A 144,179-nucleotide genomic window follows, 5' to 3' on the forward strand; every position below is an offset into this window, starting at 1 on the left:
CGTGTTTATTTCTGCTGAAAAACACGTTTTGACAACTTCTGCACTTTGGGGTTAAGGGCTGACAAACTGGGCTCTTCTGAGCCAGGCAGTTACACTGTGATTCCAAGGGCTGAGAAAACGCGTTTATTTCGGGCTGAAAAACACGTTTTGAAAAGTGTGCTGTTGCTGCCCTATAAGTTACATGGTGGTGACCAAAGTTGCCAAAACGTGTTTATTTCTGCTGAAAAACACGTTTTGACAACTTCTGCACTTTGGGGTTAAGGGCTGACAAATTGGGCTCTTCTGAGCCAGGCAGTTACACTGTGATACCAAGGGCTGTGAAAACGCGTTTATTTCAGGCTGAAAAACACGTTTTGAAAAGTGTGCTGTTTCTGCCCTATAAGTTACATGGTGGTGACCAAAGTTGCCAAAACGTGTTTATTTCTGCTGAAAAACACGTTTTGACAACTTCTGCACACTGGGGTTAAGGGCTGACAAACTGGGCTCTTCTGAGCCAGGCAGTTACACTGTGATTCCACGGGCTGAGAAAACGCGTTTATTTCGGGCTGAAAAACACGTTTTGAAAAGTGTGCTGTTCCTGCCCTATAAGTTACATGGGGGTGACCAAAGTTGCCAAAACGTGTTTATTTCTGCTGAAAAACACGTTTTGACAACTTCTGCACACTGGGGTTAAGGGCTGACAAACTGGGCTCTTCTGAGCCAGGCAGTTACACTGTGATTCCAAGGGCTGAGAAAACGCGTTTATTTCGGGCTGAAAAACACGTTTTGAAAAGTGTGCTGTTGCTGCCCTATAAGTTACATGGTGGTGACCAAAGTTGCCAAAACGTGTTTATTTCTGCTGAAAAACACGTTTTGACAACTTCTGCACTTTGAGGTTAAGGGCTGACAAATTGGGCTCTTCTGAGCCAGGCAGTTACACTGTGATACCAAGGGCTGAGAAAACGCGTTTATTTCGGGCTGAAAAACACGTTTTGAAAAGTGTGCTGTTCCTGCCCTATAAGTTACATGGGGGTGACCAAAGTTGCCAAAACGTGTTTATTTCTGCTGAAAAACACGTTTTGACAACTTCTGCACACTGGGGTTAAGGGCTGACAAACTGGGCTCCTCTGAGCCAGGCAGTTACACTGTGATTCCAAGGACTGAGAAAACGCGTTTATTTCGGGCTGAAAAACACGTTTTGAAAAGTGGCCTGTTCCTGCCCTATAAGTTACATGGGGGTGACCAAAGCTGCCAAAACGTGTTTATTTCAGCTGAAAAACACATTTTGACAACTTCTGCACACTGGGGTTAAGGGCTGACAAACTGGGCTCTTCTGAGCCAGGCAGTTACACTGTGATTCCAAGGGCTGAGAAAACGCGTTTATTTCGGGCTGAAAAACACGTTTTGAAAAGTGGCCTGTTTCTGCCCTATAAGTTACATGGGGGTGACTAAAGTTGCCGAAACGTTTTTATTTCTGCTGAAAAACACGTTTTGACAACTTCTGCACACTGGGATTAAGGGCTGACAAACTGGGCTCTTCTGAGCCAGGCAGTTACACTGTGATTCCAAGGGCTGAGAAAACGCCTTTATTTCGGGCTGAAAAACACGTTTTGAAAAGTGGCCTGTTTCTGCCCTATAAGTTACATGGGGGTGACCAAAGCTGCCAAAACGTGTGTATTTCTGCTGAAAAACACGTTTTGACAACTTCTGCACACTGGGGTTAAGGGCTGACAAACTGGGCTCTTCTGAGCCAGGCAGTTACACTGTGATTCTAAGGGCTGAGAAAACGCGTTTAAATCGGCCTGAAAAACACGTTTTGAATAGTGTGCTGTTCTTGCCCTATAAGTTACATGGTGGTGACCAAAGTTGCCAAAACGTGTTTATTTCTGCTGAAAAACACGTTTTGACAACTTCTGCACATTGGGGTTAAGGGCTGACAAATTGGGCTCTTCTGAGCCTGGCAGTTACACTGTGATACCAAGGGCTGTGAAAACGCGTTTATTTCGGGCTGAACAACACGTTTTGAAAAGTGGCCTGTTTCTGCCCTATAAGTTACATGGTGGTGACCAAAGTTGCCAAAACGTTTTTATTTTAGCTGAAAAACACGTTTTGACAACTTCTGCACACTGGGGTTAAGGGCTGACAAACTGGGCTCTTCTGAGCCAGGCAGTTACACTGTGATTCCAAGGGCTGAGAAAACGCGTTTATTTCGGGCTGAAAAACACGTTTTGAAAAGTGTGCTGTTCTTGCCCTATAAGTTACATGGTGGTGACCAAAGTTGCCAAAACGTTTTTATTTCAGCTGAAAAACACGTTTTGACAACTTCTGCACATTGGGGTTAAGGGCTGACAAATTGGGCTCTTCTGAGCCAGGCAGTTACACTGTGATACCAAGGGCTGTGAAAACGCGTTTATTTCGGGCTGAAAAACACGTTTTGAAAAGTGTGCTGTTCTTGCCCTATAAGTTACATGGTGGTGACCAAAGTTGCCAAAACGTGTTTATTTCTGCTGAAAAACACGTTTTGACAACTTCTGCACATTGGGGTTAAGGGCTGAAAAATTGGGCTCTTCTGAGCCAGGCAGTTACACTGTGATACCAAGGGCTGTGAAAACGCGTTTATTTCGGGCTGAAAAACACGTTTTGAAAAGTGTGCTGTTCCTGCCCTATAAGTTACATGGTGGTGACCAAAGTTGCCAAACGTGTTTATTTCTGCTGAAAAACACGTTTTGACAACTTCTGCACACTGGGGTTAAGGGCTGACAAAATGGGCTCTTCTGAGCCAGACAGTTACACTGTGATTCCAAGGGCTGAGAAAACGCGTTTATTTCGGGCTGAAAAACACGTTTTGAAAAGTGGCCTGTTTCTGCCCTATAAGTTACATGGGGGTGACCAAAGTTGCCAAAACGTGTTTATTTCTGCTGAAAAAAACGTTTTGACAACTTCTGCACACTGGGGTTAAGGGCTGACAAACTGGGCTCTTCTTGCCAGGCAGATACAATGTGATTCCAAGGGCTAGAAAACACGTTTATTTCGGGCTGAAAAACACGTTTTGAAAAGTGTGCTGTTCCTGCCCTATAAGTTACATGGGGGTGACCAAAGTTGCCAAAACGTGTTTATTTCTGCTGAAAAACACGTTTTGACAACTTCTGCACACTGGGGTTAAGGGCTGACAAACAGGGCTCTTCTGAGCCAGGCAGTTACACTGTGATTCCAAGGGCTGTGAAAACGCGTTTATTTCAGGCTGAAAAACACGTTTTGAAAAGTGTGCTGTTCCTGCCCTATAAGTTACATGGTGGTGACCAAAGTTGCCAAAACGTGTTTATTTCTGCTGAAAAACACGTTTTGACAACTTCTGCACTTTGGGGTTAAGGGCTGACAAATTGGGCTCTTCTGAGCCAGGCAGTTACACTGTGATACCAAGAGTTGAGAAAACGCGTTTATTTCGGGCTGAAAAACATGTTTTGAAAAGTGTGCTGTTCCTGCCCTATAAGTTACATGGTGGTGACCAAAGTTGCCCAGACGTGTTTATTTCTGCTGAAAAACACGTTTTGACAACTTCTGCACAGTGGGGTTAAGGGCTGACAAACTGGACTCTTCTGAGCCAGGCAGTTACACTGTGATTCCAAGGGCTTAGAAAACGCATTTATTTCGGGCTGAAAAACACGTTTTGAAAAGTGTGCTGTTCCTGCCCTATAAGTTACATGGTGGTGACCAAAGTTGCCAAAACGTGTTTATTTCTGCTGAAAAACACGTTTTGACAACTTCTGCACACTGGGGTTAAGGGCTGACAAACTGGGCTCTTCTGAGCCAGGCAGTTACACTGTGATTCCACGGGCTGAGAAAACGCGTTTATTTCGGGCTGAAAAACACGTTTTGAAAAGTGTGCTGTTCCTGCCCTATAAGTTACATGGGGGTGACCAAAGTTGCCAAAACGTGTTTATTTCTGCTGAAAAACACGTTTTGACAACTTCTGCACACTGGGGTTAAGGGCTGACAAACTGGGCTCTTCTGAGCCAGGCAGTTACACTGTGATTCCAAGGGCTGAGAAAACGCGTTTATTTCGGGCTGAAAAACACGTTTTGAAAAGTGTGCTGTTGCTGCCCTATAAGTTACATGGGGGTGACCAAAGCTGCCAAAACGTGTGTATTTCTGCTGAAAAACACGTTTTGACAACTTCTGCACACTGGGGTTAAGGGCTGACAAACTGGGCTCTTCTGAGCCAGGCAGTTACACTGTGATTCCAAGGGCTGAGAAAACGCGTTTATTTCGGGTTTAAAAAAGACGTTTTGAAAAGTGTGCTGTTGCTGCCCTATAAGTTACATGGTGGTGACCAAAGTTGCCAAAACGTGTTTATTTCTGCTGAAAAACATGTTTTGACAACTTCTGCACATTGGGGTTAAGGGCTGACAAACTGGGCTCTTCTGAGCCAGGCAGTTACACTGTGATTCCAAGGGCTGAGAAAACGCGTTTATTTCGGGCTGAAAAACACGTTTTGAAAAGTGTGCTGTTCTTGCCCTATAAGTTACATGGTGGTGACCAAAGTTGCCAAAACGTGTTTATTTCAACTGAAAAACACGTTTTGACAACTTCTGCACACTGGGGTTAAGGGCTGACAAATTGGGCTCTTCTAAGCCAGGCAGTTACACTGTGATACCAAGGGCTGTGAAAACGCGTTTATTTCGGGCTGAAAAACACGTTTTGAAAAGTGTGCTATTCCTGCCCTATAAGTTACATGGTGGTGACCAAAGTTGCCAAAACGTGTTTATTTCTGCTGAAAAACACGTTTTGACAACTTCTGCACACTGCGGTTAAGGGCTGACAAACTGGGCTCTTCTGAGCCAGGCAGTTACACTGTGATTCCAAGAGCTGAGAAAACGCGTTTATTTCGGGCTGAAAAACAAGTTTTGAAAAGTGGCCTGTTTCTGCCCTATAAGTTACATGGGGGTGACCAAAGTTGCCAAAACGTGTTTATTTCTGCTGAAAAACACGTTTTGTCAACTTCTGCACACTGGGGTTAAGGGCTGACAATCTGGGCTCTTCTGAGCCAGGCAGTTACACTGTGATTCCAAGGGCTGAGAAAACGCGTTTATTTCGGGCTGACAAACACGTTTTGAAAAGTGGCCTGTTCCTGCCCTATAAGTTACATGGGGGTGACCAAAGCTGCCAAAACGTGTTTATTTCAGCTGAAAAACACATTTTGACAACTTCTGCACACTGGGGTTAAGGGCTGACAAACTGGGCTCTTCTGAGCCAGGCAGTTACACTGTGATTCCAAGGGCTGAGAAAACGCGTTTATTTCGGGCTGAAAAACACGTTTTGAAAAGTGGCCTGTTTCTGCCCTATAAGTTACATGGTGCTGACCAAAGTTGCCAAAACGTGTTTATTTCTGCTGAAAAACACGTTTTGACAACTTCTGCACACTGGGGTTAAGGGCTGACAAACTGGGCTCTTCTGAGCCATGTAGTTACACTGTGATTCCAAGGGCTGAGAAAACATGTTTATTTCGGGCTGAAAAACACGTTTTGAAAAGTGGCCTGTTTCTGCCCTATAAGTTACATGGGGGTGACCAAAGCTGCCAAAACGTGTTTATTTCTGCTGAAAAACACGTTTTGACAACTTCTGCACACTGGGGTTAAGGGCTGACAAACTGGGCTCTTCTGAGCCTGGCAGTTACACTGTGATTCCAAGGGCTGAGAAAACGCGTTTATTTCGGGCTGAAAAACACGTTTTGAAAAATGTGCTGTTGCTGCCCTATAAGTTACATGGGGGTGACCAAAGCTGCCAAAACGTGTGTATTTCTGCTGAAAAACACGTTTTGACAACTTCTGCACACTGGGGTTAAGGGCTGACAAACTGGGCTCTTCTGAGCCAGGCAGTTACACTGTGATTCTAAGGGCTGAGAAAACACGTTTATTTCGGGCTGAAAAACACGTTTTGAAAAGTGGCCTGTTTCTGCCCTATAAGTTACATGGGGGTGACCAAAGCTGCCAAAACGTGTTTATTTCAGCTGAAAAACACATTTTGACAACTTCTGCACACTGGGGTTAAGGGCTGACAAACTGGGCTCTTCTGAGCCAGGCAGTTACACTGTGATACCAAGGGCTGTGAAAACGCGTTTATTTCAGGCTGAAAAACACGTTTTGAAAAGTGTGCTGTTCCTGCCCTATAAGTTACATGGTGGTGACCAAAGTTGCCAAAACGTGTTTATTTCTGCTGAAAAACACGTTTTGACAACTTCTGCACTTTGGGGTTAAGGGCTGACAAATTGGGCTCTTCTGAGCCAGGCAGTTACACCGTGATACCAAGGGTTGAGAAAACGCGTTTATTTCGGGCTGAAAAACATGTTTTGAAAAGTGTGCTGTTCCTGCCCTATAAGTTACATGGTGGTGACCAAAGTTGCCCAAACGTGTTTATTTCTGCTGAAAAACACGTTTTGACAACTTCTGCACACTGGGGTTAAGGGCTGACAAACTGGGCTCTTCTGAGCCAGGCAGTTACACTGTGATTCCAAGGGCTGAGAAAACGCATTTATTTCGGGCTGAAAAACACGTTTTGAAAAGTGTGCTGTTCCTGCCCTATAAGTTACATGGGGGTGACCAAAGCTGCCAAAACGTGTTTATTTCAGCTGAAAAACACATTTTGACAACTTCTGCACACTGGGGTTAAGGGCTGACAAACTGGGCTCTTCTGAGCCAGGCAGTTACACTGTGATTCCAAGGGCTGAGAAAACGCGTTTATTTCGGGTTTAAAAAAGACGTTTTGAAAAGTGTGCTGTTGCTGCCCTATAAGTTACATGGTGGTGACCAAAGTTGCCAAAACGTGTTTATTTCTGCTGAAAAACATGTTTTGACAACTTCTGCACATTGGGGTTAAGGGCTGACAAACTGGGCTCTTCTGAGCCAGGCAGTTACACTGTGATTCCAAGGGCTGAGAAAACGCGTTTATTTCGGGCTGAAAAACACGTTTTGAAAAGTGTGCTGTTCTTGCCCTATAAGTTACATGGTGGTGACCAAAGTTGCCAAAACGTGTTTATTTCTGCTGAAAAACACGTTTTGACAACTTCTGCACACTGCGGTTAAGGGCTGACAAACTGGGCTCTTCTGAGCCAGGCAGTTACACTGTGATTCCAAGAGCTGAGAAAACGCGTTTATTTCGGGCTGAAAAACACGTTTTGAAAAGTGGCCTGTTTCTGCCCTATAAGTTACATGGGGGTGACCAAAGTTGCCAAAACGTGTTTATTTCTGCTGAAAAACACGTTTTGTCAACTTCTGCACACTGGGGTTAAGGGCTGACAATCTGGGCTCTTCTGAGCCAGGCAGTTACACTGTGATTCCAAGGGCTGAGAAAACGCGTTTATTTCGGGCTGACAAACACGTTTTGAAAAGTGGCCTGTTCCTGCCCTATAAGTTACATGGGGGTGACCAAAGTTGCCAAAACGTGTTTATTTCAGCTGAAAAACACATTTTGACAACTTCTGCACACTGGGGTTAAGGGCTGACAAACTGGGCTCTTCTGAGCCAGGCAGTTACACTGTGATTCCAAGGGCTGAGAAAACGCGTTTATTTCGGGCTGAAAAACACGTTTTGAAAAGTGGCCTGTTTCTGCCCTATAAGTTACATGGTGGTGACCAAAGTTGCCAAAACGTGTTTATTTCTGCTGAAAAACACGTTTTGACAACTTCTGCACACTGGGGTTAAGGGCTGACAAACTGGGCTCTTCTGAGCCATGTAGTTACACTGTGATTCCAAGGGCTGAGAAAACGTGTTTATTTCGGGCTGAAAAACACGTTTTGAAAAGTGGCCTGTTTCTGCCCTATAAGTTACATGGGGGTGACCAAAGCTGCCAAAACGTGTTTATTTCTGCTGAAAAACACGTTTTGACAACTTCTGCACACTGGGGTTAAGGGCTGACAAACTGGGCTCTTCTGAGCCAGGCAGTTACACTGTGATTCCAAGGGCTGAGAAAACGCGTTTATTTCGGGCTGAAAAACACGTTTTGAAAAGTGGCCTGTTTCTGCCCTATAAGTTACAAGGTGGTGACCAAAGTTGCCAAAACGTTTTTATTTCAGCTGAAAAACACGTTTTGACAACTTCTGCACTTTGGGGTTAAGGGCTGACAAATTGGGCTCTTCTGAGCCAGGCAGTTACACTGTGATACCAAGGGCTGTGAAAACGCGTTTATTTCGGGCTGAAAAACACGTTTTGAAAAGTGTGCTGTTCCTGCCCTATAAGTTACATGGTGGTGACCAAAGTTGCCAAAACGTGTTTATTTCTGCTGAAAAACACGTTTTGACAACTTCTGCATACTGGGGTTAAGGGCTGACAAACTGGGCTCTTCTGAGCCAGGCAGTTACACTGTGATTCCAAGGGCTGAGAAAACGCGTTTATTTCGGGCTGAAAAACACGTTTTGAAAAGTGGCCTGTTTCTGCCCTATAAGTTACATGGGGGTGACCAAAGCTGCCATAACGTGTTTATTTCAGCTGAAAAACACATTTTGACAACTTCTGCACACTGGGGTTAAGGGCTGACAAATTGGGCTCTTCTGAGCCAGGCAGTTACACTGTGATACCAAGGGCTGTGAAAACGCGTTTATTTCGGGCTGAAAAACACGTTTTGAAAAGTGGCCTGTTTCTGCCCTATAAGTTACATGGGGGTGACCAAAGTTGCCAAAACGTGTTTATTTCTGCTGAAAAACACGTTTTGACAACTTCTGCACACTGGGGTTAAGGGCTGACAAACTGGGCTCTTCTTGCCAGGCAGATACAATGTGATTCCAAGGGCTAGAAAACACGTTTATTTCGGGCTGAAAAACACGTTTTGAAAAGTGTGCTGTTCCTGCCCTATAAGTTACATGGGGGTGACCAAAGTTGCCAAAACGTGTTTATTTCTGCTGAAAAACACGTTTTGACAACTTCTGCACACTGGGGTTAAGGGCTGACAAACTGGGCTCTTCTGAGCCAGGCAGTTACACTGTGATACCAAGGGCTGAGAAAACGCGTTTAAATCGGCCTGAAAAACACGTTTTGAAAAGTGTGCTGTTCTTGCCCTATAAGTTACATGGTGGTGACCAAAGTTGCCAAAACGTGTTTATTTCTGCTGAAAAACACGTTTTGACAACTTCTGCACATTGGGGTTAAGGGCTGACAAATTGGGCTCTTCTGAGCCTGGCAGTTACACTGTGATACCAAGGGCTGTGAAAACGCGTTTATTTCGGGCTGAACAACACGTTTTGAAAAGTGGCCTGTTTCTGCCCTATAAGTTACATGGTGGTGACCAAAGTTGCCAAAACGTTTTTATTTTAGCTGAAAAACACGTTTTGACAACTTCTGCACACTGGGGTTAAGGGCTGACAAACTGGGCTCTTCTGAGCCAGGCAGTTACACTGTGATTCCAAGGGCTGAGAAAACGCGTTTATTTCGGGCTGAAAAACACGTTTTGAAAAGTGTGCTGTTCTTGCCCTATAAGTTACATGGTGGTGACCAAAGTTGCCAAAACGTTTTTATTTCAGCTGAAAAACACGTTTTGACAACTTCTGCACATTGGGGTTAAGGGCTGACAAATTGGGCTCTTCTGAGCCTGGCAGTTACACTGTGATACCAAGGGCTGTGAAAACGCGTTTATTTCGGGCTGAACAACACGTTTTGAAAAGTGGCCTGTTTCTGCCCTATAAGTTACATGGTGGTGACCAAAGTTGCCAAAACGTTTTTATTTTAGCTGAAAAACACGTTTTGACAACTTCTGCACACTGGGGTTAAGGGCTGAAAAACTGGGCTCTTCTGAGCCAGGCAGTTACACTGTGATTCCAAGGGCTGAGAAAACGCGTTTATTTCGGGCTGAAAAACACGTTTTGAAAAGTGTGCTGTTCTTGCCCTATAAGTTACATGGTGGTGACCAAAGTTGCCAAAACGTTTTTATTTCAGCTGAAAAACACGTTTTGACAACTTCTGCACATTGGGGTTAAGGGCTGACAAATTGGGCTCTTCTGAGCCAGGCAGTTACACTGTGATACCAAGGGCTGTGAAAACGCGTTTATTTCGGGCTGAAAAACACGTTTTGAAAAGTGTGCTGTTCTTGCCCTATAAGTTACATGGTGGTGACCAAAGTTGCCAAAACGTGTTTATTTCTGCTGAAAAACACGTTTTGACAACTTCTGCACATTGGGGTTAAGGGCTGAAAAATTGGGCTCTTCTGAGCCAGGCAGTTACACTGTGATACCAAGGGCTGTGAAAACGCGTTTATTTCGGGCTGAAAAACACGTTTTGAAAAGTGTGCTGTTCCTGCCCTATAAGTTACATGGTGGTGACCAAAGTTGCCAAACGTGTTTATTTCTGCTGAAAAACACGTTTTGACAACTTCTGCACACTGGGGTTAAGGGCTGACAAAATGGGCTCTTCTGAGCCAGACAGTTACACTGTGATTCCAAGGGCTGAGAAAACGCGTTTATTTCGGGCTGAAAAACACGTTTTGAAAAGTGGCCTGTTTCTGCCCTATAAGTTACATGGGGGTGACCAAAGTTGCCAAAACGTGTTTATTTCTGCTGAAAAACACGTTTTGACAACTTCTGCACTTTGGGGTTAAGGGCTGACAAATTGGGCTCTTCTGAGCCAGGCAGTTACACTGTGATACCAAGGGTTGAGAAAACGCGTTTATTTCGGGCTGAAAAACATGTTTTAAAAAGTGTGCTGTTCCTGCCCTATAAGTTACATGGTGGTGACCAAAGTTGCCCAAACGTGTTTATTTCTGCTGAAAAATACGTTTTGACAACTTCTGCACAGTGGGGTTAAGGGCTGACAAACTGGGCTCTTCTGAGCCAGGCAGTTACACTGTGATTCCAAGGGCTGAGAAAACGCATTTATTTCGGGCTGAAAAACACGTTTTGAAAAGTGTGCTGTTCCTGCCCTATAAGTTACATGGTGGTGACCAAAGTTGCCAAACGTGTTTATTTCTGCTGAAAAACACGTTTTGACAACTTCTGCACACTGGGGTTAAGGGCTGAAAAACTGGGCTCTTCTGAGCCAGGCAGTTACACTGTGATTCCAAGGGCTGAGAAAACGCGTTTATTTCGGGCTGAAAAACACGTTTTGAAAAGTGTGCTGTTCTTGCCCTATAAGTTACATGGTGGTGACCAAAGTTGCCAAAACGTGTTTATTTCTGCTGAAAAACACGTTTTGACAACTTCTGCACATTGGGGTTAAGGGCTGACAAATTGGGCTCTTCTGAGCCAGGCAGTTACACTTTGATACCAAGGGCTGTGAAAACGCGTTTATTTCGGGCTGAAAAACACGTTTTGAAAAGTGTGCTGTTCCTGCCCTATAAGTTACATGGTGGTGACCAAAGTTGCCAAACGTGTTTATTTCTTCTGAAAAACACGTTTTGACAACCTCTGCACACTGGGTTTTAGGGCTGACAAACTGGGCTCTTCTGAGCCAGACAGTTACACTGTGATCAAGGGCTGAGAAAACGCGTTTATTTCGGGCTGAAAAACACGTTTTGAAAAGTGTGCTGTTCCTGCCCTATAAGTTACATGGTGGTGACCAAAGTTGCCAAAAGGTGTTTATTTGAGCTGAAAAACACATTTTGACAACTTCTGCACATTGGGGTTAAGGGCTGACAAACTGGGCTCTTCTGAGCCAGGCAGTTACACTGTGATTCCAATGGCTGAGAAAACGCGTTTATTTCGGGCTGAAAAACACGTTTTGAAAAGTGTGCTGTTCTTGCCCTATAAGTTACATGGTGGTGACCAAAGTTGCCAAAACGTGTTTATTTCTGCTGAAAAACACGTTTTGACAACTTCTGCACACTGGGGTTAAGGGCTGACAAATTGGGCTCTTCTAAGCCAGGCAGTTACACTGTGATACCAAGGGCTGTGAAAACGCGTTTATTTCGGGCTGAAAAATACGTTTTGAAAAGTGTGCTATTCCTGCCCTATAAGTTACATGGTGGTGACCAAAGTTGCCAAAACGTGTTTATTTCTGCTGAAAAACACGTTTTGACAACTTCTGCACACTGCGGTTAAGGGCTGACAAACTGGGCTCTTCTGAGTCAGGCAGTTACACTGTGATTCCAAGAGCTGAGAAAACGCGTTTATTTCGGGCTGAAAAACACGTTTTGAAAAGTGGCCTGTTTCTGCCCTATAAGTTACATGGGGGTGACCAAAGTTGCCAAAACGTGTTTATTTCTGCTGAAAAACACGTTTTGTCAACTTCTGCACACTGGGGTTAAGGGCTGACAATCTGGGCTCTTCTGAGCCAGGCAGTTACACTGTGATTCCAAGGGCTGAGAAAACGCGTTTATTTCGGGCTGAAAAACACGTTTTGAAAAGTGGCCTGTTCCTGCCCTATAAGTTACATGGGGGTGACCAAAGCTGCCAAAACGTGTTTATTTCAGCTGAAAAACACATTTTGACAACTTCTGCACACTGGGGTTAAGGGCTGACAAACTGGGCTCTTCTGAGCCAGGCAGTTACACTGTGATTCCAAGGGCTGAGAAAACGCGTTTATTTCGGGCTGAAAAACACGTTTTGAAAAGTGGCCTGTTTCTGCCCTATAAGTTACATGGTGGTGACCAAAGTTGCCAAAACGTGTTTATTTCTGCTGAAAAACACGTTTTGACAACTTCTGCACACTGGGGTTAAGGGCTGACAAACTGGGCTCTTCTGAGCCAGGTAGTTACACTGTGATTCCAAGGGCTGAGAAAACGTGTTTATTTCGGGCTGAAAAACACGTTTTGAAAAGTGGCCTGTTTCTGCCCTATAAGTTACATGGGGGTGACCAAAGCTGCCAAAACGTGTTTATTTCTGCTGAAAAACACGTTTTGACAACTTCTGCACACTGGGGTTAAGGGCTGACAAATTGGGCTCTTCTAAGCCAGGCAGTTACACTGTGATACCAAGGGCTGTGAAAACGCGTTTATTTCGGGCTGAAAAACACGTTTTGAAAAGTGTGCTGTTCCTGCCCTATAAGTTACATGGTGGTGACCAAAGTTGCCAAACGTGTTTATTTCTGCTGAAAAACACGTTTTGACAACTTCTGCACACTGGGGTTAAGGGCTGACAAACTGGGCTCTTCTGAGCCAGGCAGTTACACTGTGATTCCAAGGGCTGAGAAAACGCGTTTATTTCGGGCTGAAAAACACGTTTTGAAAAGTGTGCTGTTGCTGCCCTATAAGTTACATGGTGGTGACCAAAGCTGCCAAAACGTGTTTATTTCTGCTGAAAAACACGTTTTGACAACTTCTACACTTTGGGGTTAAGGGCTGACAAATTGGGCTCTTCTGAGCCAGGCAGTTACACTGTGATACCAAGGGCTGTGAAAACGCGTTTATTTCGGGCTGAAAAACACGTTTTGAAAAGTGTGCTGTTCCTGCCCTATAAGTTACATGGTGGTGACCAAAGTTGCCAAAACGTGTTTATTTCTGCTGAAAAACACGTTTTGACAACTTCTGCATACTGGGGTTAAGGGCTGACAAACTGGGCTCTTCTGAGCCAGGCAGTTACACTGTGATTCCATGGGCTGAGAAAACGCGTTTATTTCGGGCTGAAAAACACGTTTTGAAAAGTGGCCTGTTTCTGCCCTATAAGTTACATGGGGGTGACCAAAGCTGCCATAACGTGTTTATTTCAGCTGAAAAACACATTTTGACAACTTCTGCACACTGGGGTTAAGGGCTGACAAATTGGGCTCTTCTGAGCCAGGCAGTTACACTGTGATACCAAGGGCTGTGAAAACGCGTTTATTTCGGGCTGAAAAACACGTTTTGAAAAGTGTGCTGTTCCTGCCCTATAAGTTACATGGTGGTGACCAAAGTTGCCAAAACGTGTTTATTTCTGCTGAAAAACACGTTTTGACAACTTCTGCACTTTGGGGTTAAGGGCTGACAAACTGGGCTCTTCTGAGCCAGGCAGTTACACTGTGATTCCAAGGGCTGAGAAAACGCGTTTATTTCGGGCTGAAAAACACGTTTTGAAAAGTGTGCTGTTGCTGCCCTATAAGTTACATGGTGGTGACCAAAGTTGCCAAAACGTGTTTATTTCTGCTGAAAAACACGTTTTGACAACTTCTGCACTTTGGGGTTAAGGGCTGACAAATTGGGCTCTTCTGAGCCAGGCAGTTACACTGTGATACCAAGGGCTGTGAAAACGCGTTTATTTCAGGCTGAAAAACACGTTTTGAAAAGTGTGCTGTTTCTGCCCTATAAGTTACATGGTGGTGACCAAAGTTGCCAAAACGTGTTTATTTCTGCTGAAAAACACGTTTTGACAACTTCTGCACACTGGGGTTAAGGGCTGACAAACTGGGCTCTTCTGAGCCAGGCAGTTACACTGTGATTCCACGGGCTGAGAAAACGCGTTTATTTCGGGCTGAAAAACACGTTTTGAAAAGTGTGCTGTTCCTGCCCTATAAGTTACATGGGGGTGACCAAAGTTGCCAAAACGTGTTTATTTCTGCTGAAAAACACGTTTTGACAACTTCTGCACACTGGGGTTAAGGGCTGACAAACTGGGCTCTTCTGAGCCAGGCAGTTACACTGTGATTCCAAGGGCTGAGAAAACGCGTTTATTTCGGGCTGAAAAACACGTTTTGAAAAGTGTGCTGTTGCTGCCCTATAAGTTACATGGTGGTGACCAAAGTTGCCAAAACGTGTTTATTTCTGCTGAAAAACACGTTTTGACAACTTCTGCACTTTGAGGTTAAGGGCTGACAAATTGGGCTCTTCTGAGCCAGGCAGTTACACTGTGATACCAAGGGCTGAGAAAACGCGTTTATTTCGGGCTGAAAAACACGTTTTGAAAAGTGTGCTGTTCCTGCCCTATAAGTTACATGGGGGTGACCAAAGTTGCCAAAACGTGTTTATTTCTGCTGAAAAACACGTTTTGACAACTTCTGCACACTGGGGTTAAGGGCTGACAAACTGGGCTCCTCTGAGCCAGGCAGTTACACTGTGATTCCAAGGACTGAGAAAACGCGTTTATTTCGGGCTGAAAAACACGTTTTGAAAAGTGGCCTGTTCCTGCCCTATAAGTTACATGGGGGTGACCAAAGCTGCCAAAACGTGTTTATTTCAGCTGAAAAACACATTTTGACAACTTCTGCACACTGGGGTTAAGGGCTGACAAACTGGGCTCTTCTGAGCCAGGCAGTTACACTGTGATTCCAAGGGCTGAGAAAACGCGTTTATTTCGGGCTGAAAAACACGTTTTGAAAAGTGGCCTGTTTCTGCCCTATAAGTTACATGGGGGTGACTAAAGTTGCCGAAACGTTTTTATTTCTGCTGAAAAACACGTTTTGACAACTTCTGCACACTGGGATTAAGGGCTGACAAACTGGGCTCTTCTGAGCCAGGCAGTTACACTGTGATTCCAAGGGCTGAGAAAACGCCTTTATTTCGGGCTGAAAAACACGTTTTGAAAAGTGGCCTGTTTCTGCCCTATAAGTTACATGGGGGTGACCAAAGCTGCCAAAACGTGTGTATTTCTGCTGAAAAACACGTTTTGACAACTTCTGCACACTGGGGTTAAGGGCTGACAAACTGGGCTCTTCTGAGCCAGGCAGTTACACTGTGATTCTAAGGGCTGAGAAAACGCGTTTAAATCGGCCTGAAAAACACGTTTTGAATAGTGTGCTGTTCTTGCCCTATAAGTTACATGGTGGTGACCAAAGTTGCCAAAACGTGTTTATTTCTGCTGAAAAACACGTTTTGACAACTTCTGCACATTGGGGTTAAGGGCTGACAAATTGGGCTCTTCTGAGCCTGGCAGTTACACTGTGATACCAAGGGCTGTGAAAACGCGTTTATTTCGGGCTGAACAACACGTTTTGAAAAGTGGCCTGTTTCTGCCCTATAAGTTACATGGTGGTGACCAAAGTTGCCAAAACGTTTTTATTTTAGCTGAAAAACACGTTTTGACAACTTCTGCACACTGGGGTTAAGGGCTGACAAACTGGGCTCTTCTGAGCCAGGCAGTTACACTGTGATTCCAAGGGCTGAGAAAACGCGTTTATTTCGGGCTGAAAAACACGTTTTGAAAAGTGTGCTGTTCTTGCCCTATAAGTTACATGGTGGTGACCAAAGTTGCCAAAACGTTTTTATTTCAGCTGAAAAACACGTTTTGACAACTTCTGCACATTGGGGTTAAGGGCTGACAAATTGGGCTCTTCTGAGCCAGGCAGTTACACTGTGATACCAAGGGCTGTGAAAACGCGTTTATTTCGGGCTGAAAAACACGTTTTGAAAAGTGTGCTGTTCTTGCCCTATAAGTTACATGGTGGTGACCAAAGTTGCCAAAACGTGTTTATTTCTGCTGAAAAACACGTTTTGACAACTTCTGCACATTGGGGTTAAGGGCTGAAAAATTGGGCTCTTCTGAGCCAGGCAGTTACACTGTGATACCAAGGGCTGTGAAAACGCGTTTATTTCGGGCTGAAAAACACGTTTTGAAAAGTGTGCTGTTCCTGCCCTATAAGTTACATGGTGGTGACCAAAGTTGCCAAACGTGTTTATTTCTGCTGAAAAACACGTTTTGACAACTTCTGCACACTGGGGTTAAGGGCTGACAAAATGGGCTCTTCTGAGCCAGACAGTTACACTGTGATTCCAAGGGCTGAGAAAACGCGTTTATTTCGGGCTGAAAAACACGTTTTGAAAAGTGGCCTGTTTCTGCCCTATAAGTTACATGGGGGTGACCAAAGTTGCCAAAACGTGTTTATTTCTGCTGAAAAAAACGTTTTGACAACTTCTGCACACTGGGGTTAAGGGCTGACAAACTGGGCTCTTCTTGCCAGGCAGATACAATGTGATTCCAAGGGCTAGAAAACACGTTTATTTCGGGCTGAAAAACACGTTTTGAAAAGTGTGCTGTTCCTGCCCTATAAGTTACATGGGGGTGACCAAAGTTGCCAAAACGTGTTTATTTCTGCTGAAAAACACGTTTTGACAACTTCTGCACACTGGGGTTAAGGGCTGACAAACAGGGCTCTTCTGAGCCAGGCAGTTACACTGTGATTCCAAGGGCTGTGAAAACGCGTTTATTTCAGGCTGAAAAACACGTTTTGAAAAGTGTGCTGTTCCTGCCCTATAAGTTACATGGTGGTGACCAAAGTTGCCAAAACGTGTTTATTTCTGCTGAAAAACACGTTTTGACAACTTCTGCACTTTGGGGTTAAGGGCTGACAAATTGGGCTCTTCTGAGCCAGGCAGTTACACTGTGATACCAAGAGTTGAGAAAACGCGTTTATTTCGGGCTGAAAAACATGTTTTGAAAAGTGTGCTGTTCCTGCCCTATAAGTTACATGGTGGTGACCAAAGTTGCCCAGACGTGTTTATTTCTGCTGAAAAACACGTTTTGACAACTTCTGCACAGTGGGGTTAAGGGCTGACAAACTGGACTCTTCTGAGCCAGGCAGTTACACTGTGATTCCAAGGGCTTAGAAAACGCATTTATTTCGGGCTGAAAAACACGTTTTGAAAAGTGTGCTGTTCCTGCCCTATAAGTTACATGGTGGTGACCAAAGTTGCCAAAACGTGTTTATTTCTGCTGAAAAACACGTTTTGACAACTTCTGCACACTGGGGTTAAGGGCTGACAAACTGGGCTCTTCTGAGCCAGGCAGTTACACTGTGATTCCACGGGCTGAGAAAACGCGTTTATTTCGGGCTGAAAAACACGTTTTGAAAAGTGTGCTGTTCCTGCCCTATAAGTTACATGGGGGTGACCAAAGTTGCCAAAACGTGTTTATTTCTGCTGAAAAACACGTTTTGACAACTTCTGCACACTGGGGTTAAGGGCTGACAAACTGGGCTCTTCTGAGCCAGGCAGTTACACTGTGATTCCAAGGGCTGAGAAAACGCGTTTATTTCGGGCTGAAAAACACGTTTTGAAAAGTGTGCTGTTGCTGCCCTATAAGTTACATGGGGGTGACCAAAGCTGCCAAAACGTGTGTATTTCTGCTGAAAAACACGTTTTGACAACTTCTGCACACTGGGGTTAAGGGCTGACAAACTGGGCTCTTCTGAGCCAGGCAGTTACACTGTGATTCCAAGGGCTGAGAAAACGCGTTTATTTCGGGTTTAAAAAAGACGTTTTGAAAAGTGTGCTGTTGCTGCCCTATAAGTTACATGGTGGTGACCAAAGTTGCCAAAACGTGTTTATTTCTGCTGAAAAACATGTTTTGACAACTTCTGCACATTGGGGTTAAGGGCTGACAAACTGGGCTCTTCTGAGCCAGGCAGTTACACTGTGATTCCAAGGGCTGAGAAAACGCGTTTATTTCGGGCTGAAAAACACGTTTTGAAAAGTGTGCTGTTCTTGCCCTATAAGTTACATGGTGGTGACCAAAGTTGCCAAAACGTGTTTATTTCAACTGAAAAACACGTTTTGACAACTTCTGCACACTGGGGTTAAGGGCTGACAAATTGGGCTCTTCTAAGCCAGGCAGTTACACTGTGATACCAAGGGCTGTGAAAACGCGTTTATTTCGGGCTGAAAAACACGTTTTGAAAAGTGTGCTATTCCTGCCCTATAAGTTACATGGTGGTGACCAAAGTTGCCAAAACGTGTTTATTTCTGCTGAAAAACACGTTTTGACAACTTCTGCACACTGCGGTTAAGGGCTGACAAACTGGGCTCTTCTGAGCCAGGCAGTTACACTGTGATTCCAAGAGCTGAGAAAACGCGTTTATTTCGGGCTGAAAAACAAGTTTTGAAAAGTGGCCTGTTTCTGCCCTATAAGTTACATGGGGGTGACCAAAGTTGCCAAAACGTGTTTATTTCTGCTGAAAAACACGTTTTGTCAACTTCTGCACACTGGGGTTAAGGGCTGACAATCTGGGCTCTTCTGAGCCAGGCAGTTACACTGTGATTCCAAGGGCTGAGAAAACGCGTTTATTTCGGGCTGACAAACACGTTTTGAAAAGTGGCCTGTTCCTGCCCTATAAGTTACATGGGGGTGACCAAAGCTGCCAAAACGTGTTTATTTCAGCTGAAAAACACATTTTGACAACTTCTGCACACTGGGGTTAAGGGCTGACAAACTGGGCTCTTCTGAGCCAGGCAGTTACACTGTGATTCCAAGGGCTGAGAAAACGCGTTTATTTCGGGCTGAAAAACACGTTTTGAAAAGTGGCCTGTTTCTGCCCTATAAGTTACATGGTGCTGACCAAAGTTGCCAAAACGTGTTTATTTCTGCTGAAAAACACGTTTTGACAACTTCTGCACACTGGGGTTAAGGGCTGACAAACTGGGCTCTTCTGAGCCATGTAGTTACACTGTGATTCCAAGGGCTGAGAAAACATGTTTATTTCGGGCTGAAAAACACGTTTTGAAAAGTGGCCTGTTTCTGCCCTATAAGTTACATGGGGGTGACCAAAGCTGCCAAAACGTGTTTATTTCTGCTGAAAAACACGTTTTGACAACTTCTGCACACTGGGGTTAAGGGCTGACAAACTGGGCTCTTCTGAGCCTGGCAGTTACACTGTGATTCCAAGGGCTGAGAAAACGCGTTTATTTCGGGCTGAAAAACACGTTTTGAAAAATGTGCTGTTGCTGCCCTATAAGTTACATGGGGGTGACCAAAGCTGCCAAAACGTGTGTATTTCTGCTGAAAAACACGTTTTGACAACTTCTGCACACTGGGGTTAAGGGCTGACAAACTGGGCTCTTCTGAGCCAGGCAGTTACACTGTGATTCTAAGGGCTGAGAAAACACGTTTATTTCGGGCTGAAAAACACGTTTTGAAAAGTGGCCTGTTTCTGCCCTATAAGTTACATGGGGGTGACCAAAGCTGCCAAAACGTGTTTATTTCAGCTGAAAAACACATTTTGACAACTTCTGCACACTGGGGTTAAGGGCTGACAAACTGGGCTCTTCTGAGCCAGGCAGTTACACTGTGATACCAAGGGCTGTGAAAACGCGTTTATTTCAGGCTGAAAAACACGTTTTGAAAAGTGTGCTGTTCCTGCCCTATAAGTTACATGGTGGTGACCAAAGTTGCCAAAACGTGTTTATTTCTGCTGAAAAACACGTTTTGACAACTTCTGCACTTTGGGGTTAAGGGCTGACAAATTGGGCTCTTCTGAGCCAGGCAGTTACACCGTGATACCAAGGGTTGAGAAAACGCGTTTATTTCGGGCTGAAAAACATGTTTTGAAAAGTGTGCTGTTCCTGCCCTATAAGTTACATGGTGGTGACCAAAGTTGCCCAAACGTGTTTATTTCTGCTGAAAAACACGTTTTGACAACTTCTGCACACTGGGGTTAAGGGCTGACAAACTGGGCTCTTCTGAGCCAGGCAGTTACACTGTGATTCCAAGGGCTGAGAAAACGCATTTATTTCGGGCTGAAAAACACGTTTTGAAAAGTGTGCTGTTCCTGCCCTATAAGTTACATGGGGGTGACCAAAGCTGCCAAAACGTGTTTATTTCAGCTGAAAAACACATTTTGACAACTTCTGCACACTGGGGTTAAGGGCTGACAAACTGGGCTCTTCTGAGCCAGGCAGTTACACTGTGATTCCAAGGGCTGAGAAAACGCGTTTATTTCGGGTTTAAAAAAGACGTTTTGAAAAGTGTGCTGTTGCTGCCCTATAAGTTACATGGTGGTGACCAAAGTTGCCAAAACGTGTTTATTTCTGCTGAAAAACATGTTTTGACAACTTCTGCACATTGGGGTTAAGGGCTGACAAACTGGGCTCTTCTGAGCCAGGCAGTTACACTGTGATTCCAAGGGCTGAGAAAACGCGTTTATTTCGGGCTGAAAAACACGTTTTGAAAAGTGTGCTGTTCTTGCCCTATAAGTTACATGGTGGTGACCAAAGTTGCCAAAACGTGTTTATTTCTGCTGAAAAACACGTTTTGACAACTTCTGCACACTGCGGTTAAGGGCTGACAAACTGGGCTCTTCTGAGCCAGGCAGTTACACTGTGATTCCAAGAGCTGAGAAAACGCGTTTATTTCGGGCTGAAAAACACGTTTTGAAAAGTGGCCTGTTTCTGCCCTATAAGTTACATGGGGGTGACCAAAGTTGCCAAAACGTGTTTATTTCTGCTGAAAAACACGTTTTGTCAACTTCTGCACACTGGGGTTAAGGGCTGACAATCTGGGCTCTTCTGAGCCAGGCAGTTACACTGTGATTCCAAGGGCTGAGAAAACGCGTTTATTTCGGGCTGACAAACACGTTTTGAAAAGTGGCCTGTTCCTGCCCTATAAGTTACATGGGGGTGACCAAAGTTGCCAAAACGTGTTTATTTCAGCTGAAAAACACATTTTGACAACTTCTGCACACTGGGGTTAAGGGCTGACAAACTGGGCTCTTCTGAGCCAGGCAGTTACACTGTGATTCCAAGGGCTGAGAAAACGCGTTTATTTCGGGCTGAAAAACACGTTTTGAAAAGTGGCCTGTTTCTGCCCTATAAGTTACATGGTGGTGACCAAAGTTGCCAAAACGTGTTTATTTCTGCTGAAAAACACGTTTTGACAACTTCTGCACACTGGGGTTAAGGGCTGACAAACTGGGCTCTTCTGAGCCATGTAGTTACACTGTGATTCCAAGGGCTGAGAAAACGTGTTTATTTCGGGCTGAAAAACACGTTTTGAAAAGTGGCCTGTTTCTGCCCTATAAGTTACATGGGGGTGACCAAAGCTGCCAAAACGTGTTTATTTCTGCTGAAAAACACGTTTTGACAACTTCTGCACACTGGGGTTAAGGGCTGACAAACTGGGCTCTTCTGAGCCAGGCAGTTACACTGTGATTCCAAGGGCTGAGAAAACGCGTTTATTTCGGGCTGAAAAACACGTTTTGAAAAGTGGCCTGTTTCTGCCCTATAAGTTACAAGGTGGTGACCAAAGTTGCCAAAACGTTTTTATTTCAGCTGAAAAACACGTTTTGACAACTTCTGCACTTTGGGGTTAAGGGCTGACAAATTGGGCTCTTCTGAGCCAGGCAGTTACACTGTGATACCAAGGGCTGTGAAAACGCGTTTATTTCGGGCTGAAAAACACGTTTTGAAAAGTGTGCTGTTCCTGCCCTATAAGTTACATGGTGGTGACCAAAGTTGCCAAAACGTGTTTATTTCTGCTGAAAAACACGTTTTGACAACTTCTGCATACTGGGGTTAAGGGCTGACAAACTGGGCTCTTCTGAGCCAGGCAGTTACACTGTGATTCCAAGGGCTGAGAAAACGCGTTTATTTCGGGCTGAAAAACACGTTTTGAAAAGTGGCCTGTTTCTGCCCTATAAGTTACATGGGGGTGACCAAAGCTGCCATAACGTGTTTATTTCAGCTGAAAAACACATTTTGACAACTTCTGCACACTGGGGTTAAGGGCTGACAAATTGGGCTCTTCTGAGCCAGGCAGTTACACTGTGATACCAAGGGCTGTGAAAACGCGTTTATTTCGGGCTGAAAAACACGTTTTGAAAAGTGGCCTGTTTCTGCCCTATAAGTTACATGGGGGTGACCAAAGTTGCCAAAACGTGTTTATTTCTGCTGAAAAACACGTTTTGACAACTTCTGCACACTGGGGTTAAGGGCTGACAAACTGGGCTCTTCTTGCCAGGCAGATACAATGTGATTCCAAGGGCTAGAAAACACGTTTATTTCGGGCTGAAAAACACGTTTTGAAAAGTGTGCTGTTCCTGCCCTATAAGTTACATGGGGGTGACCAAAGTTGCCAAAACGTGTTTATTTCTGCTGAAAAACACGTTTTGACAACTTCTGCACACTGGGGTTAAGGGCTGACAAACTGGGCTCTTCTGAGCCAGGCAGTTACACTGTGATTCCAAGGGCTGAGAAAACGCGTTTATTTCGGGCTGAAAAACACGTTTTGAAAAGTGGCCTGTTCCTGCCCTATAAGTTACATGGGGTTGACCAAACCTGCCAAAACGTGTTTATTTCAGCTGAAAAACACATTTTGACAACTTCTGCACACTGGGGTTAAGGGCTGACAAACTGGGCTCTTCTGAGCCAGGCAGTTACACTGTGATTCCAAGGGCTGAGAAAACGCGTTTATTTCGGGCTGAAAAACACGTTTTGAAAAGTGGCCTGTTTCTGCCCTATAAGTTACATGGGGGTGACCAAAGCTGCCAAAACGTGTTTATTTCAGCTGAAAAACACATTTTGACAACTTCTGCACACTGGGGTTAAGGGCTGACAAACTGGGCTCTTCTGAGCCAGGCAGTTACACTGTGATACCAAGGGCTGTGAAAACGCGTTTATTTCAGGCTGAAAAACACGTTTTGAAAAGTGTGCTGTTCCTGCCCTATAAGTTACATGGTGGTGACCAAAGTTGCCAAAACGTGTTTATTTCTGCTGAAAAACACGTTTTGACAACTTCTGCACTTTGGGGTTAAGGGCTGACAAATTGGGCTCTTCTGAGCCAGGCAGTTACACCGTGATACCAAGGGTTGAGAAAACGCGTTTATTTCGGGCTGAAAAACATGTTTTGAAAAGTGTGCTGTTCCTGCCCTATAAGTTACATGGTGGTGACCAAAGTTGCCCAAACGTGTTTATTTCTGCTGAAAAACACGTTTTGACAACTTCTGCACAGTGGGGTTAAGGGCTGACAAACTGGGCTCTTCTGAGCCAGGCAGTTACACAGTGATTCCAAGGGCTGAGAAAACGCATTTATTTCGGGCTGAAAAACACGTTTTGAAAAGTGTGCTGTTCCTGCCCTATAAGTTACATGGGGGTGACCAAAGCTGCCAAAACGTGTTTATTTCAGCTGAAAAACACATTTTGACAACTTCTGCACACTGGGGTTAAGGGCTGACAAACTGGGCTCTTCTGAGCCAGGCAGTTACACTGTGATTCCAGGGGCTGAGAAAACGCGTTTATTTCGGGTTTAAAAAAGACGTTTTGAAAAGTGTGCTGTTGCTGCCCTATAAGTTACATGGTGGTGACCAAAGTTGCCAAAACGTGTTTATTTCTGCTGAAAAACATGTTTTGACAACTTCTGCACATTGGGGTTAAGGGCTGACAAACTGGGCTCTTCTGAGCCAGGCAGTTACACTGTGATTCCAAGGGCTGAGAAAACGCGTTTATTTCGGGCTGAAAAACACGTTTTGAAAAGTGTGCTGTTCTTGCCCTATAAGTTACATGGTGGTGACCAAAGTTGCCAAAACGTGTTTATTTCTGCTGAAAAACACGTTTTGACAACTTCTGCACACTGGGGTTAAGGGCTGTCAAATTGGGCTCCTCTAAGCCAGGCAGTTACACTGTGATACCAAGGGCTGTGAAAACGCGTTTATTTCGGGCTGAAAAACACGTTTTGAAAAGTGTGCTATTCCTGCCCTATAAGTTACATGGTGGTGACCAAAGTTGCCAAAACGTGTTTATTTCTGCTGAAAAACACGTTTTGACAACTTCTGCACACTGCGGTTAAGGGCTGACAAACTGGGCTCTTCTGAGCCAGGCAGTTACACTGTGATTCCAAGAGCTGAGAAAACGCGTTTATTTCGGGCTGAAAAACACGTTTTGAAAAGTGGCCTGTTTCTGCCCTATAAGTTACATGGGGGTGACCAAAGTTGCCAAAACGTGTTTATTTCTGCTGAAAAACACGTTTTGTCAACTTCTGCACACTGGGGTTAAGGGCTGACAATCTGGGCTCTTCTGAGCCAGGCAGTTACACTGTGATTCCAAGGGCTGAGAAAACGCGTTTATTTCGGGCTGACAAACACGTTTTGAAAAGTGGCCTGTTCCTGCCCTATAAGTTACATGGGGGTGACCAAAGCTGCCAAAACGTGTTTATTTCAGCTGAAAAACACATTTTGACAACTTCTGCACACTGGGGTTAAGGGCTGACAAACTGGGCTCGTCTGAGCCAGGCAGTTACACTGTGATTCCAAGGGCTGAGAAAACGCGTTTATTTCGGGCTGAAAAACACGTTTTGAAAAGTGGCCTGTTTCTGCCCTATAAGTTACATGGTGGTGACCAAAGTTGCCAAAACGTGTTTATTTCTGCTGAAAAACACGTTTTGACAACTTCTGCACACTGGGGTTAAGGGCTGACAAACTGGGCTCTTCTGAGCCATGTAGTTACACTGTGATTCCAAGGGCTGAGAAAACGTGTTTATTTCGGGCTGAAAAACACGTTTTGAAAAGTGGCCTGTTTCTGCCCTATAAGTTACATGGGGGTGACCAAAGCTGCCAAAACGTGTTTATTTCTGCTGAAAAACACGTTTTGACAACTTCTGCACACTGGGGTTAAGGGCTGACAAACTGGGCTCTTCTGAGCCAGGCAGTTACACTGTGATTCCAAGGGCTGAGAAAACGCGTTTATTTCGGGCTGAAAAACACGTTTTGAAAAGTGGCCTGTTTCTGCCCTATAATTTACAAGGTGGTGACCAAAGTTGCCAAAACGTTTTTATTTCAGCTGAAAAACACGTTTTGACAACTTCTGCACACTGGGGTTAAGGGCTGACAAATTGGGCTCTTCTAAGCCAGGCAGTTACACTGTGATACCAAGGGCTGAGAAAACGCGTTTATTTCGGGCTGAAAAACACGTTTTGAAAAGTGTGCTGTTGCTGCCCTATAAGTTACATGGTGGTGACCAAAGCTGCCAAAACGTGTTTATTTCTGCTGAAAAACACGTTTTGACAACTTCTGCACTTTGGGGTTAAGGGCTGACAAATTGGGCTCTTCTGAGCCAGGCAGTTACACTGTGATACCAAGGGCTGTGAAAACGCGTTTATTTCGGGCTGAAAAACACGTTTTGAAAAGTGTGCTGTTCCTGCCCTATAAGTTACATGGTGGTGACCAAAGTTGCCAAAACGTGTTTATTTCTGCTGAAAAACACGTTTTGACAACTTCTGCATACTGGGGTTAAGGGCTGACAAACTGGGCTCTTCTGAGCCAGGCAGTTACACTGTGATTCCAAGGGCTGAGAAAACGCGTTTATTTCGGGCTGAAAAACACGTTTTGAAAAGTGGCCTGTTTCTGCCCTATAAGTTACATGGGGGTGACCAAAGCTGCCATAACGTGTTTATTTCAGCTGAAAAACACATTTTGACAACTTCTGCACACTGGGGTTAAGGGCTGACAAATTGGGCTCTTCTGAGCCAGGCAGTTACACTGTGATACCAAGGGCTGTGAAAACGCGTTTATTTCGGGCTGAAAAACACGTTTTGAAAAGTGGCCTGTTTCTGCCCTATAAGTTACATGGGGGTGACCAAAGTTGCCAAAACGTGTTTATTTCTGCTGAAAAACACGTTTTGACAACTTCTGCACACTGGGGTTAAGGGCTGACAAACTGGGCTCTTCTTGCCAGGCAGATACAATGTGATTCCAAGGGCTAGAAAACACGTTTATTTCGGGCTGAAAAACACGTTTTGAAAAGTGTGCTGTTCCTGCCCTATAAGTTACATGGGGGTGACCAAAGTTGCCAAAACGTGTTTATTTCTGCTGAAAAACACGTTTTGACAACTTCTGCACACTGGGGTTAAGGGCTGACAAACTGGGCTCTTCTGAGCCAGGCAGTTACACCGTGATACCAAGGGTTGAGAAAACGCGTTTATTTCGGGCTGAAAAACATGTTTTGAAAAGTGTGCTGTTCCTGCCCTATAAGTTACATGGTGGTGACCAAAGTTGCCCAAACGTGTTTATTTCTGCTGAAAAACACGTTTTGACAACTTCTGCACAGTGGGGTTAAGGGCTGACAAACTGGGCTCTTCTGAGCCAGGCAGTTACACTGTGATTCCAAGGGCTGAGAAAACGCATTTATTTCGGGCTGAAAAACACGTTTTGAAAAGTGTGCTGTTCCTGCCCTATAAGTTACATGGGGGTGACCAAAGCTGCCAAAACGTGTTTATTTCAGCTGAAAAACACATTTTGACAACTTCTGCACACTGGGGTTAAGGGCTGACAAACTGGGCTCTTCTGAGCCAGGCAGTTACACTGTGATTCCAAGGGCTGAGAAAACGCGTTTATTTCGGGCTGACAAACACGTTTTGAAAAGTGGCCTGTTCCTGCCCTATAAGTTACATGGGGGTGACCAAAGCTGCCAAAACGTGTTTATTTCAGCTGAAAAACACATTTTGACAACTTCTGCACACTGGGGTTAAGGGCTGACAAACTGGGCTCGTCTGAGCCAGGCAGTTACACTGTGATTCCAAGGGCTGAGAAAACGCGTTTATTTCGGGCTGAAAAACACGTTTTGAAAAGTGGCCTGTTTCTGCCCTATAAGTTACATGGTGGTGACCAAAGTTGCCAAAACGTGTTTATTTCTGCTGAAAAACACGTTTTGACAACTTCTGCACACTGGGGTTAAGGGCTGACAAACTGGGCTCTTCTGAGCCAGGTAGTTACACTGTGATTCCAAGGGCTGAGAAAACGTGTTTATTTCGGGCTGAAAAACACGTTTTGAAAAGTGGCCTGTTTCTGCCCTATAAGTTACATGGGGGTGACCAAAGCTGCCAAAACGTGTTTATTTCTGCTGAAAAACACGTTTTGACAACTTCTGCACACTGGGGTTAAGGGCTGACAAACTGGGCTCTTCTGAGCCAGGCAGTTACACTGTGATTCCAAGGGCTGAGAAAACGCGTTTATTTCGAGCTGAAAAACACGTTTTGAAAAGTGGCCTGTTTCTGCCCTATAAGTTACATGGGGGTGACCAAAGCTGCCAAAACGTGTGTATTTCTGCTGAAAAACACGTTTTGACAACTTCTGCACACTGGGGTTAAGGGCTGACAAACTGGGCTCTTCTGAGCCAGGCAGTTACACTGTGATTCTAAGGGCTGAGAAAACGCGTTTATTTCGGGCTGAAAAACACGTTTTGAAAAGTGGCCTGTTTCTGCCCTATAAGTTACATGGGGGTGACCAAAGTTGCCAAAACGTTTTTATTTCTGCTGAAAAACACGTTTTGACAACTTCTGCACACTGGGGTTAAGGGCTGACAAATTGGGCTCTTCTGAGCCAGGCAGTTACACTGTAATACCAAGGGCTGAGAAAACGCGTTTAAATCGGCCTGAAAAACACGTTTTGAAAAGTGTGCTGTTCTTGCCCTATAAGTTACATGGTGGTGACCAAAGTTGCCAAAACGTTTTTATTTCAGCTGAAAAACACGTTTTGACAACTTCTGCACATTGGGGTTAAGGGCTGACAAATTGGGCTCTTCTGAGCCAGGCAGTTACACTGTGATACCAAGGGCTGTGAAAACGCGTTTATTTCGGGCTGAAAAACACGTTTTGAAAAGTGTGCTGTTCTTGCCCTATAAGTTACATGGTGGTGACCAAAGTTGCCAAAACGTGTTTATTTCTGCTGAAAAACACGTTTTGACAACTTCTGCACATTGGGGTTAAGGGCTGAAAAATTGGGCTCTTCTGAGCCAGGCAGTTACAGTGTGATACCAAGGGCTGTGAAAACGCGTTTATTTCGGGCTGAAAAACACGTTTTGAAAAGTGTGCTGTTCCTGCCCTATAAGTTACATGGTGGTGACCAAAGTTGCCAAACGTGTTTATTTCTGCTGAAAAACACGTTTTGACAACTTCTGCACACTGGGGTTAAGGGCTGACAAAATGGGCTCTTCTGAGCCAGACAGTTACACTGTGATTCCAAGGGCTGAGAAAACGCGTTTATTTCGGGCTGAAAAACACGTTTTGAAAAGTGGCCTGTTTCTGCCCTATAAGTTACATGGGGGTGACCAAAGTTGCCAAAACGTGTTTATTTCTGCTGAAAAAAACGTTTTGACAACTTCTGCACACTGGGGTTAAGGGCTGACAAACTGGGCTCTTCTTGCCAGGCAGATACAATGTGATTCCAAGGGCTAGAAAACACGTTTATTTCGGGCTGAAAAACACGTTTTGAAAAGTGTGTTGTTCCTGCCCTATAAGTTACATGGGGGTGACCAAAGTTGCCAAAACGTGTTTATTTCTGCTGAAAAACACGTTTTGACAACTTCTGCACACTGGGGTTAAGGGCTGACAAACAGGGCTCTTCTGAGCCAGGCAGTTACACTGTGATTCCAAGGGCTGAGAAAACGCGTTTATTTCGGGCTGAAAAACACGTTTTGAAAAGTGGCCTGTTTCTGCCCTATAAGTTACATGGGGGTGACCAAAGCTGCCAAAACGTGTTTATTTCAGCTGAAAAACACATTTTGACAACTTCTGCACACTGGGGTTAAGGGCTGACAAACTGGGCTCTTCTGAGCCAGGCAGTTACACTGTGATACCAAGGGCTGTGAAAACGCGTTTATTTCAGGCTGAAAAACACGTTTTGAAAAGTGTGCTGTTCCTGCCCTATAAGTTACATGGTGGTGACCAAAGTTGCCAAAACGTGTTTATTTCTGCTGAAAAACACGTTTTGACAACTTCTGCACTTTGGGGTTAAGGGCTGACAAATTGGGCTCTTCTGAGCCAGGCAGTTACACTGTGATACCAAGAGTTGAGAAAACGCGTTTATTTCGGGCTGAAAAACATGTTTTGAAAAGTGTGCTGTTCCTGCCCTATAAGTTACATGGTGGTGACCAAAGTTGCCCAGACGTGTTTATTTCTGCTGAAAAACACGTTTTGACAACTTCTGCACAGTGGGGTTAAGGGCTGACAAACTGGGCTCTTCTGAGCCAGGCAGTTACACTGTGATTCCAAGGGCTGAGAAAACGCATTTATTTCGGGCTGAAAAACACGTTTTGAAAAGTGTGCTGTTCCTGCCCTATAAGTTACATGGTGGTGACCAAAGTTGCCAAACGTGTTTATTTCTGCTGAAAAACACGTTTTGACAACTTCTGCACACTGGGGTTAAGGGCTGAAAAACTGGGCTCTTCTGAGCCAGGCAGTTACACTGTGATTCCAAGGGCTGAGAAAACGCGTTTATTTCGGGCTGAAAAACACGTTTTGAAAAGTGTGCTGTTCCTGCCCTATAAGTTACATGGTGGTGACCAAAGTTGCCAAAACGTGTTTATTTCTGCTGAAAAACACGTTTTGACAACTTCTGCACACTGGGGTTAAGGGCTGACAAACTGGGCTCTTCTGAGCCAGGCAGTTACACTGTGATTCCACGGGCTGAGAAAACGCGTTTATTTCGGGCTGAAAAACACGTTTTGAAAAGTGTGCTGTTGCTGCCCTATAAGTTACATGGTGGTGACCAAAGTTGCCAAAACGTGTTTATTTCTGCTGAAAAACACGTTTTGACAACTTCTGCACTTTGGGGTTAAGGGCTGACAAATTGGGCTCTTCTGAGCCAGGCAGTTACACTGTGATACCAAGGGCTGAGAAAACGCGTTTATTTCGGGCTGAAAAACACGTTTTGAAAAGTGGCCTGTTCCTGCCCTATAAGTTACATGGGGGTGACCAAAGCTGCCAAAACGTGTTTATTTCAGCTGAAAAACACATTTTGACAACTTCTGCACACTGGGGTTAAGGGCTGACAAACTGGGCTCTTCTGAGCCAGGCAGTTACACTGTGATTCCAAGGGCTGAGAAAACGCGTTTATTTCGGGCTGAAAAACACGTTTTGAAAAGTGGCCTGTTTCTGCCCTATAAGTTACATGGGGGTGACTAAAGTTGCCAAAACGTTTTTATTTCTGCTGAAAAACACGTTTTGACAACTTCTGCACACTGGGGTTAAGGGCTGACAAACTGGGCTCTTCTGAGCCAGGCAGTTACACTGTGATTCCAAGGGCTGAGAAAACGCCTTTATTTCGGGCTGAAAAACACGTTTTGAAAAGTGGCCTGTTTCTGCCCTATAAGTTACATGGGGGTGACCAAAGCTGCCAAAACGTGTGTATTTCTGCTGAAAAACACGTTTTGACAACTTCTGCACACTGGGGTTAAGGGCTGACAAACTGGGCTCTTCTGAGCCAGGCAGTTACACTGTGATTCTAAGGGCTGAGAAAACGCGTTTATTTCGGGCTGAAAAACACGTTTTGAAAAGTGGCCTGTTTCTGCCCTATAAGTTACATGGGGGTGACCAAAGTTGCCAAAACGTTTTTATTTCTGCTGAAAAACACGTTTTGACAACTTCTGCACACTGGGGTTAAGGGCTGACAAATTGGGCTCTTCTGAGCCAGGCAGTTACACTGTAATACCAAGGGCTGAGAAAACGCGTTTAAATCGGCCTGAAAAACACGTTTTGAAAAGTGTGCTGTTCTTGCCCTATAAGTTACATGGTGGTGACCAAAGTTGCCAAAACGTTTTTATTTCAGCTGAAAAACACGTTTTGACAACTTCTGCACATTGGGGTTAAGGGCTGACAAATTGGGCTCTTCTGAGCCAGGCAGTTACACTGTGATACCAAGGGCTGTGAAAACGCGTTTATTTCGGGCTGAAAAACACGTTTTGAAAAGTGTGCTGTTCTTGCCCTATAAGTTACATGGTGGTGACCAAAGTTGCCAAAACGTGTTTATTTCTGCTGAAAAACACGTTTTGACAACTTCTGCACATTGGGGTTAAGGGCTGAAAAATTGGGCTCTTCTGAGCCAGGCAGTTACAGTGTGATACCAAGGGCTGTGAAAACGCGTTTATTTCGGGCTGAAAAACACGTTTTGAAAAGCGTGCTGTTCCTGCCCTATAAGTTACATGGTGGTGACCAAAGTTGCCAAACGTGTTTATTTCTGCTGAAAAACACGTTTTGACAACTTCTGCACACTGGGGTTAAGGGCTGACAAAATGGGCTCTTCTGAGCCAGACAGTTACACTGTGATTCCAAGGGCTGAGAAAACGCGTTTATTTCGGGCTGAAAAACACGTTTTGAAAAGTGGCCTGTTTCTGCCCTATAAGTTACATGGGGGTGACCAAAGTTGCCAAAACGTGTTTATTTCTGCTGAAAAAAACGTTTTGACAACTTCTGCACACTGGGGTTAAGGGCTGACAAACTGGGCTCTTCTTGCCAGGCAGATACAATGTGATTCCAAGGGCTAGAAAACACGTTTATTTCGGGCTGAAAAACACGTTTTGAAAAGTGTGTTGTTCCTGCCCTATAAGTTACATGGGGGTGACCAAAGTTGCCAAAACGTGTTTATTTCTGCTGAAAAACACGTTTTGACAACTTCTGCACACTGGGGTTAAGGGCTGACAAACAGGGCTCTTCTGAGCCAGGCAGTTACACTGTGATTCCAAGGGCTGAGAAAACGCGTTTATTTCGGGCTGAAAAACACGTTTTGAAAAGTGGCCTGTTTCTGCCCTATAAGTTACATGGGGGTGACCAAAGCTGCCAAAACGTGTTTATTTCAGCTGAAAAACACATTTTGACAACTTCTGCACACTGGGGTTAAGGGCTGACAAACTGGGCTCTTCTGAGCCAGGCAGTTACACTGTGATACCAAGGGCTGTGAAAACGCGTTTATTTCAGGCTGAAAAACACGTTTTGAAAAGTGTGCTGTTCCTGCCCTATAAGTTACATGGTGGTGACCAAAGTTGCCAAAACGTGTTTATTTCTGCTGAAAAACACGTTTTGACAACTTCTGCACTTTGGGGTTAAGGGCTGACAAATTGGGCTCTTCTGAGCCAGGCAGTTACACTGTGATACCAAGAGTTGAGAAAACGCGTTTATTTCGGGCTGAAAAACATGTTTTGAAAAGTGTGCTGTTCCTGCCCTATAAGTTACATGGTGGTGACCAAAGTTGCCCAGACGTGTTTATTTCTGCTGAAAAACACGTTTTGACAACTTCTGCACAGTGGGGTTAAGGGCTGACAAACTGGGCTCTTCTGAGCCAGGCAGTTACACTGTGATTCCAAGGGCTGAGAAAACGCATTTATTTCGGGCTGAAAAACACGTTTTGAAAAGTGTGCTGTTCCTGCCCTATAAGTTACATGGTGGTGACCAAAGTTGCCAAACGTGTTTATTTCTGCTGAAAAACACGTTTTGACAACTTCTGCACACTGGGGTTAAGGGCTGAAAAACTGGGCTCTTCTGAGCCAGAATGTTACACTGTGATTCCAAGGGCTGAGAAAACGCGTTTATTTCGGGCTGAAAAACACGTTTTGAAAAGTGTGCTGTTCCTGCCCTATAAGTTACATGGTGGTGACCAAAGTTGCCAAAACGTGTTTATTTCTGCTGAAAAACACGTTTTGACAACTTCTGCACACTGGGGTTAAGGGCTGACAAACTGGGCTCTTCTGAGCCAGGCAGTTACACTGTGATTCCACGGGCTGAGAAAACGCGTTTATTTCGGGCTGAAAAACACGTTTTGAAAAGTGTGCTGTTCCTGCCCTATAAGTTACATGGGGGTGACCAAAGTTGCCAAAACGTGTTTATTTCTGCTGAAAAACACGTTTTGACAACTTCTGCACACTGGGGTTAAGGGCTGACAAACTGGGTCTTCTGAGCCAGGCAGTTACACTGTGATTCCAAGGGCTGAGAAAACGCGTTTATTTCGGGCTGAAAAACACGTTTTGAAAAGTGTGCTGTTGCTGCCCTATAAGTTACATGGGGGTGACCAAAGCTGCCAAAACGTGTGTATTTCTGCTGAAAAACACGTTTTGACAACTTCTGCACACTGGGGTTAAGGGCTGACAAACTGGGCTCTTCTGAGCCAGGCAGTTACACTGTGATTCCAAGGGCTGAGAAAACGCGTTTATTTCGGGTTTAAAAAAGACGTTTTGAAAAGTGTGCTGTTGCTGCCCTATAAGTTACATGGTGGTGACCAAAGTTGCCAAAACGTGTTTATTTCTGCTGAAAAACATGTTTTGACAACTTCTGCACATTGGGGTTAAGGGCTGACAAACTGGGCTCTTCTGAGCCAGGCAGTTACACTGTGATTCCAAGGGCTGAGAAAACGCGTTTATTTCGGGCTGAAAAACACGTTTTGAAAAGTGTGCTGTTGCTGCCCTATAAGTTACATGGTGGTGACCAAAGTTGCCAAAACGTGTTTATTTCAACTGAAAAACACGTTTTGACAACTTCTGCACACTGGGGTTAAGGGCTGACAAATTGGGCTCTTCTAAGCCAGGCAGTTACACTGTGATACCAAGGGCTGTGAAAACGCGTTTATTTCGGGCTGAAAAACACGTTTTGAAAAGTGTGCTATTCCTGCCCTATAAGTTACATGGTGGTGACCAAAGTTGCCAAAACGTGTTTATTTCTGCTGAAAAACACGTTTTGACAACTTCTGCACACTGCGGTTAAGGGCTGACAAACTGGGCTCTTCTGAGCCAGGCAGTTACACTGTGATTCCAAGAGCTGAGAAAACGCGTTTATTTCGGGCTGAAAAACACGTTTTGAAAAGTGGCCGTTTCTGCCCTATAAGTTACATGGGGGTGACCAAAGCTGCCAAAACGTGTTTATTTGAGCTGAAAAACACATTTTGACAACTTCTGCACACTGGGGTTAAGGGCTGACAAACTGGGCTCTTCTGAGCCAGGCAGTTACACTGTGATTCCAAGGGCTGAGAAAACGCGATTATTTCGGGTTTAAAAAAGACGTTTTGAAAAGTGTGCTGTTGCTGCCCTATAAGTTACATGGTGGTGACCAAAGTTGCCAAAACGTGTTTATTTCTGCTGAAAAACATGTTTTGACAACTTCTGCACATTGGGGTTAAGGGCTGACAAACTGGGTTCTTCTGAGCCAGGCAGTTACACTGTGATTCCAATGGCTGAGAAAACGCGTTTATTTCGGGCTGAAAAACACGTTTTGAAAAGTGTGCTGTTCTTGCCCTATAAGTTACATGGTGGTGACCAAAGTTGCCAAAACGTGTTTATTTCTGCTGAAAAACACGTTTTGACAACTTCTGCACACTGGGGTTAAGGGCTGACAAATTGGGCTCTTCTAAGCCAGGCAGTTACACTGTGATACCAAGGGCTGTGAAAACGCGTTTATTTCGGGCTGAAAAATACGTTTTGAAAAGTGTGCTATTCCTGCCCTATAAGTTACATGGTGGTGACCAAAGTTGCCAAAACGTGTTTATTTCTGCTGAAAAACACGTTTTGACAACTTCTGCACACTGCGGTTAAGGGCTGACAAACTGGGCTCTTCTGAGTCAGGCAGTTACACTGTGATTCCAAGAGCTGAGAAAACGCGTTTATTTCGGGCTGAAAAACACGTTTTGAAAAGTGGCCTGTTTCTGCCCTATAAGTTACATGGGGGTGACCAAAGTTGCCAAAACGTGTTTATTTCTGCTGAAAAACACGTTTTGTCAACTTCTGCACACTGGGGTTAAGGGCTGACAAACTGGGCTCTTCTGAGCCAGGCAGTTACACTGTGATTCCAAGGGCTGAGAAAACGCGTTTATTTCGGGCTGAAAAACACGTTTTGAAAAGTGGCCTGTTTCTGCCCTATAAGTTACATGGTGGTGACCAAAGTTGCCAAAACGTGTTTATTTCTGCTGAAAAACACGTTTTGACAACTTCTGCACACTGGGGTTAAGGGCTGACAAACTGGGCTCTTCTGAGCCAGGTAGTTACACTGTGATTCCAAGGGCTGAGAAAACGTGTTTATTTCGGGCTGAAAAACACGTTTTGAAAAGTGGCCTGTTTCTGCCCTATAAGTTACATGGGGGTGACCAAAGCTGCCAAAACGTGTTTATTTCTGCTGAAAAACACGTTTTGACAACTTCTGCACACTGGGGTTAAGGGCTGACAAACTGGGCTCTTCTGAGCCAGGCAGTTACACTGTGATTCCAAGGGCTGAGAAAACGCGTTTATTTCGGGCTGAAAAACACGTTTTGAAAAGTGGCCTGTTTCTGCCCTATAAGTTACATGGGGGTGACCAAAGCTGCCATAACGTGTTTATTTCAGCTGAAAAACACATTTTGACAACTTCTGCACACTGGGGTTAAGGGCTGACAAATTGGGCTCTTCTGAGCCAGGCAGTTACACTGTGATACCAAGGGCTGTGAAAACGCGTTTATTTCAGGCTGAAAAACACGTTTTGAAAAGTGTGCTGTTCCTGCCCTATAAGTTACATGGTGGTGACCAAAGTTGCCAAAACGTGTTTATTTCTGCTGAAAAACACGTTTTGACAACTTCTGCACACTGGGGTTAAGGGCTGACAAACTGGGCTCTTCTGAGCCAGGCAGTTACACTGTGATTCCACGGGCTGAGAAAACGCGTTTATTTCGGGCTGAAAAACACGTTTTGAAAAGTGTGCTGTTCCTGCCCTATAAGTTACATGGGGGTGACCAAAGTTGCCAAAACGTGTTTATTTCTGCTGAAAAACACGTTTTGACAACTTCTGCACACTGGGGTTAAGGGCTGACAAACTGGGCTCTTCTGAGCCAGGCAGTTACACTGTGATTCCAAGGGCTGAGAAAACGCGTTTATTTCGGGCTGAAAAACACGTTTTGAAAAGTGTGCTGTTGCTGCCCTATAAGTTACATGGTGGTGACCAAAGTTGCCAAAACGTGTTTATTTCTGCTGAAAAACACGTTTTGACAACTTCTGCACTTTGAGGTTAAGGGCTGACAAATTGGGCTCTTCTGAGCCAGGCAGTTACACTGTGATACCAAGGGCTGAGAAAACGCGTTTATTTCGGGCTGAAAAACACGTTTTGAAAAGTGTGCTGTTCCTGCCCTATAAGTTACATGGGGGTGACCAAAGTTGCCAAAACGTGTTTATTTCTGCTGAAAAACACGTTTTGACAACTTCTGCACACTGGGGTTAAGGGCTGACAAACTGGGCTCCTCTGAGCCAGGCAGTTACACTGTGATTCCAAGGACTGAGAAAACGCGTTTATTTCGGGCTGAAAAACACGTTTTGAAAAGTGGCCTGTTCCTGCCCTATAAGTTACATGGGGGTGACCAAAGCTGCCAAAACGTGTTTATTTCAGCTGAAAAACACGTTTTGACAACTTCTGCACACTGGGGTTAAGGGCTGACACACTGGGCTCTTCTGAGCCAGGCAGTTACACTGTGATTCCAAGGGCTGAGAAAACGCGTTTATTTCGGGCTGAAAAACACGTTTTGAAAAGTGGCCTGTTTCTGCCCTATAAGTTACATGGGGGTGACTAAAGTTGCCAAAACGTTTTTATTTCTGTTGAAAAACACGTTTTGACAACTTCTGCACACTGGGGTTAAGGGCTGACAAACTGGGCTCTTCTGAGCCAGGCAGTTACACTGTGATTCCAAGGGCTGAGAAAACGCCTTTATTTCGGGCTGAAAAACACGTTTTGAAAAGTGGCCTGTTTCTGCCCTATAAGTTACATGGGGGTGACCAAAGCTGCCAAAACGTGTGTATTTCTGCAGAAAAACAAGTTTTGACAACTTCTGCACACTGGGGTTAAGGGCTGACAAACTGGGCTCTTCTGAGCCAGGCAGTTACACTGTGATTCTAAGGGCTGAGAAAACGCGTTTAATTCGGGCTGAAAAACACGTTTTGAAAAGTGGCCTGTTTCTGCCCTATAAGTTACATGGGGGTGACCAAAGTTGCCAAAACGTTTTTATTTCTGCTGAAAAACACGTTTTGACAACTTCTGCACACTGGGGTTAAGGGCTGACAAATTGGGCTCTTCTGAGCCAGGCAGTTACACTGTGATACCAAGGGCTGAGAAAACGCGTTTAAATCGGCCTGAAATACACGTTTTGAAAAGTGTGCTGTTCTTGCCCTATAAGTTACATGGTGGTGACCAAAGTTGCCAAAACGTGTTTATTTCTGCTGAAAAACACGTTTTGACAACTTCTGCACATTGGGGTTAAGGGCTGACAAATTGGGCTCTTCTGAGCCTGTCAGTTACACTGTGATACCAAGGGCTGTGAAAACGCGTTTATTTCGGGCTGAACAACACGTTTTGAAAAGTGGCCTGTTTCTGCCCTATAAGTTACATGGTGGTGACCAAAGTTGCCAAAACGTTTTTATTTTAGCTGAAAAACACGTTTTGACAACTTCTGCACACTGGGGTTAAGGGCTGACAAACTGGGCTCTTCTGAGCCAGGCAGTTACACTGTGATTCCAAGGGCTGAGAAAACGCGTTTATTTCGGGCTGAAAAACACGTTTTGAAAAGTGTGCTGTTCTTGCCCTATAAGTTACATGGTGGTGACCAAAGTTGCCAAAACGTTTTTATTTCAGCTGAAAAACACGTTTTGACAACTTCTGCACATTGGGGTTAAGGGCTGACAAATTGGGCTCTTCTGAGCCAGGCAGTTACACTGTGATACCAAGGGCTGTGAAAACGCGTTTATTTCGGGCTGAAAAACACGTTTTGAAAAGTGTGCTGTTCTTGCCCTATAAGTTACATGGTGGTGACCAAAGTTGCCAAAACGTGTTTATTTCTGCTGAAAAACACGTTTTGACAACTTCTGCACATTGGGGTTAAGGGCTGAAAAATTGGGCTCTTCTGAGCCAGGCAGTTACACTGTGATACCAAGGGCTGTGAAAACGCGTTTATTTCGGGCTGAAAAACACGTTTTGAAAAGTGTGCTGTTCCTGCCCTATAAGTTACATGGTGGTGACCAAAGTTGCCAAACGTGTTTATTTCTGCCTAAAAACACGTTTTGACAACTTCTGCACACTGGGGTTAAGGGCTGACAAAATGGGCTCATCTGAGCCAGACAGTTACACTGTGATTCCAAGGGCTGAGAAAACGCGTTTATTTCGGGCTGAAAAACACGTTTTGAAAAGTGGCCTGTTTCTGCCCTATAAGTTACATGGGGGTGACCAAAGTTGCCAAAACGTGTTTATTTCTGCTGAAAAACACGTCTTGACAACTTCTGCACACTGGGGTTAAGGGCTGACAAACTGGGCTCTTCTTGCCAGGCAGATACAATGTGATTCCAAGGGCTAGAAAACACGTTTATTTCGGGCTGAAAAACACGTTTTGAAAAGTGTGCTGTTCCTGCCCTATAAGTTACATGGGGGTGACCAAAGCTGCCAAAACGTGTTTATTTCAGCTGAAAAACACATTTTGACAACTTCTGCACACTGGGGTTAAGGGCTGACAAACTGGGCTCTTCTGAGCCAGGCAGTTACACTGTGATACCAAGGGCTGTGAAAACGCGTTTATTTCAGGCTGAAAAACACGTTTTGAAAAGTGTGCTGTTCCTGCCCTATAAGTTACATGGTGGTGACCAAAGTTGCCAAAACGTGTTTATTTCTGCTGAAAAACACGTTTTGACAACTTCTGCACTTTGGGGTTAAGGGCTGACAAATTGGGCTCTTCTGAGCCAGGCAGTTACACTGTGATACCAAGGGTTGAGAAAACGCGTTTATTTCGGGCTGAAAAACATGTTTTGAAAAGTGTGCTGTTCCTGCCCTATAAGTTACATGGTGGTGACCAAAGTTGCCCAGACGTGTTTATTTCTGCTGAAAAACACGTTTTGACAACTTCTGCACAGTGGGGTTAAGGGCTGACAAACTGGGCTCTTCTGAGCCAGGCAGTTACACTGTGATTCCATGGGCTGAGAAAACGCATTTATTTCGGGCTGAAAAACACGTTTTGAAAAGTGTGCTGTTCCTGCCCTATAAGTTACATGGTGGTGACCAAAGTTGCCAAACGTGTTTATTTCTGCTGAAAAACACGTTTTGACAACTTCTGCACACTGGGGTTAAGGGCTGAAAAACTGGGCTCTTCTGAGCCAGGCAGTTACACTGTGATTCCAAGGGCTGAGAAAACGCGTTTATTTCGGGCTGAAAAACACGTTTTGAAAAGTGTGCTGTTCCTGCCCTATAAGTTACATGGTGGTGACCAAAGTTGCCAAAACGTGTTTATTTCTGCTGAAAAACACGTTTTGACAACTTCTGCACACTGGGGTTAAGGGCTGACAAACTGGGCTCTTCTGAGCCAGGCAGTTACACTGTGATTCCACGGGCTGAGAAAACGCGTTTATTTCGGGCTGAAAAACACGTTTTGAAAAGTGTGCTGTTCCTGCCCTATAAGTTACATGGGGGTGACCAAAGTTGCCAAAACGTGTTTATTTCTGCTGAAAAACACGTTTTGACAACTTCTGCACACTGGGGTTAAGGGCTGACAAACTGGGCTCTTCTGAGCCAGGCAGTTACACTGTGATTCCAAGGGCTGAGAAAACGCGTTTATTTCGGGCTGAAAAACACGTTTTGAAAAGTGTGCTGTTGCTGCCCTATAAGTTACATGGTGGTGACCAAAGTTGCCAAAACGTGTTTATTTCTGCTGAAAAACACGTTTTGACAACTTCTGCACTTTGGGGTTAAGGGCTGACAAATTGGGCTCTTCTGAGCCAGGCAGTTACACTGTGATACCAAGGGCTGAGAAAACGCGTTTATTTCGGGCTGAAAAACACGTTTTGAAAAGTGGCCTGTTCCTGCCCTATAAGTTACATGGGGGTGACCAAAGCTGCCAAAACGTGTTTATTTCAGCTGAAAAACACATTTTGACAACTTCTGCACACTGGGGTTAAGGGCTGACAAACTGGGCTCTTCTGAGCCAGGCAGTTACACTGTGATTCCAAGGGCTGAGAAAACGCGTTTATTTCGGGCTGAAAAACACGTTTTGAAAAGTGGCCTGTTTCTGCCCTATAAGTTACATGGGGGTGACTAAAGTTGCCAAAACGTTTTTATTTCTGCTGAAAAACACGTTTTGACAACTTCTGCACTTTGGGGTTAAGGGCTGACAAATTGGGCTCTTCTGAGCCAGGCAGTTACACTGTGATACCAAGGGCTGAGAAAACGCGTTTATTTCGGGCTGAAAAACACGTTTTGAAAAGTGGCCTGTTCCTGCCCTATAAGTTACATGGGGGTGACCAAAGTTGCCAAAACGTGTTTATTTCTGCTGAAAAACACGTTTTGACAACTTCTGCACACTGGGGTTAAGGGCTGACAAACTGGGCTCTTCTGAGCCAGGCAGTTACACTGTGATTCCAAGGGCTGAGAAAACGCGTTTATTTCGGGCTGAAAAACACGTTTTGAAAAGTGTGCTGTTGCTGCCCTATAAGTTACATGGTGGTGACCAAAGTTGCCAAAACGTGTTTATTTCTGCTGAAAAACACGTTTTGACAACTTCTGCACTTTGGGGTTAAGGGCTGACAAATTGGGCTCTTCTGAGCCAGGCAGTTACACTGTGATACCAAGGGCTGAGAAAACGCGTTTATTTCGGGCTGAAAAACACGTTTTGAAAAGTGGCCTGTTCCTGCCCTATAAGTTACATGGGGGTGACCAAAGCTGCCAAAACGTGTTTATTTCAGCTGAAAAACACATTTTGACAACTTCTGCACACTGGGGTTAAGGGCTGACAAACTGGGCTCTTCTGAGCCAGGCAGTTACACTGTGATTCCAAGGGCTGAGAAAACGCGTTTATTTCGGGCTGAAAAACACGTTTTGAAAAGTGGCCTGTTTCTGCCCTATAAGTTACATGGGGGTGACTAAAGTTGCCAAAACGTTTTTATTTCTGCTGAAAAACACGTTTTGACAACTTCTGCACACTGGGGTTAAGGGCTGACAAACTGGGCTCTTCTGAGCCAGGCAGTTACACTGTGATTCCAAGGGCTGAGAAAACGCCTTTATTTCGGGCTGAAAAACACGTTTTGAAAAGTGGCCTGTTTCTGCCCTATAAGTTACATGGGGGTGACCAAAGCTGCCAAAACGTGTGTATTTCTGCTGAAAAACACGTTTTGACAACTTCTGCACACTGGGGTTAAGGGCTGACAAACTGGGCTCTTCTGAGCCAGGCAGTTACACTGTGATTCTAAGGGCTGAGAAAACGCGTTTATTTCGGGCTGAAAAACACGTTTTGAAAAGTGTGCTGTTCTTGCCCTATAAGTTACATGGTGGTGACCAAAGTTGCCAAAACGTTTTTATTTCTGCTGAAAAACACGTTTTGACAACTTCTGCACATTGGGGTTAAGGGCTGACAAATTGGGCTCTTCTGAGCCAGGCAGTTACACTGTGATACCAAGGGCTGTGAAAACGCGTTTATTTCGGGCTGAACAACACGTTTTGAAAAGTGGCCTGTTTCTGCCCTATAAGTTACATGGTGGTGACCAAAGTTGCCAAAACGTTTTTATTTTAGCTGAAAAACACGTTTTGACAACTTCTGCACACTGGGGTTAAGGGCTGACAAACTGGGCTCTTCTGAGCCAGGCAGTTACACTGTGATTCCAAGGGCTGAGAAAACGCGTTTATTTCGGGCTGAAAAACACGTTTTGAAAAGTGTGCTGTTCTTGCCCTATAAGTTACATGGTGGTGACCAAAGTTGCCAAAACGTTTTTATTTCAGCTGAAAAACACGTTTTGACAACTTCTGCACATTGGGGTTAAGGGCTGACAAATTGGGCTCTTCTGAGCCAGGCAGTTACACTGTGATACCAAGGGCTGTGAAAACGCGTTTATTTCGGGCTGAAAAACACGTTTTGAAAAGTGTGCTGTTCCTGCCCTATAAGTTACATGGTGGTGACCAAAGTTGCCAAACGTGTTTATTTCTGCTGAAAAACACGTTTTGACAACTTCTGCACACTGGGGTTAAGGGCTGACAAAATGGGCTCTTCTGAGCCAGACAGTTACACTGTGATTCCAAGGGCTGAGAAAACGCGTTTATTTCGGGCTGAAAAACACGTTTTGAAAAGTGGCCTGTTTCTGCCCTATAAGTTACATGGGGGTGACCAAAGTTGCCAAAACGTGTTTATTTCTGCTGAAAAACACGTTTTGACAACTTCTGCACACTGGGGTTAAGGGCTGACAAACTGGGCTCTTCTTGCCAGGCAGATACAATGTGATTCCAAGGGCTGTGAAAACGCGTTTATTTCAGGCTGAAAAACACGTTTTGAAAAGTGTGCTGTTCCTGCCCTATAAGTTACATGGTGGTGACCAAAGTTGCCAAAACGTGTTTATTTCTGCTGAAAAACACGTTTTGACAACTTCTGCACTTTGGGGTTAAGGGCTGACAAATTGGGCTCTTCTGAGCCAGGCAGTTACACCGTGATACCAAGGGTTGAGAAAACGCGTTTATTTCGGGCTGAAAAACATGTTTTGAAAAGTGTGCTGTTCCTGCCCTATAAGTTACATGGTGGTGACCAAAGTTGCCCAAACGTGTTTATTTCTGCTGAAAAACACGTTTTGACAACTTCTGCACAGTGGGGTTAAGGGCTGACAAACTGGGCTCTTCTGAGCCAGGCAGTTACACTGTGATTCCAAGGGCTGAGAAAACGCATTTATTTCGGGCTGAAAAACACGTTTTGAAAAGTGTGCTGTTCCTGCCCTATAAGTTACATGGGGGTGACCAAAGCTGCCAAAACGTGTTTATTTCAGCTGAAAAACACATTTTGACAACTTCTGCACACTGGGGTTAAGGGCTGACAAACTGGGCTCTTCTGAGCCAGGCAGTTACACTGTGATTCCAAGGGCTGAGAAAACGCGTTTATTTCGGGTTTAAAAAAGACGTTTTGAAAAGTGTGCTGTTGCTGCCCTATAAGTTACATGGTGGTGACCAAAGTTGCCAAAACGTGTTTATGTCTGCTGAAAAACATGTTTTGACAACTTCTGCACATTGGGGTTAAGGGCTGACAAACTGGGCTCTTCTGAGCCAGGCAGTTACACTGTGATTCCAAGGGCTGAGAAAACGCGTTTATTTCGGGCTGAAAAACACGTTTTGAAAAGTGTGCTGTTCTTGCCCTATAAGTTACATGGGGGTGACCAAAGCTGCCAAAACGTGTTTATTTCAGCTGAAAAACACATTTTGACAACTTCTGCACACTGGGGTTAAGGGCTGACAAACTGGGCTCTTCTGAGCCAGGCAGTTACACTGTGATTCCAAGGGCTGAGAAAACGCGTTTATTTCGGGCTGAAAAACACGTTTTGAAAAGTGGCCTGTTTCTGCCCTATAAGTTACATGGTGGTGACCAAAGTTGCCAAAACGTGTTTATTTCTGCTGAAAAACACGTTTTGACAACTTCTGCACACTGGGGTTAAGGGCTGACAAACTGGGCTCTTCTGAGCCAGGCAGTTACACTGTGATTCCAAGGGCTGAGAAAACGCGTTTATTTCGGGCTGAAAAACACGTTTTGAAAAGTGGCCTGTTTCTGCCCTATAAGTTACATGGGGGTGACTAAAGTTGCCAAAACGTTTTTATTTCTGCTGAAAAACACGTTTTGACAACTTCTGCACACTGGGGTTAAGGGCTGACAAACTGGGCTCTTCTGAGCCAGGCAGTTACACTGTGATTCCAAGGGCTGAGAAAACGCCTTTATTTCGGGCTGAAAAACACGTTTTGAAAAGTGGCCTGTTTCTGCCCTATAAGTTACATGGGGGTGACCAAAGCTGCCAAAACGTGTGTATTTCTGCTGAAAAACACGTTTTGACAACTTCTGCACACTGGGGTTAAGGGCTGACAAACTGGGCTCTTCTGAGCCAGGCAGTTACACTGTGATTCTAAGGGCTGAGAAAACGCGTTTATTTCGGGCTGAAAAACACGTTTTGAAAAGTGGCCTGTTTCTGCCCTATAAGTTACATGGGGGTGACCAAAGTTGCCAAAACGTTTTTATTTCTGCTGAAAAACACGTTTTGACAACTTCTGCACACTGGGGTTAAGGGCTGACAAATTGGGCTCTTCTGAGCCAGGCAGTTACACTGTGATACCAAGGGCTGAGAAAACGCGTTTAAATCGGCCTGAAAAACACGTTTTGAAAAGTGTGCTGTTCTTGCCCTATAAGTTACATGGTGGTGACCAAAGTTGCCAAAACGTGTTTATTTCTGCTGAAAAACACGTTTTGACAACTTCTGCACATTGGGGTTAAGGGCTGACAAATTGGGCTCTTCTGAGCCTGGCAGTTACACTGTGATACCAAGGGCTGTGAAAACGCGTTTATTTCGGGCTGAACAACACGTTTTGAAAAGTGGCCTGTTTCTGCCCTATAAGTTACATGGTGGTGACCAAAGTTGCCAAAACGTTTTTATTTTAGCTGAAAAACACGTTTTGACAACTTCTGCACACTGGGGTTAAGGGCTGACAAACTGGGCTCTTCTGAGCCAGGCAGTTACACTGTGATTCCAAGGGCTGAGAAAACGCGTTTATTTCGGGCTGAAAAACACGTTTTGAAAAGTGTGCTGTTCTTGCCCTATAAGTTACATGGTGGTGACCAAAGTTGCCAAAACGTTTTTATTTCAGCTGAAAAACACGTTTTGACAACTTCTGCACATTGGGGTTAAGGGCTGACAAATTGGGCTCTTCTGAGCCTGGCAGTTACACTGTGATACCAAGGGCTGTGAAAACGCGTTTATTTCGGGCTGAACAACACGTTTTGAAAAGTGGCCTGTTTCTGCCCTATAAGTTACATGGTGGTGACCAAAGTTGCCAAAACGTTTTTATTTTAGCTGAAAAACACGTTTTGACAACTTCTGCACACTGGGGTTAAGGGCTGAAAAACTGGGCTCTTCTGAGCCAGGCAGTTACACTGTGATTCCAAGGGCTGAGAAAACGCGTTTATTTCGGGCTGAAAAACACGTTTTGAAAAGTGTGCTGTTCTTGCCCTATAAGTTACATGGTGGTGACCAAAGTTGCCAAAACGTTTTTATTTCAGCTGAAAAACACGTTTTGACAACTTCTGCACATTGGGGTTAAGGGCTGACAAATTGGGCTCTTCTGAGCCAGGCAGTTACACTGTGATACCAAGGGCTGTGAAAACGCGTTTATTTCGGGCTGAAAAACACGTTTTGAAAAGTGTGCTGTTCTTGCCCTATAAGTTACATGGTGGTGACCAAAGTTGCCAAAACGTGTTTATTTCTGCTGAAAAACACGTTTTGACAACTTCTGCACATTGGGGTTAAGGGCTGAAAAATTGGGCTCTTCTGAGCCAGGCAGTTACACTGTGATACCAAGGGCTGTGAAAACGCGTTTATTTCGGGCTGAAAAACACGTTTTGAAAAGTGTGCTGTTCCTGCCCTATAAGTTACATGGTGGTGACCAAAGTTGCCAAACGTGTTTATTTCTGCTGAAAAACACGTTTTGACAACTTCTGCACACTGGGGTTAAGGGCTGACAAAATGGGCTCTTCTGAGCCAGACAGTTACACTGTGATTCCAAGGGCTGAGAAAACGCGTTTATTTCGGGCTGAAAAACACGTTTTGAAAAGTGGCCTGTTTCTGCCCTATAAGTTACATGGGGGTGACCAAAGTTGCCAAAACGTGTTTATTTCTGCTGAAAAACACGTTTTGACAACTTCTGCACTTTGGGGTTAAGGGCTGACAAATTGGGCTCTTCTGAGCCAGGCAGTTACACTGTGATACCAAGGGTTGAGAAAACGCGTTTATTTCGGGCTGAAAAACATGTTTTAAAAAGTGTGCTGTTCCTGCCCTATAAGTTACATGGTGGTGACCAAAGTTGCCCAAACGTGTTTATTTCTGCTGAAAAATACGTTTTGACAACTTCTGCACAGTGGGGTTAAGGGCTGACAAACTGGGCTCTTCTGAGCCAGGCAGTTACACTGTGATTCCAAGGGCTGAGAAAACGCATTTATTTCGGGCTGAAAAACACGTTTTGAAAAGTGTGCTGTTCCTGCCCTATAAGTTACATGGTGGTGACCAAAGTTGCCAAACGTGTTTATTTCTGCTGAAAAACACGTTTTGACAACTTCTGCACACTGGGGTTAAGGGCTGAAAAACTGGGCTCTTCTGAGCCAGGCAGTTACACTGTGATTCCAAGGGCTGAGAAAACGCGTTTATTTCGGGCTGAAAAACACGTTTTGAAAAGTGTGCTGTTCTTGCCCTATAAGTTACATGGTGGTGACCAAAGTTGCCAAAACGTGTTTATTTCTGCTGAAAAACACGTTTTGACAACTTCTGCACATTGGGGTTAAGGGCTGACAAATTGGGCTCTTCTGAGCCAGGCAGTTACACTTTGATACCAAGGGCTGTGAAAACGCGTTTATTTCGGGCTGAAAAACACGTTTTGAAAAGTGTGCTGTTCCTGCCCTATAAGTTACATGGTGGTGACCAAAGTTGCCAAACGTGTTTATTTCTTCTGAAAAACACGTTTTGACAACCTCTGCACACTGGGTTTTAGGGCTGACAAACTGGGCTCTTCTGAGCCAGACAGTTACACTGTGATCAAGGGCTGAGAAAACGCGTTTATTTCGGGCTGAAAAACACGTTTTGAAAAGTGTGCTGTTCCTGCCCTATAAGTTACATGGTGGTGACCAAAGTTGCCAAAAGGTGTTTATTTGAGCTGAAAAACACATTTTGACAACTTCTGCACATTGGGGTTAAGGGCTGACAAACTGGGCTCTTCTGAGCCAGGCAGTTACACTGTGATTCCAATGGCTGAGAAAACGCGTTTATTTCGGGCTGAAAAACACGTTTTGAAAAGTGTGCTGTTCTTGCCCTATAAGTTACATGGTGGTGACCAAAGTTGCCAAAACGTGTTTATTTCTGCTGAAAAACACGTTTTGACAACTTCTGCACACTGGGGTTAAGGGCTGACAAATTGGGCTCTTCTAAGCCAGGCAGTTACACTGTGATACCAAGGGCTGTGAAAACGCGTTTATTTCGGGCTGAAAAATACGTTTTGAAAAGTGTGCTATTCCTGCCCTATAAGTTACATGGTGGTGACCAAAGTTGCCAAAACGTGTTTATTTCTGCTGAAAAACACGTTTTGACAACTTCTGCACACTGCGGTTAAGGGCTGACAAACTGGGCTCTTCTGAGTCAGGCAGTTACACTGTGATTCCAAGAGCTGAGAAAACGCGTTTATTTCGGGCTGAAAAACACGTTTTGAAAAGTGGCCTGTTTCTGCCCTATAAGTTACATGGGGGTGACCAAAGTTGCCAAAACGTGTTTATTTCTGCTGAAAAACACGTTTTGTCAACTTCTGCACACTGGGGTTAAGGGCTGACAATCTGGGCTCTTCTGAGCCAGGCAGTTACACTGTGATTCCAAGGGCTGAGAAAACGCGTTTATTTCGGGCTGAAAAACACGTTTTGAAAAGTGGCCTGTTCCTGCCCTATAAGTTACATGGGGGTGACCAAAGCTGCCAAAACGTGTTTATTTCAGCTGAAAAACACATTTTGACAACTTCTGCACACTGGGGTTAAGGGCTGACAAACTGGGCTCTTCTGAGCCAGGCAGTTACACTGTGATTCCAAGGGCTGAGAAAACGCGTTTATTTCGGGCTGAAAAACACGTTTTGAAAAGTGGCCTGTTTCTGCCCTATAAGTTACATGGTGGTGACCAAAGTTGCCAAAACGTGTTTATTTCTGCTGAAAAACACGTTTTGACAACTTCTGCACACTGGGGTTAAGGGCTGACAAACTGGGCTCTTCTGAGCCAGGTAGTTACACTGTGATTCCAAGGGCTGAGAAAACGTGTTTATTTCGGGCTGAAAAACACGTTTTGAAAAGTGGCCTGTTTCTGCCCTATAAGTTACATGGGGGTGACCAAAGCTGCCAAAACGTGTTTATTTCTGCTGAAAAACACGTTTTGACAACTTCTGCACACTGGGGTTAAGGGCTGACAAATTGGGCTCTTCTAAGCCAGGCAGTTACACTGTGATACCAAGGGCTGTGAAAACGCGTTTATTTCGGGCTGAAAAACACGTTTTGAAAAGTGTGCTGTTCCTGCCCTATAAGTTACATGGTGGTGACCAAAGTTGCCAAACGTGTTTATTTCTGCTGAAAAACACGTTTTGACAACTTCTGCACACTGGGGTTAAGGGCTGACAAACTGGGCTCTTCTGAGCCAGGCAGTTACACTGTGATTCCAAGGGCTGAGAAAACGCGTTTATTTCGGGCTGAAAAACACGTTTTGAAAAGTGTGCTGTTGCTGCCCTATAAGTTACATGGTGGTGACCAAAGCTGCCAAAACGTGTTTATTTCTGCTGAAAAACACGTTTTGACAACTTCTACACTTTGGGGTTAAGGGCTGACAAATTGGGCTCTTCTGAGCCAGGCAGTTACACTGTGATACCAAGGGCTGTGAAAACGCGTTTATTTCGGGCTGAAAAACACGTTTTGAAAAGTGTGCTGTTCCTGCCCTATAAGTTACATGGTGGTGACCAAAGTTGCCAAAACGTGTTTATTTCTGCTGAAAAACACGTTTTGACAACTTCTGCATACTGGGGTTAAGGGCTGACAAACTGGGCTCTTCTGAGCCAGGCAGTTACACTGTGATTCCATGGGCTGAGAAAACGCGTTTATTTCGGGCTGAAAAACACGTTTTGAAAAGTGGCCTGTTTCTGCCCTATAAGTTACATGGGGGTGACCAAAGCTGCCATAACGTGTTTATTTCAGCTGAAAAACACATTTTGACAACTTCTGCACACTGGGGTTAAGGGCTGACAAATTGGGCTCTTCTGAGCCAGGCAGTTACACTGTGATACCAAGGGCTGTGAAAACGCGTTTATTTCGGGCTGAAAAACACGTTTTGAAAAGTGTGCTGTTCCTGCCCTATAAGTTACATGGTGGTGACCAAAGTTGCCAAAACGTGTTTATTTCTGCTGAAAAACACGTTTTGACAACTTCTGCACTTTGGGGTTAAGGGCTGACAAACTGGGCTCTTCTGAGCCAGGCAGTTACACTGTGATTCCAAGGGCTGAGAAAACGCGTTTATTTCGGGCTGAAAAACACGTTTTGAAAAGTGTGCTGTTGCTGCCCTATAAGTTACATGGTGGTGACCAAAGTTGCCAAAACGTGTTTATTTCTGCTGAAAAACACGTTTTGACAACTTCTGCACTTTGGGGTTAAGGGCTGACAAATTGGGCTCTTCTGAGCCAGGCAGTTACACTGTGATACCAAGGGCTGTGAAAACGCGTTTATTTCAGGCTGAAAAACACGTTTTGAAAAGTGTGCTGTTTCTGCCCTATAAGTTACATGGTGGTGACCAAAGTTGCCAAAACGTGTTTATTTCTGCTGAAAAACACGTTTTGACAACTTCTGCACACTGGGGTTAAGGGCTGACAAACTGGGCTCTTCTGAGCCAGGCAGTTACACTGTGATTCCACGGGCTGAGAAAACGCGTTTATTTCGGGCTGAAAAACACGTTTTGAAAAGTGTGCTGTTCCTGCCCTATAAGTTACATGGGGGTGACCAAAGTTGCCAAAACGTGTTTATTTCTGCTGAAAAACACGTTTTGACAACTTCTGCACACTGGGGTTAAGGGCTGACAAACTGGGCTCTTCTGAGCCAGGCAGTTACACTGTGATTCCAAGGGCTGAGAAAACGCGTTTATTTCGGGCTGAAAAACACGTTTTGAAAAGTGTGCTGTTGCTGCCCTATAAGTTACATGGTGGTGACCAAAGTTGCCAAAACGTGTTTATTTCTGCTGAAAAACACGTTTTGACAACTTCTGCACTTTGAGGTTAAGGGCTGACAAATTGGGCTCTTCTGAGCCAGGCAGTTACACTGTGATACCAAGGGCTGAGAAAACGCGTTTATTTCGGGCTGAAAAACACGTTTTGAAAAGTGTGCTGTTCCTGCCCTATAAGTTACATGGGGGTGACCAAAGTTGCCAAAACGTGTTTATTTCTGCTGAAAAACACGTTTTGACAACTTCTGCACACTGGGGTTAAGGGCTGACAAACTGGGCTCCTCTGAGCCAGGCAGTTACACTGTGATTCCAAGGACTGAGAAAACGCGTTTATTTCGGGCTGAAAAACACGTTTTGAAAAGTGGCCTGTTCCTGCCCTATAAGTTACATGGGGGTGACCAAAGCTGCCAAAACGTGTTTATTTCAGCTGAAAAACACATTTTGACAACTTCTGCACACTGGGGTTAAGGGCTGACAAACTGGGCTCTTCTGAGCCAGGCAGTTACACTGTGATTCCAAGGGCTGAGAAAACGCGTTTATTTCGGGCTGAAAAACACGTTTTGAAAAGTGGCCTGTTTCTGCCCTATAAGTTACATGGGGGTGACTAAAGTTGCCGAAACGTTTTTATTTCTGCTGAAAAACACGTTTTGACAACTTCTGCACACTGGGATTAAGGGCTGACAAACTGGGCTCTTCTGAGCCAGGCAGTTACACTGTGATTCCAAGGGCTGAGAAAACGCCTTTATTTCGGGCTGAAAAACACGTTTTGAAAAGTGGCCTGTTTCTGCCCTATAAGTTACATGGGGGTGACCAAAGCTGCCAAAACGTGTGTATTTCTGCTGAAAAACACGTTTTGACAACTTCTGCACACTGGGGTTAAGGGCTGACAAACTGGGCTCTTCTGAGCCAGGCAGTTACACTGTGATTCTAAGGGCTGAGAAAACGCGTTTAAATCGGCCTGAAAAACACGTTTTGAATAGTGTGCTGTTCTTGCCCTATAAGTTACATGGTGGTGACCAAAGTTGCCAAAACGTGTTTATTTCTGCTGAAAAACACGTTTTGACAACTTCTGCACATTGGGGTTAAGGGCTGACAAATTGGGCTCTTCTGAGCCTGGCAGTTACACTGTGATACCAAGGGCTGTGAAAACGCGTTTATTTCGGGCTGAACAACACGTTTTGAAAAGTGGCCTGTTTCTGCCCTATAAGTTACATGGTGGTGACCAAAGTTGCCAAAACGTTTTTATTTTAGCTGAAAAACACGTTTTGACAACTTCTGCACACTGGGGTTAAGGGCTGACAAACTGGGCTCTTCTGAGCCAGGCAGTTACACTGTGATTCCAAGGGCTGAGAAAACGCGTTTATTTCGGGCTGAAAAACACGTTTTGAAAAGTGTGCTGTTCTTGCCCTATAAGTTACATGGTGGTGACCAAAGTTGCCAAAACGTTTTTATTTCAGCTGAAAAACACGTTTTGACAACTTCTGCACATTGGGGTTAAGGGCTGACAAATTGGGCTCTTCTGAGCCAGGCAGTTACACTGTGATACCAAGGGCTGTGAAAACGCGTTTATTTCGGGCTGAAAAACACGTTTTGAAAAGTGTGCTGTTCTTGCCCTATAAGTTACATGGTGGTGACCAAAGTTGCCAAAACGTGTTTATTTCTGCTGAAAAACACGTTTTGACAACTTCTGCACATTGGGGTTAAGGGCTGAAAAATTGGGCTCTTCTGAGCCAGGCAGTTACACTGTGATACCAAGGGCTGTGAAAACGCGTTTATTTCGGGCTGAAAAACACGTTTTGAAAAGTGTGCTGTTCCTGCCCTATAAGTTACATGGTGGTGACCAAAGTTGCCAAACGTGTTTATTTCTGCTGAAAAACACGTTTTGACAACTTCTGCACACTGGGGTTAAGGGCTGACAAAATGGGCTCTTCTGAGCCAGACAGTTACACTGTGATTCCAAGGGCTGAGAAAACGCGTTTATTTCGGGCTGAAAAACACGTTTTGAAAAGTGGCCTGTTTCTGCCCTATAAGTTACATGGGGGTGACCAAAGTTGCCAAAACGTGTTTATTTCTGCTGAAAAAAACGTTTTGACAACTTCTGCACACTGGGGTTAAGGGCTGACAAACTGGGCTCTTCTTGCCAGGCAGATACAATGTGATTCCAAGGGCTAGAAAACACGTTTATTTCGGGCTGAAAAACACGTTTTGAAAAGTGTGCTGTTCCTGCCCTATAAGTTACATGGGGGTGACCAAAGTTGCCAAAACGTGTTTATTTCTGCTGAAAAACACGTTTTGACAACTTCTGCACACTGGGGTTAAGGGCTGACAAACAGGGCTCTTCTGAGCCAGGCAGTTACACTGTGATTCCAAGGGCTGAGAAAACGCGTTTATTTCGGTCTGAAAAACACGTTTTGAAAAGTGGCCTGTTTCTGCCCTATAAGTTACATGGGGGTGACCAAAGCTGCCAAAACGTGTTTATTTCAGCTGAAAAACACATTTTGACAACTTCTGCACACTGGGGTTAAGGGCTGACAAACTGGGCTCTTCTGAGCCAGGCAGTTACACTGTGATACCAAGGGCTGTGAAAACGCGTTTATTTCAGGCTGAAAAACACGTTTTGAAAAGTGTGCTGTTCCTGCCCTATAAGTTACATGGTGGTGACCAAAGTTGCCAAAACGTGTTTATTTCTGCTGAAAAACACGTTTTGACAACTTCTGCACTTTGGGGTTAAGGGCTGACAAATTGGGCTCTTCTGAGCCAGGCAGTTACACTGTGATACCAAGAGTTGAGAAAACGCGTTTATTTCGGGCTGAAAAACATGTTTTGAAAAGTGTGCTGTTCCTGCCCTATAAGTTACATGGTGGTGACCAAAGTTGCCCAGACGTGTTTATTTCTGCTGAAAAACACGTTTTGACAACTTCTGCACAGTGGGGTTAAGGGCTGACAAACTGGACTCTTCTGAGCCAGGCAGTTACACTGTGATTCCAAGGGCTTAGAAAACGCATTTATTTCGGGCTGAAAAACACGTTTTGAAAAGTGTGCTGTTCCTGCCCTATAAGTTACATGGTGGTGACCAAAGTTGCCAAAACGTGTTTATTTCTGCTGAAAAACACGTTTTGACAACTTCTGCACACTGGGGTTAAGGGCTGACAAACTGGGCTCTTCTGAGCCAGGCAGTTACACTGTGATTCCACGGGCTGAGAAAACGCGTTTATTTCGGGCTGAAAAACACGTTTTGAAAAGTGTGCTGTTCCTGCCCTATAAGTTACATGGGGGTGACCAAAGTTGCCAAAACGTGTTTATTTCTGCTGAAAAACACGTTTTGACAACTTCTGCACACTGGGGTTAAGGGCTGACAAACTGGGCTCTTCTGAGCCAGGCAGTTACACTGTGATTCCAAGGGCTGAGAAAACGCGTTTATTTCGGGCTGAAAAACACGTTTTGAAAAGTGTGCTGTTGCTGCCCTATAAGTTACATGGGGGTGACCAAAGCTGCCAAAACGTGTGTATTTCTGCTGAAAAACACGTTTTGACAACTTCTGCACACTGGGGTTAAGGGCTGACAAACTGGGCTCTTCTGAGCCAGGCAGTTACACTGTGATTCCAAGGGCTGAGAAAACGCGTTTATTTCGGGTTTAAAAAAGACGTTTTGAAAAGTGTGCTGTTGCTGCCCTATAAGTTACATGGTGGTGACCAAAGTTGCCAAAACGTGTTTATTTCTGCTGAAAAACATGTTTTGACAACTTCTGCACATTGGGGTTAAGGGCTGACAAACTGGGCTCTTCTGAGCCAGGCAGTTACACTGTGATTCCAAGGGCTGAGAAAACGCGTTTATTTCGGGCTGAAAAACACGTTTTGAAAAGTGTGCTGTTCTTGCCCTATAAGTTACATGGTGGTGACCAAAGTTGCCAAAACGTGTTTATTTCAACTGAAAAACACGTTTTGACAACTTCTGCACACTGGGGTTAAGGGCTGACAAATTGGGCTCTTCTAAGCCAGGCAGTTACACTGTGATACCAAGGGCTGTGAAAACGCGTTTATTTCGGGCTGAAAAACACGTTTTGAAAAGTGTGCTATTCCTGCCCTATAAGTTACATGGTGGTGACCAAAGTTGCCAAAACGTGTTTATTTCTGCTGAAAAACACGTTTTGACAACTTCTGCACACTGCGGTTAAGGGCTGACAAACTGGGCTCTTCTGAGCCAGGCAGTTACACTGTGATTCCAAGAGCTGAGAAAACGCGTTTATTTCGGGCTGAAAAACAAGTTTTGAAAAGTGGCCTGTTTCTGCCCTATAAGTTACATGGGGGTGACCAAAGTTGCCAAAACGTGTTTATTTCTGCTGAAAAACACGTTTTGTCAACTTCTGCACACTGGGGTTAAGGGCTGACAATCTGGGCTCTTCTGAGCCAGGCAGTTACACTGTGATTCCAAGGGCTGAGAAAACGCGTTTATTTCGGGCTGACAAACACGTTTTGAAAAGTGGCCTGTTCCTGCCCTATAAGTTACATGGGGGTGACCAAAGCTGCCAAAACGTGTTTATTTCAGCTGAAAAACACATTTTGACAACTTCTGCACACTGGGGTTAAGGGCTGACAAACTGGGCTCTTCTGAGCCAGGCAGTTACACTGTGATTCCAAGGGCTGAGAAAACGCGTTTATTTCGGGCTGAAAAACACGTTTTGAAAAGTGGCCTGTTTCTGCCCTATAAGTTACATGGTGCTGACCAAAGTTGCCAAAACGTGTTTATTTCTGCTGAAAAACACGTTTTGACAACTTCTGCACACTGGGGTTAAGGGCTGACAAACTGGGCTCTTCTGAGCCATGTAGTTACACTGTGATTCCAAGGGCTGAGAAAACATGTTTATTTCGGGCTGAAAAACACGTTTTGAAAAGTGGCCTGTTTCTGCCCTATAAGTTACATGGGGGTGACCAAAGCTGCCAAAACGTGTTTATTTCTGCTGAAAAACACGTTTTGACAACTTCTGCACACTGGGGTTAAGGGCTGACAAACTGGGCTCTTCTGAGCCTGGCAGTTACACTGTGATTCCAAGGGCTGAGAAAACGCGTTTATTTCGGGCTGAAAAACACGTTTTGAAAAATGTGCTGTTGCTGCCCTATAAGTTACATGGGGGTGACCAAAGCTGCCAAAACGTGTGTATTTCTGCTGAAAAACACGTTTTGACAACTTCTGCACACTGGGGTTAAGGGCTGACAAACTGGGCTCTTCTGAGCCAGGCAGTTACACTGTGATTCTAAGGGCTGAGAAAACACGTTTATTTCGGGCTGAAAAACACGTTTTGAAAAGTGGCCTGTTTCTGCCCTATAAGTTACATGGGGGTGACCAAAGCTGCCAAAACGTGTTTATTTCAGCTGAAAAACACATTTTGACAACTTCTGCACACTGGGGTTAAGGGCTGACAAACTGGGCTCTTCTGAGCCAGGCAGTTACACTGTGATACCAAGGGCTGTGAAAACGCGTTTATTTCAGGCTGAAAAACACGTTTTGAAAAGTGTGCTGTTCCTGCCCTATAAGTTACATGGTGGTGACCAAAGTTGCCAAAACGTGTTTATTTCTGCTGAAAAACACGTTTTGACAACTTCTGCACTTTGGGGTTAAGGGCTGACAAATTGGGCTCTTCTGAGCCAGGCAGTTACACCGTGATACCAAGGGTTGAGAAAACGCGTTTATTTCGGGCTGAAAAACATGTTTTGAAAAGTGTGCTGTTCCTGCCCTATAAGTTACATGGTGGTGACCAAAGTTGCCCAAACGTGTTTATTTCTGCTGAAAAACACGTTTTGACAACTTCTGCACACTGGGGTTAAGGGCTGACAAACTGGGCTCTTCTGAGCCAGGCAGTTACACTGTGATTCCAAGGGCTGAGAAAACGCATTTATTTCGGGCTGAAAAACACGTTTTGAAAAGTGTGCTGTTCCTGCCCTATAAGTTACATGGGGGTGACCAAAGCTGCCAAAACGTGTTTATTTCAGCTGAAAAACACATTTTGACAACTTCTGCACACTGGGGTTAAGGGCTGACAAACTGGGCTCTTCTGAGCCAGGCAGTTACACTGTGATTCCATGGGCTGAGAAAACGCGTTTATTTCGGGTTTAAAAAAGACGTTTTGAAAAGTGTGCTGTTGCTGCCCTATAAGTTACATGGTGGTGACCAAAGTTGCCAAAACGTGTTTATTTCTGCTGAAAAACATGTTTTGACAACTTCTGCACATTGGGGTTAAGGGCTGACAAACTGGGCTCTTCTGAGCCAGGCAGTTACACTGTGATTCCAAGGGCTGAGAAAACGCGTTTATTTCGGGCTGAAAAACACGTTTTGAAAAGTGTGCTGTTCTTGCCCTATAAGTTACATGGTGGTGACCAAAGTTGCCAAAACGTGTTTATTTCTGCTGAAAAACACGTTTTGACAACTTCTGCACACTGCGGTTAAGGGCTGACAAACTGGGCTCTTCTGAGCCAGGCAGTTACACTGTGATTCCAAGAGCTGAGAAAACGCGTTTATTTCGGGCTGAAAAACACGTTTTGAAAAGTGGCCTGTTTCTGCCCTATAAGTTACATGGGGGTGACCAAAGTTGCCAAAACGTGTTTATTTCTGCTGAAAAACACGTTTTGTCAACTTCTGCACACTGGGGTTAAGGGCTGACAATCTGGGCTCTTCTGAGCCAGGCAGTTACACTGTGATTCCAAGGGCTGAGAAAACGCGTTTATTTCGGGCTGACAAACACGTTTTGAAAAGTGGCCTGTTCCTGCCCTATAAGTTACATGGGGGTGACCAAAGTTGCCAAAACGTGTTTATTTCAGCTGAAAAACACATTTTGACAACTTCTGCACACTGGGGTTAAGGGCTGACAAACTGGGCTCTTCTGAGCCAGGCAGTTACACTGTGATTCCAAGGGCTGAGAAAACGCGTTTATTTCGGGCTGAAAAACACGTTTTGAAAAGTGGCCTGTTTCTGCCCTATAAGTTACATGGTGGTGACCAAAGTTGCCAAAACGTGTTTATTTCTGCTGAAAAACACGTTTTGACAACTTCTGCACACTGGGGTTAAGGGCTGACAAACTGGGCTCTTCTGAGCCATGTAGTTACACTGTGATTCCAAGGGCTGAGAAAACGTGTTTATTTCGGGCTGAAAAACACGTTTTGAAAAGTGGCCTGTTTCTGCCCTATAAGTTACATGGGGGTGACCAAAGCTGCCAAAACGTGTTTATTTCTGCTGAAAAACACGTTTTGACAACTTCTGCACACTGGGGTTAAGGGCTGACAAACTGGGCTCTTCTGAGCCAGGCAGTTACACTGTGATTCCAAGGGCTGAGAAAACGCGTTTATTTCGGGCTGAAAAACACGTTTTGAAAAGTGGCCTGTTTCTGCCCTATAAGTTACAAGGTGGTGACCAAAGTTGCCAAAACGTTTTTATTTCAGCTGAAAAACACGTTTTGACAACTTCTGCACTTTGGGGTTAAGGGCTGACAAATTGGGCTCTTCTGAGCCAGGCAGTTACACTGTGATACCAAGGGCTGTGAAAACGCGTTTATTTCGGGCTGAAAAACACGTTTTGAAAAGTGTGCTGTTCCTGCCCTATAAGTTACATGGTGGTGACCAAAGTTGCCAAAACGTGTTTATTTCTGCTGAAAAACACGTTTTGACAACTTCTGCATACTGGGGTTAAGGGCTGACAAACTGGGCTCTTCTGAGCCAGGCAGTTACACTGTGATTCCAAGGGCTGAGAAAACGCGTTTATTTCGGGCTGAAAAACACGTTTTGAAAAGTGGCCTGTTTCTGCCCTATAAGTTACATGGGGGTGACCAAAGCTGCCATAACGTGTTTATTTCAGCTGAAAAACACATTTTGACAACTTCTGCACACTGGGGTTAAGGGCTGACAAATTGGGCTCTTCTGAGCCAGGCAGTTACACTGTGATACCAAGGGCTGTGAAAACGCGTTTATTTCGGGCTGAAAAACACGTTTTGAAAAGTGGCCTGTTTCTGCCCTATAAGTTACATGGGGGTGACCAAAGTTGCCAAAACGTGTTTATTTCTGCTGAAAAACACGTTTTGACAACTTCTGCACACTGGGGTTAAGGGCTGACAAACTGGGCTCTTCTTGCCAGGCAGATACAATGTGATTCCAAGGGCTAGAAAACACGTTTATTTCGGGCTGAAAAACACGTTTTGAAAAGTGTGCTGTTCCTGCCCTATAAGTTACATGGGGGTGACCAAAGTTGCCAAAACGTGTTTATTTCTGCTGAAAAACACGTTTTGACAACTTCTGCACACTGGGGTTAAGGGCTGACAAACTGGGCTCTTCTGAGCCAGGCAGTTACACTGTGATTCCAAGGGCTGAGAAAACGCGTTTATTTCGGGCTGAAAAACACGTTTTGAAAAGTGGCCTGTTCCTGCCCTATAAGTTACATGGGGTTGACCAAACCTGCCAAAACGTGTTTATTTCAGCTGAAAAACACATTTTGACAACTTCTGCACACTGGGGTTAAGGGCTGACAAACTGGGCTCTTCTGAGCCAGGCAGTTACACTGTGATTCCAAGGGCTGAGAAAACGCGTTTATTTCGGGCTGAAAAACACGTTTTGAAAAGTGGCCTGTTTCTGCCCTATAAGTTACATGGGGGTGACCAAAGCTGCCAAAACGTGTTTATTTCAGCTGAAAAACACATTTTGACAACTTCTGCACACTGGGGTTAAGGGCTGACAAACTGGGCTCTTCTGAGCCAGGCAGTTACACTGTGATACCAAGGGCTGTGAAAACGCGTTTATTTCAGGCTGAAAAACACGTTTTGAAAAGTGTGCTGTTCCTGCCCTATAAGTTACATGGTGGTGACCAAAGTTGCCAAAACGTGTTTATTTCTGCTGAAAAACACGTTTTGACAACTTCTGCACTTTGGGGTTAAGGGCTGACAAATTGGGCTCTTCTGAGCCAGGCAGTTACACCGTGATACCAAGGGTTGAGAAAACGCGTTTATTTCGGGCTGAAAAACATGTTTTGAAAAGTGTGCTGTTCCTGCCCTATAAGTTACATGGTGGTGACCAAAGTTGCCCAAACGTGTTTATTTCTGCTGAAAAACACGTTTTGACAACTTCTGCACAGTGGGGTTAAGGGCTGACAAACTGGGCTCTTCTGAGCCAGGCAGTTACACAGTGATTCCAAGGGCTGAGAAAACGCATTTATTTCGGGCTGAAAAACACGTTTTGAAAAGTGTGCTGTTCCTGCCCTATAAGTTACATGGTGGTGACCAAAGCTGCCAAAACGTGTTTATTTCAGCTGAAAAACACATTTTGACAACTTCTGCACACTGGGGTTAAGGGCTGACAAACTGGGCTCTTCTGAGCCAGGCAGTTACACTGTGATTCCAAGGGCTGAGAAAACGCGTTTATTTCGGGTTTAAAAAAGACGTTTTGAAAAGTGTGCTGTTGCTGCCCTATAAGTTACATGGTGGTGACCAAAGTTGCCAAAACGTGTTTATTTCTGCTGAAAAACATGTTTTGACAACTTCTGCACATTGGGGTTAAGGGCTGACAAACTGGGCTCTTCTGAGCCAGGCAGTTACACTGTGATTCCAAGGGCTGAGAAAACGCGTTTATTTCGGGCTGAAAAACACGTTTTGAAAAGTGTGCTGTTCTTGCCCTATAAGTTACATGGTGGTGACCAAAGTTGCCAAAACGTGTTTATTTCTGCTGAAAAACACGTTTTGACAACTTCTGCACACTGGGGTTAAGGGCTGTCAAATTGGGCTCCTCTAAGCCAGGCAGTTACACTGTGATACCAAGGGCTGTGAAAACGCGTTTATTTCGGGCTGAAAAACACGTTTTGAAAAGTGTGCTATTCCTGCCCTATAAGTTACATGGTGGTGACCAAAGTTGCCAAAACGTGTTTATTTCTGCTGAAAAACACGTTTTGACAACTTCTGCACACTGCGGTTAAGGGCTGACAAACTGGGCTCTTCTGAGCCAGGCAGTTACACTGTGATTCCAAGAGCTGAGAAAACGCGTTTATTTCGGGCTGAAAAACACGTTTTGAAAAGTGGCCTGTTTCTGCCCTATAAGTTACATGGGGGTGACCAAAGTTGCCAAAACGTGTTTATTTCTGCTGAAAAACACGTTTTGTCAACTTCTGCACACTGGGGTTAAGGGCTGACAATCTGGGCTCTTCTGAGCCAGGCAGTTACACTGTGATTCCAAGGGCTGAGAAAACGCGTTTATTTCGGGCTGACAAACACGTTTTGAAAAGTGGCCTGTTCCTGCCCTATAAGTTACATGGGGGTGACCAAAGCTGCCAAAACGTGTTTATTTCAGCTGAAAAACACATTTTGACAACTTCTGCACACTGGGGTTAAGGGCTGACAAACTGGGCTCGTCTGAGCCAGGCAGTTACACTGTGATTCCAAGGGCTGAGAAAACGCGTTTATTTCGGGCTGAAAAACACGTTTTGAAAAGTGGCCTGTTTCTGCCCTATAAGTTACATGGTGGTGACCAAAGTTGCCAAAACGTGTTTATTTCTGCTGAAAAACACGTTTTGACAACTTCTGCACACTGGGGTTAAGGGCTGACAAACTGGGCTCTTCTGAGCCATGTAGTTACACTGTGATTCCAAGGGCTGAGAAAACGTGTTTATTTCGGGCTGAAAAACACGTTTTGAAAAGTGGCCTGTTTCTGCCCTATAAGTTACATGGGGGTGACCAAAGCTGCCAAAACGTGTTTATTTCTGCTGAAAAACACGTTTTGACAACTTCTGCACACTGGGGTTAAGGGCTGACAAACTGGGCTCTTCTGAGCCAGGCAGTTACACTGTGATTCCAAGGGCTGAGAAAACGCGTTTATTTCGGGCTGAAAAACACGTTTTGAAAAGTGGCCTGTTTCTGCCCTATAATTTACAAGGTGGTGACCAAAGTTGCCAAAACGTTTTTATTTCAGCTGAAAAACACGTTTTGACAACTTCTGCACACTGGGGTTAAGGGCTGACAAATTGGGCTCTTCTAAGCCAGGCAGTTACACTGTGATACCAAGGGCTGAGAAAACGCGTTTATTTCGGGCTGAAAAACACGTTTTGAAAAGTGTGCTGTTGCTGCCCTATAAGTTACATGGTGGTGACCAAAGCTGCCAAAACGTGTTTATTTCTGCTGAAAAACACGTTTTGACAACTTCTGCACTTTGGGGTTAAGGGCTGACAAATTGGGCTCTTCTGAGCCAGGCAGTTACACTGTGATACCAAGGGCTGTGAAAACGCGTTTATTTCGGGCTGAAAAACACGTTTTGAAAAGTGTGCTGTTCCTGCCCTATAAGTTACATGGTGGTGACCAAAGTTGCCAAAACGTGTTTATTTCTGCTGAAAAACACGTTTTGACAACTTCTGCATACTGGGGTTAAGGGCTGACAAACTGGGCTCTTCTGAGCCAGGCAGTTACACTGTGATTCCAAGGGCTGAGAAAACGCGTTTATTTCGGGCTGAAAAACACGTTTTGAAAAGTGGCCTGTTTCTGCCCTATAAGTTACATGGGGGTGACCAAAGCTGCCATAACGTGTTTATTTCAGCTGAAAAACACATTTTGACAACTTCTGCACACTGGGGTTAAGGGCTGACAAATTGGGCTCTTCTGAGCCAGGCAGTTACACTGTGATACCAAGGGCTGTGAAAACGCGTTTATTTCGGGCTGAAAAACACGTTTTGAAAAGTGGCCTGTTTCTGCCCTATAAGTTACATGGGGGTGACCAAAGTTGCCAAAACGTGTTTATTTCTGCTGAAAAACACGTTTTGACAACTTCTGCACACTGGGGTTAAGGGCTGACAAACTGGGCTCTTCTTGCCAGGCAGATACAATGTGATTCCAAGGGCTAGAAAACACGTTTATTTCGGGCTGAAAAACACGTTTTGAAAAGTGTGCTGTTCCTGCCCTATAAGTTACATGGGGGTGACCAAAGTTGCCAAAACGTGTTTATTTCTGCTGAAAAACACGTTTTGACAACTTCTGCACACTGGGGTTAAGGGCTGACAAACTGGGCTCTTCTGAGCCAGGCAGTTACACTGTGATTCCAAGGGATGAGAAAACGCGTTTATTTCGGGCTGAAAAACACGTTTTGAAAAGTGGCCTGTTCCTGCCCTATAAGTTACATGGGGTTGACCAAACCTGCCAAAACGTGTTTATTTCAGCTGAAAAACACATTTTGACAACTTCTGCACACTGGGGTTAAGGGCTGACAAACTGGGCTCTTCTGAGCCAGGCAGTTACACTGTGATTCCAAGGGCTGAGAAAACGCGTTTATTTCGGGCTGAAAAACACGTTTTGAAAAGTGGCCTGTTTCTGCCCTATAAGTTACATGGGGGTGACCAAAGCTGCCAAAACGTGTTTATTTCAGCTGAAAAACACATTTTGACAACTTCTGCACACTGGGGTTAAGGGCTGACAAACTGGGCTCTTCTGAGCCAGGCAGTTACACTGTGATACCAAGGGCTGTGAAAACGCGTTTATTTCAGGCTGAAAAACACGTTTTGAAAAGTGTGCTGTTCCTGCCCTATAAGTTACATGGTGGTGACCAAAGTTGCCAAAACGTGTTTATTTCTGCTGAAAAACACGTTTTGACAACTTCTGCACTTTGGGGTTAAGGGCTGACAAATTGGGCTCTTCTGAGCCAGGCAGTTACACCGTGATACCAAGGGTTGAGAAAACGCGTTTATTTCGGGCTGAAAAACATGTTTTGAAAAGTGTGCTGTTCCTGCCCTATAAGTTACATGGTGGTGACCAAAGTTGCCCAAACGTGTTTATTTCTGCTGAAAAACACGTTTTGACAACTTCTGCACAGTGGGGTTAAGGGCTGACAAACTGGGCTCTTCTGAGCCAGGCAGTTACACTGTGATTCCAAGGGCTGAGAAAACGCATTTATTTCGGGCTGAAAAACACGTTTTGAAAAGTGTGCTGTTCCTGCCCTATAAGTTACATGGGGGTGACCAAAGCTGCCAAAACGTGTTTATTTCAGCTGAAAAACACATTTTGACAACTTCTGCACACTGGGGTTAAGGGCTGACAAACTGGGCTCTTCTGAGCCAGGCAGTTACACTGTGATTCCAAGGGCTGAGAAAACGCGTTTATTTCGGGCTGACAAACACGTTTTGAAAAGTGGCCTGTTCCTGCCCTATAAGTTACATGGGGGTGACCAAAGCTGCCAAAACGTGTTTATTTCAGCTGAAAAACACATTTTGACAACTTCTGCACACTGGGGTTAAGGGCTGACAAACTGGGCTCGTCTGAGCCAGGCAGTTACACTGTGATTCCAAGGGCTGAGAAAACGCGTTTATTTCGGGCTGAAAAACACGTTTTGAAAAGTGGCCTGTTTCTGCCCTATAAGTTACATGGTGGTGACCAAAGTTGCCAAAACGTGTTTATTTCTGCTGAAAAACACGTTTTGACAACTTCTGCACACTGGGGTTAAGGGCTGACAAACTGGGCTCTTCTGAGCCAGGTAGTTACACTGTGATTCCAAGGGCTGAGAAAACGTGTTTATTTCGGGCTGAAAAACACGTTTTGAAAAGTGGCCTGTTTCTGCCCTATAAGTTACATGGGGGTGACCAAAGCTGCCAAAACGTGTTTATTTCTGCTGAAAAACACGTTTTGACAACTTCTGCACACTGGGGTTAAGGGCTGACAAACTGGGCTCTTCTGAGCCAGGCAGTTACACTGTGATTCCAAGGGCTGAGAAAACGCGTTTATTTCGAGCTGAAAAACACGTTTTGAAAAGTGGCCTGTTTCTGCCCTATAAGTTACATGGGGGTGACTAAAGTTGCCAAAACGTTTTTATTTCTGCTGAAAAACACGTTTTGACAACTTCTGCACACTGGGGTTAAGGGCTGACAAACTGGGCTCTTCTGAGCCAGGCAGTTACACTGTGATTCCAAGGGCTGAGAAAACGCCTTTATTTCGGGCTGAAAAACACGTTTTGAAAAGTGGCCTGTTTCTGCCCTATAAGTTACATGGGGGTGACCAAAGCTGCCAAAACGTGTGTATTTCTGCTGAAAAACACGTTTTGACAACTTCTGCACACTGGGGTTAAGGGCTGACAAACTGGGCTCTTCTGAGCCAGGCAGTTACACTGTGATTCTAAGGGCTGAGAAAACGCGTTTATTTCGGGCTGAAAAACACGTTTTGAAAAGTGGCCTGTTTCTGCCCTATAAGTTACATGGGGGTGACCAAAGTTGCCAAAACGTTTTTATTTCTGCTGAAAAACACGTTTTGACAACTTCTGCACACTGGGGTTAAGGGCTGACAAATTGGGCTCTTCTGAGCCAGGCAGTTACACTGTGATACCAAGGGCTGAGAAAACGCGTTTAAATCGGCCTGAAATACACGTTTTGAAAAGTGTGCTGTTCTTGCCCTATAAGTTACATGGTGGTGACCAAAGTTGCCAAAACGTGTTTATTTCTGCTGAAAAACACGTTTTGACAACTTCTGCACATTGGGGTTAAGGGCTGACAAATTGGGCTCTTCTGAGCCTGGCAGTTACACTGTGATACCAAGGGCTGTGAAAACGCGTTTATTTCGGGCTGAACAACACGTTTTGAAAAGTGGCCTGTTTCTGCCCTATAAGTTACATGGTGGTGACCAAAGTTGCCAAAACGTTTTTATTTTAGCTGAAAAACACGTTTTGACAACTTCTGCACACTGGGGTTAAGGGCTGACAAACTGGGCTCTTCTGAGCCAGGCAGTTACACTGTGATTCCAAGGGCTGAGAAAACGCGTTTATTTCGGGCTGAAAAACACGTTTTGAAAAGTGTGCTGTTCTTGCCCTATAAGTTACATGGTGGTGACCAAAGTTGCCAAAACGTTTTTATTTCAGCTGAAAAACACGTTTTGACAACTTCTGCACATTGGGATTAAGGGCTGACAAATTGGGCTCTTCTGAGCCAGGCAGTTACACTGTGATACCAAGGGCTGTGAAAACGCGTTTATTTCGGGCTGAAAAACACGTTTTGAAAAGTGTGCTGTTCTTGCCCTATAAGTTACATGGTGGTGACCAAAGTTGCCAAAACGTGTTTATTTCTGCTGAAAAACACGTTTTGACAACTTCTGCACATTGGGGTTAAGGGCTGAAAAATTGGGCTCTTCTGAGCCAGGCAGTTACACTGTGATACCAAGGGCTGTGAAAACGCGTTTATTTCGGGCTGAAAAACACGTTTTGAAAAGTGTGCTGTTCCTGCCTTATAAGTTACATGGGGGTGACCAAAGTTGCCAAAACGTGTTTATTTCTGCTGAAAAACACGTTTTGACAACTTCTGCACACTGGGGTTAAGGGCTGACAAACTGGGCTCTTCTGAGCCAGGCAGTTACACTGTGATTCCAAGGGCTGAGAAAACGCGTTTATTTCGGGCTGAAAAACACGTTTTGAAAAGTGTGCTGTTGCTGCCCTATAAGTTACATGGTGGTGACCAAAGTTGCCAAAACGTGTTTATTTCTGCTGAAAAACACGTTTTGACAACTTCTGCACTTTGAGGTTAAGGGCTGACAAATTGGGCTCTTCTGAGCCAGGCAGTTACACTGTGATACCAAGGGCTGAGAAAACGCGTTTATTTCGGGCTGAAAAACACGTTTTGAAAAGTGTGCTGTTCCTGCCCTATAAGTTACATGGGGGTGACCAAAGTTGCCAAAACGTGTTTATTTCTGCTGAAAAACACGTTTTGACAACTTCTGCACACTGGGGTTAAGGGCTGACAAACTGGGCTCCTCTGAGCCAGGCAGTTACACTGTGATTCCAAGGACTGAGAAAACGCGTTTATTTCGGGCTGAAAAACACGTTTTGAAAAGTGGCCTGTTCCTGCCCTATAAGTTACATGGGGGTGACCAAAGCTGCCAAAACGTGTTTATTTCAGCTGAAAAACACATTTTGACAACTTCTGCACACTGGGGTTAAGGGCTGACAAACTGGGCTCTTCTGAGCCAGGCAGTTACACTGTGATTCCAAGGGCTGAGAAAACGCGTTTATTTCGGGCTGAAAAACACGTTTTGAAAAGTGGCCTGTTTCTGCCCTATAAGTTACATGGTGGTGACCAAAGTTGCCAAAACGTGTTTATTTCTGCTGAAAAACACGTTTTGACAACTTCTGCACACTGGGGTTAAGGGCTGACACACTGGGCTCTTCTGAGCCAGGCAGTTACACTGTGATTCCAAGGGCTGAGAAAACGCGTTTATTTCGGGCTGAAAAACACGTTTTGAAAAGTGGCCTGTTTCTGCCCTATAAGTTACATGGGGGTGACTAAAGTTGCCGAAACGTTTTTATTTCTGCTGAAAAACACGTTTTGACAACTTCTGCACACTGGGATTAAGGGCTGACAAACTGGGCTCTTCTGAGCCAGGCAGTTACACTGTGATTCCAAGGGCTGAGAAAACGCCTTTATTTCGGGCTGAAAAACACGTTTTGAAAAGTGGCCTGTTTCTGCCCTATAAGTTACATGGGGGTGACCAAAGCTGCCAAAACGTGTGTATTTCTGCTGAAAAACACGTTTTGACAACTTCTGCACACTGGGGTTAAGGGCTGACAAACTGGGCTCTTCTGAGCCAGGCAGTTACACTGTGATTCTAAGGGCTGAGAAAACGCGTTTAAATCGGCCTGAAAAACACGTTTTGAATAGTGTGCTGTTCTTGCCCTATAAGTTACATGGTGGTGACCAAAGTTGCCAAAACGTGTTTATTTCTGCTGAAAAACACGTTTTGACAACTTCTGCACATTGGGGTTAAGGGCTGACAAATTGGGCTCTTCTGAGCCTGGCAGTTACACTGTGATACCAAGGGCTGTGAAAACGCGTTTATTTCGGGCTGAACAACACGTTTTGAAAAGTGGCCTGTTTCTGCCCTATAAGTTACATGGTGGTGACCAAAGTTGCCAAAACGTTTTTATTTTAGCTGAAAAACACGTTTTGACAACTTCTGCACACTGGGGTTAAGGGCTGACAAACTGGGCTCTTCTGAGCCAGGCAGTTACACTGTGATTCCAAGGGCTGAGAAAACGCGTTTATTTCGGGCTGAAAAACACGTTTTGAAAAGTGTGCTGTTCTTGCCCTATAAGTTACATGGTGGTGACCAAAGTTGCCAAAACGTTTTTATTTCAGCTGAAAAACACGTTTTGTCAACTTCTGCACATTGGGGTTAAGGGCTGACAAATTGGGCTCTTCTGAGCCAGGCAGTTACACTGTGATACCAAGGGCTGTGAAAACGCGTTTATTTCGGGCTGAAAAACACGTTTTGAAAAGTGTGCTGTTCTTGCCCTATAAGTTACATGGTGGTGACCAAAGTTGCCAAAACGTGTTTATTTCTGCTGAAAAACACGTTTTGACAACTTCTGCACATTGGGGTTAAGGGCTGAAAAATTGGGCTCTTCTGAGCCAGGCAGTTACACTGTGATACCAAGGGCTGTGAAAACGCGTTTATTTCGGGCTGAAAAACACGTTTTGAAAAGTGTGCTGTTCCTGCCCTATAAGTTACATGGGGGTGACCAAAGTTGCCAAAACGTGTTTATTTCTGCTGAAAAACACGTTTTGACAACTTCTGCACACTGGGGTTAAGGGCTGACAAACTGGGCTCTTCTGAGCCAGGCAGTTACACTGTGATTCCAAGGGCTGAGAAAACGCGTTTATTTCGGGCTGAAAAACACGTTTTGAAAAGTGTGCTGTTGCTGCCCTATAAGTTACATGGTGGTGACCAAAGTTGCCAAAACGTGTTTATTTCTGCTGAAAAACACGTTTTGACAACTTCTGCACACTGGGGTTAAGGGCTGACAAACTGGGCTCCTCTGAGCCAGGCAGTTACACTGTGATTCCAAGGACTGAGAAAACGCGTTTATTTCGGGCTGAAAAACACGTTTTGAAAAGTGGCCTGTTCCTGCCCTATAAGTTACATGGGGGTGACCAAAGCTGCCAAAACGTGTTTATTTCAGCTGAAAAACACATTTTGACAACTTCTGCACACTGGGGTTAAGGGCTGACAAACTGGGCTCTTCTGAGCCAGGCAGTTACACTGTGATTCCAAGGGCTGAGAAAACGCGTTTATTTCGGGCTGAAAAACACGTTTTGAAAAGTGGCCTGTTTCTGCCCTATAAGTTACATGGTGGTGACCAAAGTTGCCAAAACGTGTTTATTTCTGCTGAAAAACACGTTTTGACAACTTCTGCACACTGGGGTTAAGGGCTGACACACTGGGCTCTTCTGAGCCAGGCAGTTACACTGTGATTCCAAGGGCTGAGAAAACGCGTTTATTTCGGGCTGAAAAACACGTTTTGAAAAGTGGCCTGTTTCTGCCCTATAAGTTACATGGGGGTGACTAAAGTTGCCGAAACGTTTTTATTTCTGCTGAAAAACACGTTTTGACAACTTCTGCACACTGGGATTAAGGACTGACAAACTGGGCTCTTCTGAGCCAGGCAGTTACACTGTGATTCCAAGGGCTGAGAAAACGCCTTTATTTCGGGCTGAAAAACACGTTTTGAAAAGTGGCCTGTTTCTGCCCTATAAGTTACATGGGGGTGACCAAAGCTGCCAAAACGTGTGTATTTCTGCTGAAAAACACGTTTTGACAACTTCTGCACACTGGGGTTAAGGGCTGACAAACTGGGCTCTTCTGAGCCAGGCAGTTACACTGTGATTCTAAGGGCTGAGAAAACGCGTTTAAATCGGCCTGAAAAACACGTTTTGAATAGTGTGCTGTTCTTGCCCTATAAGTTACATGGTGGTGACCAAAGTTGCCAAAACGTGTTTATTTCTGCTGAAAAACACGTTTTGACAACTTCTGCACATTGGGGTTAAGGGCTGACAAATTGGGCTCTTCTGAGCCTGGCAGTTACACTGTGATACCAAGGGCTGTGAAAACGCGTTTATTTCGGGCTGAACAACACGTTTTGAAAAGTGGCCTGTTTCTGCCCTATAAGTTACATGGTGGTGACCAAAGTTGCCAAAACGTTTTTATTTTAGCTGAAAAACACGTTTTGACAACTTCTGCACACTGGGGTTAAGGGCTGACAAACTGGGCTCTTCTGAGCCAGGCAGTTACACTGTGATTCCAAGGGCTGAGAAAACGCGTTTATTTCGGGCTGAAAAACACGTTTTGAAAAGTGGCCTGTTTCTGCCCTATAAGTTACATGGTGGTGACCAAAGTTGCCAAAACGTGTTTATTTCTGCTGAAAAACACGTTTTGACAACTTCTGCACACTGGGGTTAAGGGCTGACAAACTGGGCTCTTCTGAGCCAGTTAGTTACACTGTGATTCCAAGGGCTGAGAAAACGTGTTTATTTCGGGCTGAAAAACACGTTTTGAAAAGTGGCCTGTTTCTGCCCTATAAGTTACATGGGGGTGACCAAAGCTGCCAAAACGTGTTTATTTCTGCTGAAAAACACGTTTTGACAACTTCTGCACACTGGGGTTAAGGGCTGACAAACTGGGCTCTTCTGAGCCAGGCAGTTACACTGTGATTCCAAGGGCTGAGAAAACGCGTTTATTTCGGGCTGAAAAACACGTTTTGAAAAGTGGCCTGTTTCTGCCCTATAAGTTACATGGGGGTGACTAAAGTTGCCAAAACGTTTTTATTTCTGCTGAAAAACACGTTTTGACAACTTCTGCACACTGGGGTTAAGGGCTGACAAACTGGGCTCTTCTGAGCCAGGCAGTTACACTGTGATTCCAAGGGCTGAGAAAACGCCTTTATTTCGGGCTGAAAAACACGTTTTGAAAAGTGGCCTGTTTCTGCCCTATAAGTTACATGGGGGTGACCAAAGCTGCCAAAACGTGTGTATTTCTGCTGAAAAACACGTTTTGACAACTTCTGCACACTGGGGTTAAGGGCTGACAAACTGGGCTCTTCTGAGCCAGGCAGTTACACTGTGATTCTAAGGGCTGAGAAAACGCGTTTATTTCGGGCTGAAAAACACGTTTTGAAAAGTGGCCTGTTTCTGCCCTATAAGTTACATGGGGGTGACCAAAGTTGCCAAAACGTTTTTATTTCTGCTGAAAAACACGTTTTGACAACTTCTGCACACTGGGGTTAAGGGCTGACAAATTGGGCTCTTCTGAGCCAGGCAGTTACACTGTGATACCAAGGGCTGAGAAAACGCGTTTAAATCGGCCTGAAATACACGTTTTGAAAAGTGTGCTGTTCTTGCCCTATAAGTTACATGGTGGTGACCAAAGTTGCCAAAACGTGTTTATTTCTGCTGAAAAACACGTTTTGACAACTTCTGCACATTGGGGTTAAGGGCTGACAAATTGGGCTCTTCTGAGCCTGGCAGTTACACTGTGATACCAAGGGCTGTGAAAACGCGTTTATTTCGGGCTGAACAACACGTTTTGAAAAGTGGCCTGTTTCTGCCCTATAAGTTACATGGTGGTGACCAAAGTTGCCAAAACGTTTTTATTTTAGCTGAAAAACACGTTTTGACAACTTCTGCACACTGGGGTTAAGGGCTGACAAACTGGGCTCTTCTGAGCCAGGCAGTTACACTGTGATTCCAAGGGCTGAGAAAACGCGTTTATTTCGGGCTGAAAAACACGTTTTGAAAAGTGTGCTGTTCTTGCCCTATAAGTTACATGGTGGTGACCAAAGTTGCCAAAACGTTTTTATTTCAGCTGAAAAACACGTTTTGACAACTTCTGCACATTGGGGTTAAGGGCTGACAAATTGGGCTCTTCTGAGCCAGGCAGTTACACTGTGATACCAAGGGCTGTGAAAACGCGTTTATTTCGGGCTGAAAAACACGTTTTGAAAAGTGTGCTGTTCTTGCCCTATAAGTTACATGGTGGTGACCAAAGTTGCCAAAACGTGTTTATTTCTGCTGAAAAACACGTTTTGACAACTTCTGCACATTGGGGTTAAGGGCTGAAAAATTGGGCTCTTCTGAGCCAGGCAGTTACACTGTGATACCAAGGGCTGTGAAAACGCGTTTATTTCGGGCTGAAAAACACGTTTTGAAAAGTGTGCTGTTCCTGCCCTATAAGTTACATGGGGGTGACCAAAGTTGCCAAAACGTGTTTATTTCTGCTGAAAAACACGTTTTGACAACTTCTGCACACTGGGGTTAAGGGCTGACAAACTGGGCTCTTCTGAGCCAGGCAGTTACACTGTGATTCCAAGGGCTGAGAAAACGCGTTTATTTCGGGCTGAAAAACACGTTTTGAAAAGTGTGCTGTTGCTGCCCTATAAGTTACATGGTGGTGACCAAAGTTGCCAAAACGTGTTTATTTCTGCTGAAAAACACGTTTTGACAACTTCTGCACTTTGAGGTTAAGGGCTGACAAATTGGGCTCTTCTGAGCCAGGCAGTTACACTGTGATACCAAGGGCTGAGAAAACGCGTTTATTTCGGGCTGAAAAACACGTTTTGAAAAGTGTGCTGTTCCTGCCCTATAAGTTACATGGGGGTGACCAAAGTTGCCAAAACGTGTTTATTTCTGCTGAAAAACACGTTTTGACAACTTCTGCACACTGGGGTTAAGGGCTGACAAACTGGGCTCCTCTGAGCCAGGCAGTTACACTGTGATTCCAAGGACTGAGAAAACGCGTTTATTTCGGGCTGAAAAACACGTTTTGAAAAGTGGCCTGTTCCTGCCCTATAAGTTACATGGGGGTGACCAAAGCTGCCAAAACGTGTTTATTTCAGCTGAAAAACACATTTTGACAACTTCTGCACACTGGGGTTAAGGGCTGACAAACTGGGCTCTTCTGAGCCAGGCAGTTACACTGTGATTCCAAGGGCTGAGAAAACGCGTTTATTTCGGGCTGAAAAACACGTTTTGAAAAGTGGCCTGTTTCTGCCCTATAAGTTACATGGTGGTGACCAAAGTTGCCAAAACGTGTTTATTTCTGCTGAAAAACACGTTTTGACAACTTCTGCACACTGGGGTTAAGGGCTGACACACTGGGCTCTTCTGAGCCAGGCAGTTACACTGTGATTCCAAGGGCTGAGAAAACGCGTTTATTTCGGGCTGAAAAACACGTTTTGAAAAGTGGCCTGTTTCTGCCCTATAAGTTACATGGGGGTGACTAAAGTTGCCGAAACGTTTTTATTTCTGCTGAAAAACACGTTTTGACAACTTCTGCACACTGGGATTAAGGGCTGACAAACTGGGCTCTTCTGAGCCAGGCAGTTACACTGTGATTCCAAGGGCTGAGAAAACGCCTTTATTTCGGGCTGAAAAACACGTTTTGAAAAGTGGCCTGTTTCTGCCCTATAAGTTACATGGGGGTGACCAAAGCTGCCAAAACGTGTGTATTTCTGCTGAAAAACACGTTTTGACAACTTCTGCACACTGGGGTTAAGGGCTGACAAACTGGGCTCTTCTGAGCCAGGCAGTTACACTGTGATTCTAAGGGCTGAGAAAACGCGTTTAAATCGGCCTGAAAAACACGTTTTGAATAGTGTGCTGTTCTTGCCCTATAAGTTACATGGTGGTGACCAAAGTTGCCAAAACGTGTTTATTTCTGCTGAAAAACACGTTTTGACAACTTCTGCACATTGGGGTTAAGGGCTGACAAATTGGGCTCTTCTGAGCCTGGCAGTTACACTGTGATACCAAGGGCTGTGAAAACGCGTTTATTTCGGGCTGAACAACACGTTTTGAAAAGTGGCCTGTTTCTGCCCTATAAGTTACATGGTGGTGACCAAAGTTGCCAAAACGTTTTTATTTTAGCTGAAAAACACGTTTTGACAACTTCTGCACACTGGGGTTAAGGGCTGACAAACTGGGCTCTTCTGAGCCAGGCAGTTACACTGTGATTCCAAGGGCTGAGAAAACGCGTTTATTTCGGGCTGAAAAACACGTTTTGAAAAGTGTGCTGTTCTTACCCTATAAGTTACATGGTGGTGACCAAAGTTGCCAAAACGTTTTTATTTCAGCTGAAAAACACGTTTTGACAACTTCTGCACATTGGGGTTAAGGGCTGACAAATTGGGCTCTTCTGAGCCAGGCAGTTACACTGTGATACCAAGGGCTGTGAAAACGCGTTTATTTCGGGCTGAAAAACACGTTTTGAAAAGTGTGCTGTTCTTGCCCTATAAGTTACATGGTGGTGACCAAAGTTGCCAAAACGTGTTTATTTCTGCTGAAAAACACGTTTTGACAACTTCTGCACATTGGGGTTAAGGGCTGAAAAATTGGGCTCTTCTGAGCCAGGCAGTTACACTGTGATACCAAGGGCTGTGAAAACGCGTTTATTTCGGGCTGAAAAACACGTTTTGAAAAGTGTGCTGTTCCTGCCCTATAAGTTACATGGGGGTGACCAAAGTTGCCAAAACGTGTTTATTTCTGCTGAAAAACACGTTTTGACAACTTCTGCACACTGGGGTTAAGGGCTGACAAACTGGGCTCTTCTGAGCCAGGCAGTTACACTGTGATTCCAAGGGCTGAGAAAACGCGTTTATTTCGGGCTGAAAAACACGTTTTGAAAAGTGTGCTGTTGCTGCCCTATAAGTTACATGGTGGTGACCAAAGTTGCCAAAACGTGTTTATTTCTGCTGAAAAACACGTTTTGACAACTTCTGCACACTGGGGTTAAGGGCTGACAAACTGGGCTCCTCTGAGCCAGGCAGTTACACTGTGATTCCAAGGACTGAGAAAACGCGTTTATTTCGGGCTGAAAAACACGTTTTGAAAAGTGGCCTGTTCCTGCCCTATAAGTTACATGGGGGTGACCAAAGCTGCCAAAACGTGTTTATTTCAGCTGAAAAACACATTTTGACAACTTCTGCACACTGGGGTTAAGGGCTGACAAACTGGGCTCTTCTGAGCCAGGCAGTTACACTGTGATTCCAAGGGCTGAGAAAACGCGTTTATTTCGGGCTGAAAAACACGTTTTGAAAAGTGTGCTGTTCTTGCCCTATAAGTTACATGGTGGTGACCAAAGTTGCCAAAACGTGTTTATTTCTGCTGAAAAACACGTTTTGACAACTTCTGCACACTGGGGTTAAGGGCTGACACACTGGGCTCTTCTGAGCCAGGCAGTTACACTGTGATTCCAAGGGCTGAGAAAACGTGTTTATTTCGGGCTGAAAAACACGTTTTGAAAAGTGGCCTGTTTCTGCCCTATAAGTTACATGGGGGTGACTAAAGTTGCCGAAACGTTTTTATTTCTGCTGAAAAACACGTTTTGACAACTTCTGCACACTGGGATTAAGGGCTGACAAACTGGGCTCTTCTGAGCCAGGCAGTTACACTGTGATTCCACGGGCTGAGAAAACGCGTTTATTTCGGGCTGAAAAACACGTTTTGAAAAGTGTGCTGTTCCTGCCCTATAAGTTACATGGGGGTGACCAAAGTTGCCAAAACGTGTTTATTTCTGCTGAAAAACACGTTTTGACAACTTCTGCACACTGGGGTTAAGGGCTGACAAACTGGGCTCTTCTGAGCCAGGCAGTTACACTGTGATTCCAAGGGCTGAGAAAACGCGTTTATTTCGGGCTGAAAAACACGTTTTGAAAAGTGTGCTGTTGCTGCCCTATAAGTTACATGGGGGTGACCAAAGCTGCCAAAACGTGTGTATTTCTGCTGAAAAACACGTTTTGACAACTTCTGCACACTGGGGTTAAGGGCTGACAAACTGGGCTCTTCTGAGCCAGGCAGTTACACTGTGATTCCAAGGGCTGAGAAAACGCGTTTATTTCGGGTTTAAAAAAGACGTTTTGAAAAGTGTGCTGTTGCTGCCCTATAAGTTACATGGTGGTGACCAAAGTTGCCAAAACGTGTTTATTTCTGCTGAAAAACATGTTTTGACAACTTCTGCACATTGGGGTTAAGGGCTGACAAACTGGGCTCTTCTGAGCCAGGCAGTTACACTGTGATTCCAAGGGCTGAGAAAACGCGTTTATTTCGGGCTGAAAAACACGTTTTGAAAAGTGTGCTGTTCTTGCCCTATAAGTTACATGGTGGTGACCAAAGTTGCCAAAACGTGTTTATTTCAACTGAAAAACACGTTTTGACAACTTCTGCACACTGGGGTTAAGGGCTGACAAATTGGGCTCTTCTAAGCCAGGCAGTTACACTGTGATACCAAGGGCTGTGAAAACGCGTTTATTTCGGGCTGAAAAACACGTTTTGAAAAGTGTGCTATTCCTGCCCTATAAGTTACATGGTGGTGACCAAAGTTGCCAAAACGTGTTTATTTCTGCTGAAAAACACGTTTTGACAACTTCTGCACACTGCGGTTAAGGGCTGACAAACTGGGCTCTTCTGAGCCAGGCAGTTACACTGTGATTCCAAGAGCTGAGAAAACGCGTTTATTTCGGGCTGAAAAACACGTTTTGAAAAGTGGCCTGTTTCTGCCCTATAAGTTACATGGGGGTGACCAAAGTTGCCAAAACGTGTTTATTTCTGCTGAAAAACACGTTTTGTCAACTTCTGCACACTGGGGTTAAGGGCTGACAATCTGGGCTCTTCTGAGCCAGGCAGTTACACTGTGATTCCAAGGGCTGAGAAAACGCGTTTATTTCGGGCTGACAAACACGTTTTGAAAAGTGGCCTGTTCCTGCCCTATAAGTTACATGGGGGTGACCAAAGCTGCCAAAACGTGTTTATTTCAGCTGAAAAACACATTTTGACAACTTCTGCACACTGGGGTTAAGGGCTGACAAACTGGGCTCTTCTGAGCCAGGCAGTTACACTGTGATTCCAAGGGCTGAGAAAACGCGTTTATTTCGGGCTGAAAAACACGTTTTGAAAAGTGGCCTGTTTCTGCCCTATAAGTTACATGGTGCTGACCAAAGTTGCCAAAACGTGTGTATTTCTGCTGAAAAACACGTTTTGACAACTTCTGCACACTGGGGTTAAGGGCTGACAAACTGGGCTCTTCTGAGCCAGGCAGTTACACTGTGATTCTAAGGGCTGAGAAAACACGTTTATTTCGGGCTGAAAAACACGTTTTGAAAAGTGGCCTGTTTCTGCCCTATAAGTTACATGGGGGTGACCAAAGCTGCCAAAACGTGTTTATTTCAGCTGAAAAACACATTTTGACAACTTCTGCACACTGGGGTTAAGGGCTGACAAACTGGGCTCTTCTGAGCCAGGCAGTTACACTGTGATACCAAGGGCTGTGAAAACGCGTTTATTTCAGGCTGAAAAACACGTTTTGAAAAGTGTGCTGTTCCTGCCCTATAAGTTACATGGTGGTGACCAAAGTTGCCAAAACGTGTTTATTTCTGCTGAAAAACACGTTTTGACAACTTCTGCACTTTGGGGTTAAGGGCTGACAAATTGGGCTCTTCTGAGCCAGGCAGTTACACCGTGATACCAAGGGTTGAGAAAACGCGTTTATTTCGGGCTGAAAAACATGTTTTGAAAAGTGTGCTGTTCCTGCCCTATAAGTTACATGGTGGTGACCAAAGTTGCCCAAACGTGTTTATTTCTGCTGAAAAACACGTTTTGACAACTTCTGCACACTGGGGTTAAGGGCTGACAAACTGGGCTCCTCTGAGCCAGGCAGTTACACTGTGATTCCAAGGACTGAGAAAACGCGTTTATTTCGGGCTGAAAAACACGTTTTGAAAAGTGGCCTGTTCCTGCCCTATAAGTTACATGGGGGTGACCAAAGCTGCCAAAACGTGTTTATTTCAGCTGAAAAACACATTTTGACAACTTCTGCACACTGGGGTTAAGGGCTGACAAACTGGGCTCTTCTGAGCCAGGCAGTTACACTGTGATTCCAAGGGCTGAGAAAACGCGTTTATTTCGGGCTGAAAAACACGTTTTGAAAAGTGGCCTGTTTCTGCCCTATAAGTTACATGGTGGTGACCAAAGTTGCCAAAACGTGTTTATTTCTGCTGAAAAACACGTTTTGACAACTTCTGCACACTGGGGTTAAGGGCTGACACACTGGGCTCTTCTGAGCCAGGCAGTTACACTGTGATTCCAAGGGCTGAGAAAACGCGTTTATTTCGGGCTGAAAAACACGTTTTGAAAAGTGGCCTGTTTCTGCCCTATAAGTTACATGGGGGTGACTAAAGTTGCCGAAACGTTTTTATTTCTGCTGAAAAACACGTTTTGACAACTTCTGCACACTGGGATTAAGGGCTGACAAACTGGGCTCTTCTGAGCCAGGCAGTTACACTGTGATTCCAAGGGCTGAGAAAACGCCTTTATTTCGGGCTGAAAAACACGTTTTGAAAAGTGGCCTGTTTCTGCCCTATAAGTTACATGGGGGTGACCAAAGCTGCCAAAACGTGTGTATTTCTGCTGAAAAACACGTTTTGACAACTTCTGCACACTGGGGTTAAGGGCTGACAAACTGGGCTCTTCTGAGCCAGGCAGTTACACTGTGATTCTAAGGGCTGAGAAAACGCGTTTAAATCGGCCTGAAAAACACGTTTTGAATAGTGTGCTGTTCTTGCCCTATAAGTTACATGGTGGTGACCAAAGTTGCCAAAACGTGTTTATTTCTGCTGAAAAACACGTTTTGACAACTTCTGCACATTGGGGTTAAGGGCTGACAAATTGGGCTCTTCTGAGCCTGGCAGTTACACTGTGATACCAAGGGCTGTGAAAACGCGTTTATTTCGGGCTGAACAACACGTTTTGAAAAGTGGCCTGTTTCTGCCCTATAAGTTACATGGTGGTGACCAAAGTTGCCAAAACGTTTTTATTTTAGCTGAAAAACACGTTTTGACAACTTCTGCACACTGGGGTTAAGGGCTGACAAACTGGGCTCTTCTGAGCCAGGCAGTTACACTGTGATTCCAAGGGCTGAGAAAACGCGTTTATTTCGGGCTGAAAAACACGTTTTGAAAAGTGTGCTGTTCTTGCCCTATAAGTTACATGGTGGTGACCAAAGTTGCCAAAACGTTTTTATTTCAGCTGAAAAACACGTTTTGACAACTTCTGCACATTGGGGTTAAGGGCTGACAAATTGGGCTCTTCTGAGCCAGGCAGTTACACTGTGATACCAAGGGCTGTGAAAACGCGTTTATTTCGGGCTGAAAAACACGTTTTGAAAAGTGTGCTGTTCTTGCCCTATAAGTTACATGGTGGTGACCAAAGTTGCCAAAACGTGTTTATTTCTGCTGAAAAACACGTTTTGACAACTTCTGCACATTGGGGTTAAGGGCTGAAAAATTGGGCTCTTCTGAGCCAGGCAGTTACACTGTGATACCAAGGGCTGTGAAAACGCGTTTATTTCGGGCTGAAAAACACGTTTTGAAAAGTGTGCTGTTCCTGCCCTATAAGTTACATGGGGGTGACCAAAGTTGCCAAAACGTGTTTATTTCTGCTGAAAAACACGTTTTGACAACTTCTGCACACTGGGGTTAAGGGCTGACAAACTGGGCTCTTCTGAGCCAGGCAGTTACACTGTGATTCCAAGGGCTGAGAAAACGCGTTTATTTCGGGCTGAAAAACACGTTTTGAAAAGTGTGCTGTTGCTGCCCTATAAGTTACATGGTGGTGACCAAAGTTGCCAAAACGTGTTTATTTCTGCTGAAAAACACGTTTTGACAACTTCTGCACACTGGGGTTAAGGGCTGACAAACTGGGCTCCTCTGAGCCAGGCAGTTACACTGTGATTCCAAGGACTGAGAAAACGCGTTTATTTCGGGCTGAAAAACACGTTTTGAAAAGTGGCCTGTTCCTGCCCTATAAGTTACATGGGGGTGACCAAAGTTGCCAAAACGTTTTTATTTCTGCTGAAAAACACATTTTGACAACTTCTGCACACTGGGGTTAAGGGCTGACAAACTGGGCTCTTCTGAGCCAGGCAGTTACACTGTGATTCCAAGGGCTGAGAAAACGCGTTTATTTCGGGCTGAAAAACACGTTTTGAAAAGTGGCCTGTTTCTGCCCTATAAGTTACATGGGGGTGACTAAAGTTGCCAAAACGTTTTTATTTCTGCTGAAAAACACGTTTTGACAACTTCTGCACACTGGGGTTAAGGGCTGACAAACTGGGCTCTTCTGAGCCAGGCAGTTACACTGTGATTCCAAGGGCTGAGAAAACGCCTTTATTTCGGGCTGAAAAACACGTTTTGAAAAGTGGCCTGTTTCTGCCCTATAAGTTACATGGGGGTGACCAAAGCTGCCAAAACGTGTGTATTTCTGCTGAAAAACACGTTTTGACAACTTCTGCACACTGGGGTTAAGGGCTGACAAACTGGGCTCTTCTGAGCCAGGCAGTTACACTGTGATTCTAAGGGCTGAGAAAACGCGTTTATTTCGGGCTGAAAAACACGTTTTGAAAAGTGGCCTGTTTCTGCCCTATAAGTTACATGGGGGTGACCAAAGTTGCCAAAACGTTTTTATTTCTGCTGAAAAACACGTTTTGACAACTTCTGCACACTGGGGTTAAGGGCTGACAAATTGGGCTCTTCTGAGCCAGGCAGTTACACTGTAATACCAAGGGCTGAGAAAACGCGTTTAAATCGGCCTGAAAAACACGTTTTGAAAAGTGTGCTGTTCTTGCCCTATAAGTTACATGGTGGTGACCAAAGTTGCCAAAACGTTTTTATTTCAGCTGAAAAACACGTTTTGACAACTTCTGCACATTGGGGTTAAGGGCTGACAAATTGGGCTCTTCTGAGCCAGGCAGTTACACTGTGATACCAAGGGCTGTGAAAACGCGTTTATTTCGGGCTGAAAAACACGTTTTGAAAAGTGTGCTGTTCTTGCCCTATAAGTTACATGGTGGTGACCAAAGTTGCCAAAACGTGTTTATTTCTGCTGAAAAACACGTTTTGACAACTTCTGCACATTGGGGTTAAGGGCTGAAAAATTGGGCTCTTCTGAGCCAGGCAGTTACAGTGTGATACCAAGGGCTGTGAAAACGCGTTTATTTCGGGCTGAAAAACACGTTTTGAAAAGTGTGCTGTTCCTGCCCTATAAGTTACATGGTGGTGACCAAAGTTGCCAAACGTGTTTATTTCTGCTGAAAAACACGTTTTGACAACTTCTGCACACTGGGGTTAAGGGCTGACAAAATGGGCTCTTCTGAGCCAGACAGTTACACTGTGATTCCAAGGGCTGAGAAAACGCGTTTATTTCGGGCTGAAAAACACGTTTTGAAAAGTGGCCTGTTTCTGCCCTATAAGTTACATGGGGGTGACCAAAGTTGCCAAAACGTGTTTATTTCTGCTGAAAAAAACGTTTTGACAACTTCTGCACACTGGGGTTAAGGGCTGACAAACTGGGCTCTTCTTGCCAGGCAGATACAATGTGATTCCAAGGGCTAGAAAACACGTTTATTTCGGGCTGAAAAACACGTTTTGAAAAGTGTGTTGTTCCTGCCCTATAAGTTACATGGGGGTGACCAAAGTTGCCAAAACGTGTTTATTTCTGCTGAAAAACACGTTTTGACAACTTCTGCACACTGGGGTTAAGGGCTGACAAACAGGGCTCTTCTGAGCCAGGCAGTTACACTGTGATTCCAAGGGCTGAGAAAACGCGTTTATTTCGGGCTGAAAAACACGTTTTGAAAAGTGGCCTGTTTCTGCCCTATAAGTTACATGGGGGTGACCAAAGCTGCCAAAACGTGTTTATTTCAGCTGAAAAACACATTTTGACAACTTCTGCACACTGGGGTTAAGGGCTGACAAACTGGGCTCTTCTGAGCCAGGCAGTTACACTGTGATACCAAGGGCTGTGAAAACGCGTTTATTTCAGGCTGAAAAACACGTTTTGAAAAGTGTGCTGTTCCTGCCCTATAAGTTACATGGTGGTGACCAAAGTTGCCAAAACGTGTTTATTTCTGCTGAAAAACACGTTTTGACAACTTCTGCACTTTGGGGTTAAGGGCTGACAAATTGGGCTCTTCTGAGCCAGGCAGTTACACTGTGATACCAAGAGTTGAGAAAACGCGTTTATTTCGGGCTGAAAAACATGTTTTGAAAAGTGTGCTGTTCCTGCCCTATAAGTTACATGGTGGTGACCAAAGTTGCCCAGACGTGTTTATTTCTGCTGAAAAACACGTTTTGACAACTTCTGCACAGTGGGGTTAAGGGCTGACAAACTGGGCTCTTCTGAGCCAGGCAGTTACACTGTGATTCCAAGGGCTGAGAAAACGCATTTATTTCGGGCTGAAAAACACGTTTTGAAAAGTGTGCTGTTCCTGCCCTATAAGTTACATGGTGGTGACCAAAGTTGCCAAACGTGTTTATTTCTGCTGAAAAACACGTTTTGACAACTTCTGCACACTGGGGTTAAGGGCTGAAAAACTGGGCTCTTCTGAGCCAGGCAGTTACACTGTGATTCCAAGGGCTGAGAAAACGCGTTTATTTCGGGCTGAAAAACACGTTTTGAAAAGTGTGCTGTTCCTGCCCTATAAGTTACATGGTGGTGACCAAAGTTGCCAAAACGTGTTTATTTCTGCTGAAAAACACGTTTTGACAACTTCTGCACACTGGGGTTAAGGGCTGACAAACTGGGCTCTTCTGAGCCAGGCAGTTACACTGTGATTCCACGGGCTGAGAAAACGCGTTTATTTCGGGCTGAAAAACACGTTTTGAAAAGTGTGCTGTTGCTGCCCTATAAGTTACATGGTGGTGACCAAAGTTGCCAAAACGTGTTTATTTCTGCTGAAAAACACGTTTTGACAACTTCTGCACTTTGGGGTTAAGGGCTGACAAATTGGGCTCTTCTGAGCCAGGCAGTTACACTGTGATACCAAGGGCTGAGAAAACGCGTTTATTTCGGGCTGAAAAACACGTTTTGAAAAGTGGCCTGTTCCTGCCCTATAAGTTACATGGGGGTGACCAAAGCTGCCAAAACGTGTTTATTTCAGCTGAAAAACACATTTTGACAACTTCTGCACACTGGGGTTAAGGGCTGACAAACTGGGCTCTTCTGAGCCAGGCAGTTACACTGTGATTCCAAGGGCTGAGAAAACGCGTTTATTTCGGGCTGAAAAACACGTTTTGAAAAGTGGCCTGTTTCTGCCCTATAAGTTACATGGGGGTGACTAAAGTTGCCAAAACGTTTTTATTTCTGCTGAAAAACACGTTTTGACAACTTCTGCACACTGGGGTTAAGGGCTGACAAACTGGGCTCTTCTGAGCCAGGCAGTTACACTGTGATTCCAAGGGCTGAGAAAACGCCTTTATTTCGGGCTGAAAAACACGTTTTGAAAAGTGGCCTGTTTCTGCCCTATAAGTTACATGGGGGTGACCAAAGCTGCCAAAACGTGTGTATTTCTGCTGAAAAACACGTTTTGACAACTTCTGCACACTGGGGTTAAGGGCTGACAAACTGGGCTCTTCTGAGCCAGGCAGTTACACTGTGATTCTAAGGGCTGAGAAAACGCGTTTATTTCGGGCTGAAAAACACGTTTTGAAAAGTGGCCTGTTTCTGCCCTATAAGTTACATGGGGGTGACCAAAGTTGCCAAAACGTTTTTATTTCTGCTGAAAAACACGTTTTGACAACTTCTGCACACTGGGGTTAAGGGCTGACAAATTGGGCTCTTCTGAGCCAGGCAGTTACACTGTAATACCAAGGGCTGAGAAAACGCGTTTAAATCGGCCTGAAAAACACGTTTTGAAAAGTGTGCTGTTCTTGCCCTATAAGTTACATGGTGGTGACCAAAGTTGCCAAAACGTTTTTATTTCAGCTGAAAAACACGTTTTGACAACTTCTGCACATTGGGGTTAAGGGCTGACAAATTGGGCTCTTCTGAGCCAGGCAGTTACACTGTGATACCAAGGGCTGTGAAAACGCGTTTATATCGGGCTGAAAAACACGTTTTGAAAAGTGTGCTGTTCTTGCCCTATAAGTTACATGGTGGTGACCAAAGTTGCCAAAACGTGTTTATTTCTGCTGAAAAACACGTTTTGACAACTTCTGCACATTGGGGTTAAGGGCTGAAAAATTGGGCTCTTCTGAGCCAGGCAGTTACAGTGTGATACCAAGGGCTGTGAAAACGCGTTTATTTCGGGCTGAAAAACACGTTTTGAAAAGTGTGCTGTTCCTGCCCTATAAGTTACATGGTGGTGACCAAAGTTGCCAAACGTGTTTATTTCTGCTGAAAAACACGTTTTGACAACTTCTGCACACTGGGGTTAAGGGCTGACAAAATGGGCTCTTCTGAGCCAGACAGTTACACTGTGATTCCAAGGGCTGAGAAAACGCGTTTATTTCGGGCTGAAAAACACGTTTTGAAAAGTGGCCTGTTTCTGCCCTATAAGTTACATGGGGGTGACCAAAGTTGCCAAAACGTGTTTATTTCTGCTGAAAAAAACGTTTTGACAACTTCTGCACACTGGGGTTAAGGGCTGACAAACTGGGCTCTTCTTGCCAGGCAGATACAATGTGATTCCAAGGGCTAGAAAACACGTTTATTTCGGGCTGAAAAACACGTTTTGAAAAGTGTGTTGTTCCTGCCCTATAAGTTACATGGGGGTGACCAAAGTTGCCAAAACGTGTTTATTTCTGCTGAAAAACACGTTTTGACAACTTCTGCACACTGGGGTTAAGGGCTGACAAACAGGGCTCTTCTGAGCCAGGCAGTTACACTGTGATTCCAAGGGCTGAGAAAACGCGTTTATTTCGGGCTGAAAAACACGTTTTGAAAAGTGGCCTGTTTCTGCCCTATAAGTTACATGGGGGTGACCAAAGCTGCCAAAACGTGTTTATTTCAGCTGAAAAACACATTTTGACAACTTCTGCACACTGGGGTTAAGGGCTGACAAACTGGGCTCTTCTGAGCCAGGCAGTTACACTGTGATACCAAGGGCTGTGAAAACGCGTTTATTTCAGGCTGAAAAACACGTTTTGAAAAGTGTGCTGTTCCTGCCCTATAAGTTACATGGTGGTGACCAAAGTTGCCAAAACGTGTTTATTTCTGCTGAAAAACACGTTTTGACAACTTCTGCACTTTGGGGTTAAGGGCTGACAAATTGGGCTCTTCTGAGCCAGGCAGTTACACTGTGATACCAAGAGTTGAGAAAACGCGTTTATTTCGGGCTGAAAAACATGTTTTGAAAAGTGTGCTGTTCCTGCCCTATAAGTTACATGGTGGTGACCAAAGTTGCCCAGACGTGTTTATTTCTGCTGAAAAACACGTTTTGACAACTTCTGCACAGTGGGGTTAAGGGCTGACAAACTGGGCTCTTCTGAGCCAGGCAGTTACACTGTGATTCCAAGGGCTGAGAAAACGCATTTATTTCGGGCTGAAAAACACGTTTTGAAAAGTGTGCTGTTCCTGCCCTATAAGTTACATGGTGGTGACCAAAGTTGCCAAACGTGTTTATTTCTGCTGAAAAACACGTTTTGACAACTTCTGCACACTGGGGTTAAGGGCTGAAAAACTGGGCTCTTCTGAGCCAGAATGTTACACTGTGATTCCAAGGGCTGAGAAAACGCGTTTATTTCGGGCTGAAAAACACGTTTTGAAAAGTGTGCTGTTCCTGCCCTATAAGTTACATGGTGGTGACCAAAGTTGCCAAAACGTGTTTATTTCTGCTGAAAAACACGTTTTGACAACTTCTGCACACTGGGGTTAAGGGCTGACAAACTGGGCTCTTCTGAGCCAGGCAGTTACACTGTGATTCCACGGGCTGAGAAAACGCGTTTATTTCGGGCTGAAAAACACGTTTTGAAAAGTGTGCTGTTCCTGCCCTATAAGTTACATGGGGGTGACCAAAGTTGCCAAAACGTGTTTATTTCTGCTGAAAAACACGTTTTGACAACTTCTGCACACTGGGGTTAAGGGCTGACAAACTGGGTCTTCTGAGCCAGGCAGTTACACTGTGATTCCAAGGGCTGAGAAAACGCGTTTATTTCGGGCTGAAAAACACGTTTTGAAAAGTGTGCTGTTGCTGCCCTATAAGTTACATGGGGGTGACCAAAGCTGCCAAAACGTGTGTATTTCTGCTGAAAAACACGTTTTGACAACTTCTGCACACTGGGGTTAAGGGCTGACAAACTGGGCTCTTCTGAGCCAGGCAGTTACACTGTGATTCCAAGGGCTGAGAAAACGCGTTTATTTCGGGTTTAAAAAAGACGTTTTGAAAAGTGTGCTGTTGCTGCCCTATAAGTTACATGGTGGTGACCAAAGTTGCCAAAACGTGTTTATTTCTGCTGAAAAACATGTTTTGACAACTTCTGCACATTGGGGTTAAGGGCTGACAAACTGGGCTCTTCTGAGCCAGGCAGTTACACTGTGATTCCAAGGGCTGAGAAAACGCGTTTATTTCGGGCTGAAAAACACGTTTTGAAAAGTGTGCTGTTCTTGCCCTATAAGTTACATGGTGGTGACCAAAGTTGCCAAAACGTGTTTATTTCAACTGAAAAACACGTTTTGACAACTTCTGCACACTGGGGTTAAGGGCTGACAAATTGGGCTCTTCTAAGCCAGGCAGTTACACTGTGATACCAAGGGCTGTGAAAACGCGTTTATTTCGGGCTGAAAAACACGTTTTGAAAAGTGTGCTATTCCTGCCCTATAAGTTACATGGTGGTGACCAAAGTTGCCAAAACGTGTTTATTTCTGCTGAAAAACACGTTTTGACAACTTCTGCACACTGCGGTTAAGGGCTGACAAACTGGGCTCTTCTGAGCCAGGCAGTTACACTGTGATTCCAAGAGCTGAGAAAACGCGTTTATTTCGGGCTGAAAAACACGTTTTGAAAAGTGGCCGTTTCTGCCCTATAAGTTACATGGGGGTGACCAAAGCTGCCAAAACGTGTTTATTTGAGCTGAAAAACACATTTTGACAACTTCTGCACACTGGGGTTAAGGGCTGACAAACTGGGCTCTTCTGAGCCAGGCAGTTACACTGTGATTCCAAGGGCTGAGAAAACGCGATTATTTCGGGTTTAAAAAAGACGTTTTGAAAAGTGTGCTGTTGCTGCCCTATAAGTTACATGGTGGTGACCAAAGTTGCCAAAACGTGTTTATTTCTGCTGAAAAACATGTTTTGACAACTTCTGCACATTGGGGTTAAGGGCTGACAAACTGGGTTCTTCTGAGCCAGGCAGTTACACTGTGATTCCAATGGCTGAGAAAACGCGTTTATTTCGGGCTGAAAAACACGTTTTGAAAAGTGTGCTGTTCTTGCCCTATAAGTTACATGGTGGTGACCAAAGTTGCCAAAACGTGTTTATTTCTGCTGAAAAACACGTTTTGACAACTTCTGCACACTGGGGTTAAGGGCTGACAAATTGGGCTCTTCTAAGCCAGGCAGTTACACTGTGATACCAAGGGCTGTGAAAACGCGTTTATTTCGGGCTGAAAAATACGTTTTGAAAAGTGTGCTATTCCTGCCCTATAAGTTACATGGTGGTGACCAAAGTTGCCAAAACGTGTTTATTTCTGCTGAAAAACACGTTTTGACAACTTCTGCACACTGCGGTTAAGGGCTGACAAACTGGGCTCTTCTGAGTCAGGCAGTTACACTGTGATTCCAAGAGCTGAGAAAACGCGTTTATTTCGGGCTGAAAAACACGTTTTGAAAAGTGGCCTGTTTCTGCCCTATAAGTTACATGGGGGTGACCAAAGTTGCCAAAACGTGTTTATTTCTGCTGAAAAACACGTTTTGTCAACTTCTGCACACTGGGGTTAAGGGCTGACAAACTGGGCTCTTCTGAGCCAGGCAGTTACACTGTGATTCCAAGGGCTGAGAAAACGCGTTTATTTCGGGCTGAAAAACACGTTTTGAAAAGTGGCCTGTTTCTGCCCTATAAGTTACATGGTGGTGACCAAAGTTGCCAAAACGTGTTTATTTCTGCTGAAAAACACGTTTTGACAACTTCTGCACACTGGGGTTAAGGGCTGACAAACTGGGCTCTTCTGAGCCAGGTAGTTACACTGTGATTCCAAGGGCTGAGAAAACGTGTTTATTTCGGGCTGAAAAACACGTTTTGAAAAGTGGCCTGTTTCTGCCCTATAAGTTACATGGGGGTGACCAAAGCTGCCAAAACGTGTTTATTTCTGCTGAAAAACACGTTTTGACAACTTCTGCACACTGGGGTTAAGGGCTGACAAACTGGGCTCTTCTGAGCCAGGCAGTTACACTGTGATTCCAAGGGCTGAGAAAACGCGTTTATTTCGGGCTGAAAAACACGTTTTGAAAAGTGGCCTGTTTCTGCCCTATAAGTTACATGGGGGTGACCAAAGCTGCCATAACGTGTTTATTTCAGCTGAAAAACACATTTTGACAACTTCTGCACACTGGGGTTAAGGGCTGACAAATTGGGCTCTTCTGAGCCAGGCAGTTACACTGTGATACCAAGGGCTGTGAAAACGCGTTTATTTCAGGCTGAAAAACACGTTTTGAAAAGTGTGCTGTTCCTGCCCTATAAGTTACATGGTGGTGACCAAAGTTGCCAAAACGTGTTTATTTCTGCTGAAAAACACGTTTTGACAACTTCTGCACACTGGGGTTAAGGGCTGACAAACTGGGCTCTTCTGAGCCAGGCAGTTACACTGTGATTCCACGGGCTGAGAAAACGCGTTTATTTCGGGCTGAAAAACACGTTTTGAAAAGTGTGCTGTTCCTGCCCTATAAGTTACATGGGGGTGACCAAAGTTGCCAAAACGTGTTTATTTCTGCTGAAAAACACGTTTTGACAACTTCTGCACACTGGGGTTAAGGGCTGACAAACTGGGCTCTTCTGAGCCAGGCAGTTACACTGTGATTCCAAGGGCTGAGAAAACGCGTTTATTTCGGGCTGAAAAACACGTTTTGAAAAGTGTGCTGTTGCTGCCCTATAAGTTACATGGTGGTGACCAAAGTTGCCAAAACGTGTTTATTTCTGCTGAAAAACACGTTTTGACAACTTCTGCACTTTGAGGTTAAGGGCTGACAAATTGGGCTCTTCTGAGCCAGGCAGTTACACTGTGATACCAAGGGCTGAGAAAACGCGTTTATTTCGGGCTGAAAAACACGTTTTGAAAAGTGTGCTGTTCCTGCCCTATAAGTTACATGGGGGTGACCAAAGTTGCCAAAACGTGTTTATTTCTGCTGAAAAACACGTTTTGACAACTTCTGCACACTGGGGTTAAGGGCTGACAAACTGGGCTCCTCTGAGCCAGGCAGTTACACTGTGATTCCAAGGACTGAGAAAACGCGTTTATTTCGGGCTGAAAAACACGTTTTGAAAAGTGGCCTGTTCCTGCCCTATAAGTTACATGGGGGTGACCAAAGCTGCCAAAACGTGTTTATTTCAGCTGAAAAACACGTTTTGACAACTTCTGCACACTGGGGTTAAGGGCTGACACACTGGGCTCTTCTGAGCCAGGCAGTTACACTGTGATTCCAAGGGCTGAGAAAACGCGTTTATTTCGGGCTGAAAAACACGTTTTGAAAAGTGGCCTGTTTCTGCCCTATAAGTTACATGGGGGTGACTAAAGTTGCCAAAACGTTTTTATTTCTGTTGAAAAACACGTTTTGACAACTTCTGCACACTGGGGTTAAGGGCTGACAAACTGGGCTCTTCTGAGCCAGGCAGTTACACTGTGATTCCAAGGGCTGAGAAAACGCCTTTATTTCGGGCTGAAAAACACGTTTTGAAAAGTGGCCTGTTTCTGCCCTATAAGTTACATGGGGGTGACCAAAGCTGCCAAAACGTGTGTATTTCTGCAGAAAAACAAGTTTTGACAACTTCTGCACACTGGGGTTAAGGGCTGACAAACTGGGCTCTTCTGAGCCAGGCAGTTACACTGTGATTCTAAGGGCTGAGAAAACGCGTTTAATTCGGGCTGAAAAACACGTTTTGAAAAGTGGCCTGTTTCTGCCCTATAAGTTACATGGGGGTGACCAAAGTTGCCAAAACGTTTTTATTTCTGCTGAAAAACACGTTTTGACAACTTCTGCACACTGGGGTTAAGGGCTGACAAATTGGGCTCTTCTGAGCCAGGCAGTTACACTGTGATACCAAGGGCTGAGAAAACGCGTTTAAATCGGCCTGAAATACACGTTTTGAAAAGTGTGCTGTTCTTGCCCTATAAGTTACATGGTGGTGACCAAAGTTGCCAAAACGTGTTTATTTCTGCTGAAAAACACGTTTTGACAACTTCTGCACATTGGGGTTAAGGGCTGACAAATTGGGCTCTTCTGAGCCTGTCAGTTACACTGTGATACCAAGGGCTGTGAAAACGCGTTTATTTCGGGCTGAACAACACGTTTTGAAAAGTGGCCTGTTTCTGCCCTATAAGTTACATGGTGGTGACCAAAGTTGCCAAAACGTTTTTATTTTAGCTGAAAAACACGTTTTGACAACTTCTGCACACTGGGGTTAAGGGCTGACAAACTGGGCTCTTCTGAGCCAGGCAGTTACACTGTGATTCCAAGGGCTGAGAAAACGCGTTTATTTCGGGCTGAAAAACACGTTTTGAAAAGTGTGCTGTTCTTGCCCTATAAGTTACATGGTGGTGACCAAAGTTGCCAAAACGTTTTTATTTCAGCTGAAAAACACGTTTTGACAACTTCTGCACATTGGGGTTAAGGGCTGACAAATTGGGCTCTTCTGAGCCAGGCAGTTACACTGTGATACCAAGGGCTGTGAAAACGCGTTTATTTCGGGCTGAAAAACACGTTTTGAAAAGTGTGCTGTTCTTGCCCTATAAGTTACATGGTGGTGACCAAAGTTGCCAAAACGTGTTTATTTCTGCTGAAAAACACGTTTTGACAACTTCTGCACATTGGGGTTAAGGGCTGAAAAATTGGGCTCTTCTGAGCCAGGCAGTTACACTGTGATACCAAGGGCTGTGAAAACGCGTTTATTTCGGGCTGAAAAACACGTTTTGAAAAGTGTGCTGTTCCTGCCCTATAAGTTACATGGTGGTGACCAAAGTTGCCAAACGTGTTTATTTCTGCCTAAAAACACGTTTTGACAACTTCTGCACACTGGGGTTAAGGGCTGACAAAATGGGCTCATCTGAGCCAGACAGTTACACTGTGATTCCAAGGGCTGAGAAAACGCGTTTATTTCGGGCTGAAAAACACGTTTTGAAAAGTGGCCTGTTTCTGCCCTATAAGTTACATGGGGGTGACCAAAGTTGCCAAAACGTGTTTATTTCTGCTGAAAAACACGTCTTGACAACTTCTGCACACTGGGGTTAAGGGCTGACAAACTGGGCTCTTCTTGCCAGGCAGATACAATGTGATTCCAAGGGCTAGAAAACACGTTTATTTCGGGCTGAAAAACACGTTTTGAAAAGTGTGCTGTTCCTGCCCTATAAGTTACATGGGGGTGACCAAAGCTGCCAAAACGTGTTTATTTCAGCTGAAAAACACATTTTGACAACTTCTGCACACTGGGGTTAAGGGCTGACAAACTGGGCTCTTCTGAGCCAGGCAGTTACACTGTGATACCAAGGGCTGTGAAAACGCGTTTATTTCAGGCTGAAAAACACGTTTTGAAAAGTGTGCTGTTCCTGCCCTATAAGTTACATGGTGGTGACCAAAGTTGCCAAAACGTGTTTATTTCTGCTGAAAAACACGTTTTGACAACTTCTGCACTTTGGGGTTAAGGGCTGACAAATTGGGCTCTTCTGAGCCAGGCAGTTACACTGTGATACCAAGGGTTGAGAAAACGCGTTTATTTCGGGCTGAAAAACATGTTTTGAAAAGTGTGCTGTTCCTGCCCTATAAGTTACATGGTGGTGACCAAAGTTGCCCAGACGTGTTTATTTCTGCTGAAAAACACGTTTTGACAACTTCTGCACAGTGGGGTTAAGGGCTGACAAACTGGGCTCTTCTGAGCCAGGCAGTTACACTGTGATTCCATGGGCTGAGAAAACGCATTTATTTCGGGCTGAAAAACACGTTTTGAAAAGTGTGCTGTTCCTGCCCTATAAGTTACATGGTGGTGACCAAAGTTGCCAAACGTGTTTATTTCTGCTGAAAAACACGTTTTGACAACTTCTGCACACTGGGGTTAAGGGCTGAAAAACTGGGCTCTTCTGAGCCAGGCAGTTACACTGTGATTCCAAGGGCTGAGAAAACGCGTTTATTTCGGGCTGAAAAACACGTTTTGAAAAGTGTGCTGTTCCTGCCCTATAAGTTACATGGTGGTGACCAAAGTTGCCAAAACGTGTTTATTTCTGCTGAAAAACACGTTTTGACAACTTCTGCACACTGGGGTTAAGGGCTGACAAACTGGGCTCTTCTGAGCCAGGCAGTTACACTGTGATTCCACGGGCTGAGAAAACGCGTTTATTTCGGGCTGAAAAACACGTTTTGAAAAGTGTGCTGTTCCTGCCCTATAAGTTACATGGGGGTGACCAAAGTTGCCAAAACGTGTTTATTTCTGCTGAAAAACACGTTTTGACAACTTCTGCACACTGGGGTTAAGGGCTGACAAACTGGGCTCTTCTGAGCCAGGCAGTTACACTGTGATTCCAAGGGCTGAGAAAACGCGTTTATTTCGGGCTGAAAAACACGTTTTGAAAAGTGTGCTGTTGCTGCCCTATAAGTTACATGGTGGTGACCAAAGTTGCCAAAACGTGTTTATTTCTGCTGAAAAACACGTTTTGACAACTTCTGCACTTTGGGGTTAAGGGCTGACAAATTGGGCTCTTCTGAGCCAGGCAGTTACACTGTGATACCAAGGGCTGAGAAAACGCGTTTATTTCGGGCTGAAAAACACGTTTTGAAAAGTGGCCTGTTCCTGCCCTATAAGTTACATGGGGGTGACCAAAGCTGCCAAAACGTGTTTATTTCAGCTGAAAAACACATTTTGACAACTTCTGCACAATGGGGTTAAGGGCTGACAAACTGGGCTCTTCTGAGCCAGGCAGTTACACTGTGATTCCAAGGGCTGAGAAAACGCGTTTATTTCGGGCTGAAAAACACGTTTTGAAAAGTGGCCTGTTTCTGCCCTATAAGTTACATGGGGGTGACTAAAGTTGCCAAAACGTTTTTATTTCTGCTGAAAAACACGTTTTGACAACTTCTGCACTTTGGGGTTAAGGGCTGACAAATTGGGCTCTTCTGAGCCAGGCAGTTACACTGTGATACCAAGGGCTGAGAAAACGCGTTTATTTCGGGCTGAAAAACACGTTTTGAAAAGTGGCCTGTTCCTGCCCTATAAGTTACATGGGGGTGACCAAAGTTGCCAAAACGTGTTTATTTCTGCTGAAAAACACGTTTTGACAACTTCTGCACACTGGGGTTAAGGGCTGACAAACTGGGCTCTTCTGAGCCAGGCAGTTACACTGTGATTCCAAGGGCTGAGAAAACGCGTTTATTTCGGGCTGAAAAACACGTTTTGAAAAGTGTGCTGTTGCTGCCCTATAAGTTACATGGTGGTGACCAAAGTTGCCAAAACGTGTTTATTTCTGCTGAAAAACACGTTTTGACAACTTCTGCACTTTGGGGTTAAGGGCTGACAAATTGGGCTCTTCTGAGCCAGGCAGTTACACTGTGATACCAAGGGCTGAGAAAACGCGTTTATTTCGGGCTGAAAAACACGTTTTGAAAAGTGGCCTGTTCCTGCCCTATAAGTTACATGGGGGTGACCAAAGCTGCCAAAACGTGTTTATTTCAGCTGAAAAACACATTTTGACAACTTCTGCACACTGGGGTTAAGGGCTGACAAACTGGGCTCTTCTGAGCCAGGCAGTTACACTGTGATTCCAAGGGCTGAGAAAACGCGTTTATTTCGGGCTGAAAAACACGTTTTGAAAAGTGGCCTGTTTCTGCCCTATAAGTTACATGGGGGTGACTAAAGTTGCCAAAACGTTTTTATTTCTGCTGAAAAACACGTTTTGACAACTTCTGCACACTGGGGTTAAGGGCTGACAAACTGGGCTCTTCTGAGCCAGGCAGTTACACTGTGATTCCAAGGGCTGAGAAAACGCCTTTATTTCGGGCTGAAAAACACGTTTTGAAAAGTGGCCTGTTTCTGCCCTATAAGTTACATGGGGGTGACCAAAGCTGCCAAAACGTGTGTATTTCTGCTGAAAAACACGTTTTGACAACTTCTGCACACTGGGGTTAAGGGCTGACAAACTGGGCTCTTCTGAGCCAGGCAGTTACACTGTGATTCTAAGGGCTGAGAAAACGCGTTTATTTCGGGCTGAAAAACACGTTTTGAAAAGTGTGCTGTTCTTGCCCTATAAGTTACATGGTGGTGACCAAAGTTGCCAAAACGTTTTTATTTCTGCTGAAAAACACGTTTTGACAACTTCTGCACATTGGGGTTAAGGGCTGACAAATTGGGCTCTTCTGAGCCAGGCAGTTACACTGTGATACCAAGGGCTGTGAAAACGCGTTTATTTCGGGCTGAACAACACGTTTTGAAAAGTGGCCTGTTTCTGCCCTATAAGTTACATGGTGGTGACCAAAGTTGCCAAAACGTTTTTATTTTAGCTGAAAAACACGTTTTGACAACTTCTGCACACTGGGGTTAAGGGCTGACAAACTGGGCTCTTCTGAGCCAGGCAGTTACACTGTGATTCCAAGGGCTGAGAAAACGCGTTTATTTCGGGCTGAAAAACACGTTTTGAAAAGTGTGCTGTTCTTGCCCTATAAGTTACATGGTGGTGACCAAAGTTGCCAAAACGTTTTTATTTCAGCTGAAAAACACGTTTTGACAACTTCTGCACATTGGGGTTAAGGGCTGACAAATTGGGCTCTTCTGAGCCAGGCAGTTACACTGTGATACCAAGGGCTGTGAAAACGCGTTTATTTCGGGCTGAAAAACACGTTTTGAAAAGTGTGCTGTTCCTGCCCTATAAGTTACATGGTGGTGACCAAAGTTGCCAAACGTGTTTATTTCTGCTGAAAAACACGTTTTGACAACTTCTGCACACTGGGGTTAAGGGCTGACAAAATGGGCTCTTCTGAGCCAGACAGTTACACTGTGATTCCAAGGGCTGAGAAAACGCGTTTATTTCGGGCTGAAAAACACGTTTTGAAAAGTGGCCTGTTTCTGCCCTATAAGTTACATGGGGGTGACCAAAGTTGCCAAAACGTGTTTATTTCTGCTGAAAAACACGTTTTGACAACTTCTGCACACTGGGGTTAAGGGCTGACAAACTGGGCTCTTCTTGCCAGGCAGATACAATGTGATTCCAAGGGCTGTGAAAACGCGTTTATTTCAGGCTGAAAAACACGTTTTGAAAAGTGTGCTGTTCCTGCCCTATAAGTTACATGGTGGTGACCAAAGTTGCCAAAACGTGTTTATTTCTGCTGAAAAACACGTTTTGACAACTTCTGCACTTTGGGGTTAAGGGCTGACAAATTGGGCTCTTCTGAGCCAGGCAGTTACACCGTGATACCAAGGGTTGAGAAAACGCGTTTATTTCGGGCTGAAAAACATGTTTTGAAAAGTGTGCTGTTCCTGCCCTATAAGTTACATGGTGGTGACCAAAGTTGCCCAAACGTGTTTATTTCTGCTGAAAAACACGTTTTGACAACTTCTGCACAGTGGGGTTAAGGGCTGACAAACTGGGCTCTTCTGAGCCAGGCAGTTACACTGTGATTCCAAGGGCTGAGAAAACGCATTTATTTCGGGCTGAAAAACACGTTTTGAAAAGTGTGCTGTTCCTGCCCTATAAGTTACATGGGGGTGACCAAAGCTGCCAAAACGTGTTTATTTCAGCTGAAAAACACATTTTGACAACTTCTGCACACTGGGGTTAAGGGCTGACAAACTGGGCTCTTCTGAGCCAGGCAGTTACACTGTGATTCCAAGGGCTGAGAAAACGCGTTTATTTCGGGTTTAAAAAAGACGTTTTGAAAAGTGTGCTGTTGCTGCCCTATAAGTTACATGGTGGTGACCAAAGTTGCCAAAACGTGTTTATGTCTGCTGAAAAACATGTTTTGACAACTTCTGCACATTGGGGTTAAGGGCTGACAAACTGGGCTCTTCTGAGCCAGGCAGTTACACTGTGATTCCAAGGGCTGAGAAAACGCGTTTATTTCGGGCTGAAAAACACGTTTTGAAAAGTGTGCTGTTCTTGCCCTATAAGTTACATGGGGGTGACCAAAGCTGCCAAAACGTGTTTATTTCAGCTGAAAAACACATTTTGACAACTTCTGCACACTGGGGTTAAGGGCTGACAAACTGGGCTCTTCTGAGCCAGGCAGTTACACTGTGATTCCAAGGGCTGAGAAAACGCGTTTATTTCGGGCTGAAAAACACGTTTTGAAAAGTGGCCTGTTTCTGCCCTATAAGTTACATGGTGGTGACCAAAGTTGCCAAAACGTGTTTATTTCTGCTGAAAAACACGTTTTGACAACTTCTGCACACTGGGGTTAAGGGCTGACAAACTGGGCTCTTCTGAGCCAGGCAGTTACACTGTGATTCCAAGGGCTGAGAAAACGCGTTTATTTCGGGCTGAAAAACACGTTTTGAAAAGTGGCCTGTTTCTGCCCTATAAGTTACATGGGGGTGACTAAAGTTGCCAAAACGTTTTTATTTCTGCTGAAAAACACGTTTTGACAACTTCTGCACACTGGGGTTAAGGGCTGACAAACTGGGCTCTTCTGAGCCAGGCAGTTACACTGTGATTCCAAGGGCTGAGAAAACGCCTTTATTTCGGGCTGAAAAACACGTTTTGAAAAGTGGCCTGTTTCTGCCCTATAAGTTACATGGGGGTGACCAAAGCTGCCAAAACGTGTGTATTTCTGCTGAAAAACACGTTTTGACAACTTCTGCACACTGGGGTTAAGGGCTGACAAACTGGGCTCTTCTGAGCCAGGCAGTTACACTGTGATTCTAAGGGCTGAGAAAACGCGTTTATTTCGGGCTGAAAAACACGTTTTGAAAAGTGGCCTGTTTCTGCCCTATAAGTTACATGGGGGTGACCAAAGTTGCCAAAACGTTTTTATTTCTGCTGAAAAACACGTTTTGACAACTTCTGCACACTGGGGTTAAGGGCTGACAAATTGGGCTCTTCTGAGCCAGGCAGTTACACTGTGATACCAAGGGCTGAGAAAACGCGTTTAAATCGGCCTGAAAAACACGTTTTGAAAAGTGTGCTGTTCTTGCCCTATAAGTTACATGGTGGTGACCAAAGTTGCCAAAACGTGTTTATTTCTGCTGAAAAACACGTTTTGACAACTTCTGCACATTGGGGTTAAGGGCTGACAAATTGGGCTCTTCTGAGCCTGGCAGTTACACTGTGATACCAAGGGCTGTGAAAACGCGTTTATTTCGGGCTGAACAACACGTTTTGAAAAGTGGCCTGTTTCTGCCCTATAAGTTACATGGTGGTGACCAAAGTTGCCAAAACGTTTTTATTTTAGCTGAAAAACACGTTTTGACAACTTCTGCACACTGGGGTTAAGGGCTGACAAACTGGGCTCTTCTGAGCCAGGCAGTTACACTGTGATTCCAAGGGCTGAGAAAACGCGTTTATTTCGGGCTGAAAAACACGTTTTGAAAAGTGTGCTGTTCTTGCCCTATAAGTTACATGGTGGTGACCAAAGTTGCCAAAACGTTTTTATTTCAGCTGAAAAACACGTTTTGACAACTTCTGCACATTGGGGTTAAGGGCTGACAAATTGGGCTCTTCTGAGCCTGGCAGTTACACTGTGATACCAAGGGCTGTGAAAACGCGTTTATTTCGGGCTGAACAACACGTTTTGAAAAGTGGCCTGTTTCTGCCCTATAAGTTACATGGTGGTGACCAAAGTTGCCAAAACGTTTTTATTTTAGCTGAAAAACACGTTTTGACAACTTCTGCACACTGGGGTTAAGGGCTGAAAAACTGGGCTCTTCTGAGCCAGGCAGTTACACTGTGATTCCAAGGGCTGAGAAAACGCGTTTATTTCGGGCTGAAAAACACGTTTTGAAAAGTGTGCTGTTCTTGCCCTATAAGTTACATGGTGGTGACCAAAGTTGCCAAAACGTTTTTATTTCAGCTGAAAAACACGTTTTGACAACTTCTGCACATTGGGGTTAAGGGCTGACAAATTGGGCTCTTCTGAGCCAGGCAGTTACACTGTGATACCAAGGGCTGTGAAAACGCGTTTATTTCGGGCTGAAAAACACGTTTTGAAAAGTGTGCTGTTCTTGCCCTATAAGTTACATGGTGGTGACCAAAGTTGCCAAAACGTGTTTATTTCTGCTGAAAAACACGTTTTGACAACTTCTGCACATTGGGGTTAAGGGCTGAAAAATTGGGCTCTTCTGAGCCAGGCAGTTACACTGTGATACCAAGGGCTGTGAAAACGCGTTTATTTCGGGCTGAAAAACACGTTTTGAAAAGTGTGCTGTTCCTGCCCTATAAGTTACATGGTGGTGACCAAAGTTGCCAAACGTGTTTATTTCTGCTGAAAAACACGTTTTGACAACTTCTGCACACTGGGGTTAAGGGCTGACAAAATGGGCTCTTCTGAGCCAGACAGTTACACTGTGATTCCAAGGGCTGAGAAAACGCGTTTATTTCGGGCTGAAAAACACGTTTTGAAAAGTGGCCTGTTTCTGCCCTATAAGTTACATGGGGGTGACCAAAGTTGCCAAAACGTGTTTATTTCTGCTGAAAAACACGTTTTGACAACTTCTGCACTTTGGGGTTAAGGGCTGACAAATTGGGCTCTTCTGAGCCAGGCAGTTACACTGTGATACCAAGGGTTGAGAAAACGCGTTTATTTCGGGCTGAAAAACATGTTTTAAAAAGTGTGCTGTTCCTGCCCTATAAGTTACATGGTGGTGACCAAAGTTGCCCAAACGTGTTTATTTCTGCTGAAAAATACGTTTTGACAACTTCTGCACAGTGGGGTTAAGGGCTGACAAACTGGGCTCTTCTGAGCCAGGCAGTTACACTGTGATTCCAAGGGCTGAGAAAACGCATTTATTTCGGGCTGAAAAACACGTTTTGAAAAGTGTGCTGTTCCTGCCCTATAAGTTACATGGTGGTGACCAAAGTTGCCAAACGTGTTTATTTCTGCTGAAAAACACGTTTTGACAACTTCTGCACACTGGGGTTAAGGGCTGAAAAACTGGGCTCTTCTGAGCCAGGCAGTTACACTGTGATTCCAAGGGCTGAGAAAACGCGTTTATTTCGGGCTGAAAAACACGTTTTGAAAAGTGTGCTGTTCTTGCCCTATAAGTTACATGGTGGTGACCAAAGTTGCCAAAACGTGTTTATTTCTGCTGAAAAACACGTTTTGACAACTTCTGCACATTGGGGTTAAGGGCTGACAAATTGGGCTCTTCTGAGCCAGGCAGTTACACTTTGATACCAAGGGCTGTGAAAACGCGTTTATTTCGGGCTGAAAAACACGTTTTGAAAAGTGTGCTGTTCCTGCCCTATAAGTTACATGGTGGTGACCAAAGTTGCCAAACGTGTTTATTTCTTCTGAAAAACACGTTTTGACAACCTCTGCACACTGGGTTTTAGGGCTGACAAACTGGGCTCTTCTGAGCCAGACAGTTACACTGTGATCAAGGGCTGAGAAAACGCGTTTATTTCGGGCTGAAAAACACGTTTTGAAAAGTGTGCTGTTCCTGCCCTATAAGTTACATGGTGGTGACCAAAGTTGCCAAAAGGTGTTTATTTGAGCTGAAAAACACATTTTGACAACTTCTGCACATTGGGGTTAAGGGCTGACAAACTGGGCTCTTCTGAGCCAGGCAGTTACACTGTGATTCCAATGGCTGAGAAAACGCGTTTATTTCGGGCTGAAAAACACGTTTTGAAAAGTGTGCTGTTCTTGCCCTATAAGTTACATGGTGGTGACCAAAGTTGCCAAAACGTGTTTATTTCTGCTGAAAAACACGTTTTGACAACTTCTGCACACTGGGGTTAAGGGCTGACAAATTGGGCTCTTCTAAGCCAGGCAGTTACACTGTGATACCAAGGGCTGTGAAAACGCGTTTATTTCGGGCTGAAAAATACGTTTTGAAAAGTGTGCTATTCCTGCCCTATAAGTTACATGGTGGTGACCAAAGTTGCCAAAACGTGTTTATTTCTGCTGAAAAACACGTTTTGACAACTTCTGCACACTGCGGTTAAGGGCTGACAAACTGGGCTCTTCTGAGTCAGGCAGTTACACTGTGATTCCAAGAGCTGAGAAAACGCGTTTATTTCGGGCTGAAAAACACGTTTTGAAAAGTGGCCTGTTTCTGCCCTATAAGTTACATGGGGGTGACCAAAGTTGCCAAAACGTGTTTATTTCTGCTGAAAAACACGTTTTGTCAACTTCTGCACACTGGGGTTAAGGGCTGACAATCTGGGCTCTTCTGAGCCAGGCAGTTACACTGTGATTCCAAGGGCTGAGAAAACGCGTTTATTTCGGGCTGAAAAACACGTTTTGAAAAGTGGCCTGTTCCTGCCCTATAAGTTACATGGGGGTGACCAAAGCTGCCAAAACGTGTTTATTTCAGCTGAAAAACACATTTTGACAACTTCTGCACACTGGGGTTAAGGGCTGACAAACTGGGCTCTTCTGAGCCAGGCAGTTACACTGTGATTCCAAGGGCTGAGAAAACGCGTTTATTTCGGGCTGAAAAACACGTTTTGAAAAGTGGCCTGTTTCTGCCCTATAAGTTACATGGTGGTGACCAAAGTTGCCAAAACGTGTTTATTTCTGCTGAAAAACACGTTTTGACAACTTCTGCACACTGGGGTTAAGGGCTGACAAACTGGGCTCTTCTGAGCCAGGTAGTTACACTGTGATTCCAAGGGCTGAGAAAACGTGTTTATTTCGGGCTGAAAAACACGTTTTGAAAAGTGGCCTGTTTCTGCCCTATAAGTTACATGGGGGTGACCAAAGCTGCCAAAACGTGTTTATTTCTGCTGAAAAACACGTTTTGACAACTTCTGCACACTGGGGTTAAGGGCTGACAAATTGGGCTCTTCTAAGCCAGGCAGTTACACTGTGATACCAAGGGCTGTGAAAACGCGTTTATTTCGGGCTGAAAAACACGTTTTGAAAAGTGTGCTGTTCCTGCCCTATAAGTTACATGGTGGTGACCAAAGTTGCCAAACGTGTTTATTTCTGCTGAAAAACACGTTTTGACAACTTCTGCACACTGGGGTTAAGGGCTGACAAACTGGGCTCTTCTGAGCCAGGCAGTTACACTGTGATTCCAAGGGCTGAGAAAACGCGTTTATTTCGGGCTGAAAAACACGTTTTGAAAAGTGTGCTGTTGCTGCCCTATAAGTTACATGGTGGTGACCAAAGCTGCCAAAACGTGTTTATTTCTGCTGAAAAACACGTTTTGACAACTTCTACACTTTGGGGTTAAGGGCTGACAAATTGGGCTCTTCTGAGCCAGGCAGTTACACTGTGATACCAAGGGCTGTGAAAACGCGTTTATTTCGGGCTGAAAAACACGTTTTGAAAAGTGTGCTGTTCCTGCCCTATAAGTTACATGGTGGTGACCAAAGTTGCCAAAACGTGTTTATTTCTGCTGAAAAACACGTTTTGACAACTTCTGCATACTGGGGTTAAGGGCTGACAAACTGGGCTCTTCTGAGCCAGGCAGTTACACTGTGATTCCATGGGCTGAGAAAACGCGTTTATTTCGGGCTGAAAAACACGTTTTGAAAAGTGGCCTGTTTCTGCCCTATAAGTTACATGGGGGTGACCAAAGCTGCCATAACGTGTTTATTTCAGCTGAAAAACACATTTTGACAACTTCTGCACACTGGGGTTAAGGGCTGACAAATTGGGCTCTTCTGAGCCAGGCAGTTACACTGTGATACCAAGGGCTGTGAAAACGCGTTTATTTCGGGCTGAAAAACACGTTTTGAAAAGTGTGCTGTTCCTGCCCTATAAGTTACATGGTGGTGACCAAAGTTGCCAAAACGTGTTTATTTCTGCTGAAAAACACGTTTTGACAACTTCTGCACTTTGGGGTTAAGGGCTGACAAACTGGGCTCTTCTGAGCCAGGCAGTTACACTGTGATTCCAAGGGCTGAGAAAACGCGTTTATTTCGGGCTGAAAAACACGTTTTGAAAAGTGTGCTGTTGCTGCCCTATAAGTTACATGGTGGTGACCAAAGTTGCCAAAACGTGTTTATTTCTGCTGAAAAACACGTTTTGACAACTTCTGCACTTTGGGGTTAAGGGCTGACAAATTGGGCTCTTCTGAGCCAGGCAGTTACACTGTGATACCAAGGGCTGTGAAAACGCGTTTATTTCAGGCTGAAAAACACGTTTTGAAAAGTGTGCTGTTTCTGCCCTATAAGTTACATGGTGGTGACCAAAGTTGCCAAAACGTGTTTATTTCTGCTGAAAAACACGTTTTGACAACTTCTGCACACTGGGGTTAAGGGCTGACAAACTGGGCTCTTCTGAGCCAGGCAGTTACACTGTGATTCCACGGGCTGAGAAAACGCGTTTATTTCGGGCTGAAAAACACGTTTTGAAAAGTGTGCTGTTCCTGCCCTATAAGTTACATGGGGGTGACCAAAGTTGCCAAAACGTGTTTATTTCTGCTGAAAAACACGTTTTGACAACTTCTGCACACTGGGGTTAAGGGCTGACAAACTGGGCTCTTCTGAGCCAGGCAGTTACACTGTGATTCCAAGGGCTGAGAAAACGCGTTTATTTCGGGCTGAAAAACACGTTTTGAAAAGTGTGCTGTTGCTGCCCTATAAGTTACATGGTGGTGACCAAAGTTGCCAAAACGTGTTTATTTCTGCTGAAAAACACGTTTTGACAACTTCTGCACTTTGAGGTTAAGGGCTGACAAATTGGGCTCTTCTGAGCCAGGCAGTTACACTGTGATACCAAGGGCTGAGAAAACGCGTTTATTTCGGGCTGAAAAACACGTTTTGAAAAGTGTGCTGTTCCTGCCCTATAAGTTACATGGGGGTGACCAAAGTTGCCAAAACGTGTTTATTTCTGCTGAAAAACACGTTTTGACAACTTCTGCACACTGGGGTTAAGGGCTGACAAACTGGGCTCCTCTGAGCCAGGCAGTTACACTGTGATTCCAAGGACTGAGAAAACGCGTTTATTTCGGGCTGAAAAACACGTTTTGAAAAGTGGCCTGTTCCTGCCCTATAAGTTACATGGGGGTGACCAAAGCTGCCAAAACGTGTTTATTTCAGCTGAAAAACACATTTTGACAACTTCTGCACACTGGGGTTAAGGGCTGACAAACTGGGCTCTTCTGAGCCAGGCAGTTACACTGTGATTCCAAGGGCTGAGAAAACGCGTTTATTTCGGGCTGAAAAACACGTTTTGAAAAGTGGCCTGTTTCTGCCCTATAAGTTACATGGGGGTGACTAAAGTTGCCGAAACGTTTTTATTTCTGCTGAAAAACACGTTTTGACAACTTCTGCACACTGGGATTAAGGGCTGACAAACTGGGCTCTTCTGAGCCAGGCAGTTACACTGTGATTCCAAGGGCTGAGAAAACGCCTTTATTTCGGGCTGAAAAACACGTTTTGAAAAGTGGCCTGTTTCTGCCCTATAAGTTACATGGGGGTGACCAAAGCTGCCAAAACGTGTGTATTTCTGCTGAAAAACACGTTTTGACAACTTCTGCACACTGGGGTTAAGGGCTGACAAACTGGGCTCTTCTGAGCCAGGCAGTTACACTGTGATTCTAAGGGCTGAGAAAACGCGTTTAAATCGGCCTGAAAAACACGTTTTGAATAGTGTGCTGTTCTTGCCCTATAAGTTACATGGTGGTGACCAAAGTTGCCAAAACGTGTTTATTTCTGCTGAAAAACACGTTTTGACAACTTCTGCACATTGGGGTTAAGGGCTGACAAATTGGGCTCTTCTGAGCCTGGCAGTTACACTGTGATACCAAGGGCTGTGAAAACGCGTTTATTTCGGGCTGAACAACACGTTTTGAAAAGTGGCCTGTTTCTGCCCTATAAGTTACATGGTGGTGACCAAAGTTGCCAAAACGTTTTTATTTTAGCTGAAAAACACGTTTTGACAACTTCTGCACACTGGGGTTAAGGGCTGACAAACTGGGCTCTTCTGAGCCAGGCAGTTACACTGTGATTCCAAGGGCTGAGAAAACGCGTTTATTTCGGGCTGAAAAACACGTTTTGAAAAGTGTGCTGTTCTTGCCCTATAAGTTACATGGTGGTGACCAAAGTTGCCAAAACGTTTTTATTTCAGCTGAAAAACACGTTTTGACAACTTCTGCACATTGGGGTTAAGGGCTGACAAATTGGGCTCTTCTGAGCCAGGCAGTTACACTGTGATACCAAGGGCTGTGAAAACGCGTTTATTTCGGGCTGAAAAACACGTTTTGAAAAGTGTGCTGTTCTTGCCCTATAAGTTACATGGTGGTGACCAAAGTTGCCAAAACGTGTTTATTTCTGCTGAAAAACACGTTTTGACAACTTCTGCACATTGGGGTTAAGGGCTGAAAAATTGGGCTCTTCTGAGCCAGGCAGTTACACTGTGATACCAAGGGCTGTGAAAACGCGTTTATTTCGGGCTGAAAAACACGTTTTGAAAAGTGTGCTGTTCCTGCCCTATAAGTTACATGGTGGTGACCAAAGTTGCCAAACGTGTTTATTTCTGCTGAAAAACACGTTTTGACAACTTCTGCACACTGGGGTTAAGGGCTGACAAAATGGGCTCTTCTGAGCCAGACAGTTACACTGTGATTCCAAGGGCTGAGAAAACGCGTTTATTTCGGGCTGAAAAACACGTTTTGAAAAGTGGCCTGTTTCTGCCCTATAAGTTACATGGGGGTGACCAAAGTTGCCAAAACGTGTTTATTTCTGCTGAAAAAAACGTTTTGACAACTTCTGCACACTGGGGTTAAGGGCTGACAAACTGGGCTCTTCTTGCCAGGCAGATACAATGTGATTCCAAGGGCTAGAAAACACGTTTATTTCGGGCTGAAAAACACGTTTTGAAAAGTGTGCTGTTCCTGCCCTATAAGTTACATGGGGGTGACCAAAGTTGCCAAAACGTGTTTATTTCTGCTGAAAAACACGTTTTGACAACTTCTGCACACTGGGGTTAAGGGCTGACAAACAGGGCTCTTCTGAGCCAGGCAGTTACACTGTGATTCCAAGGGCTGTGAAAACGCGTTTATTTCAGGCTGAAAAACACGTTTTGAAAAGTGTGCTGTTCCTGCCCTATAAGTTACATGGTGGTGACCAAAGTTGCCAAAACGTGTTTATTTCTGCTGAAAAACACGTTTTGACAACTTCTGCACTTTGGGGTTAAGGGCTGACAAATTGGGCTCTTCTGAGCCAGGCAGTTACACTGTGATACCAAGAGTTGAGAAAACGCGTTTATTTCGGGCTGAAAAACATGTTTTGAAAAGTGTGCTGTTCCTGCCCTATAAGTTACATGGTGGTGACCAAAGTTGCCCAGACGTGTTTATTTCTGCTGAAAAACACGTTTTGACAACTTCTGCACAGTGGGGTTAAGGGCTGACAAACTGGACTCTTCTGAGCCAGGCAGTTACACTGTGATTCCAAGGGCTTAGAAAACGCATTTATTTCGGGCTGAAAAACACGTTTTGAAAAGTGTGCTGTTCCTGCCCTATAAGTTACATGGTGGTGACCAAAGTTGCCAAAACGTGTTTATTTCTGCTGAAAAACACGTTTTGACAACTTCTGCACACTGGGGTTAAGGGCTGACAAACTGGGCTCTTCTGAGCCAGGCAGTTACACTGTGATTCCACGGGCTGAGAAAACGCGTTTATTTCGGGCTGAAAAACACGTTTTGAAAAGTGTGCTGTTCCTGCCCTATAAGTTACATGGGGGTGACCAAAGTTGCCAAAACGTGTTTATTTCTGCTGAAAAACACGTTTTGACAACTTCTGCACACTGGGGTTAAGGGCTGACAAACTGGGCTCTTCTGAGCCAGGCAGTTACACTGTGATTCCAAGGGCTGAGAAAACGCGTTTATTTCGGGCTGAAAAACACGTTTTGAAAAGTGTGCTGTTGCTGCCCTATAAGTTACATGGGGGTGACCAAAGCTGCCAAAACGTGTGTATTTCTGCTGAAAAACACGTTTTGACAACTTCTGCACACTGGGGTTAAGGGCTGACAAACTGGGCTCTTCTGAGCCAGGCAGTTACACTGTGATTCCAAGGGCTGAGAAAACGCGTTTATTTCGGGTTTAAAAAAGACGTTTTGAAAAGTGTGCTGTTGCTGCCCTATAAGTTACATGGTGGTGACCAAAGTTGCCAAAACGTGTTTATTTCTGCTGAAAAACATGTTTTGACAACTTCTGCACATTGGGGTTAAGGGCTGACAAACTGGGCTCTTCTGAGCCAGGCAGTTACACTGTGATTCCAAGGGCTGAGAAAACGCGTTTATTTCGGGCTGAAAAACACGTTTTGAAAAGTGTGCTGTTCTTGCCCTATAAGTTACATGGTGGTGACCAAAGTTGCCAAAACGTGTTTATTTCAACTGAAAAACACGTTTTGACAACTTCTGCACACTGGGGTTAAGGGCTGACAAATTGGGCTCTTCTAAGCCAGGCAGTTACACTGTGATACCAAGGGCTGTGAAAACGCGTTTATTTCGGGCTGAAAAACACGTTTTGAAAAGTGTGCTATTCCTGCCCTATAAGTTACATGGTGGTGACCAAAGTTGCCAAAACGTGTTTATTTCTGCTGAAAAACACGTTTTGACAACTTCTGCACACTGCGGTTAAGGGCTGACAAACTGGGCTCTTCTGAGCCAGGCAGTTACACTGTGATTCCAAGAGCTGAGAAAACGCGTTTATTTCGGGCTGAAAAACAAGTTTTGAAAAGTGGCCTGTTTCTGCCCTATAAGTTACATGGGGGTGACCAAAGTTGCCAAAACGTGTTTATTTCTGCTGAAAAACACGTTTTGTCAACTTCTGCACACTGGGGTTAAGGGCTGACAATCTGGGCTCTTCTGAGCCAGGCAGTTACACTGTGATTCCAAGGGCTGAGAAAACGCGTTTATTTCGGGCTGACAAACACGTTTTGAAAAGTGGCCTGTTCCTGCCCTATAAGTTACATGGGGGTGACCAAAGCTGCCAAAACGTGTTTATTTCAGCTGAAAAACACATTTTGACAACTTCTGCACACTGGGGTTAAGGGCTGACAAACTGGGCTCTTCTGAGCCAGGCAGTTACACTGTGATTCCAAGGGCTGAGAAAACGCGTTTATTTCGGGCTGAAAAACACGTTTTGAAAAGTGGCCTGTTTCTGCCCTATAAGTTACATGGTGCTGACCAAAGTTGCCAAAACGTGTTTATTTCTGCTGAAAAACACGTTTTGACAACTTCTGCACACTGGGGTTAAGGGCTGACAAACTGGGCTCTTCTGAGCCATGTAGTTACACTGTGATTCCAAGGGCTGAGAAAACATGTTTATTTCGGGCTGAAAAACACGTTTTGAAAAGTGGCCTGTTTCTGCCCTATAAGTTACATGGGGGTGACCAAAGCTGCCAAAACGTGTTTATTTCTGCTGAAAAACACGTTTTGACAACTTCTGCACACTGGGGTTAAGGGCTGACAAACTGGGCTCTTCTGAGCCTGGCAGTTACACTGTGATTCCAAGGGCTGAGAAAACGCGTTTATTTCGGGCTGAAAAACACGTTTTGAAAAATGTGCTGTTGCTGCCCTATAAGTTACATGGGGGTGACCAAAGCTGCCAAAACGTGTGTATTTCTGCTGAAAAACACGTTTTGACAACTTCTGCACACTGGGGTTAAGGGCTGACAAACTGGGCTCTTCTGAGCCAGGCAGTTACACTGTGATTCTAAGGGCTGAGAAAACACGTTTATTTCGGGCTGAAAAACACGTTTTGAAAAGTGGCCTGTTTCTGCCCTATAAGTTACATGGGGGTGACCAAAGCTGCCAAAACGTGTTTATTTCAGCTGAAAAACACATTTTGACAACTTCTGCACACTGGGGTTAAGGGCTGACAAACTGGGCTCTTCTGAGCCAGGCAGTTACACTGTGATACCAAGGGCTGTGAAAACGCGTTTATTTCAGGCTGAAAAACACGTTTTGAAAAGTGTGCTGTTCCTGCCCTATAAGTTACATGGTGGTGACCAAAGTTGCCAAAACGTGTTTATTTCTGCTGAAAAACACGTTTTGACAACTTCTGCACTTTGGGGTTAAGGGCTGACAAATTGGGCTCTTCTGAGCCAGGCAGTTACACCGTGATACCAAGGGTTGAGAAAACGCGTTTATTTCGGGCTGAAAAACATGTTTTGAAAAGTGTGCTGTTCCTGCCCTATAAGTTACATGGTGGTGACCAAAGTTGCCCAAACGTGTTTATTTCTGCTGAAAAACACGTTTTGACAACTTCTGCACACTGGGGTTAAGGGCTGACAAACTGGGCTCTTCTGAGCCAGGCAGTTACACTGTGATTCCAAGGGCTGAGAAAACGCATTTATTTCGGGCTGAAAAACACGTTTTGAAAAGTGTGCTGTTCCTGCCCTATAAGTTACATGGGGGTGACCAAAGCTGCCAAAACGTGTTTATTTCAGCTGAAAAACACATTTTGACAACTTCTGCACACTGGGGTTAAGGGCTGACAAACTGGGCTCTTCTGAGCCAGGCAGTTACACTGTGATTCCAAGGGCTGAGAAAACGCGTTTATTTCGGGTTTAAAAAAGACGTTTTGAAAAGTGTGCTGTTGCTGCCCTATAAGTTACATGGTGGTGACCAAAGTTGCCAAAACGTGTTTATTTCTGCTGAAAAACATGTTTTGACAACTTCTGCACATTGGGGTTAAGGGCTGACAAACTGGGCTCTTCTGAGCCAGGCAGTTACACTGTGATTCCAAGGGCTGAGAAAACGCGTTTATTTCGGGCTGAAAAACACGTTTTGAAAAGTGTGCTGTTCTTGCCCTATAAGTTACATGGTGGTGACCAAAGTTGCCAAAACGTGTTTATTTCTGCTGAAAAACACGTTTTGACAACTTCTGCACACTGCGGTTAAGGGCTGACAAACTGGGCTCTTCTGAGCCAGGCAGTTACACTGTGATTCCAAGAGCTGAGAAAACGCGTTTATTTCGGGCTGAAAAACACGTTTTGAAAAGTGGCCTGTTTCTGCCCTATAAGTTACATGGGGGTGACCAAAGTTGCCAAAACGTGTTTATTTCTGCTGAAAAACACGTTTTGTCAACTTCTGCACACTGGGGTTAAGGGCTGACAATCTGGGCTCTTCTGAGCCAGGCAGTTACACTGTGATTCCAAGGGCTGAGAAAACGCGTTTATTTCGGGCTGACAAACACGTTTTGAAAAGTGGCCTGTTCCTGCCCTATAAGTTACATGGGGGTGACCAAAGTTGCCAAAACGTGTTTATTTCAGCTGAAAAACACATTTTGACAACTTCTGCACACTGGGGTTAAGGGCTGACAAACTGGGCTCTTCTGAGCCAGGCAGTTACACTGTGATTCCAAGGGCTGAGAAAACGCGTTTATTTCGGGCTGAAAAACACGTTTTGAAAAGTGGCCTGTTTCTGCCCTATAAGTTACATGGTGGTGACCAAAGTTGCCAAAACGTGTTTATTTCTGCTGAAAAACACGTTTTGACAACTTCTGCACACTGGGGTTAAGGGCTGACAAACTGGGCTCTTCTGAGCCATGTAGTTACACTGTGATTCCAAGGGCTGAGAAAACGTGTTTATTTCGGGCTGAAAAACACGTTTTGAAAAGTGGCCTGTTTCTGCCCTATAAGTTACATGGGGGTGACCAAAGCTGCCAAAACGTGTTTATTTCTGCTGAAAAACACGTTTTGACAACTTCTGCACACTGGGGTTAAGGGCTGACAAACTGGGCTCTTCTGAGCCAGGCAGTTACACTGTGATTCCAAGGGCTGAGAAAACGCGTTTATTTCGGGCTGAAAAACACGTTTTGAAAAGTGGCCTGTTTCTGCCCTATAAGTTACAAGGTGGTGACCAAAGTTGCCAAAACGTTTTTATTTCAGCTGAAAAACACGTTTTGACAACTTCTGCACTTTGGGGTTAAGGGCTGACAAATTGGGCTCTTCTGAGCCAGGCAGTTACACTGTGATACCAAGGGCTGTGAAAACGCGTTTATTTCGGGCTGAAAAACACGTTTTGAAAAGTGTGCTGTTCCTGCCCTATAAGTTACATGGTGGTGACCAAAGTTGCCAAAACGTGTTTATTTCTGCTGAAAAACACGTTTTGACAACTTCTGCATACTGGGGTTAAGGGCTGACAAACTGGGCTCTTCTGAGCCAGGCAGTTACACTGTGATTCCAAGGGCTGAGAAAACGCGTTTATTTCGGGCTGAAAAACACGTTTTGAAAAGTGGCCTGTTTCTGCCCTATAAGTTACATGGGGGTGACCAAAGCTGCCATAACGTGTTTATTTCAGCTGAAAAACACATTTTGACAACTTCTGCACACTGGGGTTAAGGGCTGACAAATTGGGCTCTTCTGAGCCAGGCAGTTACACTGTGATACCAAGGGCTGTGAAAACGCGTTTATTTCGGGCTGAAAAACACGTTTTGAAAAGTGGCCTGTTTCTGCCCTATAAGTTACATGGGGGTGACCAAAGTTGCCAAAACGTGTTTATTTCTGCTGAAAAACACGTTTTGACAACTTCTGCACACTGGGGTTAAGGGCTGACAAACTGGGCTCTTCTTGCCAGGCAGATACAATGTGATTCCAAGGGCTAGAAAACACGTTTATTTCGGGCTGAAAAACACGTTTTGAAAAGTGTGCTGTTCCTGCCCTATAAGTTACATGGGGGTGACCAAAGTTGCCAAAACGTGTTTATTTCTGCTGAAAAACACGTTTTGACAACTTCTGCACACTGGGGTTAAGGGCTGACAAACTGGGCTCTTCTGAGCCAGGCAGTTACACTGTGATACCAAGGGCTGAGAAAACGCGTTTAAATCGGCCTGAAAAACACGTTTTGAAAAGTGTGCTGTTCTTGCCCTATAAGTTACATGGTGGTGACCAAAGTTGCCAAAACGTGTTTATTTCTGCTGAAAAACACGTTTTGACAACTTCTGCACATTGGGGTTAAGGGCTGACAAATTGGGCTCTTCTGAGCCTGGCAGTTACACTGTGATACCAAGGGCTGTGAAAACGCGTTTATTTCGGGCTGAACAACACGTTTTGAAAAGTGGCCTGTTTCTGCCCTATAAGTTACATGGTGGTGACCAAAGTTGCCAAAACGTTTTTATTTTAGCTGAAAAACACGTTTTGACAACTTCTGCACACTGGGGTTAAGGGCTGACAAACTGGGCTCTTCTGAGCCAGGCAGTTACACTGTGATTCCAAGGGCTGAGAAAACGCGTTTATTTCGGGCTGAAAAACACGTTTTGAAAAGTGTGCTGTTCTTGCCCTATAAGTTACATGGTGGTGACCAAAGTTGCCAAAACGTTTTTATTTCAGCTGAAAAACACGTTTTGACAACTTCTGCACATTGGGGTTAAGGGCTGACAAATTGGGCTCTTCTGAGCCTGGCAGTTACACTGTGATACCAAGGGCTGTGAAAACGCGTTTATTTCGGGCTGAACAACACGTTTTGAAAAGTGGCCTGTTTCTGCCCTATAAGTTACATGGTGGTGACCAAAGTTGCCAAAACGTTTTTATTTTAGCTGAAAAACACGTTTTGACAACTTCTGCACACTGGGGTTAAGGGCTGAAAAACTGGGCTCTTCTGAGCCAGGCAGTTACACTGTGATTCCAAGGGCTGAGAAAACGCGTTTATTTCGGGCTGAAAAACACGTTTTGAAAAGTGTGCTGTTCTTGCCCTATAAGTTACATGGTGGTGACCAAAGTTGCCAAAACGTTTTTATTTCAGCTGAAAAACACGTTTTGACAACTTCTGCACATTGGGGTTAAGGGCTGACAAATTGGGCTCTTCTGAGCCAGGCAGTTACACTGTGATACCAAGGGCTGTGAAAACGCGTTTATTTCGGGCTGAAAAACACGTTTTGAAAAGTGTGCTGTTCTTGCCCTATAAGTTACATGGTGGTGACCAAAGTTGCCAAAACGTGTTTATTTCTGCTGAAAAACACGTTTTGACAACTTCTGCACATTGGGGTTAAGGGCTGAAAAATTGGGCTCTTCTGAGCCAGGCAGTTACACTGTGATACCAAGGGCTGTGAAAACGCGTTTATTTCGGGCTGAAAAACACGTTTTGAAAAGTGTGCTGTTCCTGCCCTATAAGTTACATGGTGGTGACCAAAGTTGCCAAACGTGTTTATTTCTGCTGAAAAACACGTTTTGACAACTTCTGCACACTGGGGTTAAGGGCTGACAAAATGGGCTCTTCTGAGCCAGACAGTTACACTGTGATTCCAAGGGCTGAGAAAACGCGTTTATTTCGGGCTGAAAAACACGTTTTGAAAAGTGGCCTGTTTCTGCCCTATAAGTTACATGGGGGTGACCAAAGTTGCCAAAACGTGTTTATTTCTGCTGAAAAACACGTTTTGACAACTTCTGCACTTTGGGGTTAAGGGCTGACAAATTGGGCTCTTCTGAGCCAGGCAGTTACACTGTGATACCAAGGGTTGAGAAAACGCGTTTATTTCGGGCTGAAAAACATGTTTTAAAAAGTGTGCTGTTCCTGCCCTATAAGTTACATGGTGGTGACCAAAGTTGCCCAAACGTGTTTATTTCTGCTGAAAAATACGTTTTGACAACTTCTGCACAGTGGGGTTAAGGGCTGACAAACTGGGCTCTTCTGAGCCAGGCAGTTACACTGTGATTCCAAGGGCTGAGAAAACGCATTTATTTCGGGCTGAAAAACACGTTTTGAAAAGTGTGCTGTTCCTGCCCTATAAGTTACATGGTGGTGACCAAAGTTGCCAAACGTGTTTATTTCTGCTGAAAAACACGTTTTGACAACTTCTGCACACTGGGGTTAAGGGCTGAAAAACTGGGCTCTTCTGAGCCAGGCAGTTACACTGTGATTCCAAGGGCTGAGAAAACGCGTTTATTTCGGGCTGAAAAACACGTTTTGAAAAGTGTGCTGTTCTTGCCCTATAAGTTACATGGTGGTGACCAAAGTTGCCAAAACGTGTTTATTTCTGCTGAAAAACACGTTTTGACAACTTCTGCACATTGGGGTTAAGGGCTGACAAATTGGGCTCTTCTGAGCCAGGCAGTTACACTTTGATACCAAGGGCTGTGAAAACGCGTTTATTTCGGGCTGAAAAACACGTTTTGAAAAGTGTGCTGTTCCTGCCCTATAAGTTACATGGTGGTGACCAAAGTTGCCAAACGTGTTTATTTCTTCTGAAAAACACGTTTTGACAACCTCTGCACACTGGGTTTTAGGGCTGACAAACTGGGCTCTTCTGAGCCAGACAGTTACACTGTGATCAAGGGCTGAGAAAACGCGTTTATTTCGGGCTGAAAAACACGTTTTGAAAAGTGTGCTGTTCCTGCCCTATAAGTTACATGGTGGTGACCAAAGTTGCCAAAAGGTGTTTATTTGAGCTGAAAAACACATTTTGACAACTTCTGCACATTGGGGTTAAGGGCTGACAAACTGGGCTCTTCTGAGCCAGGCAGTTACACTGTGATTCCAATGGCTGAGAAAACGCGTTTATTTCGGGCTGAAAAACACGTTTTGAAAAGTGTGCTGTTCTTGCCCTATAAGTTACATGGTGGTGACCAAAGTTGCCAAAACGTGTTTATTTCTGCTGAAAAACACGTTTTGACAACTTCTGCACACTGGGGTTAAGGGCTGACAAATTGGGCTCTTCTAAGCCAGGCAGTTACACTGTGATACCAAGGGCTGTGAAAACGCGTTTATTTCGGGCTGAAAAATACGTTTTGAAAAGTGTGCTATTCCTGCCCTATAAGTTACATGGTGGTGACCAAAGTTGCCAAAACGTGTTTATTTCTGCTGAAAAACACGTTTTGACAACTTCTGCACACTGCGGTTAAGGGCTGACAAACTGGGCTCTTCTGAGTCAGGCAGTTACACTGTGATTCCAAGAGCTGAGAAAACGCGTTTATTTCGGGCTGAAAAACACGTTTTGAAAAGTGGCCTGTTTCTGCCCTATAAGTTACATGGGGGTGACCAAAGTTGCCAAAACGTGTTTATTTCTGCTGAAAAACACGTTTTGTCAACTTCTGCACACTGGGGTTAAGGGCTGACAATCTGGGCTCTTCTGAGCCAGGCAGTTACACTGTGATTCCAAGGGCTGAGAAAACGCGTTTATTTCGGGCTGAAAAACACGTTTTGAAAAGTGGCCTGTTCCTGCCCTATAAGTTACATGGGGGTGACCAAAGCTGCCAAAACGTGTTTATTTCAGCTGAAAAACACATTTTGACAACTTCTGCACACTGGGGTTAAGGGCTGACAAACTGGGCTCTTCTGAGCCAGGCAGTTACACTGTGATTCCAAGGGCTGAGAAAACGCGTTTATTTCGGGCTGAAAAACACGTTTTGAAAAGTGGCCTGTTTCTGCCCTATAAGTTACATGGTGGTGACCAAAGTTGCCAAAACGTGTTTATTTCTGCTGAAAAACACGTTTTGACAACTTCTGCACACTGGGGTTAAGGGCTGACAAACTGGGCTCTTCTGAGCCAGGTAGTTACACTGTGATTCCAAGGGCTGAGAAAACGTGTTTATTTCGGGCTGAAAAACACGTTTTGAAAAGTGGCCTGTTTCTGCCCTATAAGTTACATGGGGGTGACCAAAGCTGCCAAAACGTGTTTATTTCTGCTGAAAAACACGTTTTGACAACTTCTGCACACTGGGGTTAAGGGCTGACAAATTGGGCTCTTCTAAGCCAGGCAGTTACACTGTGATACCAAGGGCTGTGAAAACGCGTTTATTTCGGGCTGAAAAACACGTTTTGAAAAGTGTGCTGTTCCTGCCCTATAAGTTACATGGTGGTGACCAAAGTTGCCAAACGTGTTTATTTCTGCTGAAAAACACGTTTTGACAACTTCTGCACACTGGGGTTAAGGGCTGACAAACTGGGCTCTTCTGAGCCAGGCAGTTACACTGTGATTCCAAGGGCTGAGAAAACGCGTTTATTTCGGGCTGAAAAACACGTTTTGAAAAGTGTGCTGTTGCTGCCCTATAAGTTACATGGTGGTGACCAAAGCTGCCAAAACGTGTTTATTTCTGCTGAAAAACACGTTTTGACAACTTCTACACTTTGGGGTTAAGGGCTGACAAATTGGGCTCTTCTGAGCCAGGCAGTTACACTGTGATACCAAGGGCTGTGAAAACGCGTTTATTTCGGGCTGAAAAACACGTTTTGAAAAGTGTGCTGTTCCTGCCCTATAAGTTACATGGTGGTGACCAAAGTTGCCAAAACGTGTTTATTTCTGCTGAAAAACACGTTTTGACAACTTCTGCATACTGGGGTTAAGGGCTGACAAACTGGGCTCTTCTGAGCCAGGCAGTTACACTGTGATTCCATGGGCTGAGAAAACGCGTTTATTTCGGGCTGAAAAACACGTTTTGAAAAGTGGCCTGTTTCTGCCCTATAAGTTACATGGGGGTGACCAAAGCTGCCATAACGTGTTTATTTCAGCTGAAAAACACATTTTGACAACTTCTGCACACTGGGGTTAAGGGCTGACAAATTGGGCTCTTCTGAGCCAGGCAGTTACACTGTGATACCAAGGGCTGTGAAAACGCGTTTATTTCGGGCTGAAAAACACGTTTTGAAAAGTGTGCTGTTCCTGCCCTATAAGTTACATGGTGGTGACCAAAGTTGCCAAAACGTGTTTATTTCTGCTGAAAAACACGTTTTGACAACTTCTGCACTTTGGGGTTAAGGGCTGACAAACTGGGCTCTTCTGAGCCAGGCAGTTACACTGTGATTCCAAGGGCTGAGAAAACGCGTTTATTTCGGGCTGAAAAACACGTTTTGAAAAGTGTGCTGTTGCTGCCCTATAAGTTACATGGTGGTGACCAAAGTTGCCAAAACGTGTTTATTTCTGCTGAAAAACACGTTTTGACAACTTCTGCACTTTGGGGTTAAGGGCTGACAAATTGGGCTCTTCTGAGCCAGGCAGTTACACTGTGATACCAAGGGCTGTGAAAACGCGTTTATTTCAGGCTGAAAAACACGTTTTGAAAAGTGTGCTGTTTCTGCCCTATAAGTTACATGGTGGTGACCAAAGTTGCCAAAACGTGTTTATTTCTGCTGAAAAACACGTTTTGACAACTTCTGCACACTGGGGTTAAGGGCTGACAAACTGGGCTCTTCTGAGCCAGGCAGTTACACTGTGATTCCACGGGCTGAGAAAACGCGTTTATTTCGGGCTGAAAAACACGTTTTGAAAAGTGTGCTGTTCCTGCCCTATAAGTTACATGGGGGTGACCAAAGTTGCCAAAACGTGTTTATTTCTGCTGAAAAACACGTTTTGACAACTTCTGCACACTGGGGTTAAGGGCTGACAAACTGGGCTCTTCTGAGCCAGGCAGTTACACTGTGATTCCAAGGGCTGAGAAAACGCGTTTATTTCGGGCTGAAAAACACGTTTTGAAAAGTGTGCTGTTGCTGCCCTATAAGTTACATGGTGGTGACCAAAGTTGCCAAAACGTGTTTATTTCTGCTGAAAAACACGTTTTGACAACTTCTGCACTTTGAGGTTAAGGGCTGACAAATTGGGCTCTTCTGAGCCAGGCAGTTACACTGTGATACCAAGGGCTGAGAAAACGCGTTTATTTCGGGCTGAAAAACACGTTTTGAAAAGTGTGCTGTTCCTGCCCTATAAGTTACATGGGGGTGACCAAAGTTGCCAAAACGTGTTTATTTCTGCTGAAAAACACGTTTTGACAACTTCTGCACACTGGGGTTAAGGGCTGACAAACTGGGCTCCTCTGAGCCAGGCAGTTACACTGTGATTCCAAGGACTGAGAAAACGCGTTTATTTCGGGCTGAAAAACACGTTTTGAAAAGTGGCCTGTTCCTGCCCTATAAGTTACATGGGGGTGACCAAAGCTGCCAAAACGTGTTTATTTCAGCTGAAAAACACATTTTGACAACTTCTGCACACTGGGGTTAAGGGCTGACAAACTGGGCTCTTCTGAGCCAGGCAGTTACACTGTGATTCCAAGGGCTGAGAAAACGCGTTTATTTCGGGCTGAAAAACACGTTTTGAAAAGTGGCCTGTTTCTGCCCTATAAGTTACATGGGGGTGACTAAAGTTGCCGAAACGTTTTTATTTCTGCTGAAAAACACGTTTTGACAACTTCTGCACACTGGGATTAAGGGCTGACAAACTGGGCTCTTCTGAGCCAGGCAGTTACACTGTGATTCCAAGGGCTGAGAAAACGCCTTTATTTCGGGCTGAAAAACACGTTTTGAAAAGTGGCCTGTTTCTGCCCTATAAGTTACATGGGGGTGACCAAAGCTGCCAAAACGTGTGTATTTCTGCTGAAAAACACGTTTTGACAACTTCTGCACACTGGGGTTAAGGGCTGACAAACTGGGCTCTTCTGAGCCAGGCAGTTACACTGTGATTCTAAGGGCTGAGAAAACGCGTTTAAATCGGCCTGAAAAACACGTTTTGAATAGTGTGCTGTTCTTGCCCTATAAGTTACATGGTGGTGACCAAAGTTGCCAAAACGTGTTTATTTCTGCTGAAAAACACGTTTTGACAACTTCTGCACATTGGGGTTAAGGGCTGACAAATTGGGCTCTTCTGAGCCTGGCAGTTACACTGTGATACCAAGGGCTGTGAAAACGCGTTTATTTCGGGCTGAACAACACGTTTTGAAAAGTGGCCTGTTTCTGCCCTATAAGTTACATGGTGGTGACCAAAGTTGCCAAAACGTTTTTATTTTAGCTGAAAAACACGTTTTGACAACTTCTGCACACTGGGGTTAAGGGCTGACAAACTGGGCTCTTCTGAGCCAGGCAGTTACACTGTGATTCCAAGGGCTGAGAAAACGCGTTTATTTCGGGCTGAAAAACACGTTTTGAAAAGTGTGCTGTTCTTGCCCTATAAGTTACATGGTGGTGACCAAAGTTGCCAAAACGTTTTTATTTCAGCTGAAAAACACGTTTTGACAACTTCTGCACATTGGGGTTAAGGGCTGACAAATTGGGCTCTTCTGAGCCAGGCAGTTACACTGTGATACCAAGGGCTGTGAAAACGCGTTTATTTCGGGCTGAAAAACACGTTTTGAAAAGTGTGCTGTTCTTGCCCTATAAGTTACATGGTGGTGACCAAAGTTGCCAAAACGTGTTTATTTCTGCTGAAAAACACGTTTTGACAACTTCTGCACATTGGGGTTAAGGGCTGAAAAATTGGGCTCTTCTGAGCCAGGCAGTTACACTGTGATACCAAGGGCTGTGAAAACGCGTTTATTTCGGGCTGAAAAACACGTTTTGAAAAGTGTGCTGTTCCTGCCCTATAAGTTACATGGTGGTGACCAAAGTTGCCAAACGTGTTTATTTCTGCTGAAAAACACGTTTTGACAACTTCTGCACACTGGGGTTAAGGGCTGACAAAATGGGCTCTTCTGAGCCAGACAGTTACACTGTGATTCCAAGGGCTGAGAAAACGCGTTTATTTCGGGCTGAAAAACACGTTTTGAAAAGTGGCCTGTTTCTGCCCTATAAGTTACATGGGGGTGACCAAAGTTGCCAAAACGTGTTTATTTCTGCTGAAAAAAACGTTTTGACAACTTCTGCACACTGGGGTTAAGGGCTGACAAACTGGGCTCTTCTTGCCAGGCAGATACAATGTGATTCCAAGGGCTAGAAAACACGTTTATTTCGGGCTGAAAAACACGTTTTGAAAAGTGTGCTGTTCCTGCCCTATAAGTTACATGGGGGTGACCAAAGTTGCCAAAACGTGTTTATTTCTGCTGAAAAACACGTTTTGACAACTTCTGCACACTGGGGTTAAGGGCTGACAAACAGGGCTCTTCTGAGCCAGGCAGTTACACTGTGATTCCAAGGGCTGTGAAAACGCGTTTATTTCAGGCTGAAAAACACGTTTTGAAAAGTGTGCTGTTCCTGCCCTATAAGTTACATGGTGGTGACCAAAGTTGCCAAAACGTGTTTATTTCTGCTGAAAAACACGTTTTGACAACTTCTGCACTTTGGGGTTAAGGGCTGACAAATTGGGCTCTTCTGAGCCAGGCAGTTACACTGTGATACCAAGAGTTGAGAAAACGCGTTTATTTCGGGCTGAAAAACATGTTTTGAAAAGTGTGCTGTTCCTGCCCTATAAGTTACATGGTGGTGACCAAAGTTGCCCAGACGTGTTTATTTCTGCTGAAAAACACGTTTTGACAACTTCTGCACAGTGGGGTTAAGGGCTGACAAACTGGACTCTTCTGAGCCAGGCAGTTACACTGTGATTCCAAGGGCTTAGAAAACGCATTTATTTCGGGCTGAAAAACACGTTTTGAAAAGTGTGCTGTTCCTGCCCTATAAGTTACATGGTGGTGACCAAAGTTGCCAAAACGTGTTTATTTCTGCTGAAAAACACGTTTTGACAACTTCTGCACACTGGGGTTAAGGGCTGACAAACTGGGCTCTTCTGAGCCAGGCAGTTACACTGTGATTCCACGGGCTGAGAAAACGCGTTTATTTCGGGCTGAAAAACACGTTTTGAAAAGTGTGCTGTTCCTGCCCTATAAGTTACATGGGGGTGACCAAAGTTGCCAAAACGTGTTTATTTCTGCTGAAAAACACGTTTTGACAACTTCTGCACACTGGGGTTAAGGGCTGACAAACTGGGCTCTTCTGAGCCAGGCAGTTACACTGTGATTCCAAGGGCTGAGAAAACGCGTTTATTTCGGGCTGAAAAACACGTTTTGAAAAGTGTGCTGTTGCTGCCCTATAAGTTACATGGGGGTGACCAAAGCTGCCAAAACGTGTGTATTTCTGCTGAAAAACACGTTTTGACAACTTCTGCACACTGGGGTTAAGGGCTGACAAACTGGGCTCTTCTGAGCCAGGCAGTTACACTGTGATTCCAAGGGCTGAGAAAACGCGTTTATTTCGGGTTTAAAAAAGACGTTTTGAAAAGTGTGCTGTTGCTGCCCTATAAGTTACATGGTGGTGACCAAAGTTGCCAAAACGTGTTTATTTCTGCTGAAAAACATGTTTTGACAACTTCTGCACATTGGGGTTAAGGGCTGACAAACTGGGCTCTTCTGAGCCAGGCAGTTACACTGTGATTCCAAGGGCTGAGAAAACGCGTTTATTTCGGGCTGAAAAACACGTTTTGAAAAGTGTGCTGTTCTTGCCCTATAAGTTACATGGTGGTGACCAAAGTTGCCAAAACGTGTTTATTTCAACTGAAAAACACGTTTTGACAACTTCTGCACACTGGGGTTAAGGGCTGACAAATTGGGCTCTTCTAAGCCAGGCAGTTACACTGTGATACCAAGGGCTGTGAAAACGCGTTTATTTCGGGCTGAAAAACACGTTTTGAAAAGTGTGCTATTCCTGCCCTATAAGTTACATGGTGGTGACCAAAGTTGCCAAAACGTGTTTATTTCTGCTGAAAAACACGTTTTGACAACTTCTGCACACTGCGGTTAAGGGCTGACAAACTGGGCTCTTCTGAGCCAGGCAGTTACACTGTGATTCCAAGAGCTGAGAAAACGCGTTTATTTCGGGCTGAAAAACAAGTTTTGAAAAGTGGCCTGTTTCTGCCCTATAAGTTACATGGGGGTGACCAAAGTTGCCAAAACGTGTTTATTTCTGCTGAAAAACACGTTTTGTCAACTTCTGCACACTGGGGTTAAGGGCTGACAATCTGGGCTCTTCTGAGCCAGGCAGTTACACTGTGATTCCAAGGGCTGAGAAAACGCGTTTATTTCGGGCTGACAAACACGTTTTGAAAAGTGGCCTGTTCCTGCCCTATAAGTTACATGGGGGTGACCAAAGCTGCCAAAACGTGTTTATTTCAGCTGAAAAACACATTTTGACAACTTCTGCACACTGGGGTTAAGGGCTGACAAACTGGGCTCTTCTGAGCCAGGCAGTTACACTGTGATTCCAAGGGCTGAGAAAACGCGTTTATTTCGGGCTGAAAAACACGTTTTGAAAAGTGGCCTGTTTCTGCCCTATAAGTTACATGGTGCTGACCAAAGTTGCCAAAACGTGTTTATTTCTGCTGAAAAACACGTTTTGACAACTTCTGCACACTGGGGTTAAGGGCTGACAAACTGGGCTCTTCTGAGCCATGTAGTTACACTGTGATTCCAAGGGCTGAGAAAACATGTTTATTTCGGGCTGAAAAACACGTTTTGAAAAGTGGCCTGTTTCTGCCCTATAAGTTACATGGGGGTGACCAAAGCTGCCAAAACGTGTTTATTTCTGCTGAAAAACACGTTTTGACAACTTCTGCACACTGGGGTTAAGGGCTGACAAACTGGGCTCTTCTGAGCCTGGCAGTTACACTGTGATTCCAAGGGCTGAGAAAACGCGTTTATTTCGGGCTGAAAAACACGTTTTGAAAAATGTGCTGTTGCTGCCCTATAAGTTACATGGGGGTGACCAAAGCTGCCAAAACGTGTGTATTTCTGCTGAAAAACACGTTTTGACAACTTCTGCACACTGGGGTTAAGGGCTGACAAACTGGGCTCTTCTGAGCCAGGCAGTTACACTGTGATTCTAAGGGCTGAGAAAACACGTTTATTTCGGGCTGAAAAACACGTTTTGAAAAGTGGCCTGTTTCTGCCCTATAAGTTACATGGGGGTGACCAAAGCTGCCAAAACGTGTTTATTTCAGCTGAAAAACACATTTTGACAACTTCTGCACACTGGGGTTAAGGGCTGACAAACTGGGCTCTTCTGAGCCAGGCAGTTACACTGTGATACCAAGGGCTGTGAAAACGCGTTTATTTCAGGCTGAAAAACACGTTTTGAAAAGTGTGCTGTTCCTGCCCTATAAGTTACATGGTGGTGACCAAAGTTGCCAAAACGTGTTTATTTCTGCTGAAAAACACGTTTTGACAACTTCTGCACTTTGGGGTTAAGGGCTGACAAATTGGGCTCTTCTGAGCCAGGCAGTTACACCGTGATACCAAGGGTTGAGAAAACGCGTTTATTTCGGGCTGAAAAACATGTTTTGAAAAGTGTGCTGTTCCTGCCCTATAAGTTACATGGTGGTGACCAAAGTTGCCCAAACGTGTTTATTTCTGCTGAAAAACACGTTTTGACAACTTCTGCACACTGGGGTTAAGGGCTGACAAACTGGGCTCTTCTGAGCCAGGCAGTTACACTGTGATTCCAAGGGCTGAGAAAACGCATTTATTTCGGGCTGAAAAACACGTTTTGAAAAGTGTGCTGTTCCTGCCCTATAAGTTACATGGGGGTGACCAAAGCTGCCAAAACGTGTTTATTTCAGCTGAAAAACACATTTTGACAACTTCTGCACACTGGGGTTAAGGGCTGACAAACTGGGCTCTTCTGAGCCAGGCAGTTACACTGTGATTCCAAGGGCTGAGAAAACGCGTTTATTTCGGGTTTAAAAAAGACGTTTTGAAAAGTGTGCTGTTGCTGCCCTATAAGTTACATGGTGGTGACCAAAGTTGCCAAAACGTGTTTATTTCTGCTGAAAAACATGTTTTGACAACTTCTGCACATTGGGGTTAAGGGCTGACAAACTGGGCTCTTCTGAGCCAGGCAGTTACACTGTGATTCCAAGGGCTGAGAAAACGCGTTTATTTCGGGCTGAAAAACACGTTTTGAAAAGTGTGCTGTTCTTGCCCTATAAGTTACATGGTGGTGACCAAAGTTGCCAAAACGTGTTTATTTCTGCTGAAAAACACGTTTTGACAACTTCTGCACACTGCGGTTAAGGGCTGACAAACTGGGCTCTTCTGAGCCAGGCAGTTACACTGTGATTCCAAGAGCTGAGAAAACGCGTTTATTTCGGGCTGAAAAACACGTTTTGAAAAGTGGCCTGTTTCTGCCCTATAAGTTACATGGGGGTGACCAAAGTTGCCAAAACGTGTTTATTTCTGCTGAAAAACACGTTTTGTCAACTTCTGCACACTGGGGTTAAGGGCTGACAATCTGGGCTCTTCTGAGCCAGGCAGTTACACTGTGATTCCAAGGGCTGAGAAAACGCGTTTATTTCGGGCTGACAAACACGTTTTGAAAAGTGGCCTGTTCCTGCCCTATAAGTTACATGGGGGTGACCAAAGTTGCCAAAACGTGTTTATTTCAGCTGAAAAACACATTTTGACAACTTCTGCACACTGGGGTTAAGGGCTGACAAACTGGGCTCTTCTGAGCCAGGCAGTTACACTGTGATTCCAAGGGCTGAGAAAACGCGTTTATTTCGGGCTGAAAAACACGTTTTGAAAAGTGGCCTGTTTCTGCCCTATAAGTTACATGGTGGTGACCAAAGTTGCCAAAACGTGTTTATTTCTGCTGAAAAACACGTTTTGACAACTTCTGCACACTGGGGTTAAGGGCTGACAAACTGGGCTCTTCTGAGCCATGTAGTTACACTGTGATTCCAAGGGCTGAGAAAACGTGTTTATTTCGGGCTGAAAAACACGTTTTGAAAAGTGGCCTGTTTCTGCCCTATAAGTTACATGGGGGTGACCAAAGCTGCCAAAACGTGTTTATTTCTGCTGAAAAACACGTTTTGACAACTTCTGCACACTGGGGTTAAGGGCTGACAAACTGGGCTCTTCTGAGCCAGGCAGTTACACTGTGATTCCAAGGGCTGAGAAAACGCGTTTATTTCGGGCTGAAAAACACGTTTTGAAAAGTGGCCTGTTTCTGCCCTATAAGTTACAAGGTGGTGACCAAAGTTGCCAAAACGTTTTTATTTCAGCTGAAAAACACGTTTTGACAACTTCTGCACTTTGGGGTTAAGGGCTGACAAATTGGGCTCTTCTGAGCCAGGCAGTTACACTGTGATACCAAGGGCTGTGAAAACGCGTTTATTTCGGGCTGAAAAACACGTTTTGAAAAGTGTGCTGTTCCTGCCCTATAAGTTACATGGTGGTGACCAAAGTTGCCAAAACGTGTTTATTTCTGCTGAAAAACACGTTTTGACAACTTCTGCATACTGGGGTTAAGGGCTGACAAACTGGGCTCTTCTGAGCCAGGCAGTTACACTGTGATTCCAAGGGCTGAGAAAACGCGTTTATTTCGGGCTGAAAAACACGTTTTGAAAAGTGGCCTGTTTCTGCCCTATAAGTTACATGGGGGTGACCAAAGCTGCCATAACGTGTTTATTTCAGCTGAAAAACACATTTTGACAACTTCTGCACACTGGGGTTAAGGGCTGACAAATTGGGCTCTTCTGAGCCAGGCAGTTACACTGTGATACCAAGGGCTGTGAAAACGCGTTTATTTCGGGCTGAAAAACACGTTTTGAAAAGTGGCCTGTTTCTGCCCTATAAGTTACATGGGGGTGACCAAAGTTGCCAAAACGTGTTTATTTCTGCTGAAAAACACGTTTTGACAACTTCTGCACACTGGGGTTAAGGGCTGACAAACTGGGCTCTTCTTGCCAGGCAGATACAATGTGATTCCAAGGGCTAGAAAACACGTTTATTTCGGGCTGAAAAACACGTTTTGAAAAGTGTGCTGTTCCTGCCCTATAAGTTACATGGGGGTGACCAAAGTTGCCAAAACGTGTTTATTTCTGCTGAAAAACACGTTTTGACAACTTCTGCACACTGGGGTTAAGGGCTGACAAACTGGGCTCTTCTGAGCCAGGCAGTTACACTGTGATTCCAAGGGCTGAGAAAACGCGTTTATTTCGGGCTGAAAAACACGTTTTGAAAAGTGGCCTGTTCCTGCCCTATAAGTTACATGGGGTTGACCAAACCTGCCAAAACGTGTTTATTTCAGCTGAAAAACACATTTTGACAACTTCTGCACACTGGGGTTAAGGGCTGACAAACTGGGCTCTTCTGAGCCAGGCAGTTACACTGTGATTCCAAGGGCTGAGAAAACGCGTTTATTTCGGGCTGAAAAACACGTTTTGAAAAGTGGCCTGTTTCTGCCCTATAAGTTACATGGGGGTGACCAAAGCTGCCAAAACGTGTTTATTTCAGCTGAAAAACACATTTTGACAACTTCTGCACACTGGGGTTAAGGGCTGACAAACTGGGCTCTTCTGAGCCAGGCAGTTACACTGTGATACCAAGGGCTGTGAAAACGCGTTTATTTCAGGCTGAAAAACACGTTTTGAAAAGTGTGCTGTTCCTGCCCTATAAGTTACATGGTGGTGACCAAAGTTGCCAAAACGTGTTTATTTCTGCTGAAAAACACGTTTTGACAACTTCTGCACTTTGGGGTTAAGGGCTGACAAATTGGGCTCTTCTGAGCCAGGCAGTTACACCGTGATACCAAGGGTTGAGAAAACGCGTTTATTTCGGGCTGAAAAACATGTTTTGAAAAGTGTGCTGTTCCTGCCCTATAAGTTACATGGTGGTGACCAAAGTTGCCCAAACGTGTTTATTTCTGCTGAAAAACACGTTTTGACAACTTCTGCACAGTGGGGTTAAGGGCTGACAAACTGGGCTCTTCTGAGCCAGGCAGTTACACAGTGATTCCAAGGGCTGAGAAAACGCATTTATTTCGGGCTGAAAAACACGTTTTGAAAAGTGTGCTGTTCCTGCCCTATAAGTTACATGGGGGTGACCAAAGCTGCCAAAACGTGTTTATTTCAGCTGAAAAACACATTTTGACAACTTCTGCACACTGGGGTTAAGGGCTGACAAACTGGGCTCTTCTGAGCCAGGCAGTTACACTGTGATTCCAGGGGCTGAGAAAACGCGTTTATTTCGGGTTTAAAAAAGACGTTTTGAAAAGTGTGCTGTTGCTGCCCTATAAGTTACATGGTGGTGACCAAAGTTGCCAAAACGTGTTTATTTCTGCTGAAAAACATGTTTTGACAACTTCTGCACATTGGGGTTAAGGGCTGACAAACTGGGCTCTTCTGAGCCAGGCAGTTACACTGTGATTCCAAGGGCTGAGAAAACGCGTTTATTTCGGGCTGAAAAACACGTTTTGAAAAGTGTGCTGTTCTTGCCCTATAAGTTACATGGTGGTGACCAAAGTTGCCAAAACGTGTTTATTTCTGCTGAAAAACACGTTTTGACAACTTCTGCACACTGGGGTTAAGGGCTGTCAAATTGGGCTCCTCTAAGCCAGGCAGTTACACTGTGATACCAAGGGCTGTGAAAACGCGTTTATTTCGGGCTGAAAAACACGTTTTGAAAAGTGTGCTATTCCTGCCCTATAAGTTACATGGTGGTGACCAAAGTTGCCAAAACGTGTTTATTTCTGCTGAAAAACACGTTTTGACAACTTCTGCACACTGCGGTTAAGGGCTGACAAACTGGGCTCTTCTGAGCCAGGCAGTTACACTGTGATTCCAAGAGCTGAGAAAACGCGTTTATTTCGGGCTGAAAAACACGTTTTGAAAAGTGGCCTGTTTCTGCCCTATAAGTTACATGGGGGTGACCAAAGTTGCCAAAACGTGTTTATTTCTGCTGAAAAACACGTTTTGTCAACTTCTGCACACTGGGGTTAAGGGCTGACAATCTGGGCTCTTCTGAGCCAGGCAGTTACACTGTGATTCCAAGGGCTGAGAAAACGCGTTTATTTCGGGCTGACAAACACGTTTTGAAAAGTGGCCTGTTCCTGCCCTATAAGTTACATGGGGGTGACCAAAGCTGCCAAAACGTGTTTATTTCAGCTGAAAAACACATTTTGACAACTTCTGCACACTGGGGTTAAGGGCTGACAAACTGGGCTCGTCTGAGCCAGGCAGTTACACTGTGATTCCAAGGGCTGAGAAAACGCGTTTATTTCGGGCTGAAAAACACGTTTTGAAAAGTGGCCTGTTTCTGCCCTATAAGTTACATGGTGGTGACCAAAGTTGCCAAAACGTGTTTATTTCTGCTGAAAAACACGTTTTGACAACTTCTGCACACTGGGGTTAAGGGCTGACAAACTGGGCTCTTCTGAGCCATGTAGTTACACTGTGATTCCAAGGGCTGAGAAAACGTGTTTATTTCGGGCTGAAAAACACGTTTTGAAAAGTGGCCTGTTTCTGCCCTATAAGTTACATGGGGGTGACCAAAGCTGCCAAAACGTGTTTATTTCTGCTGAAAAACACGTTTTGACAACTTCTGCACACTGGGGTTAAGGGCTGACAAACTGGGCTCTTCTGAGCCAGGCAGTTACACTGTGATTCCAAGGGCTGAGAAAACGCGTTTATTTCGGGCTGAAAAACACGTTTTGAAAAGTGGCCTGTTTCTGCCCTATAATTTACAAGGTGGTGACCAAAGTTGCCAAAACGTTTTTATTTCAGCTGAAAAACACGTTTTGACAACTTCTGCACACTGGGGTTAAGGGCTGACAAATTGGGCTCTTCTAAGCCAGGCAGTTACACTGTGATACCAAGGGCTGAGAAAACGCGTTTATTTCGGGCTGAAAAACACGTTTTGAAAAGTGTGCTGTTGCTGCCCTATAAGTTACATGGTGGTGACCAAAGCTGCCAAAACGTGTTTATTTCTGCTGAAAAACACGTTTTGACAACTTCTGCACTTTGGGGTTAAGGGCTGACAAATTGGGCTCTTCTGAGCCAGGCAGTTACACTGTGATACCAAGGGCTGTGAAAACGCGTTTATTTCGGGCTGAAAAACACGTTTTGAAAAGTGTGCTGTTCCTGCCCTATAAGTTACATGGTGGTGACCAAAGTTGCCAAAACGTGTTTATTTCTGCTGAAAAACACGTTTTGACAACTTCTGCATACTGGGGTTAAGGGCTGACAAACTGGGCTCTTCTGAGCCAGGCAGTTACACTGTGATTCCAAGGGCTGAGAAAACGCGTTTATTTCGGGCTGAAAAACACGTTTTGAAAAGTGGCCTGTTTCTGCCCTATAAGTTACATGGGGGTGACCAAAGCTGCCATAACGTGTTTATTTCAGCTGAAAAACACATTTTGACAACTTCTGCACACTGGGGTTAAGGGCTGACAAATTGGGCTCTTCTGAGCCAGGCAGTTACACTGTGATACCAAGGGCTGTGAAAACGCGTTTATTTCGGGCTGAAAAACACGTTTTGAAAAGTGGCCTGTTTCTGCCCTATAAGTTACATGGGGGTGACCAAAGTTGCCAAAACGTGTTTATTTCTGCTGAAAAACACGTTTTGACAACTTCTGCACACTGGGGTTAAGGGCTGACAAACTGGGCTCTTCTTGCCAGGCAGATACAATGTGATTCCAAGGGCTAGAAAACACGTTTATTTCGGGCTGAAAAACACGTTTTGAAAAGTGTGCTGTTCCTGCCCTATAAGTTACATGGGGGTGACCAAAGTTGCCAAAACGTGTTTATTTCTGCTGAAAAACACGTTTTGACAACTTCTGCACACTGGGGTTAAGGGCTGACAAACTGGGCTCTTCTGAGCCAGGCAGTTACACCGTGATACCAAGGGTTGAGAAAACGCGTTTATTTCGGGCTGAAAAACATGTTTTGAAAAGTGTGCTGTTCCTGCCCTATAAGTTACATGGTGGTGACCAAAGTTGCCCAAACGTGTTTATTTCTGCTGAAAAACACGTTTTGACAACTTCTGCACAGTGGGGTTAAGGGCTGACAAACTGGGCTCTTCTGAGCCAGGCAGTTACACTGTGATTCCAAGGGCTGAGAAAACGCATTTATTTCGGGCTGAAAAACACGTTTTGAAAAGTGTGCTGTTCCTGCCCTATAAGTTACATGGGGGTGACCAAAGCTGCCAAAACGTGTTTATTTCAGCTGAAAAACACATTTTGACAACTTCTGCACACTGGGGTTAAGGGCTGACAAACTGGGCTCTTCTGAGCCAGGCAGTTACACTGTGATTCCAAGGGCTGAGAAAACGCGTTTATTTCGGGCTGACAAACACGTTTTGAAAAGTGGCCTGTTCCTGCCCTATAAGTTACATGGGGGTGACCAAAGCTGCCAAAACGTGTTTATTTCAGCTGAAAAACACATTTTGACAACTTCTGCACACTGGGGTTAAGGGCTGACAAACTGGGCTCGTCTGAGCCAGGCAGTTACACTGTGATTCCAAGGGCTGAGAAAACGCGTTTATTTCGGGCTGAAAAACACGTTTTGAAAAGTGGCCTGTTTCTGCCCTATAAGTTACATGGTGGTGACCAAAGTTGCCAAAACGTGTTTATTTCTGCTGAAAAACACGTTTTGACAACTTCTGCACACTGGGGTTAAGGGCTGACAAACTGGGCTCTTCTGAGCCAGGTAGTTACACTGTGATTCCAAGGGCTGAGAAAACGTGTTTATTTCGGGCTGAAAAACACGTTTTGAAAAGTGGCCTGTTTCTGCCCTATAAGTTACATGGGGGTGACCAAAGCTGCCAAAACGTGTTTATTTCTGCTGAAAAACACGTTTTGACAACTTCTGCACACTGGGGTTAAGGGCTGACAAACTGGGCTCTTCTGAGCCAGGCAGTTACACTGTGATTCCAAGGGCTGAGAAAACGCGTTTATTTCGAGCTGAAAAACACGTTTTGAAAAGTGGCCTGTTTCTGCCCTATAAGTTACATGGGGGTGACCAAAGCTGCCAAAACGTGTGTATTTCTGCTGAAAAACACGTTTTGACAACTTCTGCACACTGGGGTTAAGGGCTGACAAACTGGGCTCTTCTGAGCCAGGCAGTTACACTGTGATTCTAAGGGCTGAGAAAACGCGTTTATTTCGGGCTGAAAAACACGTTTTGAAAAGTGGCCTGTTTCTGCCCTATAAGTTACATGGGGGTGACCAAAGTTGCCAAAACGTTTTTATTTCTGCTGAAAAACACGTTTTGACAACTTCTGCACACTGGGGTTAAGGGCTGACAAATTGGGCTCTTCTGAGCCAGGCAGTTACACTGTAATACCAAGGGCTGAGAAAACGCGTTTAAATCGGCCTGAAAAACACGTTTTGAAAAGTGTGCTGTTCTTGCCCTATAAGTTACATGGTGGTGACCAAAGTTGCCAAAACGTTTTTATTTCAGCTGAAAAACACGTTTTGACAACTTCTGCACATTGGGGTTAAGGGCTGACAAATTGGGCTCTTCTGAGCCAGGCAGTTACACTGTGATACCAAGGGCTGTGAAAACGCGTTTATTTCGGGCTGAAAAACACGTTTTGAAAAGTGTGCTGTTCTTGCCCTATAAGTTACATGGTGGTGACCAAAGTTGCCAAAACGTGTTTATTTCTGCTGAAAAACACGTTTTGACAACTTCTGCACATTGGGGTTAAGGGCTGAAAAATTGGGCTCTTCTGAGCCAGGCAGTTACAGTGTGATACCAAGGGCTGTGAAAACGCGTTTATTTCGGGCTGAAAAACACGTTTTGAAAAGTGTGCTGTTCCTGCCCTATAAGTTACATGGTGGTGACCAAAGTTGCCAAACGTGTTTATTTCTGCTGAAAAACACGTTTTGACAACTTCTGCACACTGGGGTTAAGGGCTGACAAAATGGGCTCTTCTGAGCCAGACAGTTACACTGTGATTCCAAGGGCTGAGAAAACGCGTTTATTTCGGGCTGAAAAACACGTTTTGAAAAGTGGCCTGTTTCTGCCCTATAAGTTACATGGGGGTGACCAAAGTTGCCAAAACGTGTTTATTTCTGCTGAAAAAAACGTTTTGACAACTTCTGCACACTGGGGTTAAGGGCTGACAAACTGGGCTCTTCTTGCCAGGCAGATACAATGTGATTCCAAGGGCTAGAAAACACGTTTATTTCGGGCTGAAAAACACGTTTTGAAAAGTGTGTTGTTCCTGCCCTATAAGTTACATGGGGGTGACCAAAGTTGCCAAAACGTGTTTATTTCTGCTGAAAAACACGTTTTGACAACTTCTGCACACTGGGGTTAAGGGCTGACAAACAGGGCTCTTCTGAGCCAGGCAGTTACACTGTGATTCCAAGGGCTGAGAAAACGCGTTTATTTCGGGCTGAAAAACACGTTTTGAAAAGTGGCCTGTTTCTGCCCTATAAGTTACATGGGGGTGACCAAAGCTGCCAAAACGTGTTTATTTCAGCTGAAAAACACATTTTGACAACTTCTGCACACTGGGGTTAAGGGCTGACAAACTGGGCTCTTCTGAGCCAGGCAGTTACACTGTGATACCAAGGGCTGTGAAAACGCGTTTATTTCAGGCTGAAAAACACGTTTTGAAAAGTGTGCTGTTCCTGCCCTATAAGTTACATGGTGGTGACCAAAGTTGCCAAAACGTGTTTATTTCTGCTGAAAAACACGTTTTGACAACTTCTGCACTTTGGGGTTAAGGGCTGACAAATTGGGCTCTTCTGAGCCAGGCAGTTACACTGTGATACCAAGAGTTGAGAAAACGCGTTTATTTCGGGCTGAAAAACATGTTTTGAAAAGTGTGCTGTTCCTGCCCTATAAGTTACATGGTGGTGACCAAAGTTGCCCAGACGTGTTTATTTCTGCTGAAAAACACGTTTTGACAACTTCTGCACAGTGGGGTTAAGGGCTGACAAACTGGGCTCTTCTGAGCCAGGCAGTTACACTGTGATTCCAAGGGCTGAGAAAACGCATTTATTTCGGGCTGAAAAACACGTTTTGAAAAGTGTGCTGTTCCTGCCCTATAAGTTACATGGTGGTGACCAAAGTTGCCAAACGTGTTTATTTCTGCTGAAAAACACGTTTTGACAACTTCTGCACACTGGGGTTAAGGGCTGAAAAACTGGGCTCTTCTGAGCCAGGCAGTTACACTGTGATTCCAAGGGCTGAGAAAACGCGTTTATTTCGGGCTGAAAAACACGTTTTGAAAAGTGTGCTGTTCCTGCCCTATAAGTTACATGGTGGTGACCAAAGTTGCCAAAACGTGTTTATTTCTGCTGAAAAACACGTTTTGACAACTTCTGCACACTGGGGTTAAGGGCTGACAAACTGGGCTCTTCTGAGCCAGGCAGTTACACTGTGATTCCACGGGCTGAGAAAACGCGTTTATTTCGGGCTGAAAAACACGTTTTGAAAAGTGTGCTGTTGCTGCCCTATAAGTTACATGGTGGTGACCAAAGTTGCCAAAACGTGTTTATTTCTGCTGAAAAACACGTTTTGACAACTTCTGCACTTTGGGGTTAAGGGCTGACAAATTGGGCTCTTCTGAGCCAGGCAGTTACACTGTGATACCAAGGGCTGAGAAAACGCGTTTATTTCGGGCTGAAAAACACGTTTTGAAAAGTGGCCTGTTCCTGCCCTATAAGTTACATGGGGGTGACCAAAGCTGCCAAAACGTGTTTATTTCAGCTGAAAAACACATTTTGACAACTTCTGCACACTGGGGTTAAGGGCTGACAAACTGGGCTCTTCTGAGCCAGGCAGTTACACTGTGATTCCAAGGGCTGAGAAAACGCGTTTATTTCGGGCTGAAAAACACGTTTTGAAAAGTGGCCTGTTTCTGCCCTATAAGTTACATGGGGGTGACTAAAGTTGCCAAAACGTTTTTATTTCTGCTGAAAAACACGTTTTGACAACTTCTGCACACTGGGGTTAAGGGCTGACAAACTGGGCTCTTCTGAGCCAGGCAGTTACACTGTGATTCCAAGGGCTGAGAAAACGCCTTTATTTCGGGCTGAAAAACACGTTTTGAAAAGTGGCCTGTTTCTGCCCTATAAGTTACATGGGGGTGACCAAAGCTGCCAAAACGTGTGTATTTCTGCTGAAAAACACGTTTTGACAACTTCTGCACACTGGGGTTAAGGGCTGACAAACTGGGCTCTTCTGAGCCAGGCAGTTACACTGTGATTCTAAGGGCTGAGAAAACGCGTTTATTTCGGGCTGAAAAACACGTTTTGAAAAGTGGCCTGTTTCTGCCCTATAAGTTACATGGGGGTGACCAAAGTTGCCAAAACGTTTTTATTTCTGCTGAAAAACACGTTTTGACAACTTCTGCACACTGGGGTTAAGGGCTGACAAATTGGGCTCTTCTGAGCCAGGCAGTTACACTGTAATACCAAGGGCTGAGAAAACGCGTTTAAATCGGCCTGAAAAACACGTTTTGAAAAGTGTGCTGTTCTTGCCCTATAAGTTACATGGTGGTGACCAAAGTTGCCAAAACGTTTTTATTTCAGCTGAAAAACACGTTTTGACAACTTCTGCACATTGGGGTTAAGGGCTGACAAATTGGGCTCTTCTGAGCCAGGCAGTTACACTGTGATACCAAGGGCTGTGAAAACGCGTTTATTTCGGGCTGAAAAACACGTTTTGAAAAGTGTGCTGTTCTTGCCCTATAAGTTACATGGTGGTGACCAAAGTTGCCAAAACGTGTTTATTTCTGCTGAAAAACACGTTTTGACAACTTCTGCACATTGGGGTTAAGGGCTGAAAAATTGGGCTCTTCTGAGCCAGGCAGTTACAGTGTGATACCAAGGGCTGTGAAAACGCGTTTATTTCGGGCTGAAAAACACGTTTTGAAAAGCGTGCTGTTCCTGCCCTATAAGTTACATGGTGGTGACCAAAGTTGCCAAACGTGTTTATTTCTGCTGAAAAACACGTTTTGACAACTTCTGCACACTGGGGTTAAGGGCTGACAAAATGGGCTCTTCTGAGCCAGACAGTTACACTGTGATTCCAAGGGCTGAGAAAACGCGTTTATTTCGGGCTGAAAAACACGTTTTGAAAAGTGGCCTGTTTCTGCCCTATAAGTTACATGGGGGTGACCAAAGTTGCCAAAACGTGTTTATTTCTGCTGAAAAAAACGTTTTGACAACTTCTGCACACTGGGGTTAAGGGCTGACAAACTGGGCTCTTCTTGCCAGGCAGATACAATGTGATTCCAAGGGCTAGAAAACACGTTTATTTCGGGCTGAAAAACACGTTTTGAAAAGTGTGTTGTTCCTGCCCTATAAGTTACATGGGGGTGACCAAAGTTGCCAAAACGTGTTTATTTCTGCTGAAAAACACGTTTTGACAACTTCTGCACACTGGGGTTAAGGGCTGACAAACAGGGCTCTTCTGAGCCAGGCAGTTACACTGTGATTCCAAGGGCTGAGAAAACGCGTTTATTTCGGGCTGAAAAACACGTTTTGAAAAGTGGCCTGTTTCTGCCCTATAAGTTACATGGGGGTGACCAAAGCTGCCAAAACGTGTTTATTTCAGCTGAAAAACACATTTTGACAACTTCTGCACACTGGGGTTAAGGGCTGACAAACTGGGCTCTTCTGAGCCAGGCAGTTACACTGTGATACCAAGGGCTGTGAAAACGCGTTTATTTCAGGCTGAAAAACACGTTTTGAAAAGTGTGCTGTTCCTGCCCTATAAGTTACATGGTGGTGACCAAAGTTGCCAAAACGTGTTTATTTCTGCTGAAAAACACGTTTTGACAACTTCTGCACTTTGGGGTTAAGGGCTGACAAATTGGGCTCTTCTGAGCCAGGCAGTTACACTGTGATACCAAGAGTTGAGAAAACGCGTTTATTTCGGGCTGAAAAACATGTTTTGAAAAGTGTGCTGTTCCTGCCCTATAAGTTACATGGTGGTGACCAAAGTTGCCCAGACGTGTTTATTTCTGCTGAAAAACACGTTTTGACAACTTCTGCACAGTGGGGTTAAGGGCTGACAAACTGGGCTCTTCTGAGCCAGGCAGTTACACTGTGATTCCAAGGGCTGAGAAAACGCATTTATTTCGGGCTGAAAAACACGTTTTGAAAAGTGTGCTGTTCCTGCCCTATAAGTTACATGGTGGTGACCAAAGTTGCCAAACGTGTTTATTTCTGCTGAAAAACACGTTTTGACAACTTCTGCACACTGGGGTTAAGGGCTGAAAAACTGGGCTCTTCTGAGCCAGAATGTTACACTGTGATTCCAAGGGCTGAGAAAACGCGTTTATTTCGGGCTGAAAAACACGTTTTGAAAAGTGTGCTGTTCCTGCCCTATAAGTTACATGGTGGTGACCAAAGTTGCCAAAACGTGTTTATTTCTGCTGAAAAACACGTTTTGACAACTTCTGCACACTGGGGTTAAGGGCTGACAAACTGGGCTCTTCTGAGCCAGGCAGTTACACTGTGATTCCACGGGCTGAGAAAACGCGTTTATTTCGGGCTGAAAAACACGTTTTGAAAAGTGTGCTGTTCCTGCCCTATAAGTTACATGGGGGTGACCAAAGTTGCCAAAACGTGTTTATTTCTGCTGAAAAACACGTTTTGACAACTTCTGCACACTGGGGTTAAGGGCTGACAAACTGGGTCTTCTGAGCCAGGCAGTTACACTGTGATTCCAAGGGCTGAGAAAACGCGTTTATTTCGGGCTGAAAAACACGTTTTGAAAAGTGTGCTGTTGCTGCCCTATAAGTTACATGGGGGTGACCAAAGCTGCCAAAACGTGTGTATTTCTGCTGAAAAACACGTTTTGACAACTTCTGCACACTGGGGTTAAGGGCTGACAAACTGGGCTCTTCTGAGCCAGGCAGTTACACTGTGATTCCAAGGGCTGAGAAAACGCGTTTATTTCGGGTTTAAAAAAGACGTTTTGAAAAGTGTGCTGTTGCTGCCCTATAAGTTACATGGTGGTGACCAAAGTTGCCAAAACGTGTTTATTTCTGCTGAAAAACATGTTTTGACAACTTCTGCACATTGGGGTTAAGGGCTGACAAACTGGGCTCTTCTGAGCCAGGCAGTTACACTGTGATTCCAAGGGCTGAGAAAACGCGTTTATTTCGGGCTGAAAAACACGTTTTGAAAAGTGTGCTGTTGCTGCCCTATAAGTTACATGGTGGTGACCAAAGTTGCCAAAACGTGTTTATTTCAACTGAAAAACACGTTTTGACAACTTCTGCACACTGGGGTTAAGGGCTGACAAATTGGGCTCTTCTAAGCCAGGCAGTTACACTGTGATACCAAGGGCTGTGAAAACGCGTTTATTTCGGGCTGAAAAACACGTTTTGAAAAGTGTGCTATTCCTGCCCTATAAGTTACATGGTGGTGACCAAAGTTGCCAAAACGTGTTTATTTCTGCTGAAAAACACGTTTTGACAACTTCTGCACACTGCGGTTAAGGGCTGACAAACTGGGCTCTTCTGAGCCAGGCAGTTACACTGTGATTCCAAGAGCTGAGAAAACGCGTTTATTTCGGGCTGAAAAACACGTTTTGAAAAGTGGCCGTTTCTGCCCTATAAGTTACATGGGGGTGACCAAAGCTGCCAAAACGTGTTTATTTGAGCTGAAAAACACATTTTGACAACTTCTGCACACTGGGGTTAAGGGCTGACAAACTGGGCTCTTCTGAGCCAGGCAGTTACACTGTGATTCCAAGGGCTGAGAAAACGCGATTATTTCGGGTTTAAAAAAGACGTTTTGAAAAGTGTGCTGTTGCTGCCCTATAAGTTACATGGTGGTGACCAAAGTTGCCAAAACGTGTTTATTTCTGCTGAAAAACATGTTTTGACAACTTCTGCACATTGGGGTTAAGGGCTGACAAACTGGGTTCTTCTGAGCCAGGCAGTTACACTGTGATTCCAATGGCTGAGAAAACGCGTTTATTTCGGGCTGAAAAACACGTTTTGAAAAGTGTGCTGTTCTTGCCCTATAAGTTACATGGTGGTGACCAAAGTTGCCAAAACGTGTTTATTTCTGCTGAAAAACACGTTTTGACAACTTCTGCACACTGGGGTTAAGGGCTGACAAATTGGGCTCTTCTAAGCCAGGCAGTTACACTGTGATACCAAGGGCTGTGAAAACGCGTTTATTTCGGGCTGAAAAATACGTTTTGAAAAGTGTGCTATTCCTGCCCTATAAGTTACATGGTGGTGACCAAAGTTGCCAAAACGTGTTTATTTCTGCTGAAAAACACGTTTTGACAACTTCTGCACACTGCGGTTAAGGGCTGACAAACTGGGCTCTTCTGAGTCAGGCAGTTACACTGTGATTCCAAGAGCTGAGAAAACGCGTTTATTTCGGGCTGAAAAACACGTTTTGAAAAGTGGCCTGTTTCTGCCCTATAAGTTACATGGGGGTGACCAAAGTTGCCAAAACGTGTTTATTTCTGCTGAAAAACACGTTTTGTCAACTTCTGCACACTGGGGTTAAGGGCTGACAAACTGGGCTCTTCTGAGCCAGGCAGTTACACTGTGATTCCAAGGGCTGAGAAAACGCGTTTATTTCGGGCTGAAAAACACGTTTTGAAAAGTGGCCTGTTTCTGCCCTATAAGTTACATGGTGGTGACCAAAGTTGCCAAAACGTGTTTATTTCTGCTGAAAAACACGTTTTGACAACTTCTGCACACTGGGGTTAAGGGCTGACAAACTGGGCTCTTCTGAGCCAGGTAGTTACACTGTGATTCCAAGGGCTGAGAAAACGTGTTTATTTCGGGCTGAAAAACACGTTTTGAAAAGTGGCCTGTTTCTGCCCTATAAGTTACATGGGGGTGACCAAAGCTGCCAAAACGTGTTTATTTCTGCTGAAAAACACGTTTTGACAACTTCTGCACACTGGGGTTAAGGGCTGACAAACTGGGCTCTTCTGAGCCAGGCAGTTACACTGTGATTCCAAGGGCTGAGAAAACGCGTTTATTTCGGGCTGAAAAACACGTTTTGAAAAGTGGCCTGTTTCTGCCCTATAAGTTACATGGGGGTGACCAAAGCTGCCATAACGTGTTTATTTCAGCTGAAAAACACATTTTGACAACTTCTGCACACTGGGGTTAAGGGCTGACAAATTGGGCTCTTCTGAGCCAGGCAGTTACACTGTGATACCAAGGGCTGTGAAAACGCGTTTATTTCAGGCTGAAAAACACGTTTTGAAAAGTGTGCTGTTCCTGCCCTATAAGTTACATGGTGGTGACCAAAGTTGCCAAAACGTGTTTATTTCTGCTGAAAAACACGTTTTGACAACTTCTGCACACTGGGGTTAAGGGCTGACAAACTGGGCTCTTCTGAGCCAGGCAGTTACACTGTGATTCCACGGGCTGAGAAAACGCGTTTATTTCGGGCTGAAAAACACGTTTTGAAAAGTGTGCTGTTCCTGCCCTATAAGTTACATGGGGGTGACCAAAGTTGCCAAAACGTGTTTATTTCTGCTGAAAAACACGTTTTGACAACTTCTGCACACTGGGGTTAAGGGCTGACAAACTGGGCTCTTCTGAGCCAGGCAGTTACACTGTGATTCCAAGGGCTGAGAAAACGCGTTTATTTCGGGCTGAAAAACACGTTTTGAAAAGTGTGCTGTTGCTGCCCTATAAGTTACATGGTGGTGACCAAAGTTGCCAAAACGTGTTTATTTCTGCTGAAAAACACGTTTTGACAACTTCTGCACTTTGAGGTTAAGGGCTGACAAATTGGGCTCTTCTGAGCCAGGCAGTTACACTGTGATACCAAGGGCTGAGAAAACGCGTTTATTTCGGGCTGAAAAACACGTTTTGAAAAGTGTGCTGTTCCTGCCCTATAAGTTACATGGGGGTGACCAAAGTTGCCAAAACGTGTTTATTTCTGCTGAAAAACACGTTTTGACAACTTCTGCACACTGGGGTTAAGGGCTGACAAACTGGGCTCCTCTGAGCCAGGCAGTTACACTGTGATTCCAAGGACTGAGAAAACGCGTTTATTTCGGGCTGAAAAACACGTTTTGAAAAGTGGCCTGTTCCTGCCCTATAAGTTACATGGGGGTGACCAAAGCTGCCAAAACGTGTTTATTTCAGCTGAAAAACACGTTTTGACAACTTCTGCACACTGGGGTTAAGGGCTGACACACTGGGCTCTTCTGAGCCAGGCAGTTACACTGTGATTCCAAGGGCTGAGAAAACGCGTTTATTTCGGGCTGAAAAACACGTTTTGAAAAGTGGCCTGTTTCTGCCCTATAAGTTACATGGGGGTGACTAAAGTTGCCAAAACGTTTTTATTTCTGTTGAAAAACACGTTTTGACAACTTCTGCACACTGGGGTTAAGGGCTGACAAACTGGGCTCTTCTGAGCCAGGCAGTTACACTGTGATTCCAAGGGCTGAGAAAACGCCTTTATTTCGGGCTGAAAAACACGTTTTGAAAAGTGGCCTGTTTCTGCCCTATAAGTTACATGGGGGTGACCAAAGCTGCCAAAACGTGTGTATTTCTGCAGAAAAACAAGTTTTGACAACTTCTGCACACTGGGGTTAAGGGCTGACAAACTGGGCTCTTCTGAGCCAGGCAGTTACACTGTGATTCTAAGGGCTGAGAAAACGCGTTTAATTCGGGCTGAAAAACACGTTTTGAAAAGTGGCCTGTTTCTGCCCTATAAGTTACATGGGGGTGACCAAAGTTGCCAAAACGTTTTTATTTCTGCTGAAAAACACGTTTTGACAACTTCTGCACACTGGGGTTAAGGGCTGACAAATTGGGCTCTTCTGAGCCAGGCAGTTACACTGTGATACCAAGGGCTGAGAAAACGCGTTTAAATCGGCCTGAAATACACGTTTTGAAAAGTGTGCTGTTCTTGCCCTATAAGTTACATGGTGGTGACCAAAGTTGCCAAAACGTGTTTATTTCTGCTGAAAAACACGTTTTGACAACTTCTGCACATTGGGGTTAAGGGCTGACAAATTGGGCTCTTCTGAGCCTGTCAGTTACACTGTGATACCAAGGGCTGTGAAAACGCGTTTATTTCGGGCTGAACAACACGTTTTGAAAAGTGGCCTGTTTCTGCCCTATAAGTTACATGGTGGTGACCAAAGTTGCCAAAACGTTTTTATTTTAGCTGAAAAACACGTTTTGACAACTTCTGCACACTGGGGTTAAGGGCTGACAAACTGGGCTCTTCTGAGCCAGGCAGTTACACTGTGATTCCAAGGGCTGAGAAAACGCGTTTATTTCGGGCTGAAAAACACGTTTTGAAAAGTGTGCTGTTCTTGCCCTATAAGTTACATGGTGGTGACCAAAGTTGCCAAAACGTTTTTATTTCAGCTGAAAAACACGTTTTGACAACTTCTGCACATTGGGGTTAAGGGCTGACAAATTGGGCTCTTCTGAGCCAGGCAGTTACACTGTGATACCAAGGGCTGTGAAAACGCGTTTATTTCGGGCTGAAAAACACGTTTTGAAAAGTGTGCTGTTCTTGCCCTATAAGTTACATGGTGGTGACCAAAGTTGCCAAAACGTGTTTATTTCTGCTGAAAAACACGTTTTGACAACTTCTGCACATTGGGGTTAAGGGCTGAAAAATTGGGCTCTTCTGAGCCAGGCAGTTACACTGTGATACCAAGGGCTGTGAAAACGCGTTTATTTCGGGCTGAAAAACACGTTTTGAAAAGTGTGCTGTTCCTGCCCTATAAGTTACATGGTGGTGACCAAAGTTGCCAAACGTGTTTATTTCTGCCTAAAAACACGTTTTGACAACTTCTGCACACTGGGGTTAAGGGCTGACAAAATGGGCTCATCTGAGCCAGACAGTTACACTGTGATTCCAAGGGCTGAGAAAACGCGTTTATTTCGGGCTGAAAAACACGTTTTGAAAAGTGGCCTGTTTCTGCCCTATAAGTTACATGGGGGTGACCAAAGTTGCCAAAACGTGTTTATTTCTGCTGAAAAACACGTCTTGACAACTTCTGCACACTGGGGTTAAGGGCTGACAAACTGGGCTCTTCTTGCCAGGCAGATACAATGTGATTCCAAGGGCTAGAAAACACGTTTATTTCGGGCTGAAAAACACGTTTTGAAAAGTGTGCTGTTCCTGCCCTATAAGTTACATGGGGGTGACCAAAGCTGCCAAAACGTGTTTATTTCAGCTGAAAAACACATTTTGACAACTTCTGCACACTGGGGTTAAGGGCTGACAAACTGGGCTCTTCTGAGCCAGGCAGTTACACTGTGATACCAAGGGCTGTGAAAACGCGTTTATTTCAGGCTGAAAAACACGTTTTGAAAAGTGTGCTGTTCCTGCCCTATAAGTTACATGGTGGTGACCAAAGTTGCCAAAACGTGTTTATTTCTGCTGAAAAACACGTTTTGACAACTTCTGCACTTTGGGGTTAAGGGCTGACAAATTGGGCTCTTCTGAGCCAGGCAGTTACACTGTGATACCAAGGGTTGAGAAAACGCGTTTATTTCGGGCTGAAAAACATGTTTTGAAAAGTGTGCTGTTCCTGCCCTATAAGTTACATGGTGGTGACCAAAGTTGCCCAGACGTGTTTATTTCTGCTGAAAAACACGTTTTGACAACTTCTGCACAGTGGGGTTAAGGGCTGACAAACTGGGCTCTTCTGAGCCAGGCAGTTACACTGTGATTCCATGGGCTGAGAAAACGCATTTATTTCGGGCTGAAAAACACGTTTTGAAAAGTGTGCTGTTCCTGCCCTATAAGTTACATGGTGGTGACCAAAGTTGCCAAACGTGTTTATTTCTGCTGAAAAACACGTTTTGACAACTTCTGCACACTGGGGTTAAGGGCTGAAAAACTGGGCTCTTCTGAGCCAGGCAGTTACACTGTGATTCCAAGGGCTGAGAAAACGCGTTTATTTCGGGCTGAAAAACACGTTTTGAAAAGTGTGCTGTTCCTGCCCTATAAGTTACATGGTGGTGACCAAAGTTGCCAAAACGTGTTTATTTCTGCTGAAAAACACGTTTTGACAACTTCTGCACACTGGGGTTAAGGGCTGACAAACTGGGCTCTTCTGAGCCAGGCAGTTACACTGTGATTCCACGGGCTGAGAAAACGCGTTTATTTCGGGCTGAAAAACACGTTTTGAAAAGTGTGCTGTTCCTGCCCTATAAGTTACATGGGGGTGACCAAAGTTGCCAAAACGTGTTTATTTCTGCTGAAAAACACGTTTTGACAACTTCTGCACACTGGGGTTAAGGGCTGACAAACTGGGCTCTTCTGAGCCAGGCAGTTACACTGTGATTCCAAGGGCTGAGAAAACGCGTTTATTTCGGGCTGAAAAACACGTTTTGAAAAGTGTGCTGTTGCTGCCCTATAAGTTACATGGTGGTGACCAAAGTTGCCAAAACGTGTTTATTTCTGCTGAAAAACACGTTTTGACAACTTCTGCACTTTGGGGTTAAGGGCTGACAAATTGGGCTCTTCTGAGCCAGGCAGTTACACTGTGATACCAAGGGCTGAGAAAACGCGTTTATTTCGGGCTGAAAAACACGTTTTGAAAAGTGGCCTGTTCCTGCCCTATAAGTTACATGGGGGTGACCAAAGCTGCCAAAACGTGTTTATTTCAGCTGAAAAACACATTTTGACAACTTCTGCACACTGGGGTTAAGGGCTGACAAACTGGGCTCTTCTGAGCCAGGCAGTTACACTGTGATTCCAAGGGCTGAGAAAACGCGTTTATTTCGGGCTGAAAAACACGTTTTGAAAAGTGGCCTGTTTCTGCCCTATAAGTTACATGGGGGTGACTAAAGTTGCCAAAACGTTTTTATTTCTGCTGAAAAACACGTTTTGACAACTTCTGCACTTTGGGGTTAAGGGCTGACAAATTGGGCTCTTCTGAGCCAGGCAGTTACACTGTGATACCAAGGGCTGAGAAAACGCGTTTATTTCGGGCTGAAAAACACGTTTTGAAAAGTGGCCTGTTCCTGCCCTATAAGTTACATGGGGGTGACCAAAGTTGCCAAAACGTGTTTATTTCTGCTGAAAAACACGTTTTGACAACTTCTGCACACTGGGGTTAAGGGCTGACAAACTGGGCTCTTCTGAGCCAGGCAGTTACACTGTGATTCCAAGGGCTGAGAAAACGCGTTTATTTCGGGCTGAAAAACACGTTTTGAAAAGTGTGCTGTTGCTGCCCTATAAGTTACATGGTGGTGACCAAAGTTGCCAAAACGTGTTTATTTCTGCTGAAAAACACGTTTTGACAACTTCTGCACTTTGGGGTTAAGGGCTGACAAATTGGGCTCTTCTGAGCCAGGCAGTTACACTGTGATACCAAGGGCTGAGAAAACGCGTTTATTTCGGGCTGAAAAACACGTTTTGAAAAGTGGCCTGTTCCTGCCCTATAAGTTACATGGGGGTGACCAAAGCTGCCAAAACGTGTTTATTTCAGCTGAAAAACACATTTTGACAACTTCTGCACACTGGGGTTAAGGGCTGACAAACTGGGCTCTTCTGAGCCAGGCAGTTACACTGTGATTCCAAGGGCTGAGAAAACGCGTTTATTTCGGGCTGAAAAACACGTTTTGAAAAGTGGCCTGTTTCTGCCCTATAAGTTACATGGGGGTGACTAAAGTTGCCAAAACGTTTTTATTTCTGCTGAAAAACACGTTTTGACAACTTCTGCACACTGGGGTTAAGGGCTGACAAACTGGGCTCTTCTGAGCCAGGCAGTTACACTGTGATTCCAAGGGCTGAGAAAACGCCTTTATTTCGGGCTGAAAAACACGTTTTGAAAAGTGGCCTGTTTCTGCCCTATAAGTTACATGGGGGTGACCAAAGCTGCCAAAACGTGTGTATTTCTGCTGAAAAACACGTTTTGACAACTTCTGCACACTGGGGTTAAGGGCTGACAAACTGGGCTCTTCTGAGCCAGGCAGTTACACTGTGATTCTAAGGGCTGAGAAAACGCGTTTATTTCGGGCTGAAAAACACGTTTTGAAAAGTGTGCTGTTCTTGCCCTATAAGTTACATGGTGGTGACCAAAGTTGCCAAAACGTTTTTATTTCTGCTGAAAAACACGTTTTGACAACTTCTGCACATTGGGGTTAAGGGCTGACAAATTGGGCTCTTCTGAGCCAGGCAGTTACACTGTGATACCAAGGGCTGTGAAAACGCGTTTATTTCGGGCTGAACAACACGTTTTGAAAAGTGGCCTGTTTCTGCCCTATAAGTTACATGGTGGTGACCAAAGTTGCCAAAACGTTTTTATTTTAGCTGAAAAACACGTTTTGACAACTTCTGCACACTGGGGTTAAGGGCTGACAAACTGGGCTCTTCTGAGCCAGGCAGTTACACTGTGATTCCAAGGGCTGAGAAAACGCGTTTATTTCGGGCTGAAAAACACGTTTTGAAAAGTGTGCTGTTCTTGCCCTATAAGTTACATGGTGGTGACCAAAGTTGCCAAAACGTTTTTATTTCAGCTGAAAAACACGTTTTGACAACTTCTGCACATTGGGGTTAAGGGCTGACAAATTGGGCTCTTCTGAGCCAGGCAGTTACACTGTGATACCAAGGGCTGTGAAAACGCGTTTATTTCGGGCTGAAAAACACGTTTTGAAAAGTGTGCTGTTCCTGCCCTATAAGTTACATGGTGGTGACCAAAGTTGCCAAACGTGTTTATTTCTGCTGAAAAACACGTTTTGACAACTTCTGCACACTGGGGTTAAGGGCTGACAAAATGGGCTCTTCTGAGCCAGACAGTTACACTGTGATTCCAAGGGCTGAGAAAACGCGTTTATTTCGGGCTGAAAAACACGTTTTGAAAAGTGGCCTGTTTCTGCCCTATAAGTTACATGGGGGTGACCAAAGTTGCCAAAACGTGTTTATTTCTGCTGAAAAACACGTTTTGACAACTTCTGCACACTGGGGTTAAGGGCTGACAAACTGGGCTCTTCTTGCCAGGCAGATACAATGTGATTCCAAGGGCTGTGAAAACGCGTTTATTTCAGGCTGAAAAACACGTTTTGAAAAGTGTGCTGTTCCTGCCCTATAAGTTACATGGTGGTGACCAAAGTTGCCAAAACGTGTTTATTTCTGCTGAAAAACACGTTTTGACAACTTCTGCACTTTGGGGTTAAGGGCTGACAAATTGGGCTCTTCTGAGCCAGGCAGTTACACCGTGATACCAAGGGTTGAGAAAACGCGTTTATTTCGGGCTGAAAAACATGTTTTGAAAAGTGTGCTGTTCCTGCCCTATAAGTTACATGGTGGTGACCAAAGTTGCCCAAACGTGTTTATTTCTGCTGAAAAACACGTTTTGACAACTTCTGCACAGTGGGGTTAAGGGCTGACAAACTGGGCTCTTCTGAGCCAGGCAGTTACACTGTGATTCCAAGGGCTGAGAAAACGCATTTATTTCGGGCTGAAAAACACGTTTTGAAAAGTGTGCTGTTCCTGCCCTATAAGTTACATGGGGGTGACCAAAGCTGCCAAAACGTGTTTATTTCAGCTGAAAAACACATTTTGACAACTTCTGCACACTGGGGTTAAGGGCTGACAAACTGGGCTCTTCTGAGCCAGGCAGTTACACTGTGATTCCAAGGGCTGAGAAAACGCGTTTATTTCGGGTTTAAAAAAGACGTTTTGAAAAGTGTGCTGTTGCTGCCCTATAAGTTACATGGTGGTGACCAAAGTTGCCAAAACGTGTTTATGTCTGCTGAAAAACATGTTTTGACAACTTCTGCACATTGGGGTTAAGGGCTGACAAACTGGGCTCTTCTGAGCCAGGCAGTTACACTGTGATTCCAAGGGCTGAGAAAACGCGTTTATTTCGGGCTGAAAAACACGTTTTGAAAAGTGTGCTGTTCTTGCCCTATAAGTTACATGGGGGTGACCAAAGCTGCCAAAACGTGTTTATTTCAGCTGAAAAACACATTTTGACAACTTCTGCACACTGGGGTTAAGGGC

This window comes from Atractosteus spatula, chromosome 27 (genome assembly GCF_055471065.1).
Source record: "Atractosteus spatula isolate fAtrSpa1 chromosome 27, fAtrSpa1.hap1, whole genome shotgun sequence".
In the NCBI taxonomy this organism is placed as follows: Eukaryota; Metazoa; Chordata; class Actinopteri; order Semionotiformes; family Lepisosteidae; genus Atractosteus; species Atractosteus spatula.